This window comes from Puma concolor, chromosome A1 (genome assembly GCF_028749965.1).
Source record: "Puma concolor isolate L17-30 chromosome A1, mPumCon1.1.hap2, whole genome shotgun sequence".
Taxonomy (NCBI): domain Eukaryota; kingdom Metazoa; phylum Chordata; class Mammalia; order Carnivora; family Felidae; genus Puma; species Puma concolor.
In genome coordinates this window covers 93,528,238-93,672,416 of record NC_141667.1, presented here as the reverse complement: position 1 = coordinate 93,672,416, position 144,179 = coordinate 93,528,238, and the positions used below count along the sequence as shown (strand labels likewise).

At 38.3% G+C, this 144,179-nt stretch overlaps 1 protein-coding gene across 3 annotated transcripts; it reads right to left on the bottom strand.

Moving 5' to 3' along the window:
- Nucleotides 1-32,264: 32,264 nt before the first annotated feature.
- Nucleotides 32,265-103,673, bottom strand: HAPLN1 (hyaluronan and proteoglycan link protein 1). 3 transcript variants are annotated; one of them, XM_086697351.1, is made up of 5 exons: nt 103,289-103,673; nt 65,185-65,313; nt 44,348-44,716; nt 36,084-36,386; nt 32,265-34,087 (listed from the first exon to the last, which is right to left on the bottom strand). In XM_086697351.1, exons 2-5 carry the CDS (start codon nt 65,285-65,287, stop codon nt 33,798-33,800), a joined length of 1,065 nt encoding a protein of 354 aa, XP_086553477.1. In that variant the 5' UTR covers nt 65,288-65,313; nt 103,289-103,673; the 3' UTR covers nt 32,265-33,797. The 3 variants fall into 3 exon arrangements, with proteins under 3 accessions (XP_086553477.1, XP_025780282.1, XP_086553471.1); XM_025924497.2 differs by having other exon boundaries at nt 44,348-44,719; nt 103,289-103,658; XM_086697345.1 differs by lacking the exon at nt 103,289-103,673 and adding an exon at nt 65,920-66,179 and having other exon boundaries at nt 44,348-44,719.
- Nucleotides 103,674-144,179: the final 40,506 nt, after the last annotated feature.

Below are 144,179 nucleotides of genomic sequence, written 5' to 3'. Positions count from 1 at the left end.
TTCTATCATAGGTGGACCTTAGCAAAGAACCTAGAAGGATAAAGGGAAAATTATTTTCCTCCTGTATACTGGCAACCACCAGAAGCTAGGAAGAAGCAAAAAGAGAGTTTCCTCTACAGTTTTCAGGGGGGAGCACAGCCCTGCTGCCACCATCATTTTGTGCTTCTAGCCTCCAGAACTGAGAGAATACATTTCTGTTGTTTTGAGCCACCCACTTCGTGGTAATCCATTGCAGCAGTCCTTAGAAGCTAATACAATGTGGCTATTAAATATAATTTTATTTTTGTGTAATTCAACATGAGGTTTATTTTGTCCTTCAGTACTTCCAGGGGGTAAGCACGTAAAGCCCAATCCATTTAAGCTTCCCCTACCTCCCAGGGCTGTGTCTAAGCTATGATGTATGCATGTCGGTGCAACCCAGTTGTCTGGTGATGCCTTGTTTCTGTGCCCATGGCCTCTAGAGATTGGATGGCTCCAGCAGCTTCCAACCTACCACAGGGGATGAGATTCCCAGACAGGCAATTTACACGCATGTACACCTAGTTGCGGTGTTAAGGACAATTCCACAGTGAGTTCTTCTTTGTCATGAGGGCTCTGCAGGCCTCTCTTCCCAAAACACACCTATTTTCTTGCAAATTTATCCCACCTCTGTGGTGGAAAAAGAAGTAGATCCAGTTCCCTCCACCTTGATTATTGACACTCTTCCTACACTCTCTCTCTATGCCCCAAATCCTCCAACTTCCTAACTTAGACTTATGGAATACAAAACCCAAATATTTTGCAGCCATTGGCCATGTCCCTTCCCTGAGTCAATAAACCCAGAATACTTGATATGCATGGGGGGGGGGGGAGACAAGAAAAGTGGAAAATACTGGTGGAAAAGCAAAGAATACTAGTTTATGAAAACTGCCATCTGGATGAATGTGATATAGAAGAACATACTCCTGAAGCCAAAGAGACATGGAATTGGATATCAACAATGCTCCTTCCTAACTGTAACTAGGGCCAGTCGTAGTCTCTCTGAGACTTTGTATTGTCACCAAAATAAGGAAGCAAAGTACCTACCTTCTAGAGTTGTTGTGGGGTCTAAATTTAATGAGATAACATATGTAAAACACAAAGACGATACCAACTAGCCAAGTCAACGTGGTCACAGAGACGATTGAAGTCCGGGTTGATTTCCCAGTTCTTTCCTAAGGAGCCAGCATCCGTGAAGACACCAGCTATCCAGCCTGAAGATCCATTCTGCATATTGCCTCCCACTGCTATGTAAGTTGCTGCTACGGAGGGTAGCTGGCTCCTTACTCGTTTTTCTTGTGCTACGGAATAGCTTGAGGATGGGAACTAGGTTTTCAATTCTTCCCTATCTATATTATTTTCTAGATCTGGTGCATTTTGTCTTGTGTGCTTTCCTAAATCCAAATAAATAGTCAGCAGACAGACAAATGCCTTATATTTTAATCTACTTGGCTATTAAACTGGAACACTGCTGAGCTCTTCTGGGAAATTAGGAATGCTTTAGTGTTTTTTTAGGAACTGGTGAAACCCAGGCACAGCCACTATTGACTTGGCCAGATTTTCCTTCTCTAAGAGGTTGTCATTCAGATGCAGAGCCACTAGATGTCACACATGGGGAAGTATTCTGCTCTGCTCTGCGATTTCTCCTGCAAGGAGAGATGGTGATGCACTATTATCCTTCTGTAAAAACCAAACAAAATATTTTGAACAGATTTATTTTTTTAGAGTACTTTTAAGTTTATAGTGAAATTGAGAGAAAGGTACAGAGTTTCCCAAATACCTCTTGCCCACACATACATAGGCTCTCCCAATATCAACATCACTTACCAGAGTGGTAAATTTTTTTTTACCAAGGATAAACCCACATCGACACATAATTATCACCAAAGGTCCACTGTTTACATTACGGTTTACTCCTGTTGTTGTATATTCTATGGATTTGAACACATATATAGTGACATATATTCATCATTATGCTTATTTGCCATCTGTATATCTTCTGTGGTAAGGAGTCTGTTAAGGAATTTGGTCCACTTTAAGTCAGGTTATTTTTTATTTTTTTTAATGTCCATTTATTTTTGAGAGAGGGACAGAGCATGAGCAAGGGAAGGGCAGAGAGAGAAGGAGACACAGAATCTGAAGCAGGCTCCAGGCTCTGAGCTGTCAGCATAGAGCCCAATGCGGGGCTCAAATTCGCAAACCGTGAGATCATGACATGAGCCAAAGTTGTACGCTTAACCAACTGAGCCACCCAGGTGCCCCTGATTTCCCATTATTGAGTTTAAGTGTTCTTTGTATATTCTGAATAAAAGTCTTTTATCAGATGTATCTTTTGTAAATATTTTTCCAGTCTGTGGCTTGTCTTCTCATTCTCTTGACATGTGTCTTTCACAGAATCTATGTTTTAAGTTGTAATGAAGTCCAGCTTAGCAATTATTTTTTTCATAGATCATGTCTTTGGTTTTGTATCTAAAAAGGCATCACCATCCCAAAGGTCATCTAGATTTTCTCCTATATTATCTACTAAGAGTATTACAGTTTTGCATGTTACATTAGGTCTGTGATCCATTTTGTGAAGGGCTGTAATGTCTGTGTCTAATTCACTTTTTGCATATTGATGGCCAATGGTTCCAGCACCATTTGTTGAAGAAACTACTTTTGCTATACTGTACAGCAGTCCTCCCTTCCCCTTGTCTGGTTTCACAGTGTATGGTTTTAGTCAGCCTGTGATCAAACAGTCCAGAAACAGATGACCTTCCTTCTGAAGTCTAACTTCCTAGAAGCCTAACTCCATGTCAGAATGCCTGTGTCATTCACCTCACTTCATCTCATCATGAAGTTTCTTTATTATCTCACATTATCACCAAAAGAAGATGAGTAAGTGTGGTATGGTATTTTGAGAGAGAGAGAGAAACTACATTCACATAAGTTTTATTACAGTATATGGTTATAACTCTTCTATTTTATTATTTGTTATTGTTGTTAATTTCTTACTGTTACTTAACTTATAAATTAAACTTTGTCACAGGTATGTGTTTACAGGAAAAAACATAGTATATATAGAGTTTTGTATTATCTGTGGTTTCAGGCATCCACCAGGGTCTTGGAATATAACCCTAATAGATAAGGGGGGACTGTTGTACTGTCTTACTCCTTTATCAAAGATCAGTTGACTATTTTTATAGATGTCTATTTCTGGGCTCTCTAGTCAGTTCCATTGGTCTTTACTTCCATTCTTTTGCCAACACCACACTGTCTTGATTACTTTAGCTGCGTAGTAAGTCTTGAAGTTGGGTGACATTGGTCTAACTTTGTTCTTCTCCTGCAATACTGTGTTGGCTGTTCTGGATCTTTTGCCCTCCATAAAAACTTTAGACTCATTTTGTTAATGTCCATATCATAACTTGTTGGGATTTTGACTGGGATTGCTCTGAAACTCTGGGTCAAGTTGGGAAGAACTGACCAGTGCCAGTCTCAGCCTATCAATAACCAATGTTGTGGCTGGACCCACGCTTGTGGTTCTCATTACGATTGCAAGATACTTTCAGCAATAACCATCAGGAAGTTTTTTTATAAGAGGTTGGTACACCACGAGTTTGTGGATGGAGAGAATGAGTATGGGCCTCTGTTTCTGCTTTTTGGGGGTAGAGGATTGAAGCCTACGGTTTTGAGAGCTCACTTTGTATTTATGAATTTCAAAACATTAGAGAAAGAATTTAAAGCACAGGAAGAGGGGGGAGAAAAAAACAAGCAGTCCAATGGTCAGATATCTAAACCGAAGGAAGTGGGGATAGGTGGGCTGGCTCTTTATCTAGTGTGGTTCTTACTGGGAACAAACGTTTAAGGAGCCAAGAATGTGGTTCAATGAGGTCAAATGGTCCTTTTCTCTAGAATGATGGAGAAGGTGGGAAATGACTAAGCATTTCAGGGCTGGTACTGGTTACAGGTAGGTGTGGCCACCTTGCCCAAGGGCATACTTTCCTGGGATGGTTCACATCCAAGGATCATCTGGTATAGAAAGGCTCAGTGCAGTGTAGGACAACTCTGAAAGACCCTTTTAATTCCAGAATTTCCCATAGGATCAGCTGAAGCTGCTTTTATTAGGCTTGCATCTCAGCTTGTCTTCTCCCTCAACTAATCCTGCTTCTTCCTCTTTCTACAGGCACTTCCTAATAAACATACTACACATGAACCTCTGCCTCCGAGTCAGCTTCTTGGAGAACCTAACCTGTATCAATGTGCATGGGAAATAGGGTTTCTTTCCCATCCTGGAGCAAAACTAGGTACTCCCAAGAGTGAGATGGGAGAGTGAGCAAAGTAATTGACTTGTTCTATTGCAGAATAGTAGTGGTACTTCTCAGCTGATTACAGCTGAAGATAATACTGGTTACAAGTGTAAATGAATAGCGGTACCCCACGCAGAGCAGTGGGTTCAAAAATCCTGCACGGAATTGATATGTTATGATATTTGATTCTAGATAACTAGGTGAACTCTTCGTCCTTTTCAAAGTCCAGTTAAAATGTCACTGGCCTTGTTATTCTTTCTGTAAGTCCTTCATAAAAAAGTCAGTCTCTTCTTTCACTTGGATCACACAGCAGTTAGAATCAGTGTCATACCAAGGATGGTAGGTGGGGGAGAAGGGAGAGAAATCTTCCCTGAGAGCAAGCATAGAGGGGATACACTGTGGACAATTGAAAAACAATAATAAAACTGACTAGAGGTCAGCTGCTTTTTATTATCACCATGCATTGGCAACTCTAAACAATGTCAGTTTGACAAAATATTCCTTCCTTCCTTCCATGAGGAGTGCTTCTCTATATCTCATACACTCCTTTCCACCTTGGCCTACTCTGACTCAGTATATACCTTCATTATAGCACCTATCACCTCATATTATACTGTTTACCCCAGACCATGGGTTCTCTATGTCTAATTTAAGTGTGGCTGATTTTTGCTCCCTCTTTGTCATCTCTGTATGATCCCTATTATAATTCTTGGCCAAAGTAGTCACCAATAATATTTAGTTGAACAAATAAAAGACAGTAATTCCGTTCTTCATTTACATGTGGGAGCAGCAGGTTATTACAGAGATAATAGTCTTCTAGCCCTAAAGCTCAACCAACATCCTAAATCAGTGTCATTATCATCTCCCTCAAACTTGATTTTCTTTGAATTTTTCACAAGTATTAATTCAAAACTTTACTTTTCCTGGAACCACCAACCTATTGGGATAGATGAAGTCATGTAACAGTAATATTTTAAATGTCTCTAGTCCATGTCTCCACTTGCCTACTCAGGACTGCCACACCCATATATTTCTGCATGCACTCCTGTAATAAATAATTGTTTATGCAATGAATAAATATTAACTACTATGTGCCAGGCTCTGGACTAGCACCTCTGAAATCTCATCCAAGTATGTCTGACAGTTCCAAGTGAGTGTCTTAGCCATGACTGCAAACAGAGCAGAAGGAACACACACATTTCTCTTGCTAATAGTGACTTCCCCACCCAATGCAAACTTTATGCATTGTTTCATAACAAGTCTCCGATTTATATGAGTCTTTGCAAAGACTCCTTCCAGGGGATTAGGAGAAGAGGACAAAAAGGAAAGAAAATTCTCTTTTGCCATATGTCACCCTTCTTTTCTTTATAATCTATCCTTTACCTTTTAGCCAGACTATCTTGTATATATATGGGTAAGTTTAAGCCACTTACTTCATCAAATCTCATCACTGGTTTCCTATTACTATAAAGTAAACCCAAATCTCATGACATTTAAGGTTAGTTGAAGGGAAAAAAAACATACAAATAAATGTCACAGAACCAAAATGACTAACATATGGGAACTCTCAAATTTTCTTCTCTTCTCTCTGCCAACTGAAGAGTGGTCTGGCTCTGCCCTGCTCAGAGTTTTCTTTTCCTTTTCCTTTTGAGGAGAGTTCTTCCAGTGTCCTGTGCACAGCCACTGGCTGGTGGCATAGTTGGACGGCTGCCCAAAGGTACCTGGGGCAGTGGAGAGCAGGCCTGAGCTTTAGCGCGTAATCAGCCTCCCAAGATGTGCTTGCCGTTGGCACCATGTTTGTCTTACACGCGCAGAAGCCCTGCAGAGTTGGCTTTTGTGATTTACGGTTGGGAGGACAGAAGACGTCTGGGCAAGACAAGAGAAGGAAAGGGGTGCCTGGGTGGCTCAGTCGGTTAAGCGGCCGACTTCGGCTCAGGTCATGATCTTGTGGTCCGTGAGTTCAAGCCCTGCGTCGGGCTCTGTGCTGACAGCTCAGAGACTGGAGCCTGTTTCGGATTCTGTGTCTCCCTCTCTCTGACCCTTCCGCTGTTCATGCTCTGTCTCTCTCTGTATCAAAAATAAATAAACGTTAAAAAAAATTAAAAAGAGAAGGAAAGGGGGTAGAGAGAGAATGTCTACTACTGGGAAAAGAGGTTTGTATGGTGGTTAGCGGGAAAAAGGACCAGAGAAGCTGTGGGTGGGTAAGGAAAGAGACAGGGAAGAAATGAGATTTTAAGAAGCATTGTTCAAATAAAGAACCTGAGTTACTGTGAAATTTCTTTTGGGTGTTGGACTATGCTTTGTCTGCCATAGTGTTAGAAAAGTCATTTTACGCTCCAGACTTCATGTCTCGTTCTAACTAGCTGGCCAGTTAATTAAGGTCTGCAACTGCCTTGCAGGAAAATGAGTATTGGAAGAAGAAATTTTGTCCTTGCATTTATTAGCTGTTTGACCTTGAGAGAGTTAACACTTTTCTTAGCTTACATTTTTATTTTTCATCTGCAAACTAGGGTCGTGGTAGCACCTGCCTCATGGAACGGTTGCAAGGATTAAGTGAAATCATGTTTATAGAAAGCTCTCTGCTCAGTATTTGGCCTAGCGTGAGTGCTGAATAAATGATCACATCCTGTTATTGTTTATGTTGCTAGATGGGGAAAATAAAACAGAATCCTCTGAAGTCTCCAGCAAGAAATTAGGTCTCCTGGCAAGCTAGATGGGACCAAGAAGAGACCATGGGGCTTGCTGAAAGTACAGCGCCAAGAATCAAATCATTCTACTTCTGCAGTGGTTCCTGTAGTCTGTAGACACAACATATTTTGATTGCTAACTGCTAACATGTCATACTTCCCCTAAGTAGTAGTTTCATACGGTAAACCTTTCATATAATTTTAACATTTTTCTACATCTTATTTGCTGAAGTTTGTTTTTCTTTTTTTTTTAATTTTTAAAAAAATTTGTTTATTTTTGAGAGACAGAGTATGAGCAGAGGAGGGGCAGAGAGACACAGAATCTGAAGCAGGCTGCAGGCTCCGAGCTGTCAGCCCAGAGCCCGACGCAGGGCTCGAACTCACAAACCACAAGATCATGACCTGAGCCGAAGTCAGACGCTTAACCCACTGAGCCACCCAGACGCCCCTTTTTGTTTTTCTTTTTTTCTTCCATATTCCATCTTGTTTGCTTGCTCCCACTCAATCCTATTTCTATTAAGAAGATTTGACGACTGCAAAACTCCTCCGAACTTGAATTCAAATGACAAAAATAAGCTTACCAACCCACCCCTCTTCTCTGCAAGCCATCGCCCTCCTTCCTTCCAGCGGCCTAACCCTTGCCTTTGGCATTTCTCCCAAGAGTGACTTGCTCCTCAAGATCTCAGCTTTCACCTCCACAGGTGAAAAGGGTAGAGGCCTTTAATCAGTGGTATCTTTTTGTTTCATAAGGAAACAACAATAACATCAAAACTACACTCCTTCAACAGCTAGTTGCAATTATAAGGCGGATACAACTTAAAATTCAAACACTGAGGCAAAAGCTTTCTAAGCCAGAGTGGTCCAAAGGGACACTGCCTGTCTATCTGTGGTTTTCTTCCACTTTCTCCTAAAGCTCACTCTTTCCTTCTTGTCTTATAAGGCTCTGCCCTCTCATGTCATTTTCTTTCTTTCTAAAAAAATTTTTTAATGTTTATTTAGTTTTGAGTGACACAGAGAGAGACAGAGCATGAGCAGGGGAAGGGCAGAGAGAGAGGGAGACACAGAATCTGAAGTAGGTTCCAGGCTCTGAGCTGTCAGCACAGAGCCTGAGGTGGGGCTCCAACTCACAGACCATGGGATCATGACCTGGGCCAAATCACATCATTTTCAAAGGCTCGGTGTTCTTAATCTGTGGGCTGAGGATTCTAGCACAAAAGCTTACCACTGGAATCCACGGATAATTTCAAGGGGAAATGACCCTATAAGTATAAAGACCCTTTAAACTATTTTCAAGAGGTGTGTGTGTGTATCTGCCTGTCTGTTTGTCTGTGTGTATGTGTTTATATGTTCATGTGCACAAGCAGTTGCATTTTCTGGGAAAAGGATCATATCTATTAGTAAAATCCCAAAGACCCATCCAAAATTAGTCAAAATTTGTAGGACTTTAATGGTTTATTTAAAAACTTAATTCCATTTTTTTTTTTTTTTTTAAATTTTTTTTTTTTTTTTTCAACGTTTATTTATTTTTGGGACAGAGAGAGACAGAGCATGAACGGGGGAGGGGCAGAGAGAGAGGGAGACACAGAATTGGAAACAGGCTCCAGGCTCTGAGCCATCAGCCCAGAGCCTGATGCGGGGCTCAAACTCACAGACCGCGAGATCGTGACCTGGCTGAAGTCGGACGCTTAACCGACTGCGCCACCCAGGCGCCCCCTTAATTCCATTTTTAAAAAATGTTTTTTAGTTTTTGAGAGAGAAAGTGCAAGCAGGGGAGGGGCAGAGAGAGAGGGAGAGAGAAATCTCAAGGAGGCCCCACGCTGTCAGTGCGATGCCCAATGCAGGGCTCGATCTCACAAACCATGAGACCATGACCTGAGCCGAAACCAAGAGTCAGACACTTAACCAATGGAAGCACCTAGGTGCCCCCTCAAATGCTTATTTCCATTTATTTCTGCTTTGTTTCCACTTCTCTCATTGCACTTATGTTTTCTTTATACACTAATAACTCTTTCTAGGCATTGCAGATCTCAAAGCAGAAATATTTCTCCCTTATCCACTATTATTTCAGAGGATTGGCTCCCAGTTTGGGCCTATATAATAGATATTTCAATTAAAATGATGGTTTCAAACAATGTGGATGCATGGTGACACAAAACATAATTCAGTTTGGCTCTTGCTGTCCAGGAGCTTATAACAGGAAGGCAGATATATTGGGAAAAAAAAAAAGCACCACCAATCACAGCAGTACAGAGTCTTACTTATGGGGAATTGTGGGAAGAATAACTAGTACATTTTAAAATCTTTCTGGGAGAGTTAGGATAGACCTGTAGAAATAGGTGATATTTAAATGTATCTTGAGGGGTGCCTGGTTGGCTCAGTAGAAAATGTGACTCTCCTTCTTGGGGTTGTAAATTCAAGTCTTACACTAGGTGTAGAGATTACTTAGAAATAAAATCTAAAAAAAAAAAAAAGAATCTTGAAAGTCCTTGGGGAGTTTTTATAGGGACAAGTGGGCATGGGCATTTTTGGCAGGAATGGGGACAGTGATTCGTTTGGGTATACTTGGGGCCTGAGGTGAGTGAATAGGCATGGCAGAATCTGTGACTGGTGGGTAGGGGACATTGGAGTTAGGTGAACCATCTCAAGTGAACAACATGGGATTTCAGGTCAAATCGCAGATGTGTGTGTATGCCCACGTGCATGTATGCGTGTCCTTACATACATGCCTATCTAGAGAAAATGTACATCAGCTCAGTTGTCCAGAACTTCCAGGGTGTGGGAGATAAGGAAGTAGAGGGTGAGCAGACAGAGACCATTTGGAAACAGAGTCGTCCAGCATCTGAGCCCTAGAAAGGCTCAGGTTTGAGGTGGAGATAGGGAGACAGTTCCCTGAGCCATGAATAAAGGACTCAAATCTGTCACAAGAGAAAGAAGACAAAGCTGCTATAAACACTATTTAATTCTAGGAGCACTTTAGGGGCGCCTGGGTGGTTCAGTTGGTTGAGCGTCCAACTTTGGCTCAGGTTGATCTCTCGGTCTGTGGGTTCGAGCCCCGCGACGGCTCTGTGCTGACAGCTCGGATGGAGCCTGGAGCCTGCTTCAGATTCTGTGTCTCCCTCTCTCTCTGCCCCTCCCCCGCTCATGCTCTGTCTCTCTCTCAGAAATAACATTAAAAAAAATTTTAATTCTAAGAGCACTTAAAAGGCACCAATGACTATAGATCCTTAAACACTTCTCATTTTGCCTATTTAAACTAGGAACTTACAGCTTACTTTATCAAGAAGTATCTTGGCTTTTTGTGGACAGCATTGTATAGAGTGCACATGGTTTAGATCACGCAATTATGTTCCAAATGAAACTCTATTATTCACTTATAAAGGTCACAAGTAAAACGACTATTTTTGAAAAGGTGACTTTCACATAATTCTTTTGCATTTTAATAGCATGTTCGTGGACATTTTATTCTGAACATGTCTTTAGTGCCTTAGCAAACAAGCCTACATAATATTTTCACTGATAAACACATTACTAATGGCAGAGCCTATAGACCAAAGAATGTAAGACTAAACATTGTAAGGTTGTTTGTAAGTTATGGCTCTCTGTGAGAGAACCAGACATTTGTATCCTTTGCCTAAGGCTGCTTAGAGACAGTTGAGCTGTCAAATAAAGTTACTAAATGGGCTTTTAATTTACTGTATATATCAGAACCTGAGGATAATGTTGCAAGTATCTGAGAACTGGCTTGTGGAAGAAGCTAAATTTGGCTGTTATCACTATTAAGGGGGCCATATTTGATTCATTGTTTTAGTTTGCAGAATTTAAGTATTTTTGAGGAGGTGCTGAGATAATATATTTGAATTAAATATAGTGGGCAGAGTAACTAGGAAAGATCTTTTTGCTCTGAAAATGGTTTTTATTTAGATAAAAGGGCTTAGGCCCTTTTCCGTGGGAAAAAAAAAATAGAAAATTTATAGGCTGTTATTTTGTTTTGTTTTGTTTTGTTTTCTCACCAAGGAGTATCTACTAGCTATCTTTCTTGATGACACAAGCCTGTTTCTTCCAATGTTACCCTTGATGATCTTGTCTAAGCATGTTGCTAAGATATGGGTTTAAATCAAGAAACCCCAGGGGTTTGCAAGCAGGAGGGTGCATGATAATGTTTTACAGGTATAGTACAGAGTGTAGTATTTGCTGGAAGTGAAGGGAGGCTTCTGAAGAAGGATCCACCTGAAAATTTCTCTCCTCTTACCAAAGTCTATAGCAGTGTATGGAAATCATGACCAATAGAGCCACAGGGAGAGAAGCATCCTTGCCTGAGTCTTCTCTACGGGGTGCATTTGCAAATGGGAATTAGCAGACAGTGAACCTCTCAGAGTCCAGCTCTGCAGGACTCTGGACATATTGCATATGGACACTTTCCAGAGAAACTGAACCGTGTTAATAATGGCCGAAAAATATTTCTCCATAGTTGGTATATTATCCCTAACCCAAAGATGTGATACGTTCATTGCTGGCCAATTTGGAACAAAGAAGAGGAGAAGCAGACAAGATAGATCACAAAGTCAGGACAGAGGAAGCCCTGGGAAGAACGTTCCTCCAAACTGTCTCCTTGAAGACCGGTAATCTCTTGCATGTGTACTTGTTTGAACCTCACTTAGGTAGATCTGTCTATGGGTTCTAGATTTTTGCTTGGGTAGTGGTTTGAAGAAAAGATTTTAATCACCCATAGTGGAATTTCTGTTAAAGAAAAAAGTACCTTGAAAAGGGAAATCATTTGTGTAATAGATCAGGTGAAAGATGAGAGCATGGAGGTGAATGAAGAGATGGGGAGAGGCTATGCATTAGGATTTGGGGAGAAGGAAGACATAAGTGGAAGAGAAACAGAGATATGGTTGTATGGTACACATGACAAATAACATTTAAGAATAGGCACTCCTAATACTCAATTTAAAATTTTATGTTGCACACAACACGTCTCTTCCTTGCTCACAACGACAGTCAATGGAGTCAGCTGGGTACTCCAAGGCTTTATGCAGTTGCTAAGATAGTTCTTTTTTTTGGCCATCAGAGCCATATGCAAATAATATAAAAAATAAAAATATGTGCAATGTCTGACATCTGTCTTCACCCCTTTAAGTACAGTTGTAAAATGTTAAAATGTTAATCAGAATGTTAATATATGCAGCATGTCTAGGGCCTTTATAGAATTAAACAATAGTTAGAAGTGGTTTCCCACTATGCTTTTCTATTTATTTCCATTTTTTGGTAACCCACTTGAAATTCTGCCTTAACTATTTAAAAAGTAATTTTATCTGGGGGCTTAAAGTATCTTTATCCTACCTCTTTTATGGCAAGTTATGATTATTATTATTTAAAAAGCAATTTATTTTTCTAATTAGACAAATTGTCAAAACCGGTTAACTTTGGGTGCTGGAAATCTATGGTGACTTCTAAAGCTTTATCTATCTTTTGCATATACATTGTAAGCTAAAAACATATTGTCCAGAGGAGGAGGGAAGATGGCGGCGTAGGAGGACGCTGGGCTCACTGCGCGTCCTGCTGATCACTTAGATTCCACCTACACCTGCCTAAATAACCCAGAAAACCACCAGAGGATTAGCAGAACGGAGTCGCCGGAGCCAAGCGCAGACGACAGGCCCACGGAAGAGGGTAGGAAGGGCGGCGAGGCTGTGCGCGCTCCACGGACTGGCGGGAGGGAGCCGGGGCGGAGGGGCGGCTCGCCGGCCAAGCAGAGCCCCCGAGTGTGGCTGGCAAAAGTGGAGGGGCCTGACGGACTGTGTTCCGACAGCAAGCGCGACTTAGCGTCTGGGAGGTCATAAGTGAACAGCTCTGCTCAGAAAGCGGGAAGGCTGGAGGACAAAGGGAAGGAGAGCTGCTGAGCCCCCTGACGACAGAGCTCAGTTTGGTGGGGAACAAAGGCGCTCGCCAGCGCCATCTCCCCCGCCCATCCCCCAGCCAAAATCCCAAAGAGAACCAGTTCCTGCCAGGGAACTTGCTCGCTCTGCGCAAACACCCAACTCTGCGCTTCTGCGGAGCCAAACCTCCGGCAGCGGATCTGACTCTCTCCTGCTGCCACAGGGCCCCTGCTGAAGTGGATCACCTAAGGAGAAGCGAGCTAAGCCTGCCCCTCCTGCCCTCGTGCACCTTGCCTACCCACCCCAGCTAAGACGCCAGATCCCCAGCATCACAAGCCTGGCAGTGTGCAAGTAGCCCAGACAGGCCACGCCACCCCACAGTGATCCCGCCCCTAGGAGAGGGGAAGAGCAGGCACACACCAGTCTGACTGTGGCCCCAGCGGTGGGCTGGGAGCAGACATCAGGTCTGACTGCGGCTCCGCCCACCAACTCCAGTTATACACCACAGCACAGAGGAAGTGCCCTGCAGGTCCTCACCACGCCAGGGACTATCCAAAATGACCAAGCGGAAGAATTCCCCTCAGAAGAATCTCCAGGAAATAACAACAGCTAATGAGCTGATCAAAAAGGATTTAAATAATATAACAGAAAGTGAATTTAGAATAATAGTCATAAAATTAATCACTGGGCTTGAAAACAGTATAGAGGACAGCAGAGAATCTCTTGCTACAGAGATCAAGGGACTAAGGAGCAGTCACGAGGAGCTAAAAAACGCTTTAAACGAAATGCATAACAAAATGGAAACCACCACGGCTCGGATTGAAGAGGCAGAGGAGAGAATAGGTGAACTAGAAGATAAAGTTATGGAAAAAGAGGAAGCTGAGAAAAAGAGAGATAAAACAATCCAGGAGTATGAGCGGAAAATTAGAGAACTAAGTGATACACTAAAAAGAAATAATCTACGCATAATTGGTATCCCAGAGGAGGAAGAGAGAGGGAAAGGTGCTGAAGGGGTACTTGAAGAAATAATAGCTGAGAACTTCCCTGAAGTGGGGAAGGAAAAAGGCATTGAAATCCAAGAGGCACAGAGAACTCCCTTCAGACGTAACTTGAATCGATCTTCTGCACGACATATCATAGTGAAACTGGCAAAATACAAGGATAAAGAGAAAATTCTGAAAGCAGCAAGGGGTAAACGTGCCCTCACATATAAAGGGAGACCTATAAGACTAGTGACTGATCTCTCTTTTGAAACTTGGCAGGCCAGAAAGAATTGGCATGAGATTTTCAGTGTGCTAGACAGAAAAAATATGCAGCCGAGAATCCTTTATCCAGCAAGTCTGTCATTTAGAATAGAAGGAGAGATAAAGGTCTTCCCAAACAAACAAAAACTGAAGGAATTTGTCACCACTAAACCAGCCCTACAAGAGATCCTAAGGGGGACTCTGTGAGACAAAGTACCAGAGACATCGCTACAAGCATAAAACATACAGACATCACAATGACTCTAAACCCGTATCTTTCTATAATAACACTGAATGTAAATGGATTAAATGCGCCAACCAAAAGACATAGGGTATCAGAATGGATAAAAAAACAAGACCCATCTATTTGCTGTCTACAAGAGACTCATTTTAGACCTGAGGACACCTTTAGATTGAGAGTGAGGGGATGGAGAACTATTTATCATGCTACTGGAAGCCAAAAGAAAGCTGGAGTAGCCATACTTATATCAGACAAACTAGACTTTAAATTAAAGGCTGTAACAAGAGATGAAGAAGGATATTATATAATAGTGACAGGGTCTATCCATCAGGAAGAGCTAACAATTATAAATGTCTATGCGCCGAATACTGGAGCCCCCAAATATATAAAACAATTACTCATAAACATAAGCAACCTTATTGATAAGAATGTGGTAATTGCAGGGGACTTTAACGCCCCACTTACAGAAATGGATAGATCATCTAGACACACGGTCAATAAAGAAACAAGGGCCCTGAATGAGACATTGGATCAGATGGACTTGACAGATATATTTAGAACTCTGCATCCCAAAGCAACAGAATATACTTTCTTCTCGAGTGCACATGGAACATTCTCCAAGATAGATCATATACTGGGTCACAAAACAGCCCTTCATAAGTTTACAAGAATTGAAATTATACCATGCATACTTTCAGACCACAATGCTATGAAGCTTGAAATCAGCCACAGGAAAAAGTCTGGAAAACCTCCAAAAGCATGGAGGTTAAAGAACACCCTACTAACAAATGAGTGGGTCAACCAGGCAATTAGAGAAGAAATAAAAAAATATATGGAAACAAACGAAAATGAAAATACAACAATCCAAACACTTTGGGACGCAGCAAAGGCAGTCCTGAGAGGAAAATACATTGCAATCCAGGCCTATCTCAAGAAACAAGAAAAATCCCAAATACAAAAATCTAACAGCACACCTAAAGGAAATAGAAGCAGAACAGCAAAGACAGCCTAAACCCAGCAGAAGAAGAGAAATAATAAAGATCAGAGCAGAAATAAACAATATAGAATCTAAAAAAACTGTAGAGCAGATCAATGAAACCAAGAGTTGGTTTTTTGAAAAAATAAACAAAATTGACAAACCTCTAGCCAGGCTTCTCAAAAAGAAAAGGGAGATGACCCAAATAGATAAAATCATGAATGAAAATCGAATTATTACAACCAATCCCTCAGAGATACAAACAATTATCAGGGAATACTATGAAAAATTATATGCCAACAAATTGGACAACCTGGAAGAAATGGACAAATTCCTAAACACCCACACTCTTCCAAAACTCAATCAGGAGGAAATAGAAAGCTTGAACAGACCCATCACCAGCGAAGAAATTGAATCGGTTATCAAAAATCTCCCAACAAATAAGAGTCCAGGACCAGATGGCTTCCCAGGGAAGTTCTACCAGACGTTTAAAGCAGAGATAATACCTATCCTTCTCAAGCTATTCCAAGAAATAGGAAGGGAAGGAAAACTTCCAGACTCATTCTATGAAGCCAGTATTACTTTGATTCCTAAACCAGACAGAGACCCAGTAAAAAAAGAGAACTACAGGCCAATATCCCTGATGAATATGGATGCAAAAATTCTCAATAAGATACTAGCAAATCGAATTCAACGGCATATAAAAAGAATTATTCACCATGATCAAGTGGGATTCATTCCTGGGATGCAGGGCTGGTTCAACATTCGCAAATCAATCAACGTGATACATCACATTAACAACAAAAAAAGAGAAAAACCATATGATCCTGTCAATCGATGCAGAAAAGGCCTTTGACAAAATCCAGCACCCTTTCTTAATAAAAACCCTTGAGAAAGTTGGGATAGAAGGAACATACTTAAAGATCATAAAAGCCATTTATGAAAAGCCCACAGCTAACATCATCCTCAACGGGGAAAAACTGAGAGCTTTTTCCCTGAGATCAGGAACACGACAGGGATGCCCACTCTCACCGCTGTTGTTTAACATAGTGCTGGAAGTTCTAGCATCAGCAATCAGACAACAAAAGGAAATCAAAGGCATCCAAATTGGCAAAGATGAAGTCAAGCTTTCGCTTTTTGCAGATGACATGATATCATACATGGAAAATCTGATAGACTCCACCAAAAGTCTGCTAGAACTGATACATGAATTCAGCAAAGTTGCAGGATACAAAATCAATGTACAGAAATCAGTTGCATTCTTATACACTAACAATGAAGCAACAGAAAGACAAATGAAGAAACTGATCCCATTCACAATTGCACCAAGAAGCATAAAATACCTAGGAATAAATCTAACCAAAGATGTAAAGGATCTGTATGCTGAAAACTATAGAAAGCTTATGAAGGTAATTGAAGAAGATTTAAAGAAATGGAAAGACATTCTCTGCTCATGGATTGGAAGAATAAATATTGTCAAAATGTCAATACTACCCAAAGCTATCTACACATTCAATGCAATCCCAATCAAAATTGCACCAGCATTCTTCTCGAAACTAGAACAAGCAATCCTAAAATTCATATGGAACCACAAAAGGCCCTGAATAGCCAAAGTAATTTTGAAGAAGAAGACCAAAGCAGGAGGCATCACAATCCCAGACTTTAGCCTCTACTACAAAGCTGTCATCATCAAGACAGCATGGTATTGGCACAAAAACAGGCACATAGACCAATGGAATAGAATAGAAACCCCAGAACTAGACCCACAAACGTATGGCCAACTCATCTTTGACAAAGCAGGAAAGAACATCCAATGGAAAAAAGACAGCCTTTTTAACAAATGGTGCTGGGAGAACTGGACAGCAACATGCAGAAGGTTGAAACTAGACCACTTTCTCACACCATTCACAAAAATAAACTCAAACTGGATAAAGGACCTGAATGTGAGACAGGAAACCATCAAAACCTTAGAGGAGAAAGCAGGAAAAGACCTCTCTGACCTCAGCCGTAGCAATCTCTTACTCGACACATCCCCAAAGGCAAGGGAATTAAAAGCAAAAGTGAATTACTGGGACCTTATGAAGATAAAAAGCTTCTGCACAGCAAAGGAAACAACCAACAAAACTAAAAGGCAACCAACGGAATGGGAAAAGATATTTGCAAATGACATATCAGACAAAGGGCTAGTATTCAAAATCTATAAAGAGCTCACCAAACTCCACACCCGAAAAACAAATAACCCAGTGAAGAAATGGGCAGAAAACATGAATAGACACTTCTCTAAAGAAGACATCCGGATGGCCAACAGGCATATGAAAAGATGTTCAGCATCGCTCCTTATCAGGGAAATACAAATCAAAACCACACTCAGGTATCACCTCACGCCAGTCAGAGTGGCCAAAATGAACAAATCAGGAGACTATAGATGCTGGAGAGGATGTGGAGAAACGGGAACCCTCTTGCACTGTTGGTGGGAATGCAAATTGGTGCAGCCGCTCTGGAAAGCAGTGTGGAGGTTCCTCAGAAAATTAAAAATAGACCTACCCTATGACCCAGCAATAGCACTGCTAGGAATTTATCCAAGGGATACAGGAGTACTGATGCATAGGGGCACTTGTACCCCAATGTTCATAGCAGCACTCTCAACAATAGCCAAATTATGGAAAGAGCCTAAATGTCCATCAACTGATGAATAGATAAAGAAATTGTGGTTTATATACACAATGGAATACTATGTGGCAATGAGAAAAAATGAAATATGGCCTTTTGTAGCAACGTGGATGGAACTGGAGAGTGTGATGCTAAGTGAAATAAGCCATACAGAGAAAGACAGATACCATATGGTTTCACTCTTATGTGGATCCTGAGAAACTTAACAGGAACCCATGGGGGAGGGGAAGGAAAAAAAAAAAAAGAGGTTAGAGTGGGAGAGAGCCAAAGCATAAGAGACTGTTGAGAACTGAGAACAAACTAAGGGTTGATGGGGGGTGGGAGGGAGGAAAGGGTGGGTGATGGGTATTGAGGAGGGCACCTTTTGGGATGAGCACTGGGTGTTGCATGGAAACCAATTTGACAATAAATTTCATATATAAAATAAAAAAAAAATCACCAAAAAAAATAAAATAAAAATTTTGTTCAAGAGAAAAAAATAAAAATAAAAATATAATCCATTGTACAAAAAATAAATAAATAAATAAATAAAAACATATTGTCCAGAAATGTTACCAGTTAGCAATTTAATTCTTTCTGAAGGTTTCTCTTGTTTAAATGTGAAATCACAACTTACGCTTTTCTCTAGGGACTATTTATCTAAAAACACAGTTATTTTATTTATTTATTTACTTTTTTATTTATTAATGTGTATTTATTTTTGAGAAAAGAGAGAGTGTGAGTGGGGCAGGGGCAGAGAGAGAGGGAGATACAGAATCTGAAACCGGCTCCAGGCTCTGAGCTGTCAGCACAGAGCCCAATGTGGGGTTTGAATCCATGAACCATGAGATCATAACCTGAGCTGAAGTCAGACGCTTAACTGACTGAGCCACCCAGGTGCTCCAATGCTTAAATGTTTTTTACGTAAACACGACATGAGTCTAACACATAAAAGTAATCCAAATAGTCGTTTAAAAAAAATTTTTTTAATGTTTAATTTTGAGAGAGACAGAGTGTGAATGGAGGAGGGGCAGAGAGAGTTTGTCATACGATCCAGAGCAAGCTCCAGGCTCTGAGCCGTCAGCACAGAGCCCAACGCTGGGGTCGAACTCATGAACCGTGAGATCATGACCTGAGCGAAGTTGGACACTGAACCGAATGAGACACCCAGGCACCCCCAAAGAGTTATGTTTTTAAAGGCAAATAAATCAATGCATCTTGGTGTGTGTGTGTAATTTTCTCTTCTTCCTTAGCCTAATCTTGAATTACTTGAACATGTTTGTTTTGTATCTCTGCCAATCTTCATCCCATTTCTCCAGCATTCTGATCAGCACTAGTCCTATATTATCATGAGGTTGTCACCAAAGCTAATATAGAATTTATTCTGAATTCACAAAGCTTCCCTCTTCTCAACACTTAAAAAATGTATATAGGTGGAAAAAAAATTAAGTTCCTTTTCAATGCTTATAGGGAAGTTGTTTACTTAAACTGCTTATTTCTTTAAAGTAATTACCATTCTTTGATGCTATTGACACAATTCCTTAACTTGAGTTTTTTGTTGAAACAGAATATGTAAAAAAGAGCTGTTAAAAATGCATTTTATCACCATGGCTAACATATATCAGAATCTTGAAAATCAGTCATTTGATCCATCAGATGAAATATGAAGGTAAGTTAACTCTGGAGGTCACAAAAACCCTCTTTTCTCCAGCTTGTTTCTGGTGAACAGTGATGGTGCAGATGCGGCCCCTTGATGACACTGCACAGAATTCCTTCTGGCAGAAATGGAGATACAGGTCGGCTGCTTCTAAGTGCTCGGCAAGGCCACAAGGAAAAAAAAATTATCAACTAGAATTTTAAATTGTTGGCTCAGGGCACGGTCAGAGGATCAGGATTATTTTAGACTGATGTTTCTTTCATTACCACAGGGTTGTCGTAGCTAAAATAAGACCTGAGACTTGCCGATGATGGAAGAAGTTGAATTTACAGCCTCCCTGGATCTCTTGTCTATGGTTGGGAAGGAGGAAGACCAAGGGGACTGGAAAGGGAGCATCTGTATCAGTTTCAATGATGCTGAGCGTCCTGGTCCCCTCAGGGTCTCCTCTGCCAGCAGAGTAGCCCCTTCTTCCGTGTTGGGGAAGTTGGTGCTGCCTTGCCTGGAAACCTGCAAAGGTGAAGCTGCCTCCCTCACGGACCCTTTCCATTTCTTGTTTTTCCAAACCTGTAATTACCGTCAGGTCCCAGAACACCCAGACACCTTTGGGTCAGATCCAAAGTGTGACTTGAGAGGAAAGAGCTGACATCATAAGATTTGCAAGACTTTCACAATTCTTGTAAGCAGAAAGCCAAGGGGATTGATACTAATGGTCTGCAGACAGGGAGGAAAGAACCTGGTTTGGGGAGGCACTCATTCTCTCAGCTACTGGGCACACTGGCTGCAGAAGACTCACATCTGAGCTCCTCCCTTGGAGTTGATCTCTCCTGAAGGGACTTCTCCTTGGAGCAGCCTGCATCCAAAAACTGGTCAGCTCAAGGACACAAAGACCTTGCCCCTTTTTTTCTTTGTAATGTTTATTTATTTTTGAGAGAGAGAGAGAGAGCATGTGTGTGCACTTGCACTCAGGGGAGGGGCAGAGAGAGAGGGGGAGAAAATCCTGAGCAGGCTCACAAACCATAAAATCATGACCTGACCCAAGTTGGAAGCTTAACTAACTGAGCCACCTAGGCTCCCCTGACCTTGCCCCTTTCTTAATTTGGGAAAGCCATTAATTCAGGAAGGTCTATCCTAGCTCTTAAATGTCTGAGGGGTTGGCCTAGGCCTCTGCTGCAAGTACCCAGCAGTTCAGCTTCTCCTTCTGTCCAGCTCTGCTTGCTGTGGCTCCCTCATAAATGTTATTCCTGAGACCATTGCTCTGTCCATTTCCTGTGCAAATTTGCATCTTAGAATCTGGATGGTTCCAGGAGAAATAGACCTGAGACAGCTGCTGCCAGGACTAATCCACAGAAGTGGACTGTAAAATGAAATGCTGGACTTGAATTCTTCCTGGGCTGCTGGCTGGCAGTTAAAACCCAACCTCCACTTACAGGTAGAATTTGTAGAGCCCTTGGCTTATTATGGTGTTGCAATTGGGAAGACTTTCACTGGTGGTGAATTATGGACTTTGGCGAAGGAAATGCACTTGTGGGTGCAATATCTTGAAAGTTCCAGAGATTCGGGGAGAAATGATAATTATAAGGGCTGTGGAATGGGATCACTGTTGCTACTGGCCACTGATACATTAGAGAAAGACAAAGAAAAGCTGAGGGTGATTAATCACCACTTATTGGCAAAGTGTGAGTCAGAAGGTGTTTTTGGAAGCATGAAGGATTGGGCTCAGGACTTAATTAGAAGAGTAGCAAAGCTGCAGAGAAGGAATGTGGAAATCCCACCCCTAGCAAGTCTGTATGTCAAGGTCTGGGCTGCCAGAGGGAAAGTACCGGACCCTGAGACTTGTATTTGGTTCACTGAAGTACCTTAAATCTCTGAACCCTCTGAGCCTGTGGAAGTGACCCACTCCTCCCCGTAAGAGGCTAGTGCTCTGACCTTGTTTTGGAGATGACACACAGGAAGATAACAAGCACCTCATTTAGGATATAACCCCACCTCTGCTAGTGAAAACCAGATCAATTGCTAGAGTTGAGTCACAACATAACCTGGCCAGAAAGTGCCAGGCCAAAGAAGGCAGGAAAGACACTGTACTTTGAAGAAGCTATAGGACTTAGCCAACACATACCACCAGGAGACGGGAGACCATGGATTGGACCAGATTCTGAGGGTGCTGGAGCACAGGAATAGAATGTGAAGTTGGACAAGCGGAGTTTTTCAGTATGTGACAGAGGAAGTAACACCCTGACATGGACCTGGGGGATGGTGCCAACACGTTCTGAAGACAGCTCTTAAAAGCTTGGAAGAAGTAATGGCCCACACTGAGTGAAGGAGAACTGTGAGAACGGCTGAGACCAATAGTGGAAAAAGACGAGATACAGGCTAGAGGTGAGTGTGCTCTGTGGATATATCACGTAAGAGCAGAAAACACTGGCTTAGTTGAATTTGTGAAGAAAAGCAAAACAAAACTTGTGCTGTATTCTTTGAATTCCAGGGTAGAGGTCATTGGCAGTCCATAATTATGCATTACATTCTGGGTTGTCCCTATTAGCATATGGTTCACAGGCTGTTTTTGTTGGTGGTGGCTTGTTCACCATGTGTGTCCTGAGAAAGAGAGTTTGTTGGGGGCTGTGTGTTCCACCTCAGAGCCCATTCTGGGTAGCCCTCTTTGCTCTGGGAAGGGGCTTTCCCTCTTTCACAAGGTGCAACACATCTCCTCTGTTCTGGATGGGATGGTTAGGGGGCTGGGAAGTCTTGGGGTGCAAACCATAGTGGATGGTTGATGGCTAGGCAGTGGGCTGAATGATGCAGATTGGTGGCATCAGTTCTGCCCAGACCAGAGCCTTCCTGTTTTTCTTCATCCGTTGTCTTCCATCATTTTTCTAATCCTGGGGAGCAACCTCTCTGCAAGCATCCATCTGAAGCTCTCAGCTCCTATTTGGCCAGAGTGTTGTTGGAGAGTTGAGTATCTTAGCTTTCCTTTAGGCTCTGCATTGGTGACTCGTGTCTGCCTCCGAGCACTCGGGTGAGAAACACTAGGGGGATGTAAGTGAACAAATTGAGTATTTCGGCAGAAAGATGCAAACTGATACTTCAAAATCTTATTGCACCATTTCACGAAACTCTTGATTGTTTGTGGTATATGAGGTAACAGAAAATAGTTTGAGAACTGCTGAAATACATAACATTGTCAGACTGGACCAATCAGGAAACATTTCAGTCAAGTTGGAAAAATTGGTCTGCTCTTAAAATTTGTGGACTTTTGTAAGTTCCGCTGGGACAAGTTACATACACTTCTACTCGTGTATTTACCAAGCTGAGGAACACTTGCAGACTTGGAAATTTATCTTATGACCCTAATTTCTTCTCCTATTTACCAAGACTAACTCACATTAACTCACCCAACAAAACTTGAACAAGCATCAATAACATTTTCCCCCTTACACAATTTCATTTTCATTAAAGGCTACATCAAGAGGAGAAACTCAATTATTTCAAGATAAAAAGTTAGGTTAGGTGGAACTCTGCATATTTGCCAGCCATCTGGTTCAGTCACAAACACCCCAGGGATCCTGACCATATTTGCAACTGAAAAGAATTTGAACTTGAATGACTTTTAAATTGGGACCTAAAATGTGGCAACCCAGACTATGCACAGATACTTAGCAAGGACTAATGAATAAATCTGTTGTGAGCACTATGCTCCATGATGTTGTCTTTTCTTCAGAGAGAACTAGAAGGATGCAAACATTTGTGAATAATTGAATGAAAAATTCTTTCCCTTAAATTAAACCATACCTGTAAAATACATTGTAAATCAATCTACTAACTACCTATACTGCATTTACCTCCTCTAAGGTCTTGACCGACACAGGCTGAGACAAGAGATGTCTCAGGATTATCACTTAATGATATCTCAAACTTTTCATGCAATGTCTTTGACAGTAAACAATTTTGAGACCATTGATTCTAATTTTAAGTCCCAGAGAGAGGATCTTTAGTCAATGAAAAAAAGCTTCACTTGCTACAGGAGGATTTGCTAAAGCAGGAAAAAATATTTTCAGTTCAAATGTCACTTGTTTCTTATTTTAAGAAACTTCAGCCAGGTCAGACCATGAGAAAATTTTTCAGAGCATGTGGTTGATACAAATTTGACATTGTATTTGGCTTCACAATTCAATACATGTTGGTAAAAACACATATTTATTAAGAATTTTCGTGATCTTTTTTTGAAAAATATATTGCCAAAGCCAGATTCATTGGGTCTATTAGAAATATAAGTACGACTTGCAAGTTTCACATTTTGACCTTTGGGCAAAAACTGTTTTAGGTCTTAAGGTGATCATTGCCAGATTGGAGAAGGAATAACTTGCTTTGTACACAGCTTGGCATATAGTAGACTGAAGGGTAATCATTTTAAGCTTTAAGGCTTGGACCTTGGGAAAAAATTGCTACTTGATGAACTGTGCCTGCAAAGGAAATCACAAATGATGATGATGGTGGTGATGATATTGACGATGAAAATAGCATTAATTGAACATTTGGTAGTGCCAGGCATTTTTAGAGGCGCTTACACATTAACTCATTTAATTAACAAATAATCTTAACCGATGGGATAAATGCTGAGATGAGTTCATTTCTTTCATAATGGAAGGCACTCCTAAAAGGACTGCCCAGATAAAAGATGAGGGTTGGGTAAAATATCCACGGGCTTCCTGGAGACAGTCAACCTTGACGGAGCCACAGAGAGGTGGCTGGTTGAGGGAGGAGCATTCCCATCCAGCTCTGGTGGACATTAAGGCAGGAGATTCGTTGTGGTCATTTAGCAGATGGAACAGCTCCACTGGGGAACATTATAGTTCCTTTAATCCCCCTTCTACTCAGATCATCCACCTTACAATAAAAAAGGCAGGCATTTCTTTAGAAAGGAACTACTGCCTACCTTGGGGATGTAGGGAAATGTGTGGTGTGCTTTGAGTTGTTGCAATGATTGGAAGGGGGTAATCTCTGGCAATGAGTGCCTCAAAGAGTGGGGGGTGTTAAGTGTCCTGAGAGGTGAGATAATCCCATACAGTAAAGAATTACTTTATCTAAAATGCCCATGGCCCTTCTTGAGAAATGCTGGAGGTAGTTCAGGTCCTTGTGGCTTTACAGTGGCAAAACTGGCATAGAGGATGATGCGGTTGGAGGGGGGGGAGTTTGTAGAATTAAATGTTGAATGTTTTTCCAGGTTTTTGGGAAATTGTTAGGCTCCAATGACAATGCACTAAAATTGTGGCATGTCACTTTGTTAAATCATTTTTGAATAATATATCTTTGCTGTGGAAACTTTAGAAGTAGTTTTACTAGACATGTGAACTGACTGATTGCAGCTAGTTGAGATCATAAAGACAACAGACTTTATTAAATCGACATTTTTGTTACTTGCATAGAAGTGAAGAACTCTCATAGCCTCAGATCAATACTGTATGCTTGTAAATTTTGGAGTTTTTTGAAGGTTTCTATATGTGAAGAGATAGATAGAGGTAAGCTTTAATTATATTTTCATTGTTTTATTTATCTCTGTATTATTTCAAATAGATTGGAGGGAGTTTATTTACATTACACATCAAAACTGACTTGTGCAGTAAAGCTTTACCTTGTGAGATGAGGGTATTTCTGCAGAACAATTGTACCTGATAGCTTTCCTCCATGGACTCTTAAAACATAGGCAGCAGTCTCTGGATGCTGTGAAGCTATATGCTGGCTCAATGTTTCTGTTTCCAAAGTCCATCCTGAACAGTGTTGTTCCGCCAAACCCTCCAAACACCGATGCCTGGGATTTCCTCCACTGAGCCTTTAATACGGAGTCACCTCTAAATGAATGTCATACTTTGGTGGTTTCCTGTATCTTTTTGGTGGCAACTAACTGTTGTCATATGGTTAGTGTACCTTTCTAATTAACGTTTATTATTTTTAATCCATCCAAGTAATTGGTTATCATTCTTTTCTTGGAAATTTAGTTATTCTTCCCAGTGGAGAGGATATAAAATAGAAGTTTATTCTTTCTTTTTCATATAGGAAGTATTCTGATAGGAAGTCTTCATGTCTTTAGCCATTAATCTTTCCTTTCTTTTGTCTAAAGCTAGGGATGAAGGGGCAGGCCTTTATCCCCTCTGCCAGGGTCAGATGGTTGGCCTCTGTGCTCTGCAGAAGACATGGAATTAAGGAGGCTGAAGGGTGGCTAACGGAATTTCAAGCTATGCATTGTTCGTGTCTTACATTTGCCTTGGAGTATGTTGTAGCAGATTCAAGTAGCTGTACCCGAGCCATAGGCAAATTAGGAAATCACTTAATAGATTTATTAATGACATAGTTTATATGTTTTATACTTTGTAGAATTGATTAATCAATTAAGTGTTTAAATAAAATCTATAATTTAATTTTATTAAAAATTATGACCTATTGACATATACAATGGCAAATACGATACTATAAGGCAAAATTTAACAGTGATTTTGTTTTCTCCCTCTGGATATTTGGATGAGTGATCTTCATTGTTTGGATGCTTATCTGTATTTTCTGGAATTTTTACTATCAGTACATATTAGTTTATGATAAAGACATTAATTATCAATTTACACCTAATACTAGCCTTTGAGGTGAACTATTATTAAAACAGCATTATATTGTCCTTGCTTTTGGAAGCTTATAATGTAGCATATTGTCCAAGAGTTATGCAAATAAAAATTTAAATAATTATATATTAAAAATTTCCATAGTCACAAAATGAACAATAAAGATATTTCATGGTAGTATGTAATGATGGGTGATAAATAACTTTATGCCTTTAGATAATCTCATTTAATTATGAGAAAAAAGAAGTTGTAATGCTAGTATTGTGACCTTTTTTCTGAGATGAGGAAACTGAGACCTGTTTTTCTATTTGATTTGTGAGTCTGTGTATAAATTCTAATATAATACGTAATACTTACAGAGTGCTTACAAAGTGCCAGGAGCTGTTCCATCATTTTCCATGAGGTTACGTATGATACAGTGGTTAAGAGGGTGACTCTTTGGACCATCTGCTTGATTTACATCTTTTTTTGCTAGTTCTAAGAAACTCTGTGACTTTGTGCAAGTCATTTAACCTCTCTGGACCTCCATTTTCTCTTTGTAAAAATGTAGGTAATAATACATGTATCATTATAGGGTTAAGTTAATTAAACAGATTGTATATGTAAAATACTTTCAATATAGTGTGGTATATTTTGTTAGCCATTACCAAAATATATTCCCTCAATCAAATTCTGTAACCCTATGAGGCAGGCATTTATGAGATCATTAATATTAACATTAATATCTGTACTTTTAGATGGGGGAAATCAACGCCAAGATGACTTTCCGAGAAACAGTAGTGGCAGAGCTAGATGTGAACTGAGGGACCCTGGTTCTAGTGTCTGTGCTTTTAACCACTGTATTGAACTCTGTCTTCAAATTATAAGTAGCCCAATATGTTTCATTTGATAAGTGAATTCGTGGTAATGTGATAAGGAATGCATGCCATGTGCACCCTTAGAGTTTAAAAAAGTAAACAGTTGTCTCTGTACTTTATCAAATAACTGAATTATCAAGTAATTGAACCTTATGTCCTTACTTAGGGCAGAGGTAGAATTCTTTATCTTCTCTCCTCACTTTCCTATATCTTACTTATTCTCTGCCCCCTCCATGCCTGTACCCTCAATTCTCTTCTTTCTCTTACTGGCACTGTGTTGTCTTTCTTCTTTCCTTTTGTTTTGTTTTGTTTCTTTCTTTTTTTGTCTAAGTGTCCATGTTTGTAAAGTAAAGCTCACAGTGGGCTTAGATCTTTTTTTTTTTTTTTTCTTCCTGAGATACAACTGAAATCTCAGAGGCTGTCAACTTCAGGGTAGAGTTTGAATTCTTGTCCCCAAAATATTCTACACAGTTATTGTTATAGCCCAGTACTTTAAATAGGATAGAGTTTGATTTCAGGATGACATATAAATGGCTTCAATTAGTTTTTATAGAAGGAGTGACAATAATAGGGCAAGCAGGCAGACAGATAAATAGCTTACTAGATACACATTTGCTGATGTAATTGGAATTAACACTGGAAGACAAAGAGCAAATTTAATGAATAAAATATTTATATTTGAAGAATATTCTAAGTTCAATAAATTCAACTGAATTATACTAGTTTAAAAATTTTTAATTGTGAGTTATAAATATCAATTGAACCATGTATCACTTGAATGGCTTAGTTTCCTAATCGGTTAAGACTGGTAGTTCTCAACCATGGTTGCATATTAGAATTGACTGTGGTTTGGGGGAGGGGGGAGTGGTTTAAAAATTCCCAAAATTCAGGGACACCTAGGTGGCTCAGTAGATTATCTGATTTCTGCCCAGGTCATGATCTCATGGTTCTTGAGTTTGAGCCCCACATCTGGCTCTACTCTGACAGTAAGGAGCCTACTTGGGATTCTATGTCTCCCTCTCTCTTTGCCCCTCCCCAACTCACACTCTTTCTCTCTGTCTTTAAAAAATAAATAAAAATAAAACATTAAAAAACTTAAAAATAAAAATTCCCAAAGTCCAGACCACACCCTTCACCATAATCTGTTGGGGAGAGATGCAGATCTTAGTGTTTTTCTTAAGTTCCCTAGGTAATTGCAATATGTGAATACAACTGCTTTAACAGATTACTAAGTTTTCATGTACATTGAACTTAAAGGTTGGATTTAAAAACATTATTCCTATTAAAACAACAGAATTTGCTTCTCAGCCACTTGAAATTTGACTTTCCTCACAGGAATAAGTACCTTCCAATGGAGTAAGGACTTAATTCATCTTTTCTCTGGGCTCACAGCAATCATTATACACAAATGTGCTTATTTATCAAAATAGTAAAAGACTCATTCTGCAAGCTCCATTTTAGACTCACATGCAAGATTCTCAGCATCTTCAAAGAAGAGCCATTCAAAGACTCTAAAACCTCAAACTCACTTGATTTTTATCTTTTTCTGCGCTCTTGCTCTCTCGCTTGTGCTCTCTCTCTCTCTCTGTCTATATATATATAGGTTTTGGTAGGTAGAATTTTCATTGACCAAAATCAAAAGGAGAAAAATTTTAAAACAAACAAATTTTAAAAACCCAGATATTTCAAGCAGGATGAAGAACTGGCAATGGGGCCCTTTCCTTAGAAAGAAAAATATGAGAAGAAAATATTCCTAGAATTCCTTGTCATCCAAGAATCTTGCATTTGTTGTTATAGCCACTAGCTTTTCATTGTTAGGTAAATGAAGAATCTGAGCTTTTTCCTACACCTTGGGAATACTCCCCTAGATAAATAGAGCTCAGCCTGTAGTCAGATAACAACTAAATAAAGAGCCATCTTTTAATAGCTGAAGCATGTGATACTGAACAGCCCCAGTGGACAGAGATAAACGGAGAAGGAAAATTGGTTGATTTCAAGAAAGACATGGAATCACCTTCTGGGCTGACCCAAGTTGTTTAAGATGATGAGTGGCTATGGAGGTGACAAAATTTATTGGCCTGAAAGAAATATAGAGAAAATAAATAAGCTTTGTTAGCTTCTTTAGTGAAAAAAACTGTGTGCAGTGAATTTCCTCCCTAAGATTGGTGTGCATAGCCTGATGTCAGTTTCCTAAATATATCACCTTATAGAGAAGCAAAGACTCCGGAGCCATCTTAAGCTGTGTCGCTAAGCAATTCTAAATAGAAAGCCCAAGAAATTGAGACAGGAAGGGAAATATCCTTTTCTTACACTTTTGGTATCAGTTTCTTCTTAGTGCATCCGTAGCTCCCTCATACTACCCCGTAATCTTTTACTATTTTTAGTCTCCTTACATATCTGACCATAGTAGACAGGGTCCCTTTTACTTCAGAATAGTCTCAGTATGAGGTGTTAACACTTGGTAGGGGACTAAGGACATCACATGTGAACAGTTTAACTTGTTTTTAATGTAAGTACTATGGAATTCCATGGGACCCTTCGATGCTAGTACCAACCAGGCTTTGTGTTTGACCGGGCAGTAGTCATACATGAAATTTGTTGGCAAAGTTGAAGATGATATCCTTCATCTCTGCCAGAAGTTAAACACTTAAAGATTATGTAATTTGATATTTACCCTTGAACTTTCTTTTCCAAGGTTGTTCATTGTATTCCACATAAATAGGGGTAAAATTTTAAAGGGCTCTTTTCTATTTGAATGTCAATGCCTCAAACTATTTTGGGTGTGTTTGAATTCAAGTCATTCATTGTACCAGCAACAGCCTCTGTATCCAAGAATCTATTTCTATATACTAGCACTCTCCAGAAACTATTTTCCATGTTGAAAGTTCAGGGAAGGGATGGAAACATCGAAAAGTACATTCCTTGTTGCTAGAGTATAGAAACTTTACTATGAAAATAAAGGTGTTTCTTTTAATTCAGTACTAATAATTGAAGTCATAAAGTGTCTCAAGTACATTATTTTAATCAATACCACAGATTTCTGCGATTGCTAACCTGGTGAAGAAAATAAAATATTTGAGTTATATAAAAATATTTTTTAAAAAGCCAATAGATTTGGGGACATACTATTGCTGATTTATCATTATTATAGATATGTACCTTCCCCCCCTTAGCTTTGCAAAAATAATAGGAAATGGAAAATGTTATGTGTTTACAATTTGAACTGAAATGTATGAAAACAAGAATGGGTTAAATGTCTTTTCTTGAAATGATGTAACTTACAGAGTTTCACTGAAGAATAATAGCTAAGATTCTACAACTCAGAAGAATCAAAAGATACTGCAGTAACACAAAATTGACTTTTAATGTTTGTTTACCAGTTCATTGTATCTTACAGAAAATGAAAACATTTTTTTTTTTTTTTTTTGGTAATACAGATTGGTTTTTCTCCTCAGATTTGTACTCAGTAGGTATTAAATGCCTTTAAGTACTGATTGTTCTTTTAATCAGGTGGTTTAATGACTTTTGAATTTTGCATTTCTTTTGTTGTACATCGTTGCTGCTCTGGCAGTAGTGAGCTATGATACAGTTCACTTATCAACAAAAATATGTCAGTTATCCATTGATTGTTCTTGATGCATTCTATGCTGAAAACTGACAGGTCATTCCCTTTTAATCCTCCCCTCCTTAGTGGTCAGCTACTCCATGAGACCACCATATTCTTTGGAGCACTGAAATCAAGAAACCCAGTATGGCTGCCAGCAACCAAATCAGAATCTCTTTTGAGTCTACTTCTAATTGTCAAAATAATAAGCAACTATATTACTGCATACAATAAAGCTTTAACAGGTACCGGCCCCCTTTCTATGACAGAAAGTTTAAATTTACAAATACCATATTTGACTAAAAATTACTGTGATAAAATATGGCAGCAGTCATTTAAAGATGGTTTCCAGTGTTAATGTGACTTATTTTCATTTCCATTCCTTCTTTTCATATGAATCATTTCTTTTTGTTTGTGTTTTCAAATGTAGGTATCTCAGTGGAATTTTCAAATCAACTTTGTTCTTTATATGGGCCACAAGTGTTAATTATGGACAAAATGATCAAAACAGGATTTCCTAACCCAGACTCCCATCTCATCCCTCTGATACTCTTGGAACCCTAGTCTGAGGAGTAATTTCTGAATTTGTCAGTGCTATACTGACTTTCTGTTAGGAATTGTATTTGAATAACTTTTCTTTTTTAGAAATTCTTAATGAGATATCTTGGAGAATGAAGTAGGAAAATAGACATTGGTGGAAAACAGCAAAATAAGAACATTAAAAAAACCCTTACTCAGGTAGAAGTCCAAAGGGATAAGAGGATTCTGATCCTTTGAGGGAAGTCAGAAGATAAAAATTCTGCCCAGCAGTATTCATTCTGTTAAGGTTTTTTTTCTTTCTTTTTTTTTTCTTTTTTTATAAGCATGGAAAAATGGTGTGCAATCAGTATAGATTTTATTTAGCTAACAGTCACTCCAGAGATTTTGATCAGCACCAATTCCAATACTAGTAAGTATTCAAAAGTTAAGAAACACTACTATGCTTAATATTATAAAGGTAGAGTTCTGCAGCAATAACTGAAAATAATATATCTGCCTCAACAGAAATTTGTTCCCACTTGGATTTCCAATAAAATTCTTGTAATGTGGGTCATAATCATTCAAGTATGGGCTTCCTCCAATAAGCTAACCCCCGTATTGGAGGTGTTAAAGTTGTTATTTTGGAGATACCCCTCTTTAAATAATATATTCATCTTTTCCTAGACCATTCAGGTATTTTTAATTTTGAAGTTTGAGTTCTAGTTATATCAGCAGTGTGTTTGAGCTGAACTTCACAATCTCTTTGGATTTATATTTTTGTACAATTTGCATATCCAACCTAATGTAAAAAGTGCATGCATACATTGTCCTCTTTAAATATTAAAGCATCGGGAATTTCCCAGATCTACTTCGACAAAAGAAATGGCCTACTTTTATTTACAATATTTTGTCTAAATAATGTATGGATATAATTATGGTTTCATGGACTTCCGATTGTTCTATACCTTCCACATATGTAACTCTACATTTATATAGAGTGAATTTATTAGAATTATTACAGAGCTTTAAATGCAACCACAATCAATTCAGGAAACAGATTTATTTACTCATGTTCATGGGAGGAAAATCTACATAAAAACATTCATGAAAGCATACCAGCTATGTCATACTTGGATTATTATACTAAATCCCATTTATTAGAACTCATTGTGAAACAATGGGAAACCATGAAATGTAATTTGAATACAAATATTGGTCCCTGCGGGGTCTCAACAGTCATAAAAATATAGGAAAACAGAGCTTTATTTAATATTGGAGCTGCTAATGTCTAAAGTTGTTTTTCTGAAGCTGGTCTTACCCTTTCATTTACAGCCTTGAAGATTTTAGTGTAAACTCTTTCTTTGCTGAGAGCTTCCACATTTCATTTGAGCCTAATGACGACCAGCAAGGAAAGTGATATCGTTGACCACATTTTCTATATGGAGGAAGGTTTAGAACCACTTGTTCACTTTTTTCCTCCCACACAGGCACCAGTTGGGCTTTCTAGTAAACATACAAATAAGAATAGTAAGAATTTTGAATGTCGGGTCCGTATTTGTTTAGGCAAGTGTATAGTTATACATTATTTTGGTGATTTAAATTTTATTCATGTAAGGTAAATAAGGAAATATTAAATAGTTTAAAGTTATTTTTATAGGACAATACTATTTCATAGGCTAACATAAAATCAAGCTGCTAAATTTTACAATTTTTCTGTCCAGCAGTTTATCTATATAACTGCCCTGAGTAGATGCTAATGCTGCTTAGCAAACGGCCCTTAGAATTTAAATATAATTCAGTAAAGCTACTCAAAAGATAGAACAATTCTTCTCAGGCATGTGTAATTTTAATTAAAAGAAGATAGGAATCTTTCACTGGTTAAATATTATCTGCTTATTTACGTTTCGTACTTCATATAAATGGGGTTATTAAGGAGTTTTAACTGTGCTTGTTAATATGCATTGGAGTCCATATGAATTTTTTTAAATTTTTATTTCTTGGTCAAAAGGCAGGATTTTTAAGAGTAAAACATTGTGTCTATTGCAGACTTGAAATAATACCTTTTAGAAAAGTGTAGATTGTCCCATGTGTAACTGAGTTTTGTGCAATCTCTCGGAATCTCAGTTTATGTAAAGAAGCCTGTATTTCAAATCTGTTGCTCTACTTTGCTGATTGTAGTACATTTCAAAATTGTACAAATGTGTAAAATTTGTGCTTGTGGGAGCTGCTGCTCTGAGTAGCCGTGCTTCCCTTAATTTAATCCTAGCAATTCTCAAGCTATCGCGTGCCCCATTCATGAAAGGATACTTCGCTGGGATGATGTAGCCGAAACAGATTGGCTCTAAAGCCTCCTTGTGTAGCGCTTCCCTTAAAATTATATTAATTTATAATATATACTGAGTGATAGCTTTACAAAAAAAACAAATTGATGAATTGGTTTTTATGAAAATGACTCTTTACAGTAAGTAAAAAAGGGTTATCACAGTTTTGGTAAAACTTGCATGAGTTCGTATTGAAAAAAAAAACACCTTTCACATGTTCTCAATGACCTTGACACTGACGTGCTCTAGGGGCACCCTCAGTTGTATGCTCTGAAGCAGTAGACGCCATACAGCTTATGCTTTTTGTCTGGGAAACCCACAAAGCGCACGGCAGCCTCAGTAGGACTGCAGCGCCTTCTTGGCCTAGAGATGGGGTAGCGGACACTGCCATCCGCCAACCAGCCCGCATCACAGCGGTCGTATCCCAGAAGTTTCCAGGCAGCGAAGATCTGGCCCACTTTGGCAATCTGAGCACCATCGTTGAGACAAGCCTGCACCGCTTCATCATAGGTCAGCTTGGTGGGGTGGATCAGGTAGTAAAAACGGCCTGTGGAGGAGGAGAGAGAGAGAGCGCGTCAAAGGCCTGTCTGTCTGCGACTGCGCCATACAGAGACGGAAGGAGCCCAAACGGAAGCGTTTCTCGAGGAAGGGGGATAGAGAGCAATGTCTATAAAGCTCTGGGAACATAGGATTGTCACTTTAATGTAATGCCCCTCAGTCATTTGCTGTTAAATTAACTTATTCCTTTCCCCTTAATATGTGTTCAGACATGCCCTTTTATAGCTTGAAAACAGAAAAGGGAAATGACAGTTGCAGTTTCTGTGAGCTAATTAGTGACTCAAAGGGCCCTTCTGTAGCACTAGAGCGAGAATTCCATGTTAAAAGCAAGAGCTATTTAAATTCTAGCTGTAGCAAGACTGAGCCCCAGCACAAGTTTCTGGAGAGGCAAAATTTGAATGTGAAAAGATCAAAACACATTCCTGACATAAAAGTCCATTTAAAAAAACTCAAAAGCCCTCAAGTCCTTTTCATTACAGGTATCAATAAGACATTATTCTTATTCAGAGACTACAGTATGAAAATGCAAAAAATACAGGAAGTCACTTGCCATAAATAATACGGACTCAGAATGCGAATCCAGTCTGTTCACCTACTAGCAAAGAGAATGAATTTTTGTTTTTCAACTTGTCTCCGTGGGAGCCCTGACACCTAACCATATCTTGATTTCACAAGAAAGAGCAAGTTAGTCTCCACCACTTACTGAGTAAAGTTCATTACTGAGATGCCTTCAATGTGTATTAAATATGCATACAAAGTGTGAAGTAACACCGACTGACTGTGGTGAAACAATGAAGATTATCTTAGACTTTTAGTTTCAGGTAGCATAAAGTCACACTCTTTTATCTGATTACCCTTTGCAATGTGATGTCTTCTTGCCCTCCATTACCTACAGATTATTGAAGAATAAATTAATGCTTGCCAATTCTTCCGTGACTAAGACCATGCGATTTGGAGGGAAGGTAGAGGCCACCGCAACATTAGCTACAAGGTTCGTTCTGTCATCCACACCAGAGGTCCCCAAACTGGAGCACAAGAGTCCTCTGGAGTTTTGTTAGAACACAGCCACACCCATCCGTGTAGAATTGTCTATGGCTGTTTTGTGTTACAGTGTACAAAACCACATTGAGTGGTTGCAACAGAGACCCTGTGGCCCACAACACCAAAAATATTTATTATCTGGCCCTTCACAGAAAGTTTGTTGATCCCTGATCCCTTGCTATTTTTCCTAAACCATGCCATCAGGGAGCAAAAATATAAAATGATGGGGCCAGTGTTGGCTTTATGGATGTGTGACCTGTACAGTTACACAGGGCCCCATGCTTGCTTTAACCTACTGCTGTCACCATCTTAAAATTCTTAATTTTTGTATGAGGAGCCCACATTTTCATTTTGCACTGGGCCCCACAAATTACGTAGCTGGCTCTGGATGGAGCAAGACAGGGCTGGGGGTTACACGGAAGGCAATCAGCAACACCGAGGCAACCTGATCTCTCTTCTGCTTTCACCTCCAGTGTTACTGCTACTTAATTTTTCTTGCCAAGTTCTCTTTACTCTGAGCTCTCTCCTGATGGTGCGCTTTGCTGATCAACCCTGAACATAACTGGCTTTGTAATTTAGAGAAGGAGAGTATGACTTGGAAGCTACCTTCGCTTCATTAAGAGCTCTGTATCCCAGGGCACGCATCTCTTTTGCGCACAGGAGCAGCAGCATCTTTGTCAATAAGAAAGAGAACCCTTACAGTTTAAACTATTTTATGATAATCTGATGCAATAAAACCTAAGAATAGTGGAAATAAGCATTTTTGCTTGCCCTGCGTGAATATTTGAAAAAACTATGACAGTAAAGAACTTTACATGTTCAAACGGGAACAGTGCATCAAAACCATGTTCTTTTCTAATTGGTAAGATTAAAAGTTGAGCGTGGCGTCATAGTATGCATTGGTCCCCGGGATAGGAAAGAAGGCAGTACAGTTAATAGCTTACCATTGAAGTTAGATGTGAAACAGAAAACATCGTATCGGCTTTTATCTTTGTCCCAAAACCCGTAGTTCCTGACACCGGGCACCGTGTTCTGGCCTCCACAGGGTTCCCTGGGCTTTGTGATGGGATATTGCACAGACCCGTCACTGAGCCAGCCGGCGTTGCACCAATCCAGCCCGCCCCGCCAGGCGTCGTACAGCTGGTCAAAGGAGGCAATCACAGCATCCTGGTCCAGACAAGCCTGCTGTGCCTCGTGAAAATTGAGATTGTAGCGCCCCAGTCGTGGGAAGTAAGGAAACACCACACCTGTCCAAAGGAGAGGCCAAGGGATTAGTGGTACAAAAAGGAACAACTCTGAGCAAATGCCCCTTGATTGGTGAAAACCTAATAGAATCTCCATCCGATGAAGTTGCAGTTTTTGATCAACCTGAAATGGTTTCTCATGGTCCCTTTTCCTCATCAACAGTGTCTCAGCTCTGAGCATGTCATAGTCAGCTATGCGGTTTCATAACTTCGGTGATTTTACCCTTTTGCTAAGAGCTCAACCCAAGCCTTAAAATTCTCTTTGCTGGAATGATTCATGCACAGGTTATGTTTTTCACATAGCCCCCCTTGAGAATTTACCTTCTGCTACTAGTCACTAATCTTAAAAGGGATTTCTACTGAGTCCTTTTCAGCTGGGAAAAAGTCAATATTGAATACTAATAGTGGTAGAGGGTATAGAAACAGTGCTCAGAGAGAAGGTATTTTGTTTTTTCCATGTTTTTCTTAGTAATCTTTCTTATATAATTAGTAATTTGCTTAATATAGCCTTTTAAATGTATGAACAAACACGGTAATAAATGATTCAAATGTAGATATATACTTGCTTTTACACATGTTTCTGAAAACTTACAGAGAAGAAATTTTCATTTAGGAGGTTTCTTATTTGGAGAAACTCTAAAGTGAGTTTACATGTCTAGCAAAAACCTAATTAAGCACCCATACTTCATATTAATAAGATAATTCTTTCCAGTGTAGCACAACTTCCATAGAGAGTATCCTGACTTTATCCTTTTTTTTCTATGTTTATTTATTTTTGAGAGAGAGAGAGAGAGAGAGAGAGTGCGCGCGCGGGAGGGGCAGAGATAGAGAGAGAGGCAAAATCTGAAGCAGGCTTCAGATTGTGAGTTGTCAGCACAGAGCCCAACACGGGGCTCGGACTCTTGAACGGCGAAATCAGAACCTGAGCCGAAGTCAGACGCTCAACCAGCTGAGCCACCCAGGCTCCCTCTGACTCTTATCCATTTCAACTTTTAGTGTAGCCCTTAATCTTATTTTATTTTTTCTGTCCTTGAATGGTGCAGCTAAAATGAAAGGTTTCATTTAAAAATATTTCTATTACTATTTTTCAGCTTTCATATTCGTATATTGAAAATTGAAACTAGCTTTTAAAAACATTCTTTATTGCAAATAGAAAAACAGAAAAACCTTCCCAAAACTTGTCCTATACAAGGTAGATACAGAATAAACATCTTTTGAGTTAATGCCAAAGAATTAAGTAAAATATTTGAGAATGCAAAAGCACTTAACGAAAGTGAACAGTGTGACTTCGGCACTTGACTTTGCCTGGGAAGATGCAATTACTTTCCAAAAGCATTCTTTTTGGTCACATCATCACTAGCGGTCATTGAACCCTCTCATAACTTTCTGTACAATTTCCTTAAAGGATAAGAATCACATCACAAGGAAGCAAAGTTGTATCATTTGCCGGACTTTAAGAAAGACCACTGCATCAAAATGTCTCCCCATACAAGACTGTTAATTTATAAACATTAAAAAAAGGGGGTGCACCTGGGTGGCTCAGTCAGTCGAGCATTGGACTTTGGCTCAGGTCATGATCTCATGGTTCATGAGTTCAAGCCCCACATCAAGCTCATTGCTGTAAGCACAGAGCCCTCTGTCCCCCTCTCTCTGCCCCTTCCCCACTCATTCTCTCTCTCTCTCAAAAATAAACATTATAAATAAATAAATAAATAAATAAATAAATAAATAAATAACTATTAATTTAGAGTGGTTATTCAAGGCCTTGCCTTGGATTTTTTACTATAATTAGAAATGATTAATACTTGAGCATGTGGAATATGAAAAATTGTCCCACTGACACAGTAATTGGTAGGTTATATCACAAGTGCTATTTTATGAGACCGCAGACCCTATTCAAGATGAATCTACAATTGACTAATAGTGTAACCAGGACACAGGAAATGTTTTCTTTTATAAGTTGTCCTGGAAGACTCTACAAGAAGAAATTTCAATAGCCTAAATCAAGTCCTGTCCACCCAGGGCCTCTGCAGGACACGTTTGTCCCTCTAGGGCAGTCCAGCTGGCAGTCTTCACTGGAGGCAGAGATCCAGGAAGGCTTCCTGATCTCATCCTGCCTTCTCAGGTTCTTGGCTGAGGGATCTGTAAGCTGAATCAGAGCCAAAAGGAAGGAGGAAAAGACTCTGTCAGTTACCACTGCCCCCTGCAGTGATGGGGGTGGAGGGGAGTCTGAGATGGTTCTATCTAAGAAGACCTATTTCCAGGCATCCAGCTAAGAACCCCAGTTAGTGCTGGAAGGATCTGCTGTAGCCCTGCCTGTCCCCTCATGCCTTTCGTCCTCTTTGCTCAGAACTCCAGCAATGCCAATGAAAAGAGAAATAATTAATTTATCCAGTAGAGATTTCCTTGGCAGCCAGACCCCAAGTGAAAGGAAAATCTCAAAGTGTTTCAATCTGGAGAAAGAAACCATTTGGGTTGGATTTTGTTTCCCAGATGTCTCAAGATGGAAATAGTGGAGAATGTAGGATATTTTATTTTGTAATAATTTTAAAGACCTAGACAACCTTTCTGGTTTAAAGTCACTGTGGTATATTTGGTGGACTATCATGGACATTAGGAAAAAATTTTCTTTAGTGGTTATTCTTGATTGACGATTGAATGTTACTGAAACACGATTGATTCAGTTCCAAATTTAGTGTACTGTATTTTTATTTAAGTTCTTTTCAAATTTAACATAACTTCATGCAACCCCTTCTTAAAATCAAAGTGAAACCCTATATGACAACTTTATTATTTTTTAATTGTAGGAATAATTGGTCAACTTATTGTATACCAACTCAAAAGATTTACTTGAATTTTAATGTTTGATGATTATGGAAACAATACATTCCAGGCAAATCAGGGTCATTTTCTATGTCTTAGCCAAAGTGGTAGAAGTTTCACTGTATTGAGCACATTGGGTGCACACATTTCAATAATCTTGATTCTTACAAGCAGGGGCATTTCTGAAACTACATGTTTGTTAGCATTTTATTTATTTACTTGTTTTGCTTCCATTGAGTTAATATTTTAATATCTAAGACTATAATTGTAGAAACCTTGGCTCTGTGGAAAAATGTGTAATTCCTACAGCTGAATTATGGAGCAAATGGTTATTGCTTTCATCCAGCATTACAAAAATAAGAAAAGTTACACTTAGACAGGTGACACCAAGGGTGTGTGATTATTTTCCACGTATGATTATTTTATAGTTATATGTCAAAATGTTATCAAAAACCATATCTTTTCCCATGAAGGGCTGGTATGTATCATGACAAAGGAGATTAATAAGAATGATATATTGTATGGAAAAGAATAATATCAAATGACGTGAGAAGTTCAGTTAGTTGAAGTTTTGAAAACTTCAAATATGTTTTGAAAACACATTCCTTAATATTTATAATTTTGCAGTCCAATTCACCCTAGTTGTTGGTAAATAACAATTTGTTAGACACATAAGATGTTCATACCATGGCCCATATGAAAGCTAATGTAAATTTCAGTAACTTTATAAAGTAAATATATTTAATAATAAAAAGACAGAAATCATGGAGTATAATTTTACTGTCTTCAGTGCCTATTAGTTCTGTACACATCCTGTACACATACATATCTGAAATTATTTTTCTATTTGTAAAAGTTCTCATACTATATTTTTGTATATTTGGAGCTGTTGTCACCAGTGGAAAACCAATACAGTGGAAGGTCGGAAGCACAAACATCATGTTCTTTTTCGTATCTTTATTTATATATGTGTTGATTGCTGAGATGATTTCTGCAGACCCAGCTATTCATTAATTTCTGGTGACATGAATTTCTTCATTATATTGACATGAGGCTATTCTCTTGTTGGGTGCTGGTTTGGGCATGGTGGGTAATCGGGAGTAATCAGAGGGCGTTACCCTACCCAAGATTCTATATGAAGAAATTGTTTGCACGGCTAACTCCAATTTATATGTAGTTCAGTCTCTCAAAAAAATGTATAATTTTTTTTTATCAGTGTGATTCAAAAAGTTCATAAGTCACAACTAAGAGCAAGGCACTGTACTCGGTTCTCTAGGATACAGGTTTGGGGTGTGCCTGTTACTGAAGACAGCTCATGATTTGATATGCAATTTGAATCCAAGACAGAATAAAATCTTGGAACATAAATACAAAGCATATAATTTGGACATCTTGAAGAAGAACAATTTTTTCCTAATTAGAAAAATTCTTTGGAGAACATAGCATTTAGTCTCTAATAAAGGGCCAATATAATTTAAGACGTTGTTACAATTACAGTTGAAAAGGCAGCATAGTCATGACATTTAAAATGATATTAGTTTTTGGTGCTCTTATTTATGCACATGAGAACACTGACAAGGAGCTTGAGTGAAAGCTGCCTGATTGGTAGATGGTCACATTAAGAATGTAAATGATAATGAAAAAAAGTCAAAAACTGGGGTGGAGCTAGTAAGTGATAACTGCAAGCTTGCGTTTGCACATGCAGTTTATTTGAGCCTTTAAAACACACCTTGCTCCTCTATCCCAGACTATGTGGAAACTATCAAGTCACTTTCAGGCAGCAAGCAAGCTCCTGAAATTTTATTCTCCAAGGGTTAGCTTAAATTTTTTGTGTGCAATTGCATTTTAAAATCTGTGTCCTTATCTCTTCTTGCAGCAGGTATAGATAAAATAATATGCTTTCTGAGTTTTTCTTGAAAAAGATTCAGTAGAAATAGGGTTATATAAAGCAAGATAAAATGAGATGCCATTATCATAATTTCTGAAGCTGGACAGTAGTATATGGGGGGTCAGTCTTTCTACTTTTCCAAATATTTGAAACTGGCTATTATAAAAATTTGTATCCCACCCTATTACTGAGCTTAGAGCCCTAAACCAGTCCAGGTGGATGCCGACTGTCTATGGCATCTGGTGTTCACATGTTTACCTTTCAGGAGTTTCTCTCTCATACCCACAATGCCCTCTCCCTTGCTTTTTCACACTCTCTACCCTTTGGAAGGACCCTTTCATCTTTCATGGTCCAAATCAAGTGTTGCTTCCTACTTTCCATGGCCCCTGCATGGCAGGCATATTTTGTTTTCTGTATTTAAAAGTTTAAACCCATTTTATCTAACATTCAATCACTTGTAAACTATTTACTGAGCACTAATTTTATTCTTGGCACTTGATGGCCCTCAAGTATATTGTAGTTAGCAAGTGGAGACAAGCAAGTTTACAAATATTTACAAGACAAAATGTGATGAGAGCTAAATGGAAAGCTGTGTAAGGTGCTGTGAAAACATCACAGCTTAGGAGAGGAGGCAGAAGGTACAAGATAGAACTCTGATCTTATTCTTTGAAGATTTGTATTTTCTTCACTTGTTTGGAAATGGATTCATGTATATGAGACTAAATGTTAAAATGTTAGCTTTTTCAAGGCAGGTCCGCTGGTTACTGATGGCTCCTACCCTTTCTGCAGCACACAAGAAAGATGGAAAAACACTACCTGCAGTGAGGGGAATTTTAACAGCTACCATGAGTACACCAATTAATGCAGTATGACCAAAAGATAGTTTGTCGGTTATCCCCCAAATAACTCTGGGACCTTTAGGAATCCTCTCAAGCTGGGAGCTGCCAAAGACTGCTGTCTTTTTGAAGCCTCTGGTGTTCTCTCCAACAAAGAATTTCTCCTTCCCGTGAATCCCTGGATCATAGTGGATAAAGGCATAGGCTTCTTCCAATGTCTTGGTATCAAATTCTAATTCTAGCTCTTACCACTGGCCATGTTACCTTAGAAAAGGAGTTTTCCCTAAGTCTCATCTCTCAAGTGGGATTACTGCAAGTGGGCAAAATACATAGTGAGCACGATTATAGCAACTGGTTTGTACCCACTTACTTTACCAAATTCTACCTGATTTCATTTATTTATGTTAACTGAAGTGTAGTTGACCTACAAAATTATAACTTCTGCCTTATTTTAAAATACTTACTTTGTAAAGTATATTGGGATCTTTAATGGCCTGTAAGACTTTTGAATTAAAAGAACCAAGACTTGGAAATCTTTATATCTCCTGGCACCAAAACAGTCCTTGGAAAAATATTTATCAGTTAAATTGGTTTCTTGGACACATTTACTTGGCTCGTATGCTTATGGGTTATATGGTATGGAAGTGTTCCAATAGGGCGGAAAGCATGATGATTTGGGATGGTGCAGGGCCTAGGCAGGAAAAAATTATTCTTCTTATAGTTCCTTTTCAGCACCTTTAATTATGTCTTGAATACAGTCTCAGCTTGACCTTAGAGTGCCTCATCCTCTAACACATGAATCTCCTTTTCAGACAAGGGTAAAGCAGGTTTCATGCTCACAGCTATTAGCACACAGGTATCCAGGTGGAAGATAGAAGTATCTTATATTAGTTGTATTTATTTTTATGGTGTCCTATTTCTGGTGAGTTATATGGGTTTCTATTCACTTAAAATTTCATTTTACAATAAATGTGGGGAGACAGTAAATATGGTATGTGAATTACTTGGGTTTAGGAAATACATGGTATAGAAATAGAATTTTAGAAGAGAAACTAACTCGATGGGTAGTAACAGTTCAACCTATTATTCGTAGAAAAGGAAGCCAGGGACAGTAAGTATAATAACTTTCCCCAGTTATAAAACTCATACTGGCAGAGCTGGGACTAACCTAAGAGTCTTGGGACTACTAGCTCAAGGCTCCATCCACTGTCTGATGCCCCTTTGATAAAAGAAATTGGCTGTCAATTCATATTTGATGGTTAACAGTCTTCTCTAAGCCAATCACTTCTTTTATCTTGAATAATGCTAATGTTTATGGATATTAATGTAAATCAATAAAAACTGAAAGTACAAGCTGACATATAATCAGGAGCCAAGAAGTACAACTAAAACACACAAGAGAAGGTCACAAAAATGTACTTTATGATACTGTGCAATTTATTAGACACATAAAGCTAATAAATCTCCATACGTGTGATGGGATTCTATGGGATTCAGAAGGTCACATCTTCAGTGATGTGTTAATGAACCAACACACGTGTGGAAAAGGCACAAATCTGTCCTAGGATGTGAAAGGAGCTTCTAACAAACATATACCTATAGTTTATGTGCCTAAGGAAGGAAAGTATTCCAACAATATAGCCATTAGTCATCCTTCAGTGTAAAGAAACACTGAAATTCATGAATATGAGATACTTTGAGATATGAGAAACAGAGAGGAGTTTCCCTGTTAGTGGGGCATATAGACGGTGGGCTTTGGGCAGAGGGGAGGTGGGATGGCGAGGACACTTTTTATTGTTTAGCATTCTTCACATTTTGGTTTTTAAAATTTCTGAAAAGATTGCCTATTTAAGAAATAAAATTCCTCCAGAATGCCTTGAGTACGTGGTATTCGGTGTCTAAAAGAGTCTGGACCATTAAAAATGTTTACTTCTTTACTTATTTATTTAAGTAGATCTGGAGGGCACTTTTTTGTTAAATTAAGTTTTCAGTTAGTTGATAGAATACAATTACATGTATTTTAGCTAGCAGATGTCCTTCACAAAAGTTGGCATTATTTGAAACTGAGATAATTTTAGAAGCATAATAAAAATGCATTCAATCTGAATTTCTCAATAACTATGTAATGAGATTTAAATTTTGAATAGCATAAGGCAGTTTCCAAGTATTGTTAATTCAGTTCCACTGCACGTTTCTCCTACTTGCAAATAGCTTCACTTTTACGTATAACCATTGTGTGTACATTTCAAACATGAAAGCTGGAATCAGTGACAGGCTGCAAAACACAAAAGAGCAGAAGCATTCCATTCATGGGCTTTTGAGTTCTCACATTATCACTGTGGTAACCACTAGACGTTACTCATCATGAAAAATGATTAATTATCATTTCCAAGCTTAATATGATTTATAGTACCTACCTTGCAAATCTAATGCTACCACAGCAGTATCATCTTCTAATCCTTCAATCACCTCACACTTATATCTCCCATAATCCTCCAGGGTGAGGTCTGCGATCACCAGAGAAGCATCATTATCACTGCCTCCCTTCAGAAACACTCTGCCCTGGTAGCCTGCATAGGCTTTCTTGTGATATCCCATGGAAACAAAAACGTCCACTTCCTTGAGGTAATCTGAAGTTAGCTTGGTCCACTTGATTCGGATTTTGTGGGTTCCTGAGCCAAATGCTGTAGGGTCTCGATAAAATTTACATGGCAGTGTAACATTGCCACCTCTATGTGAGAACACCTTGGTTTGTTCTGCTTCTACGAGTAGACGGGGGCCATTTTCTGCTATTAAAAAAAAAAAAAAAAAGAAAGAAAGAAAAGAAAAGAACCATTAAAATGCTTGTAGACTTTTTTAAAAAATAAAATGAAATATGCTATCTATATATCTATACAGGGTATCTGACAAAGCTTCTCTGCATTCTTGAACACAATCTTTTTTGAAGCACATAGAAAGTTACCTCTAATACCCAGAGGGCATCTATAAGGGAGTCATGCATTTGAAACCACTGAAAAAAAGAAGGGTGTTAATTATACTAATTGAGAAGTATTGAATAGAAAACTCCACAGTCATCAAAATTTGATAATTTAATAGCAAATTCCATTTACTTTTTTCTACATTTCAATATCAAAAATGTAGAAACAAGACCAAGAGAAATGGCATAGTTCCATGACTAATTTCATCAATATAAACCAAAACATCTCAAGATTTCAAACAAAACACCTAAGATTTCTAATATAATAAATCTCTATTTTATTTATGGGAAGAATATAAAACTACATGATCAGTTTTCATTGCACTGTTCTGGGCAAAGAACTTAGAATATCCTCACATATGTGGCTTTTATTCAAATATACACTTGTAATATGACATTCTGGAGCATTTCAAGCAGTATGTATATATTTTATTTTCATATGAAGACTAGACATTGGAAAGGTACTTTCAGCCAATGCTTTAAAGAGATTCAGGTTTTGAAATATATCCCTCAAAACTTGAATGTTAAAAGTATATCCAAAGTTACATGTTATTTTCTGATTAACCAAAAAATTACTGGTTCTTTTGTACCCTTAAAATCTCCTTCTACTTCTTGTCTTTGCTTTCTGCTACATTTTATTTTATAGTTTATCTTATCACTCCCACCTTTCTTCTTCTTGCCCTTTGGTTTCCCTCCTCCCTTCCCCAAGAGCAAGAGAGCCTTCCAGAGAGCACCGCAAGAGTCCAAGCCTGCCAAACCAGCAAGGCTCCTGTTCTCTAGGGAGCCAGCTGTTATTTTCACATCTTGGCTTTCTCTGGGGTTTCCCCTGGTTAGCTCATTGTGCTTTTGACCTTGACAAGGTCTCTTGAGGACGTGCAACATTTGAAAATGAGAAAGCAATTGAAAAACTCTAGGACACACACGCCTTCTCATCTCCACACAGCTTTCGAAGCTTGCCAAAAGCTACCTTTCACGAAGTTCTGCAACTCTTCCTGCCTGCGGCAGGCAGGTAGCGAATAAGCCTTGGCCATCAGTCATTTAACATATACAGGTCAGGAAGAGTACCCACTCACCTCTGGACAGATCCATGCCTTACTTATTTAATGGCATACACAGGATTCAGATTTTAAAATAAAAAGCGTGAGGAATAGAGATGGTAGTTTTATTTTTATCATATAGCAATGAGTATTTTAAAATGAATATATTTCATTTAGAAGTCAGCCCAATGCTCAGAAACTGAAAAGTTTAAGCCATTAATGCCTCCACTTGGAATAGATAATAAAATAAGGATAATGGCTTAATTAAAATGAATCATAAATCCAGCTCATTAAGCATTTCCTTTAGATTTTATTCTTTATCTTTTTATTTAGGATCATAGAATCATAAGGGATGAATGGTAAATCTACCCAACTCTACCCTACGTGTAATTTTTTTCCCCTACAACATCCCTAATGAGTGCATCCAAGTATCTTCTTTCTGGGAGGAGGAAAGTGCTGTCGACTGCTCAGTAGAGCCTGAAGGGTGTAGGGAATATCTCCTACCTAGTTCCTGGAAGGACACCTGCTCCAGGAGGTTGCAGTCTCATGATTCTTTGAAGGCTTTCACTTTAAAGTTAAAACCAATGTCCAAATACACAGGGATAGGGGATATTATTAAGTATTCTTATACTTAGAATTATGTCTGACCAAAAGTAAGCGTGCACTCACTGCTAACTCTTCCTACTGCATAGATTTTGTACAGTATTTCTCAAATATGGTATTGCCTGATATTGAGCCTAATTTTGGCATATATTAACCTTCCACAGTTCTACTTACTTATAAAGTTATGAACCATGTGGGGTAACAAATACATAAAATGCCACTTGTGTCATAAAGGAGATGTAGAAATTATTGTGTGGTTTTACATAATCATAAGGTGTTCCAGAATGAATACAAGGTCTGAGTGTTTCATAAATTAAAGAGTTCAAGCAAAGATCAAAACCCTTGTACAAGGGACTGAGACTTCTAATTTTTTTTTCCTGTGGTTACCTGCACATCATCTCGTAGTATTTTAGAATTACAGGTTTCTGATTTTTTTTTAGGTACTATTTGTTTGTAATCCAACATTGTGAGTAGGTGATGATTTATGTGGTATAATATTGAGAATTGAACAGACACCAAAAATCCACTGATTTCCCACAAAATAATTTTTCTAACAAGGCTGCCAGAATGTATAAAATTCTACCATTCTTGTTTTTTGGGAAGGGAGGTTGGGGTGTTGTGGTAATCAATGCCACAAGTCTGTGGCTGAAATTCAAAGAACTCTAAGAAAGATGTGCAATATGTAACACACTGGGTGACTGAGGGCCATCAATGTTCATTAGCCTACACCCCCAGCCTGGCATTGAGAACAATGGTTTTTTGTTTGTTTGCTTGTTTTTAGAAGATTGACACTGCACATGATACAGCACTGAGGATCGTTGGTGAGAGTGATCTGTTGCAGAACAAGTGAAATGTAGGAAGGAGCACTGGCCAGTGAGTCAGGAGCTCGGGGTGTTTGACTGACTGGTCTGCCTCATGAGAACATTCAGTTTAAGATTCTTGCCAGGCTCCTCGTGACAGGCAATCATGTTAGGGGTCAGCCAGGAAACATCAGCTAGAGAGGGGAGAAGGCAGATACAAAGAACAGATAAGGGAATCGAGTGTGCGCATGACAAACTTTGCACCCATCTTGTCTAGGGTAAGTCTTGAATCTCATCATTGGATGCAAACACCTAAGTGCCTTGAAATTAATGTTTAAATCAGCCTGTTTGATAAGTAGGCAGTTGCAAAGCAAATAAAAAACAAGGGATAAAAATAAACTTTGATCATCAGAATGAGAATTGCTTGGTTTCCTTTTTTTTTTTTTTTTAATTTTTTTTTTCTAGATCTCCTTTTTTTTTTTTAATAAAAAGTATGAAAGAATAAAACTGGGCAACATACATATGCTCATTTTGGAAGGACTGGATTTTTTTTTTTAAGTTTAATTTGTAAGTAACAGAAATTTCCTATGTCTATTAGTGTCCAAGACAGTGACTTGACAGATTTGATACCCTTCAAAGACCACAGTTGTCTCCAGGGGAAACAGCAGGCCCTCATTATTATTTTACAGATTCTGCTGTGAAATCTAGAGGACATCATTCAGTTTCACCAAATTATGAAAGCATCGGCATGACCAAACAACAGATATTTGCATTGCTGTGTAATTTATATGAAGTCTTTTAAACAATAGGACAAAAGCAATTAGTTGCAGAAAAACAATTTAAAAATATGGTATTGGACTATTACCCATTGTTTTTCATTCCTTTAAAAGTGTCATTATTATTATTATTATTTAGCAGTTCATTGCCAAAGAAATGTATGTAACAGAAAAAAAGAGAAGGTGTTACAAATCGAAGTTTGCCTTGTAAAAAATTTTTTTTCATGTTGATTCATTTTTCAGAGACAGAGAGAACACAGCGTGAGCTGGGGAAGGGCAGAGAGAGAGGGAGACACAGAATCCGAAGCACCTCCAGGCTCTGAGCTGTCAGCACATAGCCCGACGCGGGGCTTGAACTCACCCTGAGATCATGACCTAGGCCGAAGTTGCCTGCTTAACCTACTGAGCCCAGGCACCCCTTAAAATCTGTCTTTTAAAAGTGAATTGCAGATTCTGCAAAATAACCAGTGTTAGTATTGGTTACTTTCTCAATAGGGTACTAGGGTACTCAATAGGGTACTAGAATATAGGTTACTTCTCAATATAGATGAAGTAGCCTCAAGACTTGAGGATTTCTTAGATTAATAAAATGTAAAAAAAAAAAAAAAACAATAAAACTGGGGAACATATTTAAGAGGGCTAAACAAGGACATTAAAAATACTCTTCTCCCAAGAAAAAACTCCACCAACATCATTTGAATTCTTTTTATTGTGGTAAAATGTACATAAAATTTGCCACTTCAACCATTTTTAAGTATACATTTCATTGGCATCAATTACTTTCACAGTGTTGTGTAACCACCACCACCAGTATTTCTAAAAATTTTTATCACTTCAAAGAAAAAGCTAATTCCTCCCTGGCATTCCAAACTGGGAGGCAAAAATTCAATTGTCAGCTCCACGATGAGTCATTTGAGAAAATTGCACAGGTTTTAAAAATGGTTCCTTATTTTTGTGACATTTGTTACCACTTGGCTGGTTTGGATCTGTGAGACTAAGACTGTGGAAGGTGTTAGTTTCCTTAGGGCACACAGACTGGTTCTAGGTAGTTTCACCATAAGCATCCTTGCTGCAAGTATTTTTGCTACAAATATTCAGCTGCATGAATAAATGGTAAAGGCAATTTGGCCATAAGAGATTAAAAACAACTGGTTGCACTTTTGGTTTGGTAGTTTGTTGGTTTCATCAACTGGTTGACAGTTTGGTTTTATTTCTTCGTTGATGCAGTACTCCCATTTTATGTTACATAAATTTTAGCCTTCGTACAGTGACACAGAGTTTGAACCCATGTTTCCCATAGAGCTTTGGAATGTCTCAAAGGGGCAGGTGACAATATGCCAAGAACAAACTACAACATAACAGGCTTTTCTATTGTGATACAAAGCTCAGTTACAGATGTGCATCCTCATATTTGGAAACTGTTAAGTCTCTTAATGAAGGAAGAGATTGTAGAGAAGAAAGAGGAAGCAGGATGCTGAACAAGGAGTTGAATCAACGGGGAAAAAAAAAAGTCCTAATACTATGAATGAAAGACTTTGAAGACAAGTGCTTAGGAAGCATCCACAAAACAAAATCAGTTCTTTGCTCGTATTGCCATGACTATACACACATTTTAAATGTATTCAAGTATTTTGTATTTCGTAATAAAGTCTTTTTAATTTTGTTATTCCTATTTCATATTTAATTATGCCCCTTTTTTAAAGTTTTTTTTTTTTTATTTTGAGAGAGAGAGAGAGAGAGAGAGAGCGAGAGCACACGCAGGGTAGGAACAGAGAGAATCCCAAGCAGACTCCACACTGGCAGCTCAGAACCTGATGTGGGGCTCGAACTCACCAACCATGAGATCATGACCTGACCTGAAATCAAGAGTTGGATGCTTAACCACCTGAGCTACCCAGGCACCCCTCATTATGCCCTTTTAAAATTTTTTTTTTTTTCAACGTTTATTTATTTTTGGGACAGAGAGAGACAGAGCATGAACGGGGGAGGGGCAGAGAGAGAGGGAGACACAGAATTGGAAACAGGCTCCAGGCTCTGAGCCATCAGCCCAGAGCCTGACGCGGGGCTCGAACTCACGGACCGCGAGATCGTGACCTGGCTGAAGTCGGACGCTTAACCGACTGCGCCACCCAGGCGCCCCTCATTATGCCCTTTTAAATGAATGTGCCTTAAAAAAATTTTTGTAGTTTTTTATGGCACAGTGGTCTTACTGCCAGTTAGTTAGGCCATGAAAATATCTGCAGCAAAAATGCCTGTGGTGAAGATGCTTACGGTGAAAATACCATATATAAGCCAAACCTGTTGGAGAATGAGCAACTGAGATGGGTTTCTGTCTTCATGGCTGTGCTTAGCATAATCTGCTGCAAATGACCGCTCTGTCTCTCTAGGCCATGCCTTGTTAACATTGTTCCTCCAGCATCAGGTAGTGCCTGGAGGCAACAAGGGTCTAGGACCGCCACGGGCTGGTGCTGCCTAGCGCCTCAGCCAGCTATGGCAGTGAGACGTGGGTGTGACGGGGTTTGCTTTATATCCTGATGTAGCTCCAAGATAAACACATTTTACAGACACAATTAAAGATACCTGTTAAGAGCCCAATATTTAAGCAGAATACATCACTGAGATCTTAGTTTCTCACTGTACCTCACACATTACATTTGAGTAGGATGCATAATTTCGGAAAAAAGCAAGGAGCCTCTTACTCATTTAACTGAGAATATTTTGTTTCCTTCAAACTGGAATGACTCTAGTTTTTTCCTGAAGTTGCTCGCCAGGAGTCAGAGCCTCCCATTGTTTGGCTATGATTCTGTTGTGTCTAGTCAGCTGTGCATCAAAAACTTTTATGAGGGCCCTTTCTGCTGTCTTGGTTGCCCCCCGGGGTCCCCAGACAGCCTTCAGTGTCCTTTCCGAGGGATGGTTGCTTTTAATTTGTCAGAGACAGAGCTTCAGTTTCTTCACCAGCTATTCCTAAATGCAAAGGGTGCTGAGCCTCTCCTCCGGGACTCAGCATTTCAGGAAAAGGCAACCTGAAAAGGCCAGAGGACAGGCTCTAATGATCCATTCTTGCCCTGTCCTCAACTAGCCGATCTGGGTTTGAGACCTTCTTGGATTTGTCTGTAGCCCATCTTTGCTTTCATCTGGAGTTTGAAGTCTGACCTGGGGCACCTGGCTGGCTCAGTTGGTTAAGTGTCTGACTTCAGCTCAGGTCATGATCTCATGGTTTGTGGGTTTGAGCCCCGCGACGGGTTCTGTGCTCACAGCTCAGGGCCTGGAGCCTGCTTTGTATTCTGTGTCTCCCTCTTTCTCTGTCCCTCCCCTGCTCTCTCTCTCTCTCTCTCAAAAATAAATAAGCATTAAAAAAAAATAAAGTCTGACCTGAAGATACATAAAGGTATGTGTGTTTCTTGCCATGTACTTAAATTCAAAAGAAATAGTTCTATTTGCTTAAACTGTATCTGAAAGGATTTATAAGAAACACAAGCAGCTAATAACTTTGGTAGCCTGTGGGAAGGTAAGGTGGATATTTGGGAGAGAAACCTTGAGAGATTTTCATTGTGTACACTTACATGTATTTAAAAAATTTGGAACCGTGCAAATATATAACCCATGCCCACACTAAATAGAATGATACAAAAATAAACAAAATAGTCGGGGAAATTTAATTGACAAGTAAACGCAAAGCTTTGCCAAAATTATCTCTGGAAAGATGCACAAGAAGATGGTAGCCACAACTACAGTATATTGTGCGATTGCAGGAGTATATTTTTGTAGACCTATGCGTCTGTTAATAAAAATGTTACCTTTAAATATGTCTTCGAAGCGTGAAAGTTTTACTTCATTTTCCCTATTCCCAAGCCATTGACAAAGGTCCTGATTGTTGTCTAGTTTTGACTATAAAGGGTAAGTCCAATGCTAGAAATCTGGGAAGTGAGGTCTACTCTTTGCTGTAAAGTGATTACAGCTGTTTGTGACCATCTGTGACCCTGCCATTTGGACTCACACACTATAAGAATACACTTCTCCCCACATTGGCCCTGACCTCCTGCCAGGGCCCACTTTGTTTCCAACTACTGTATAGTCTGTGCCCTGCTAGCTCCTATCAATCTGCAGCTGAACCAAATTACCTAGAACTGTGGCTTCCCGATGTCCTTAAACAGCACGTGTCCTTTCTGTCAAGACCTGCATTATCTGATGTGATGTGCTATGGAGCATTCTCTTAGATATTGACCATATCCATCTTCCTTTCCTTGCCTTAGAGCTAAATGGATTCTGTAATGGGAAACTGCCCACACCAAAATATAGTATTGTTTTGAGTGATGTTTATCATGAATGTGCACTGTGTTATTGTCTTATCCAAGTTTCATAGTAAAAAATAAGGATAAATGTTGTCATTGTTTTAGAGCCTAGAGGTTGATCTATGGCAATATTTGATTAAAAAAAAAAACATTTTTTTTCTCTTGGGACAGTGAAACTTTTTCTTCCCATAGGATATATTAGACAAACCTTTGCCACATATATCTGATAAAAGGTGAGCTTCTCTGCTTGAAACAGGTATTAGGAGCCTCCAAGTAGCTCTAAGGGATCTATCCATTGAACACAGTGTAAAAATCTTTGTTCTCAGAGGTAAACCTGAAACTGTGTTAATATCCTGAAAAATACTCTGTCTCTTCTCTGTTTTTCTAGCAGGAAGAAGTAAGTTGTGATGAGAGTGTTTAGCTCTGTCTGCTAAGTTCTTTGTGGGCTTTGTTTTTCCATGTTCATGATTTGTTCATGTATGTTTTTGGTAGTTATAATTCTTTGATTAAACATATGGGCTCATGTATTGTGTTACTTAACCTTTCTGTGATTCTGTTTCCTCCTGAGTAAAATGGAGTCAAGCCACCTTCTTCCTAGATTCTTGTGTGAGTTAGATGAGGTAATTCACTTAGAACTTAGCCTTGTGCCTCGCACACCGTAAAGTCGCACACCGTAAGTGCACAGTGACTCTTACTAACCAACATTTGCTGAGATCCAAATTGTGCCAGGTATGCAAACCAGCTTCTCTCTTCCACATTGGCTTCTTTCCTGTGCTCTTTCAGAAGACAGTTCCTAGAAAGTATTGCTTCCTGAGAAATTGACATCTCATCAACTTTCTTTGATTCTTCTAATCTAGTAGTTCTTAGCAGGACAGGAGTACACCCAGGACCACCACCTTGAAGCCTTTTCAGAAAACCCAAATCTATCTACATCTATAGAATCTAACTTCTTCCTGCCTCCTCCTCAATTTCCCTGGGGGTTCCAGATAGTCTTCACTTGGGGACAGGGATGGCATGTATTCATTGGCAGCTGTCCCCTGCTCCACCTCACTCCTCTAACTCCTCTTAAGAATCACAATGGTAGCAGGATTTCTCCAAGAAATAGGAATAGTTCATAAGAATAGTTTCTTCAGGGTCCAAGGCCAAATGTTTTTTTGTAGTGATTTGATTTCTTCTGAAACATAGTTGTATCGACGGAATACAATAAAATGAGAGCCATTCTCACCTATTAATTCACTCAACAGTCTTCAAGAGTTGGTTCCTGTTTGGGTTAGGAACATGAGGATTAACCTGCCTGAGTCTGAATCTCAGCTTCCCCCTTAATAACCATATGACCAGGGGCAAGCTTTGAACCTTTCTCAACTTCAGTGAGGATAACCACCTTCATTCAGTGCTGTGGTGAGTCCTAAACAAGATGACTGCGGTAGTGCATCTTCTGTTGTGGATCACACACAGTTAGTGGTTTTAAATGTTAATATTAGCTTATATTATTGCCATTGCTTCATCCAATATAACTGGCCCCAGGACTAGAGATAACCTTACTACCTTTGTCAACTCAGCATTATCTACTCTGGTTAACAATTTTCAGATTTTAAATTTATGTTATCAAAGACTTTTATGCATAATGAACTAGTATTTAATTACTGTTATTTTAAACCAAATCATAGTGATAGAGAGATTAAGGAATACATTACAGGAAAATAAAATAAAAAATAAAATTTGAATATTTCACTAATAGGGTGAATGACATTCCTAATAAAAATATACTTTTCAGGGTTTTAAATGTCCTACAGGTTTCTTTCAAAGGGTATGGGGAAACCAAAACATTAGCATGAGTCATGTATCTTCATTAGGCTGTAATTAACCACACACTCTTTAATTAGTGGAAATGTGGCTTTATGTGGTAAAGGGGTAGAGATCAAATCTACTTGTCTCTGCTCAGACCACTTCCACTTTGTGGTGAAATGTAAGGTCAAATTATCCGTAATTTGAAGAAAAGACATTGTTGGTTTTATACACTAGTATGGTTAAAGTCTTCACTTAGTATGCAGGACATCAAGATAATACTGTCACAGAGTCAGCCCTGGAGGCATAAGGGATCTTTTGCTTCTTTAGTTAATAAACAATCATAAATTGATAGTCGAGAATGTGTCAAGTATTAAGTTGAGTGCTGAAACAAATGAAAGGTAAGTTGAACACAAATGCCCAGGTGGGCAAGGCTGAGGGAAGTGATGGGAACACCAAGGTGCTGAGAACAACAGGGAGTGGAACGGACCATGCCACTGCGGTGAGCGCATGCTCCATTCTGAAGGGGAGCAGGATACCGATTCCTGCTGATGCTGTCCAACGGGAATGCAGGTTGAAAAACAGCAGGTCTTTGGAATTTTCAGCAGATGCTAGAAATGAAGATATTCATGCAAATATCTCCAATTTTAAAATGTTTGCAATTAATTTAGATTTTTAAAAAAGTTACATGGAAAAAAAATACCGCATTTCAGTGAGCAGGATTCAGACTCTGGCAAGCAAATATGTGGTATCTGCATCCTCTTTCCCCCTACCTGTTGGTATTGAGCACCTCCGAAGCTCAGACGGGGCTGTCTCCTTATCTCTACCTGCATTTCCTCCTTCTCTAGGTGTTCTCAGCTGATCCATGGCTATAAATAGCGCTATGTGCTGACGATTCCAAAACTTTCTAGCAGTGTAATTTTCCCTGAGCACCAAATGAATAAATCCAACTATCTGCTGGGCGTGTATTGGATGCCGAATAGACAACTCGAGTCCCTCCTCCCCTGCCCAAACCTGTTCTTCCCCCAATTTTCCTCCATTTATTTATGCCTCTACCATCTGTTCATTTGTTCAAGGCAAAATCTCGAAGTTGAGCTTGCTGTGCCTCTTTCCCTTCATCTCTATATCTATCTCTGCTCCTTTTGTTTTCTAATTGGTTCATCTCCACCACCATAGTTTCTCATCTAAAGTACCTCAAGACCTTCTTAAATATCTTACCTTTCCACTTGGCACGTCATAATTCAGTATTAATGTGGACTTTTGTATTTGTAAACCATATGGCATTACTGTCTTGCTCAAAACCTTGTAACCACTTTCAAATGCTTTTAGAATAAAGTCTGAACTCTAGACCAAATACAAAGCAATGTGGTCTCACTCCTGCCTACTCTTCCAACTCATCTTAAATCACACCCTCTTCCCTGTGAGGCTGCAGTGCCTCCAGCTTCTTTCCAGCCTAAAGACACCATGTTAGTCCTATCACAGAGAATTTTCATTTCTCACTCTTTCTACCTGGAGTGCTCTGTCCCTGGCTTCTGATGTGACTGGTTCCTGCTTACTATTTAGATCTCAGCTCACAGAACCCTGCTTGACTCTCCTCTACAGCATTTCATCCCATGCCCCCCTGGAGGCCCCCTCACAATCTTAGTATACTGTAGGCAGTTTACAAAAACCCATTACTTTATTCATCTTTTAAAATAAGGTATTCTGTTTCCTTGAAAACATTTCAGGGAAGTACAGTATTAAGCATCTAATCAGCTTTTCATTATTTTACGCTACAAGACTCCTTGTTAATGATTGTGTGATAAAAGAAAAAGCAAAGTGAGAATTAAAAATAATTATATGCAGATTTTGGAGATTTAAAACGTATCAGTATAACTTATGATACTTTTCAAAAGAAAGTAATAATTATTCATAACCCACATTACACTAGGGAAGAAAACTTTAAAATTTACCCATCTATTCTTAAAAAAACAAAACAGGAAAAATAAACTTGTGTGAAGATGCTAATTATTTTTTCTTACCAACATAATTAGCCACAGATAATCAAAAATCCATAGTGAAAAAATAGAGTCCTGTAACTAAGAACGTAAGAAATTTACATAATGCCTATCGTGACTTATAAGGAAACCTACCTATCTTCAACCTCCACATCTCTTGTTCACCTGTGCTTTCACTATAATTCAGTGAATAACTCTGTAACTCTGAGCCAAATACACAGACATCATTTCCAATGCTTTCCAGGAATAAGGCAAAGCAAGCACGATTACAAATAGAATCATCTAGAAGTGGGAATCTCCATACTTCAAGGATAGGTTTTCAGTGGTGTTCTTATTTAAAGTTTATAATCCCTCTTTAGAAACAAGGTAGGACACTCCTTTTTTTCCTTCTTCACCTAACTGACCCACTTGACTATAGTGAATGCTCCCTGTTCTAACATGCCTTGTTAATTTCATATGTGATGGACTGTCGACTTTATGTGTTTTTATCTTTAATGTCCCTGACCCTTCTGAGTGGGCAGGGTTGGAAAAGGTAGTTCTGGAGAATTCTTGTTTAACTTCAGTTGTTCAATATACTTCACAGAATAATCCATAAGTGTGTGAAAACATACTACTCAGAGCTCATACATGTGGTAACTAGTCACTGAGTAAGCATAAAAGTCAAGTAACCAACATATGTAATTTAAATAAGATTAAAATACCTACTCTTTGTATTGACTACATTTTTGAGGGCACATATGTTTAGTGCTACTACAGTATACACAAAATATTTCTGAAGGTTTATAGAAATTTTACATTTCTTGTTCTTTCATTGTCTTCGTTTTGAAATAAAAATATTTCCATAACAAAGATTTATCCCCACTGGATATTATCAGTTTGATAACCCCTAATTGAATATTTTAACTTTTTACCATTTTGGTAGATTTTTCTATTCCAAAAGACTCTCCTAAAACAGTAATTTTCTACCTCACATTTAAAATAAAGCGCCAAATCAATAAAGAAATCTAAATCTATTTTTTCTTGATATTTAGTAAAGTCAAAGAAACATAGCATGTTGAAATTACTTTAACATTAAGCCATTAAGCTATAGGTCAGTGCTTTAGCTGAGTCAACATTGGTTCTTGCAAAACTGCAACCAAAGGGAAAGGTTTCTGTATTAAATGGATTTTCTCAGTATTTGGGAAAGTTTCCAAATAATTATTGGTTTCCTGCATGATTTGCGCATATCAGCACCCAGAATGGAACAGAGAAAGCAATGGCTGTTGGTGTGAATTTGTTGCTACCTGAAGAGATTTAAAAAAATTTTTTATGTTTATTTATTTTTGAGACAGAGAGAACTGGGGAGGGGCAGAGTGAGAGAGAGACACTGAATCTGAAGCAGGCTCCAGGCTCTGAGCTGTCAGCCCAAAGCCTGGACATGGGGCTCAAACCCACGAACTGTGAGATCACGTCCTGAGCCAAAGTCAGACACTTAACCGACTGAGCCATCCAGGCGGGCCCAAGAGATTTTTAAATGTAGGTTTTTATACCTGGAAATATTATAAAATGTGTTGCTTTAATGTGCTTTATAGAATAACATAGAATCAGCATTCTAGGTTACTCAGTAACAAGTTTAGAAATATTCTTAAAATGTATTTTATGAGTTTAAATCTACTAAGTGATAAAAACTTTAGTGAGTATGGATACAAAGTTCTAAACAATAAGAGTTTTTTGTTTAGTAGCTCTTTACTCTTTTCTCCATGTTTCCACCTCTGTTTAACACTTACTTTGTTCTTTTTTGGTTACCTTTTGTTGCCATAATTTTGTTGGTAATCTCACTGAGGACATGGTCTGTCCTTCCTCAGAGAATAACCCAGTGCTTTGCTTGAAAGAGGCCAATGTTCATCAAGTGCCTGACTTCAGATTTTCTCAAAAGGACACACAAATGCAGAGAAGGCTAGAGCATGGGCTAGCAGATGCAAAGTTGGTATGAAAATATACGTATTTCTGAATCAAGATTAAGGAATTTATAGAAATTATCTATTAATCTATAATCATTTAATCCCTTGCCTTTTCTATTCATGACCATTGAGTACGTATGTATATATGTATAATTATACAATGTGTGTGTATCCAGGACTATATAGTTGAAGAAAGGTGTTGACATGTTTGACTTTTATCTGTAATTTAAAGAAACTGCTTTTTTGAATGCTTCTGTTTAAATAAAAGTAATGGTAGGTAATGGTGTTCTCTCTGTGGCATTCCATAATTTTTCCATCAGTTATCATAGTCCTTAGTTCTATATTCATAGTAATGTCTGTTTCACCCTCTTACTGGATAAAAAGCTGCATGAAGACAAAGACTGTGTGTTCTGTTCATCATTCTGTCCCTAATGCCTGTAAGAGTAGGTGCTTGCCACAGACAGAATGTCTGTATGCTCTCAAAATTCCTATGTTAAGGACAGCTGGGTGCCTCAGTCAGTAAGCATCTGACTCTTGATTTTGGCTCAGGTCATGATCTCACAGTTTATGAGTTCGAGCTCTGCATCGAGCTCCACACTGATAGTGTGGAGCCTGCTTGGGATTCTCTCTCTTTCCCCCTCTCTCTGCCCCTCCCCACTCATACTTTCTCTCTCTCAAAATAAATAAACTTAAACATTTTTTTTTTCATATGTTGAACACTGATCCCCAAGTAATGATTTGTAGAGGTAGAACCTTTAGTATGTGATTAGGTCAGGAGTATGAGTCCTCATGAATGGGATTAGTGCCCTTATAGAAAAGAGACAGGAGGGCTACCTTGTTCTTTTCTACCTTGTTCTGTGAATCATGAAGCTAGCTCTCATCAGACACCAAATATTCCAGTGCTATGATTTTGGACTTCTCAGCCTCCAGAACTGTGAGAAATAAGTTTCTGTTATTTATAAGCCACCCGATTTATGGTGTTCCCTTATAGCAGCCCCACTAAGTGCATGTATGTTTGTGTGCAGTACATGATTATTTTCCTTCTTTTGATGGCTCATTTATTATATTCATATTCTTAGTTTGACCAAATGATAAGCCTGTGTTTAATGTAGTTGGTTCTTATTATCGTATTTGGCTTTATGTCCTATCGTAAACTAATAGATTTCAGAAAGTTCATTCAATACTCATGATGTTGCTAAGTTTTATAATTTTATGGTTAACTTTGCTGATATTTTATAGCTAGTAGTTTCTAGATAGAATTATCAATAGTATATATATTTCTGTAAGTGCGACTTGGAAAATACACTTAATCTTTGTGGATTTTAAATTTGTGCCAAATAGCATTATTCTGCCTCAAAACTACAAAAATGAATTAATTTAACTTTTCAAGACAGACTCAGAGTCCAAATGAGTTTTAAGTGGAAGAGAGAAAATTAAGCTGGAATAACACTTATCCCGTTCTCACATTAAACTTTGGCTCTGCAGACGGTTTGTGATCATACATTATTAAATTCATTCCACCCATTGTGATCCACTCTGCACCACCAGATCCCAACTCTGCAGATATTACATAAGGAACAGGATAGCACTGCAGTGACCAAACATAAATCGAACACTCTTCAAAGCTGCCTACACACATCAGGAAGATTGCTGCCTCCTGCCTCTGGTGGACTCTCATGGAGCGTAACATGCTGTGTGCAGGATGGGAGCCATGCATATGAGCAAACAAAATTTGCTACCACACTCCCAATTGTCCTCCTCATCGACTGCCTGTCATTCCACGAACTAGAAAGACACCTCATGGCTTTGGTAACACTGAATAGGGCTGGATTAGAAAAAGTACCTGGATTCTGGTCTTGCATTTATTCAACAAACATGTATTGATCACCTACTATGTGCCAGGTAGTGGTTCAGGTGACTGGATATATCAGACGAAGATCCCTGTCTACCCTTGTGGAGTGGATGGACACATGAAGCAGAGATGGATACAATTACATAAAAATAAGTAGAGTAGAGGGGTGCCTGCATGGCTCAGTCATTTAAGCACCTGACTTCGACTCAGGGCATCATGTCCTGCTTCATGGTTCGAGCTCCGCACTGGGCTCTGTGCTGACAGCTCAGAGCCTGGAGCCTTCTTCAGATTCTCTGTCTCTCTCTCTCACTCTGCCCCTCCCCTGCTCATGTTGTGTGTATCAAAAATAAATGAATAAATGTTAAAAACAATAAGTAGGGTAGATAATCAGCGCTACAGAGAAAAGGAAGAGAAGGTGTGAGAGAGATCGGGGTGTCCGAGGAGGGGCAGAATGCTGCTGAGAGAGAAATTTCATTAAGAAAGTAAGAAATGAGCCCAGATTTGAAGAAAGGGAGGGCATTAGCTGAGAGTCAATTCCCTCATCAGCCATGCAACCTGGGACAAGCAAGTAAAGGCTGTGAGTCTTGATTTCCTCATTTGTACAATGGGCTATTGGTCTAGATGATCTACACTAGTTCTTTTGAATTCTCAAATTCTATAAACTATGATTTAACTTATGCCAACATTACAGAATGGAAGCAATCCTATAGTGTAAAGTGTCACATATGCTAAATGCTGTGAATGACACAGGACTTAAATGTTCATTACGATAGCAATAATTTGGAAGTATCTCATTACACTCACTCGTTTTTCAACAAACGTATGTTAAGCACCTACTATGTGCCAAGCACTACTATACAGTTGGGGCATTACAAAGCTCACGGTCTGATGAGGCAAGGGAGGCACGTTAGTTAGCAAAAAGGAACGCACATTAAACTGGAACAGAGGAGTCGTTTGGGACACACAGCGAATGGAAGGACCAACCACAATGAGTGGGAATGTCCATTTCTGTCAAGGGTTCCTGGTACACATTATCTTTTCCTTTTAATATTCTTTCAAAAAATTTAAAGTAGCTTATCTGTGTTTACCTAATAAGTATGTTAAGGGAAATATTACTTATGTTTGGAAAGCTTCAGTTTCCATAGGAAAGTAAAAATTATAAGATGATGTTTAACAATGTTGAACAAATCTTAAATTGTGAAATTAAGGAGGACAAAGAGGCAACTTATAAAATGTTTACTCCCTTAGAGCTAAGGTAATGATATGGTTCTGTTAACAAATGAATTTGAAAAGATAACCACTGGGTTTCCACTGGTATTTGTGCTCCTTTTTCTATTTAAAAGTCAGGGTTTTGTTGTTGTTGTTGTTGCTGCTGCTGCTGTTATTATTTTTATTATTTTTTTCACAACTATTTATTTATTTATTTATTTATTTATTTATTTATTTTAAATGTTTGTTTATTTTTGAGAGACAGTGAGAGACAGAGCACAAGCTGGGGAAGGACAGAGACAGGGAGACACAGAATTCAAAGCAGGCTCCAGGCTCTGAGCTGTCAGCACAGAGCCTGATGCGGGGCTCACACTCACGAACTGCAAGATCATGGCATGAGCTGAAGTCAGGCGCTTAACTGAGTGAGCCATCCAGGCGGCCCTCAACTTTTTATTTAAATTCCAGCTAATTATCATACAGTGCAATATTAGTTTCAGGTATAGAATTTAATGATTCAACACTTCCATACAACACCTTATGTTCATTACAAGTGCCTTCCTTAATCCCCATCACCCATTTAGCCCATCCCCTCCACCCATAAAAACCAGTTTTCCATGATGGTTAGGAAGTAATAACCACAACGACAACAACTATTATCTAACGGGAGCTTATTGTGTGCCAGGTTCAGTACTAAGCACTTTTCCATGTATTACCTAATTTAATTCTCACAAAACTTTTTGGAATCAGTGATCATGCCCAGTTTCCTAGATGTGATAACTGAGACTGGAAGAGATCAATTGTCCAAGCGCTAAAGCCAGTAAGTGGCATAATGGGTAAAACTCTTGAATTTGCCGTCAGAAGACCTTCTCTTGAACACCAGAGGCAGGAAGTGCTGGCTCTCTGACCTGGATAAGGTCAAACAGTTACATGTTCAGGATAACTGTACCTGCTTTGCTTTTCACATTGGTCAATGGGAAAAGGACCACAACATTTCTCTTCTGTCTTAAGACTTGGACTTTAAAAAGCATATTCATCATCTCTGAACTTCTACTAGTCATTGAAAGTCTACACAAAGAGTTTTGGGCCTGATCCAAATATTTAAAAAATTGTGCTTCTGTGTACTTTGGATTTCCATACAAAATCCTTCCCAAAGATCTCAAGTTTCAAAGGATTTGGAAGTTGTTTGACTAGACACATTATGAAATGAGGAATATAATCCATTATTTGAGAGGGTTATGGAGAAGGCATTAACGAGAACTGTCTCTTCCTGTACAAGTACTTGAGGAAATGGCCCTCTCCTATATTGAGAGCAGCGTATGACAGCCAATGTAATATCTTGACTGCTCATTTTTAGCAGATTTTATGGACAAGTGACATTTGCTTTCTTGTGTAACCAAATTGATTCAAGAAAAAAAAAAAAGAATAAATTAGTATGCGTGCAATTGTATTTAAAGCTGTGTTCCCCCCCATGGGAATCTGGGAGACTTTTCATCACCAGAAAATTCTTTTCACTAGAAACACTTTGCACAGGGACCTACCCTTGCTGTTTTTTTTTTTTTTTCCTGGTAATTTGACTTTTTTTTAAAAAAACCCAGATTAAGTTTTTTTGTGCCTATATCTCCATAGAACTTTCTAAAACAAAATTGGCAGGAAGCCTTCAGAAAATTAATTAGGTAACTCTTATGCATGAGATTCAAGGATGTATTAAAGTGTTGAACATCTTTACCATTGCAGCCAAGGAGAATTTGAGGGTGATGAGCATTATTCCTCTGGGTGTTACTTAGGCCTGGAGAACTTAGAATACAAAAATCGATATTTAATGAAAAATGGGAGATAGAAGAAGTATTTTTGCAGTAACATGAATCTTGAGCAATTTTCTATCCCTGAGAGAAGCATATACTGCTCTTCAGTCCAGTTCAGGAATCTGAGATTTAGATTCCTAATTTAATCATCTGACTGCAAAATTCATAGAAAATTCACAAGGATTTCAGCTCCCTTGAATCCTTTCTGGGCCAAGTTTGATTAATAACAGTTCCAAATGTGAAAAAATAATGTAGTATTTCAGCAAATAATGAAGGTTGCCTACTTCAGTGATTATCTACTTTGCTGTCTGCTTCACTTTTGTATTGTAAAAGACAACGGAAATTGTGGCAGACCACTGGAGGTGTTTCTCTGAAGGACTGAAGAATATGAAAGTTCCATCTGAGTACAATCATAAAGGAAAAAGAAAACTTTTCATTAAACAAAAGTAAAGATGATGAATATTTAGAGCAATTTTAAAATAAATTCTGACTTACGGACCTAGCATCAGAATACTGTCCCAAATCACCTTTCAGTAACAACTTCCACAAGCAAAGTATAGGCCTATGAGTGTTATTACTTGAAAGCTGTGAGTAACTTTCTAAGAATAGGAATTTACAATTAAAATGAGGTGGACTACCAGGTCACTTAAAAAAGTTGGGTAGTGTATGCAAATGATCTGGTTAATTCTGATCCCTGTGTAAGAAATTCCTTTGCACTAAATTTCAGCAGAATATATGGGTTGGAAAGGCAGGAGCAAACCAAGTTTTCCTTGCTGAGATAACTTGAGTCTTAGAGACTCCCTAGAGTAATTTTTAACATGTTAACACGTTTTAAAAATAATATTTGCATACTCTGGGTGCACTTTAGACTAAATGGTTTGTACATAGTTCATAATGTCACAGGAATTTAATAATTACTTGAAACCACAGCTAGAATTTATTTTATAGAGCGCTTCAAACTGCTATTGTTAATGACTAGGTATTCCTATTTTGGCTGCATTTAATTCTGTGATTAGATGTTAAAGGATGTTATCCCTCATTAGAAAATCTCTATGTGTAAATACCGTATAGTCTTTGGGAGACAGCCTGGATTCTACTATACACATTCAAGGGAACAGCTGAGTCAGCAGCTTGCATAGTAAAATTTATGATTATATAATTCCTTTTCATGGTCCAGCATTGGAAAACTTAAAGCTGCGGGAAGCAAAGAGAACTGAAAGAGAGATGTCTAAAATAGCTAGACGTCATCAAATTCAGAATTCGATTTGTGTAGTCATAATATAATACAGGAAAATACTTCTAGCCAGACTAGCATTTGACCTTCACCAACCATACTTTCCAACAGTGGATGCGGTTTTTGGAGTCTATGCTTTTGACCTTGAAGATGTAACTTAATGTTTTATGTCTCTTAGCAAACTTACAATACCTCTGGTCCTCAAACCGAGCTCATCTAAAATTAATATCTTCGTGTGTTTGAACTGTTAAAGTCTATAATTCTTATTTTAATTATTCAGCCTACAAGGGCAAAGAGAGAAGCTGCAAACTATCTTTTTCTTATTGCATAAGTCTGTCGGCTTTCTTAGTGCAGGATGTCCCTCGTCTGAAGCTGGGACTGAGGAAACAGCTGCATTCTACTGCAGCCTTAAATCCTGCTACAGCTCTCAAGCTTAGGATTCAGCTGAGCTGCAAAATATGCAGGAGCAACACATTGGTCTATGGGAACTAAAGCTTTGCCAGAGGAGATTGTCGTAAAGTGAGTTACTCTTTCCTGAACCTTAGCTTGTCCCACTTTCATTTTCACATGGTTTTTCTTAATGATTACTCGAACAGAATGACTTTCCATCGTGAGTTTTACTTCCTATTTCTCCCTCCTTTCGCTTACATTTAAATAAACTTTATGCCCTTCATTCTACTTGGAAGACACCAACCGTAGTAAAAAGCCCTGAACAAATTGCATCAGCCCCTTGCGGTTGGACATTCCTAAGCCATTCTGCTTTAATTGTCCTCAATTCTTTACTGTAATGCAATAGCATTCAAAAACCAGAAAAGCATGTTCACCAATTAACAGAAAGGAAAAGAAAAAGCCAATGCAGCAGAGCTAAAATTAAGAAACACCAACCAAGCACCCCAACTCCAAGTAACTTGAAATTAATTTGACTTTCATGAGAACCTGCGTTTTCTTACCTTGGATGTGAATAACTCTGTCATGATCTAGAGTATAGTTGTCTGAATGATGATCGGCCCAGCAGATTGAAATCAGCACCAGGAGAAGTAGACTCTTCATCATCTTTATAACCCAAAGAATCTTCTTCACTGTGAGAGCATCACATACAAAAAGGCTTGTGAGATTTGGAACCCTTTGGAGTGTTGCACTGCACAACTTATTACCGCCTTATCATCATAGAATGGGTCTGTAAAAATATTTAACCCAATCTGTTCAGAAAGTTACTGTAGCTGTCTTTGGGAGCTGAAGACTGCAGCTTTGAACAATTCCAGTTTCCCTTATGCAGCCAGAGTCCAAATAGTGTTTAACTCTATCTTTGCAGAATTGTAAATCTAGAGATGTAAATCAGTATTGTTTTGATATAGAGAGTTACAGTTAGTTACAAAAAGATATGGCAAGGATATAAAAAGACTTTAAAAATTATTTTGATCTCTGAATTTGAAGTATTACTTAACAAAACCACCATCTGACATAGCTGCCCTGCACGTGAGTATCACCGGGTCTAATTAGAAACTGAATCTTAAACCGGAGCAAATGAAAAATATTTGCATGAAACTTGACATCGTCATTCATTTTACATGTGGATTCCTAAGCAAGTTGGATTTGCTTGTTCTAAAGAAGAAGAAGAAGAAGAAACAAACAAACAAAAATCCCTGATTAAGTAAAAGCAGCACATTTATTACAGATTCACTTACCATCTTAAACACTGCTTGGGTCGATGGTGAAGAGTTGAAGATTATGGACAAACTAGGTTAGAGTTGTGCATGGTACCACTGCAGTCATCCTGATTGATTTTTCATTCATTCCTCCCTAAAATGCTGACGCACCAACTTAGAGTGCCAGGTGGGGTCTCTGCAGTCAGCAGAGGCACGGCTGCAGGGAGCGTCCCTGCCAGCCTCCCAGGGCAATTATGCAAATGAAGGGCTGAGACGACAGCTAAGCACAGCCCTGGTCCTAAGTGAAAGAGGCAGAGCCCTCACTTGGCTGTTCTTTACTGCGAGACCAATTTGATCAAAGGGGACACAATGCCCCCAAACGTTGTCATTGGAAGGGCCAAAAAGTGACTCCAAGTGATACAAACCTTATGACCTTGGCAATAGCTGCCAGGGAAGAATTTGAGTGTAGCTCCTCTGTTTCCATGTGAAAGCCGAGGCAGATATTAACAAGGGCTTTCTTTTTTTTCCCATGCACATCGCAGCCTTAACAACACTTGGCTATTTTTAAAACTGAAATTGCACAGTACTGGCTTCTCACACTAATTTGTTTCTTCCAGGAAAGCCTGACTCCCTGGAATACTCATTACAGAGCGCTGAGTCTGTTCCTGGAGGTCCTTGCAGGCCTGCCTTGACTCCAGAGCCTGATGACACATGAGACACAGGCGTCCCCGTCTCTCCTGGGACAGAAATCCCTCTTTGCGTTCTCCTAACACCGGGCATTGCTGTGGTGCCTGTGGCTTCAGTCTTTCATGTTAGCTTGAACCCTTTTCTTTCTCTTCCTTATGACACAGAAAGAAGACAGTGGATGAGCAAGTGAAGAAACTTACTTTTCCAGGACACTGAGGGTGTCACTTTTAAAATGTTATTTGATTTGCTCATCTTATTTTCTGAAGTTCACTTGACTGTGTCTCTGAGGTTTTTTGGAAATGCTTGTTGTTGTTTTTTTAATTTTAAAAATATTAATTTTTGAGAGAGCGAGACACACACAGAGCATGCGTGGGGCAGGGGTAGAGAAAGAGGGAGACAGAATCCGAAGCAGGCTCCAGGCTCTGAGCTGTCGGCACAGAACCCAATGTGGGGCACGAACCCATTAACTGTGAGATCATGACCTGAGCCAAAGTCGGACACTTAACCAACTGAGCCACCCAGATGCCCCAGAAATGATTACGTTTTTGAAGATACTGACTTTTGTCCATAGGAATATTATTAACAAATACTACCTCTTTTCAGCCCACAACTGTACTTTGGGTGAATACACATAATAAAAGTGATCTTTTCAAATTTGGAATATAATGGGGACAATTCCATACTCAAGCATAAGACAGTGGGGAAACCAACACAAGAGGTATCATGGGCTCTCTCCCTGCTACAGGAATCAAAGGAGAGGGAAATGTGGGGCCACCTGGGTGGCTCAGGTGGTTAAGCATCGACTTTGGTTCAGATCATGATCTCAAGGTTGGAGAGTTTGAGCCCGTGTTAGGCTCTGTGCTGACAGCTCAGAGCCTGGAGCCTGCTTCACATGCTGTGTCTCCCTCTCTCTCTGCCCCTCCCCCCCACTCACACTCTGTCTCTCTCCTTCAAAAATAAACAAACATTTAAAAAGTTTTTTTTTTTTAAAGGAGAGGGAAATGTTGAAGAGGGAGTGGGAGGAAAGCATATATAATTTCATCACTTAAAGAGGGGAAAAATTCTAAGTGAGGGATCAGATGAGCAGAAGCAGAGAATTTGCTATGTTAATTTCCACATTTGCGTGGTCATTTACAGCAAAATTTATGCACACACACACACATACACATGCACACTGTTACAGTTGTACATCCTAGACCTACAGTCATCCTCATTTTTATTCACTTCTACTTAAAGCATATTCCACACAAATTTGTGCATCTCCTTTAATTCCATACCAGAGAATTAGAAATTGTATCACTGGAGGTTCTTTCCATTGAATTAACATATTCATTGTCCAACAGCTCAATTTTAAAATGCAAACATCCCAGGTGGGGTGAGGGGTATAAATAATAATAACAATAATAATAATAACAACAGCAGTTCCTTTTAATTGAATGTCTACTATTTGCCAAGTGCTATGCTAAGCACGATACCTACAATGCCTTGAGACCGTGAGACCAAAATTTCCATTTTTCCTGACACGGACAGTTACCTTGCTGAAGGTCACACATCTAGTAAGTTGTATTTGCTTTCAAGCAAAAGCAACCCCTACCCTGAGCTACGCTTGTTGCTCTGAAAGTGAAACTTGTTATTTGTTTTATTGCCTTTTTTATTTAGCCTCTTTAACTTGAAACTACCAAGCTCTTAAAACCTTAATTTGTGTTATATGTGAATATAAACTTTTTTTTTCCTACAGCTTATAGATGAGAAGTCAGATGGCAGTTTTGTAATATGACTGTGCCCTGCCTCACTTGTGATACCAACCTAGGGCCACAAACACTGCCTTGGTGCTCATGTGTGTACATACACACACACACACACACACACACACACACACACACACACTGACACACACACCATCTTCATTTTAACAAGGATATGGCACATCTTCAGTGATTTGTGACTCAAATACAGGCATGGGTCGGTGCACACTTTCAAGCACCCTCACTGGCGTTAACGCACTCCAGGCAGGATTGCGTGGGACTATGACATGCTAAGCTCCCCTAGAACGAACTTTAGGGCCACAGTGTTCAGGTGTCGAAGCCAACTGCACTGCGACGTGAGGTCCTAGGGTGCGGTCCTAGAGCACCAGGGCTGTGCCAGAGGCCTGCGTGCTGGTGCTCAGTGGAGAAGGATGCCTCGGAGGTAGCAGGTGGTCATGTGAGGGAATGAATTGAATCCTGCTTATTTGCATTTTGTAACTTTTTCTCTGAATATCCAGGTGTGTTAGGTAAAAAGTTTCAGTTTTTGATATGAGTAAAATTTAGGAAATCTAGGGGACCTTTATACCACCACCTATTTACCAACCTTGAATTAGCACTCAGTTCATCTGCAGCTCACACCATTGATGACTCTTTTTATAGCCGACCAAGCCTGGCTGCCTGATGCTGCAGCCAGCTTCAAGATGGGTTCAAACAGAAATGCCTGTGTTCTTGGTCAAAGACATAGGATAGGGCTGTAATTTTCCAGTGCTGCTTTGGTGATAATTAAACCGCTATTTGGAAGCAAGATAGTGTGGTCAACATAGAAGTCTAGTAGTTTGATACAAGTATAGATATACCAATACCAGTAGTCTAATAGCGAAGTGGCCAATTGCTATTTCTTTTTTTTATTTTTTTATTTTTGAGACAGAGAGAGACAGAGCATGAACGGGGGAGGGTCAGAGAGAGAGGGAGACACAGAATTGGAAACAGGCTCCAGGCTCTGAGCTGTCAGCAGAGAGCCTGACGCGGGGCTCGAACTCACGGACCACGAGATCGTGACCTGAGCTGAAGTCGGACGCTTAACCGACTGAGCCACCCAAGCGCCCGCCAATTGCTATTTCTTAAATACTGCTAAAATTTGTGTTACGATGGTAGCTACACTGTGACACAAGGTAACGTATAGGCTTGTCAAATCACTCTTGTACATCGGAAGCTAATGTAACACTGTGTGTCAACTCTACTTCAGTTTAAGAAAATAACAAAAAATAAAATTACTGTATGAGGTAGTAGGTTAATAAAACCCAATGGAAGGCATGGGTGCTGTTTTCTGTGCCGAGAGGCCTATGCCACACATTTCCTGAACCCATTTAATTATTATTTCTCAAAACAATGCAATTGAAGAATTGTGTTATTATACACATTTTACAGTTACAGAACCAGAGTCGGAGTGGTGGAGTCCCAAGCACATAAAACGAGAAACTGGGGATCTGGGCAGTCTGACCCCCTGAGCTCTGGCTTGCGCTCTCCAGCGCCACTCATGGCGTCTGTCCTTTGTGCCTTGAGAAATGCCTTCAACTCTCCCAGTCAGGTCTCCCAGATCTCTTACAGTTCACACAGGTTGGAATGCTGTCTTTCATCCCTTTCTCACTGGGTTATAGGAGTAGCACTTAATCACAGCCCTGTTTGCACAAGACATGTTTGAGTGCACAGTATGAATGCTTTTCTCACTGCACACCCAGCACCCAGAACCTCCCTGTGCCAAGAGGAAGAATGAATGGAAAATTGAATCTGGGAGAAACAGCTTTGAGGACTAAAGCAGCTGAGACTGAGGAGAGTTTAATACTGTGTAAAGAGTTACACTTATTATTATATGGAGAATGGTAAAAGTTACTTCTTCTCCACTGAGAACTTAATGAAGTAAACCAGGTTTCAGTTTAGTACTTGAAACTTAGTTTAGAAATTACAAGAATCAATACAAAGGTTGCTAAAGATTGACTAAGAATCTCCTTTGACAGAATTACTTCAAAATAGATGGAATCTTTTCCTCTTCGGTATCTTTTAAGTCTGATCTAGTTACAGGCAGAAGAGGGTTTATGATCAGTGTTTCTTCAAACTTGGTCAGTGGTAAAACTTGGTCAATGAAAAAAAAAAAAAGAAAAACGAAAGAGAAGGTACTCCAAAAGTGTAATTTTTCATTAGGTAACGTTAATCCATTAAAAAATTAGTTCTTTTTTGAAGTAACCTTTTTTTTTTCTTTTACCCTTTTGCTATTAGAATGGTCTTTATTTCATGGAATTAAGAGTTGTAGACTTCTCAAATTGTATATTTTTTGTGTGTTGAGCAATTTTTTTAAAAAAGGAATAACCTTATGTCAGTTTCTCTGTTGTTTTACTGTTGTTGGTTGGCCTTGTTTTCTGCTTTTAAAAATTTTTTTTAATGTTTATTTATTTTTGACAGACAGAGAGACACAGAGTATGAGTGGGAGAGGGGCAGAGAGAGAGAGAGAGAGAGGGTGTGAAACAGGCCCCAGGCTCTGAGCTGTCAGCACAGAGCCTGACACAGGGCTCAAACTCACAAAACCGTGAGATCATGACCTGAGCTGAAGTCAGATGCCTAACCGACTGAGCCACCCAGGCGCCCTTGTTTTCTGTTTTGACTCTACACATAGGTGCAATCCAGTTGTCAGACCTTTGACCCAAATGATGGCTAAGGAATTGACCCTAATGATGCGTTCGAATTGTTCAGTGTGCAGAGGGACACTTGGATTTTTACCTAAGCCCTGAGATTTATTGCACACATGGGGGTAGTAGAATGCAGAACTGCTTGGAATATACCCATTGCTCAAGAGAAAAGCCATAATTGAAAAAAAAAAAAGAAATCTTTGTTCAATGATACAACTCCCCTCAGGGAGTGAGTCTGTATAAACTTCAAGTGAACGTGGCATTTTCGCCTGTCATCTTGCATTGTTGTATGAAAACACAAGCTGTTGGAGAAGCTAAAGAGCATTTATGATGCCCTGAATTAGACGGCCAGCCATGGTCACTTTCTAATCTGGTCGTGGTCAGTCTGTTGCTTCCTAGGATCCTCATGACTCTCAGAATAACTTGCGTCTTAAAATGTATTAGTTACTTCTTTTTCTTCGTCTCTAGTTTGAAATCACCTACTTTATTTCCAGTTTTTCTCTACATTTTCCATCATTGTTTTATCTCTTCTTGTTTTTCCTCTCTACTTCTATTTCTCCACTCATTGAATATAAATCTTACCCTACCTCTCCACTCTTCTCTTCTTCCTATATTTTATTATATTTATCATATTATTCGATATTTGACACAATCATCTGATTTATCATACAAACCAGGGCATAGAATGTACAGGAAAACTATAATTACATGGAAAACAGTAGCGTGTAAATTGGAGCTCTTCTAGGCAGATGGGGAGATAGGGTAGAAGGGTAAAAAAGGGAAGACAGAATTTAGTTTCATTCCTTGCTCTGCCACTATCTAGTTATGTGACCCTGAGAGAAGTCATGCAGCTGCTTTGAAGGGGTCAAGTTTTTTATCCATCAATTGGAAAACCTGATGACAAATGTCAATGCTTTATACACAATTTTATTATTGTTTTTATGTAATTTTTTTCCTACTGGAGAGATCAGGCCCTCCTCCAATCTACTTATATTGCATTTTAGGACTGTCCTCCTCAGCAAACAAATTCATGGATTTTTAAAGGGATGATATCAATAATACTTGTTTAAATAGCCAATTCACTTCACTTACTGCTTTCGGCTGGTTATTCTTTGCCAGCTCTCTCTGAGAGAATATTGATGGAGTTTGGGACAAACTCAGCAATCCCTTCACTTAATCAAAGTGCATTTGCTCAAGCTGTTCATTGACCCACCTGAAACTGCTTTAAATAATTCTTGAGCTAAGAGTTAGACTTCCTCCAAACCATTTTTATGAAAGAGTTCTACAGTGGTTTTGTTTGCTGATAGGTTTTCCCAAATAAATTGAAACAAGGCGTGCATGATAAAAGTAGGAACTGTATTTGATGTTTATAGTGTTCAATTCTGCAAGCTTTTATTGAATATCTAGGGGGTGTGGAGGAAGCAGTGCATACACATATTAATAAGTTTAAGAACTTGTTTCTGAGTAACAGTCTGGCATTGCTGGATGAATAAATGAATGAAGCACATGTAGCAGGATTCTGATATGTCTAGGTCATAAACTATGTAAAACCCTAAACTGAAAGTAATACTTAAAAGTTGCAAACATGTCATTCAAAGTTTATTGGCATGCAATACCTTCCTTTGGAATTGTGTTATCTATCCCAGCTCATATTGAGGTTGGAGATGGATTTATAGATATAATATAGTATTTTATATTTATTTTACATCTTATTTGACTCATTTTTCTTCTATGAAAAGAGTAAGCACAGTAAACTATGGCTCTCCAATGTTGTAGTGTGTCCTCTTCACCCAAGAATCTCTCGAAGTGGGTTAATACCACAGGACAGGTAGTTGTCAAAATTCACTCACGTGACAGGAAGGAAAGAATGTACATTGTAACTAGAGTAAAAGATGACTTTCTCGTGATCATATGTTCTTAGTGACTTTTGCATGTGTAGCCACATCATATGGGTGGGATGGCATGTGGACACAGACACACCTATTCATTCTGAAATTACATACTTAAAAATGTGTTTCTCTGCACATTTATATGGACAGTCAGTAAGACCCTCCTTTCTGGTCATTCAAAGGAAATCACAGACATGCTGTCAATATATTCCAATATTCTGGTTCTACGGTTAGCATATAATTCACAGTTTGTTGGAGAAAAAAAAATGGTATGATAGGTGGACAAGAAGACTTATGGTTTCAAAGCCCTAGAGTGTAGAAGAAATTGCACAGTAGCTTTAGTGTATTTTTGCCAGCTCTGGCTACATACTATCTGCAGGTGTTCTCACTGTCTACTCAAAAGCTTTCCTTTACATGAGGTTTCTAAGTTTTCAGGTTCAGGCAGGAACATGTCTTCTATAATTAGTAGTTTGTTTCTTAACCAGACAGTTCTTAGTAGAGGAAGTCAATAAGTACATTGTTTACATATTAACAAAAATACATTTTGATGATGGCGATGCTAAAAGAAAATCTCTTATCTTCCCTTCTATTTATCTTTGGTGAATGGATCCTACTTTTGCTGCCCTGAAAACCATAATTTTACCATAGAACATTAAAAATCAGAGTATATTTGATATGAATATTATATTGCTTGTTCTTAAAAGCGCATCCTTCACGGAATACAGAGGAAAATATTCATTTCCTATCATTACACATAAAGAAAATGGTCAAAAATCAAATCACATCATGAACAATTCTTAAAAGATAATTCAATTTGTTAGAATATAAATTAATGTTGCTGCCACTTCTCAGGCCATCTCATAGTTTCTTTATTGTTTACTAGGCTAAATGCTGCATTATATTGACATTATAATAGTGATTATATTACAGAAATAGTAAGTCCACATGCTAAATTTTGACTAAAATAAAAATTTCACTAAAATTTTCTTCATTTCTAGCCTAGAGTAATTTCTTCAAAAACCAAACACTAAAGCATGTACCTATGTTAGCATCGTTCTGGGGGAAAAAAAAAAAAGCTTTCTCTGTAGAGTGAATAAGCATGCTCTAAAGAGTATTCTTGCTAGGCACACTTGTGCAAGAAAGACTTCATTTTATAATTCATTCCTCTTTGATTCCATGATCAAAAATCTCAGTAGCATTAACAACTTACGTTGAGTAATAGAAAATTAGGCTTCAAAAATATTTTTTTCTTAATGTGTAAAATCAAATGACTTATTGTCATTATCAGTAACAGTAAATGATTTTTGAACATGGAACTAGGAATTTGGCACTAAATTAAGAACTCTACAAAGGTAGACATATTCCCTAGTGAACGGCAATTCAAATAGAACTTAATTAAACACAGCATTTAAAAGAGATTGAAAGGAGCCCTTTAACCAACAATGTAGACATATAAACACTATAAAACATTATAAAAGAATCAATATATATATAAAAGATTAAGAATTTAGATTGCTACCTCATTTTGTCCTAACAAATAACAAATCCAAAAACAGACAATAGCACATAAAATAAAACCACTTCCATTTTTTATTGCTCATTTACATCATCTTAAAACCATGGAAAGTAACTCCCTTTTTAATATTTTAATGGGCAAATATGAATAAAATTGAGAAATGTTAGAACTGCTTTTAAGTGTAGGTTACATAAAAACGAGTTTAGAATCTAGCTTATATGAATACTAGTAATTGGATGCAAACGTCCACAGGCCTTAGAATTTGAAAGAAAATTTTTAAATAAAATATTTAGAAGCAGGGTTTATATGGGTAAAAAACTCATCATAACATCACTTTCAATTAAACTATCTTTGAAAGTATGTCTAATTGAGGTAGCAAAACAATATTTTAGGACTCCGTTTCATTTAAAATCTTAGCATTTCTTTAAAAGCTCAAAAATTTCAACATCTCTCAGTTAAACATTATATTAACACTGGATCTAAAAATACAACTGCACATCATCTACAAGACAGCTTTGGTGGCATCACAGATGTAACAGTCACAAGTTTTCTACACAATGCAAAACCCAACTCTAAACTCATCACGGCATCCCACATCTAATTCTAAAATAGTTGACAAACAACAAGAATCAGGCAACTCACATACATTTTTTTACGGTGATCAGACTCTGAGAAGGTGTAGAAAGATTTTAAATGTATGTCAATTCTGATTTTTTACTAAATACAAGGAAGAACTTTATGATCGATGATTTACTGAGGTATCTGATTGTACTAAGTCATGATAAAAACAAAAAAATCCATTAATGATCGTTTGCAGCAGAAACTTCTGTCTCCTTCTTGCTTGGTGCAGTCCCCACCTCTTTTGGCTGCCACTTTTAAGGTCTCTTCCAAGACCCTGAGGCAGGTTTAGTATTGGTTCACATCCTACGTCAAAGCACAATTCTCATCAGAATTCAGTTCGTTGGCTTATGAGTAACAAAGCTTGTTCCAGCCCAAAAGGCTGTGTCTACACTGCACAAAAAGGGAGAATACAATATTCTTCAATTAACTTGGCAAATATCGACAGTTAAGCTCATTAAATTAAGTTTCCAAATTGATTTTATGATGCAAGATACAGCCTAAGAATTCATCTTGATAGGTTTTTAAGTTATAGTAATCTTTGAAAGTATTTTTTTAAGCTTTTAAAACAAAATTATCCTCATTTACATCTTCTTTAGCTGAGGAATTTGTTCATTCTGAAAGCAACTAAAATCATTAAATAATCTTCTTTATAGGCGCTGAAGCACTGACTTAGTCACTTAGAACTGACTACTCTAGACTCTAAAGATATCTACATAATTTATAACTTTCTTTTATAAATAATAATATCAGTTAAAACTTTTGTAGTATGTATTAGGCTTGCCTTTGACTTAGAACCAAATAATCATCTATGAGTATAAAACATAAAAGTGAGTTGTATTCTCGCAAGAAGTAAGGAAAACATGTACACCTGAATCTCAAAGGTTTTCAGTGTCCTTGAACACCATAAAATTATCACCCCACCCCTTCCACAGACCCTTCCTTTCAACCTGGCTCCAAATTCCCACCACTAGAGTTACCAATGCTAAGTTTCTCAGGGTCTTTTCCATTTCAAATGTGACCGTGGCTTTGTAAATGTTAATGGAGCGTCTCAAGTCCCTGCAAGTGAGAGCCTAGAAGAGGTGCCTTTGTTCCTGGGTGGGTTTTGCCAAAGTTCAGAGGAAAGGAACAACTATAAAAACTATGTTTTTCACTCTTCCATAATTTTCATAGAAAGCAGCATTCATTCCACGAACCTAAAAGTCCCAAATTCTCATCAATGTTGAGCAAATGACAGTTGAGAATTATTTGTGTACTAAGGACCTATGAGTAATCTCTTTTACCTTGTTAACTTTAGCACGTATGCAGATGTATTTATACCTAGGTGATGAAATGTGATCCTGAGAATACACAGTACCTAGAAAGCAAGAGAAATGGTAACATTTGCACAACTCTTCAAAAAAGAAACTGCTGTCCAAAAACAGCACATACACAGCTCTCAGTCACTGTGCTCAGATGTTGGTAATAACTGCACACCTGAAAATAATTTGTAGTGCATGCTACAGAGCAAATACCGAGAGGACCACTAAAGCTACAAATGTCATGGGCAATAAAATGTCCATGGCTGATTCAGAGATTGGGTTCTAGAAAAGTGTGCTTTTGTAAGCAGTCGTTTAAAGTGCCAAAGCCCCTACCAATGAGAAGCCTACGAAAAGAACAGGAGAAGAGAAGAGAACAGAAGAAGAGAGGAGAAGCAAGAGGGGAATGGGGAACTGGGGAGATGAGAGAGAGAAGAAGGGGAAGAGGAGGAAGAGAAAGAGGAGGGGGGAGGAGGAGGAGAAGGAGAGGAAAAACCCAGCCACTGGAAGAGAAGGAGCAGTGCTCCTTAGTGCTAATGGACACCTGAAAAAGGCGGCCGGCAGCAAGCCACTGGAAATGGGAGAAATGACTTGAAGTACAGAAATCACAACCAAGAAAAACCCACCAGGTAGGCTAAGTGAACAATCTGAGCAGATCCAGAGAGGGAAAACCCAGCTTTACATAGCTTAAGGGCCCCTAAATTATGTACTGTGCCATACGAAGCCACAATTCACGCAATTATCCACTAAGCACCACTTTATGCCAGGCAAGTAGATATAAGGCTTCAGATCCCAAAGTCACCCTTCAGGGAGGCTGCAAAGAAGTAGCACGGAGCAGAATGCTAAGTGCATAGAGACGACTCGGGATGCTGTTGGAGAAAGAGGAAGGGCTCCCCACAATGCAATGAGATGGGAACCCTCTGGAGTTGTAGGACGCAGCAGCCTTGGCAGGCACCTAAGCCAGCCTGGGAGGGGACAGGGGTGGTTTCGCAAAGAGGATGATGGCACAGCTGGATCTGCAAGACAAGGAGATAGAGAAGGGGGCAGAGGATGTTGCTGTCTGTCAGAATAGCACGCACAAAGGAAATGAGCTGGGAGAGGCCTTGGGGCGCTGAACGGTTGCACGAGGCCCCGCATGACTGCAGAGTAGGATAACCAGAATAGCGATGTGGATAAGCTGGAGTGTGGTTGGACAGGCATCCAGGGCACGCTAATTTGCGTTTTTCTTGATGCTAGCCAGCTTTCTAACCAAATCTTCACCACCACTGCAAGTCGCTTAGTTTATCTTTACATATCTCAAATTAATACCCTAAACATATAACTGCTAGAGCACATCACAAACAGGGATTTTCTTACACGTGTCGTGTTCTATTGACTAAGGAAGATGCATCCGTAACACACTTTCCAAAGATTTCTAGTGTTTTACAAAAGTATGATGTAAACATTTCAAAGCCTATTAGGCTAACTTTTAGTATTGGGTTTCACTTACTGTTCCGAAATGCCAGATTCACCCAGATGTTACTCTACGTTCAACATCAGTGTAGTCACAGAGCACACCAAAAATTTAATACATTTTCATACTGGGTTATATCAAAAGAGTGTCAAGCCACATACTTGAAAGTAGTTCTCTGAATATTGTGTAGGATTCAAGAGCAGAATATACGCCATTGCATGGGTGCGTAATTATTGGAATGCAAGCTCCAGAAGGGTAGAAACTATCTACCATGATATCCCCTGGGACCCACTGGGAGTTCAGGAGGCATTGGTGTTGCACTGTGCACTGCAGAATGGATGGCAACCCCCAGTGTTGTACAGTACACAACCTACACAACCATATGTTTTAGCCTTCTTGATATGAGACATAACACACACGCACACATACACACAACTAGCCTATTGAAACAATCATCACATTTTATACACATGAAACAATCATAAAATTTTCAAATGATTAATGAACCACCTCAAAGTGATTCCATGTTAATGTTACAGAAGTTTAAGCCCCACTGAGGACAAAAACTGGATTTCAGAACTTTATGATATTTTATAAAGATACTCCTAGCATCGTGTGAGTTTCCTCTGAGTGTACATGAATAATAACGAATGAATTATTCAGTACTTACAGCTGATGTAAGGGTGATCCAGAGTTAACTAGTTACCGGAGTAACTCAGTTACTCCATTGCTTGTGTGGATTGCTACGATCCTTTCTCGCTTACCTCAATCTCAACCTGCCATGGGCATATCTTGCATGTTTGCTGCTCATTTGAAGCACATAATCTAACATAAAAGACCACTTTTGGCCCAGGGCCTATGTCTTCCCATGCCCTTTCTCAAGTATGTCCACACAAGTTTTTGTAGTCCGTTTGTGGAAGAACATAAAGCATAAAAGTTACTGAAGCATTTACACAGGCTCCCGTTGCTAACTGCCCACCTCCTCTACCTCTCTCACCAATCCCTCAGCCATCTTCTTGATAGAGTATTCTCACACTGGTGGAAAATAAACAGAGCATAAGCCTCTGAAAGCTTAGTGTGAGCGAGCCAATATTTCGTCAGTATTTCCCATTTTATTTCTTCACACTGGTACTTTGGAGATTGTCTGAAGTTGTACCTCCAGTGAAGGCAGAGTCAGACAAAAATTAGGGATGTAAAATGCAGTCAAATAGGGGGCAGAACAGGAAAGGAAAGAACAGGACTTGAGGCCAAATTTTCTATCTCATTTCCTCCTACCTGCTAATTTAAATTTACTTAAGAATCATGCCCTCTGGCCAACTCCTTGCATGATTATCTGACCTCTGTGTTAAAAAGGGAAAGACATGACCAGGAAAACAAAGAAGCAGAGGTTATGAGTGGTGAAAAGGTAGCATAGGGAACAAGACCAGTCTGTCCAATATAATCACCTTAGTGAGGGGTTCTGAACTCTGCTGGTCTCTTCCTGCACAGCTTCTAGAACCCTCCCTTGGCTTATATGAGAGGCAAAGATAGTGAAAGCCACGTACTTTAATTCTCATCTGAGTTGGTAATAGCAAGAGCAGCAACGAAATAAAAAGGCTCAGTGTGGTTGGACTTCAGGTGGTAATTTCTAGCAATGAATTCTGAAGCAACCATGTCACCTCTTCATTCTGCTGATGCTGACTAAAAATGTAGTGCAGCAAATCCAGTGCCAACACAGGCACAGGCCCCACCCCTCACGCCATCCCAGCCATTTCAGAGACTCAGCATGTGAACTCAGGAAAGTCCTTGAATCTACACTGCCAGGCCAAAGGGTGGGAGAGGAGAATAAAACAGATGGGGTGCAAAGTGACACAAAACAAAAGAAGGTCAATTAAATTTCAGGAAGTTCAAAGCAGGATAAGGTTTATTTTCTCCACATCTGGGAGGGTGTGTTGTTGTTTTTGTTTTTTCATTCCTGATTTTCAAGGGGAGAATTTCATTCTGTAAAAATTCCATTAGAGAAAAAAAAAGCTAATAGGTTAAGTTGGCTGTTTGTAAGTTAAGACAGTTAATGTGACAGGTATTTTAAAATATATGCAAAAGAGGAAATGTACTTGAAAATACTCAAAGGACTTCAACATAACTGGTATAACAAGGGCAACTAGTTATTAAAAAGCAAACACACCCACACCCCCCCCCCCACACACACACACAGAGGAAAAGACAATGATCTCACTGAATCATTAACCTCAATGATCTAGTCCAGTCAAAATCAATTTTTTAAAAACTGCACAATTGGCAAATATTCTCTCAGTATGTAGTGAATGGCCTAAGGATGCATCTGCTGTTTCTCCCATTGAGAGGAAGGGCTTGCCCCTCATTTAAGGAACCTTGTCCAAAATTTGCATTTTTAGTGATACTTTAGGCACATCTTTGCAAAATACCCTGTTCAGCAAAAGCATAAATTTCTGTTTAGTCTCCTGCAGAATGACAGAATAAATATCTACTCACTGGCATAGTATTCAAAGCATTTATTCAACAATGTTTTAGAAGTAAGCATATAAAATGCAATCCATAGCCCCAAATATCTTACCATTATGGAATCCAAACCAGCAATGACCTCTTGAAATCTCATTGGATTGCATTGGATGTGACACTAATGTGATTAGATGCTCAGTTTCCCCAACTAGAATGTAACTCCATTGCCCTCACTGTATTATCAGCCCTTGAATCTCCAGCATGCAGGCTGGAAGAATGTCTTCAGACTATTGTGTAAGTTATCTGTCAATTTTAATATTTTAGGACATCCTACTCTTTAATATGGATAATGAAAAAAAAAAAAAGAAAGTATCAGGAGAATTGATTAACTTTGTATTTTTGTTCTTTGGTGTTACAATATCTAAATTATGGAAGTGCATTTATAAGAACATTCCCCATTACTGCTCTTCAACTGACACATCAAAAGGCTGTTTTTACCCCCTTGGTTTCATTAAGAAACAAATACTGGATAGACAAGAATTTCTAGTCACAAAATAAGCCAAATGGGATGAAGAAAATGTGTTCTCATATCCCTCAATTCTTTCCTTTGTTTCTTTTCTTTCTTCTTCCTCTTTCTAGAATACCCTGATGTCTGAGACATTTTACCTATTCATGGATTTACATTTCAAGGCTCTCTCCTCAGACCTGCCATCCCTGACCCAAGTGATAGCTATTTTCTGACCCTCTCTACCCTTAAATCCAGTATTTCCTTTGCCTTTACTCTTCTGTTGGTCTCTTGCTTCTTGAACAATGCCTTTGATTTTTATCTTCCATAGTGAACATTTTAGGCAGTGGGAGAAATATTTTGCTCAGGAAGTCATCCCAATGACCACTGAATCACACCATCCACCTTGGCTGCCTTTTCTGAGGCACAGGCTATGTTTATCTCTATATAGCAGAATAGTTCCTGCCATTCTTTATTTGGTTCTCTTCACCAGTTAAACTTTTCAGTATCCACAATGGATCTGGCATGAAATCACTGGCATAGTCCCCACTTTAAGAAGTCTTCATTCTTTTTTTTTTTTTAATTTTTTTTTTCAACGTTTTATTTATTTTTGGGACAGAGAGAGACAGAGCATGAACGGGGGAGGGGCAGAGAGAGAGGGAGACACAGAATCGGAAACAGGCTCCAGGCTCTGAGCCATCAGCCCAGAGCCTGATGCGGGGCTCGAACTCACGGACCGCGAGATCGTGACCTGGCCGAAGTCGGACGCTTAACCGACTGCGCCACCCAGGCGCCCCAAGAAGTCTTCATTCTTAATTGTAAAATGAAGTTGCTTTAAAATACTACCATAATTGGCAAATCAAATTCTCTCCAATAATTAAATGCACATGAAAAGCAAATGGTTGTTGACCTCTTTTGTGGGCGCCCACGATTGTGGATAATTTCCTGGGATAGTATTTGCCAAATGCGGGCAGGTTTGAATCTTTTTTTTTTTTTTTTTTTTTTTTTACTTTGGAAAATGGATATTTGAGGACATGTTATTTAAATGGGAAACATTAGTATAGACTGAGGAGACAATAATGCCGTAAGATGATGCATTCAGGGCAATAGTGGACAGAGGCAGAAAACTTCTGTCACTTTCTGCTTATGTACAATGAGAAATAGCTACCAATAATTCTACGAATAAAGCCTTAAACTAAGAAAACTGAGCTGAAGGCCAGACAATATTCATTTGCTCACTGGTGCCCATTTGGCCAATAGAAGATGAAGCCTATCAGCACCATGGGGGAACTTATTCACGCTTATGTACAATTCTTAGTACAGACAATGTGTTGGTACAGACAAAAATGCCATTTAAAATGAGCTTGCCTAGAGGACTTGCAAAGTCTACAACAGGTACAGATAAAGTCTACTTTATTGGAGTTTTCTCAGTCCATTAACCAATCATTCTAATTATTAGGCCCCCATTTATATAAGATTTTCTTTTTTCATGACAAAATTAATTTGGCCATCTTTTCTGTTTGGGGTGGATGGTGGGGAGGGTTTGGAGTCACTGGATTTAGCCAAGTCTCTAACTGAATATTCTGAGCCTAAATGGTGACTCTTTTCATTGTCAAACTGTTAGGTAGACAAAGCCAGTGTAGTAATGAAAACCACAGTTATGGGTATTTGAGTAGTGACGATTACTAATATTGTCAGCCTGTCTTATGTTTCTCTGGAGGGAACAGCTGCCCAAATGGTTATTTTTTGGGCAATAAATGTCCTCAAAACGGAAATACAATTTATTTTTCACTGGCCAGCCAAGAAGTGTAAAAAGGAAAAAGGAGACTTTGGAAGAATGAAGTGCTGACAAAAACCTACTTCAACTACTTTAGTGTTTTGCCTAGGGCAGGCTGTAATGCGGGGGGGGGGGGGGGGGGGGGACAGAGGGTGGATGGTATCTGTAGAACACATGGGGTGACTTCAGACTTGAAAGTAGAATCAAATATGCAAACTAAGGCCAAGTAATGGACAATTTTTCTCAGAAATGGAAGAAGTTATTTATTTGCCAAATATCCTTAGATATTCTAAATTTATTGTATGCTGATTTTAATATAGAATGTAGTATGCATGTAGGCATCTATTTCCACATAAAAATAATAAAACCAAGTAGTTTACACACACACACACACACACACACACACACACACACACACACACAATTACACTCAGTTAATTCTAAGTCCAAATATATATGCATCTTTAAACTTTTTTTCTTCCACTGGATTTACATAGAGTTTTCCCTCTTAAAAGTCGGAGATAGGAAATTCTATATTAATAAACATAAAACATTAAAATTCATCCTTCCTTAGTTTCAAAGTTAAATAACTAATATTATTTTACATTTGCAGTATTATTTGTTCACTATTTTCTTCAAAGAACTATTTGTTAAGAGACCACCCAGAAGTTTGAACTAATTGAGGAAGCAATCTTCAGCTTACTTGAGAAGAAAGACTGCATGGAACACATTCCTGGCACTAGTCCTTGGTCATATCTACTTGGATATAATGCAAAGGACAATCATTTTGAAAATACCTTGGTCTTTTCTTTTTGCCCTTAAAAGCCCAAGACATTCATAGTTAAGAATCTGATACTTTTTTTTTCAGAAAAATTCCTTCATAATTTGAGGTTTAGAAATGCCAGGAATAAACGAGCCACCCAAGGAGATCATAAAAGCCAAAGTCACAGATGTAGAAACAGGTTTTTAGTAGTGTGATGAATCTGAGTTTGGGAAAAGTGAAAGATGTAATTCAAAGTAGAGCATTTAGGCCTTGGAATTCTCATTAACTATTTGGTCATGAGAGAAACATCTGCAAATGGGGACTAAAAGGTTTATGAAAAAATATTGAGGGAACACATTGGAACCTAGAATAAGAAAAATGTTGGGCAACTTCTATTTAGAGCCAAGTTAATGGTATTTTCATCAGTACAATTGTAGCATTTCAGGGGTATTAATATGAGTTTGATATTGTGACAAGAGCCACAAGTCCATTTTTTTCAAGATGCCGCCCCATTTTCCTCTCTTAACTTATGATATTTGTTTGCCTTTTCTCCACTCAGGGAAAAGTACCTGATATAATTTGAAAACCATTTATGTAACTATTTGTTAGATATTCAAGCATGTTAGTATGATTAATAACTAAGTAAATCCTTTAGTACTGTCCTGTCTACTTTATTAAAATAAGTCATATATTTTTATTATCATAAGTTGCTATTTATGCATATGTGTATTACTTTAGAAAAACTACAAAAATAAAGAAAAGCAAAAGATGAAAATAAAACCATGTAGAACTTCTGCTTCTGATAAAGATGGAGTAAGAGGGGCAGGATCTATAACCTCTTGTCTAAAATAACTAAAAGGAAAATGGACAAAATATAGAAAAAACAGCACTCAAAATGTGCTTTGTGTGTGATTGTCCGAGGTTATTGCCAAAAGAAAGTTTCCATGCTACAGTGCAGGATGATGGAGTCTACATCGATGCCACTGGAAAACTTGAGTTGAGGGGATAGAGCCCAGAGTTCTGGAAATCCAATGAAGTCAGAGATCACAGGGCAGAATGTTGGAGAGGAGAGAAAAGAGAAGAAGAGAGGAGATGAGAGGAGAGGTGTGAGGATAGGGGAAGAGAGGGGAGGGGTGTGGGGAGGAGAGTGTGGCTCAAAGAAAGAACTTAAGCAATCTATACACCCAATGTGGGGTTGGAATTCACAACTCTGAGATCAAGAGTCATGCTCTACTGACTGAGCCAGCCAGATGCCCTGAAAAATTTTTAATGTTAAATTAATCCAAAGAAGAAAAAGGAGGGGGGCAGGGAATGAAGAATAGAAGAAGTGAGTAGCAAAATTACCAAGATGATAGATTCAAAACCAACAATATCAATATTTATGTTAAATGTAAGTGATCCAAATAAAACAATTAAAATTCAGAGATTGTCAGATTTAGTTGAAAAGACTTAACTGTATATTTCCTAAAAGATAGTCGCTTTAAATGAAAAAGACAAAAATATATTAAAAGTAAGAGGATGGAGAAGTATATGACATGCTAATACTAATAAAAAAAAGATGGGGAGACTATATTAAAATCAGAAAGTAGATTTCAGAACCAAAAAATATCAGCAAGGAGAAGAGGATAATTTCATAATGATAAGTTGGTAAAATCATTAGTAACACATTACAATCTTAAAAAAAAAATGTATGCCACTAATAACAGAGTTTCAAATACATGAAGGTTTTAACCTGATACAACTGTAAGGAGAGAATATCTCTTTATCAGTAATTTATAGAATAACTAGTCAAAAAAACAGTAAACACAAAGAAAACTTGGACACTATAAATCAGCCTGATCTCATTTATATTTATACAACATTCTATTCAATAACAGTAGAATATACATTCCTTTCATGTGTATACCAGGCATCTACCAGGATTCTACAAGATACTACATTCTGGGCCATAAAATAATTCTTATAAATGTAGAAGGATCCAAGTCATGCACAATATACTCTCTGACCATAGTAGAATTATGTTAGAAATCAATTGCAAAAAGACAGGTGGATACACGGATCAGTGGAACAGGATAGAGATGCAAGAAATAAACCCAAATTTCTGTGGTTAATTAAGCTATGCAAATGAAGCAAGAATATATAATGGGGAGACGACAGTCTTTTTTAATAAAGGGTGTTTGGAAAACTGGACAGCTACATGCAAAACAGAAAGAAAAGAAAGAAACTGGATCACTTTCTTATAGCATACACAAATATAAACTCAAAAGGAATTAAAGACCTAAATCTGAGACCCAAAAACCTAAATCTCCTAAAAGAAAATATAGACAATAATCTCTTGGACATTCCCCTTAGTAACATATTTATGGATATGTCTCCTCAGTCAAGGAAAACACTAGCAAAAATAAACTATTGGGACTACATCAAAAATAAAAGCTTTTGCACAGCAAAAGGAACTATCAACAAAATGAAAGGTAACCTACTGAATGGGAGAAGATATTTGCCAATGATATATCTGATAAGGGTTAGTATCCAAAATATATAAAGAACTTCTACAATGCAACACCATAAAACAACAAATAATCTGATTAAACATAGGCAGATGATCTGAATAGACATTTTTCCAAAGAGGACATACAGATGTTCAACATCACTAATCATCAAGGAAATGCAAACCAAAACAACAATAAGCTATCACTTCAAAATAGTCAGAATGGCTAGTATCAAAAAGACCAGAAATAAGTTTTGGTGAAAATGTAGAGAAAAGGGAACTCTTGTGCACTTTTCGTGGGAATGTAAATTGATGCATCCACTGTGGGAAACAATATGGAGTCTCCTTGAAAAACTAAAAATAGAACCACCGTACAATCCAGTAATTCCACCAGTGGGTATTTACCCAAAGAAAACAAAAATACAAACTCAAAATTATATATGTACCACTATGTTTATTGCAGCCTTATTTTTATAATAGAAGATATTTATTGCATACATATCTGAACATTTTAGCCAATAACAAGTGCTATTTTTATTTTCACCGAAATAAAACCAAATTATACAGTGTCTTTAAAAGTGATTTTTAAAAATTTAATATATGATCGGCATCTTTCCATTTCATCAAATCTTCTTTTACATGGATATGGATGTTTATGTGTGTATAAAATATACATGCCAAAAATATTTTAAACAACCATGTATTTTGTATATTTAAGTATGTTTTTATTGTTTTTCTAATAAAACATTGTCATCACATAGCTATAGGTAAATTTTTAGCAATCTAAATTTATTTTCTTAGGCTCAATTCTACAAAGTGAGATTAGTAAGTTAAAGATACATATTCACAAAGTTGTGCAACCATTACCATTATCTAATTCTGGAACACTTCATTACTCCTAAAAGAAACCTTATACCTGTGATAGTCACTCTCCATTCTCTGACAACCACAAATCCACTTTCTGTCTGTTTCAATTTATCATATTCTGGACATTTCATATAAATGGAATGATACACTATGTGGTTTTTTTTTATGACTGGCTTCCTTCATTTGGCATCATGTTTTCAATCTGTAGCATATATAAGTACTTCATTCTTTTCAATAATTCTTTGCATGAATATATCACATTTTGCTTATCCATTTAGAAGTTGATGGCTATTAGGCTTATATTTTCACTTTTTGCCTCTGATGAACAATGCTGCTATGAACATCCACGTACAAGTTTTTGTGTGGACTAGTAATGAGATTGCACTTCACTATTTTACATTCCTACAAACAATGCATGAGGGTTCCAATTTCTCTACGTCCTTACCAGGATAGGTTTTAATTAAACAAATTATTGTCTGTCTTTTTAATTATAGCCATCCTAGTGGGTGTGAAGTGGCATCTCATTGTTTTAATGCTTATTTATTTACTTTAAGAGAGAGAGAGAGAGAGAGAGAGAGAGAAGCAGAGAGAGAGGGAGAGAGAATCCCAGGCAGGTTCCACATCAGTGCAGAGCCCAATGTGGGGTTCGATCTCACAAACCGTAATATCAAGACCTGAGGCAAAATCAAGAGTTGGATACTTAACCGACTGAGCCACCCGGGCAGCCCTCATTTTGGTTTTTGTGTTTCCCCCAATCTGTGTATTGTTCTTTCATTTTCTTGATATTGACATTTGGAGCACAAAGGTTTTTAATTTTGATGAAGCCCAGTTTATCCATTTGTTCTTTGGTTGCTTGTGCTTTTAATGTCATCTCTAAGAGACCACTGCCTAATTCGAGGTCATGAATATATACTCCTCTGTTTTCTTCTAAGAATTTTATAGGTTTAGCTCTTATGTTTAGGCCTTTGATCTATGTTCAATGAATATTGTGTATAGTATGAGGTAGAGGTCCAGACTGATTCTTCTGTATGTGGCTGTTTACTTTTTCCAGCATCATTTGTTGAAAAGAGTATAGTTTCTCCACTGAATTGTCTTGGCACTCTTGTTGAAACTATGCTATTGATTTTTAAGAACTTTTTGCATATTAGGGATACTGCTCTTTTTTTTTTCGGTGCATAATGATGATAAGGTACATCACACTGAATATTTTGTATCTGTTTGGTTACTTCAGCTATGGGCTGTGTAGAGACAACCTTGAAGTTATCAAACAAATGTAAAATATCCAGTGTGATGAGCTTACCTTCAATAAACTACTGAAGGAACATTTTTGTTTGTTTGCTTTTTGGGATTTGGGTTTTTTGGTAGAACTTATTCTTTCTGTCCTCTCTCTCCTTCCATACTGTCCCTTGAAGTAAGCTTCCAATCCCTATTACACTTTGTATCTCAGCCAACAAGCGTGCTTTCCGGCATCTAAACGTAAAGATCTGGCTTTATAAATAAAGATACAGTTTGTTTTTATCTCCATTCACCACTTTTCAATTTGCTATTTAACCAGTTAATAATCCTCCAAGAGTGGAGAATCTTAAAGGAGATTATTATTTTTTTCATCAGGTGTGTCCAAAATATTTTTGGTGACTTTATATGATTACTATCATTAGGGTAACTTACATAGAGCCTACTCATGCTGAATAACACTCCTTTGGTTGTCCTTAAGGAGCAAAATAGTTCAAATTGTAAATTATCAAGGCCCAGGATGCCTTTGTTTTACTTCAAGAGAAATCCCATGGGCTATATAGAAAGTTGCTCTGCTCTGAACAGTCTTCTTTAATCGAAGGATCCTAAGCATTACACAGAGCACGAATGCAATTATATCAAAATCTCAACTTCACAGGCAGTCAATACACTGCAAGACATTTTGTGTACGCTTAGATAATTTTCAATTGTATAGCAGGGCACAGATGAAGGGAAATGTTTTTATATAGTCCATTCAAACTTGAATTTCCTGTAGTGTTCACCCATGCACCAAAAATTTGGATTTGCAATTCATGAGAACATTCTGATACATAAATGAAATACATAAACAAAGAAAGAACTGATTCCTGATAAATTTCATAGTCAACCAGTCCTGTTCCATAATTTAGGATAATAGGCTTAATTAACAACCAATTTAAAGTGTTGATAATAACAGGAGCATAATTTCTATACTTCTACTTTAACATTAGGAGAATGGAACAACTGGAATCCCTTCTGTTGGTTGGTTAAAACACATGCTTTATTTAAAATTACACTTATCTACTACTATGCTGCATAGAAACCAGGATTTTTAAAAAGAGGGCACCCTGGCATTCTAGGTATTGTAGGTATGTCATATCTGAATGACTTTCTCCCCTTCTGAGGTGGCAGCTACTGGCCTATAGCAAAGCCATGGAATAATTATTATCCAGGAGTCATAGATTGTTTACTTCTGATGCTCAGCATGGACATTTTCATGCTGGTGCAGACAAAGAGGGATGAGGGGAGGCAGTGCATTTTTTTTTTTTCACAGAATGCATAGTAACACACATTAAGATCACGTTTTGCTCTATACTAATTTTTTTTTTTTTAATTTGAGAGAGAGTGTGAGTGTGAGTGTGGGAGGAGCAGAGAGAGAGGGAAAAGAATCCCAAGCAAGTTCTATGCTGTCAGTGCAGAGCCCTAACCGGGACTCGGCTTGAACTAAGGAACCGTGAGGTTGTGACCCGAGCCAAAGTCAGGAGCTGGATGCTTAATCAACTGAGCCACCCAGGTGGCCCTGCTCTATATCAATTATAGTAAATTGGTATTTTCCTTCACTGTTTAGACCTCAAACTCTTCGAACTATTTTGTTTTATGTTTGGGCAATTAATGCATTACCATGAATGATTTCACTATAAGACCAAGCTAGGTTTCAATTTTTGACATAACCTAACCTTTTATGGGATGCAGATGTTTAAATGATGATGCATTGTTCTTCTCATTCTGCTATCTGAAGATTAATTTGAAATAGTAATAATACATAATGAGATAGTCACAATAAAGGAGTACAGAAGATCAATGCCTTCCATTTTGAAAATAAAGGTTTTCAACTCTGCATTGACATTTATTTTCCATTTTTCTGGTGCACCAGCTATTTGTTTAATAAAAGGAGACCTTTCCAGTGACAAGGACATTATCTTACTCATTTCTATAATTCTGTGAGCACTATCAATCAGGAGGTTTGCTTTCAAGTCATGGTAATACATATTGGGTTTTTCCTTTCAGTCATAGAGGTCCAAGGCTCAAAGCCTGTACGTGGGCTATAAAGCTAATACTAAGAGTGATTGCAATGTGGCTTGGAAGCTAGAAGAAATAAAAGGATCTGCAGAGTTTGGAATGATGTGCCCCAAATAATAAACTTTTATAGAACAAAACATACTGTTTTGCATTTAGAAATAAATTGTCCAAATACGAACTAGGAAGATAATAAACTTATTCAAGGTAGCTTCACAGGACAAAACCAGAACAAATGGATGACAGTGAGGAAAGCTGATTTCGCACAATGTCAGCAAGAACTTTTTGGTAAGTCCTCTCAAAGTGAAACGAATTGCCCTGCAAAATACATAGTGCTTTCTGAGGCTGCAGGTGTTGAAGTAGATCAACAAATTATATCACACAAGGGATTCCTGTGGTGGGTGGAACAATGGAACAGATCAGGTTCTTTGAACTCTGATTCAAACCTTTCAGGTTTGAATCTGATCTAACCTTTCAGGTCAAAAGTCTTAAGAATATCAGGTGGATAAAACAGTCCATTAACAAGGAGGCTATAAATGAGTGAAAGACATGTCAATAATTAATTACAGCATAAATACATAGAAAACTGTGCTACGTAGAGTAATGGTGATGCAAATAAAATACTAAGAGGGAACTGAGACAAAAGTCACTAATTTCAGCGGGCAGGCGGTACAATGTAAGGTTGCCTGAGGAAGTGTTCTATTAATGATCCTATTGGGAGCCATAGTTCAGGAGGGAGGGATCAAGGGTAAGCGATTCCTGCCTGAGAGAAGCGAAGGAGCAAAGGGTGAAAGAACTGCATGAATGTTTGGGAAGAGAAGATCTGGAGAATGAAGTCTGGAGACTGTCATTGTCATCATCTTTGTGAAAAATTTGCATTTACTTTAGCTACCAAGATCTGCCTCTTGGTGCCTTAAACAAATAGTTACAATATTGTAAACTATCCTATATAAATCATAAACTTTACGATCATTCTATTGATTTCCTCTTTGTAATGTAAGAATGATTTCCTCTTTGTAATGTAAGATAACATTGGAGAGTGGTAAAGTTACAAAGTTAGGAAGCTTCTTCCCTCGGAAGGAAAAAAAAAAGTAAATAATGTTTTAAATCATAGACCTAGTCTGATCTGCTCACAAGATCCATCGGGTCCCAATTTTGCGTCAAATAACTGTAAAATTCATGTGGCAGTTTATTTTTAGCCATACTCTATTTATTGAGTTCCATCTTTTAATTGTTCTCTTTAGAATGTTTTTCTGAGTGTCTGATGTTTGCACTTTCCACTTTTTTGACAACAAAGTATCCCAGATAACCAAAATAAATACATAAATAACATTAGATCATATTACAGTTGGATATGAACCTCCCAAACGTGTCCATAATTTTTCCTAAACAGCAATACGACTGGACGACATCTGAAAACAGACTGCAGGAACTGAGTCACCACTAAGTCTCAGTATCTCAGTTTAGCTCCTTCAGGGAACTGGTATCTCTCTGATACCCTTCAAGCCCTCTGGGCTCAAAGACTTTGCTCTCTCAGAGAAAGTAGGCTCAGCAGATAAGAGCCACCCAGTCAAGCCAACCTGCTGACTTTGGGCATTTTCTAATGTGGAAAAAAAAAAAAAAGGCAAAATTTCCAGCTGGCTAATTTTGCTACTTGTTAGTCTACCTGAAGCCTTTTATTGCCAGAACATATTAACAGTCTTTGTTGTGGTCAGCAGTTTTTTATGTCCTGTGCCTGGGTGTGGGTTGTTGGTTTTTTGTTTTTGTTTTGTTTTGTTTTTTGTATTTATTCTGTTGTGGCTTTGTAGTATTTCTTGAATTTGTGACATGGACAGTCACAAGCTATTTTTTCAAATGTTTACTTTTTTATTTTTAAGAGAGAGAGAGAGACAGAGTGTGAGGGAGGGAGGGGCAGAGAAAGAGGGAGACACAGAATCCGAAGCAGACTCCAGACTCTGAGCTGTCAGCACAGAGCCCAATGTGGGGCTCAAACCCACCAACTGAGAGATCATGACCTGAGCTTAATAGACTGAGCCACCCAGGCGCCTCACAAGCATTTATTTCTAAAACATTGTTTCTGCCCCATTTGCTGTTTCTCCTTCTGGGATGGATGGCAATGTCCACAATGCCCGTAGATGTTTTAGTCTCCTTTCCCCACACACCTAGCTTCCCAAGCCCCAGTACTTTTTCCCCTTCTTCTCTTAGGTTTCAGTCTGCTTCTTATTGTCATTGTTGCTTTTCGGACCTATTTTCCATTTACTAATTATCTCTTCAATGCGTCTCAACTTTTCAGAAACTCCTGGATTGACTTTTTAATTTTAGTTATTAGTATTTGATTATTAATTGTTTTCCCAGTTTTAGAATTTCCATTTGAATGCTCTTTTTTTGTTGTTGTAGTTTCCAGTTCTTTGGCAAAATTCTCTCAGAGTCTAATTTCTTAAACATATTACTCACATAAAATCTGTATCTGATAATTCTAATATTTAGATCTCTTATTGATCTGTTTCTATTTTCTGTTTTATTACTTGGATTTTTTGGATTGTTTCTTTTTTTAATGTTTTTATTTTATTTTATTATTTTTTTTTTTAATTTTTTTTTCAACGTTTATTTATTTTTGGGACAGAGAGAGACAGAGCATGAACGGGGGAGGGGCAGAGAGAGAGGGAGACACAGAATCGGAAACAGGCTCCAGGCTCTGAGCCATCAGCCCAGAGCCTGATGCGGGGCTCGAACTCACGGACTGAGAGATTGTGACCTGGCTGAAGTCGGACGCTTAACCGACTGCGCCACCCAGGTGCCCCTAATGTTTTTATTTTTGAGAGAGAGAGAGGGAGAGAGAGAGAGAGAGAGAGAGAGAGAGAGAGAAGGAGACAGCAACAGTGTGAGTGGAGCAGGGGCAGACACACACACACACACACACACACACAGAATCTGAAGCAGGGCAGGCTCCAGGCTCTGAGCTGTCAGCACAGACCCCAATGCGGGGTAGAACCCACAGACCACGAGATCACGACCTGAGCCAAAGTCCTACGTTCAACCCACTGAGCCACCCAGGTGCCCCTTTGCTTGTTTGTTTTGGTCCTTTGGGCCTACCATCTGGTATTATGCGTAACTGTAGATGAGAAGAGGTGAAGCTAGAAAGGTAAGCTAGCACTGGTCCCTGAGAACCTTGCAAATGATATTAAATACTTTGAACTTAATGTTCACAGTAATAGAAAGGTGTTGAAGGGGTTAAGTGGGCAACTTTTTTCAGATTCACACTTGAGAAACACTAGCTTCTGTGTGGGAGAGTGCATTAGAAAGTAACAAGACTGAAGAGGCAGACACCAATGGGTAAGGATTGCAGGAATTTAGACAAGAGGGGATGGTCATGGAAGGTAGGGTTTATGCTAATTGAGATAGAAAAGGAGATATTTATGGGATAGAATCAACATGGTGACTCTGTTTTTGGAAATAGAATGGAGAGAAAACAGTATAATTTACTACACCAGATAAAACTGGGAGCGGTTCAAATTTCAGAGAAAGAAAATGTATCAAAAGAAATCATTTGTGACTCTGATGAGGAGCGTTCCACTGGAGTAGTTGAGGGGAAAAAGCACATTGTTGTGAGTTGAAAAGTGGATGCGGTGAAAGGGTAGAGAGTGACCACATGTAATTAATTCATGAAGCTTGGCTCTGATGGGAAGGAGAGAGATTGGTAGATAGAATGTATGTGAGATTATGGAGAGTTATATATTTTTAAGACAAAAAGTTATGACCATGGTTAAATGCCAATAAATAGGAAGAAATAACCAGAGTGGAGAGGTTGAAGATACCAGAGAGAAAAACCTTAATTAATCGGGACTGTTTCTGAGAAGAGGATATGGGATCTTGAGCTCAGGGTGCAATGTCTGCCTTAGACTCTTAGAGGTAAAGCATAGCTTTTTTTTTTTTTTTTTCTTCTTTCCCTAATAGAAAGGAAAAGAGAATCTATGGAGGTGCTGGTAGTCAGAAACAAGTTTTGGTGGCAGAACAGTGACAAAATTCTTTCCAGATGGCTTCTATTTTTAATATGAATTAGGGAGGCTTAGATATCTGCTACAGGGCGTTCAAGAAACAGAAAACTTTTAAGAAATCTGATAGAACTGCCACACAGCATTAAAGATCCATCTGAGGTCAGATATGATGATCTGTGGTCCAGATATGATGACCCATTATGCAAGGTGTTAGGAGGGTTTCCTAGCAGTTCCCAGCAATTTGGAGCAAGTATAGAAGAGGTGAGCTGTTAGATTTTCCTGAGAAAGCATTTCTGGCTGGTGGGTCCCTCTGTAGACAACAGGTCAAAGACAGTGAGAATGTTGGCAAGCTGATGGACAACAGAAGAGAAAGCAAAGGCTGAGGGAGCAAGCAGGTAGAAGAAAGACAGGAAGTCTGGGATGGAAGTTTCAGGTCAGTTTGATGGACCGGTCGTCCAAAAGTCCAAACATTCTTGTTAGGATGACTGGGATGATGACAATTTTTGACTTATGTATAAGAAAACCAGTTTGCTTGAGGCAGTCTTGATTTATATTACTTTGCTGGAATAATTAATAAGTCACCTTACTAATTTCACCTTCAAAGTGTTCCCGGTTGGCTAATAAATTATATGGCCTTGGTATCTATGTAGAATTGGAATGGACCAGGCTTGGTAGAAGGAAGATAATGAGTTCAAGTATGGACATGTTGAGTTCAACTAGTTTAAAGGAAATTCAGGGTGAAAGGTCAAGTAAACTTTACATGCACATACAACCAAAATTCTATCATAAAACATAAAACAGTACTAAATGACTTCTAATTTATTATCTTAAGAATGATATACTAATTTGCAGACAATAAACTTCTAGAAAATATTTGCATTAAAAATTTGAGAGCCCTTTCGAAGTATAAAAATAAATGACATTTTTTGGTAAAATGAAAAACATTAATCACCTGAGGAATAATTTTAACATTGACCAAATGGTAAATGGACTGAGTTAAGTTGAATCATACCTCAAAACATCACAAGGTGGCAGCACAACTACAAAATGACATAGTTAAGAAGAGAAAAGATCCCTTTCAGCTATTTCTGCAGTTAGAATATTTGGGAGTTTGTACCCATTGTACATGCTTGTATGAACGTATGCTTTTTCATTTAAAAATAATTGCTTGTTTTAGCATTATTGCTGACTTGCAAAAGTGAAAATTAAAAAGTTTGTTTTTAACATGTACATTATTTTATGACATTCTACATAGACCAAAACACATGATTACTAATATACATTATGTCATTTTTATAACTGTTGGTGTATAGGCTATATATACAAAACACCATAGTTATAAATGTTTTATAAATTTGCATCAATTGGTATATTGTAGTTAGACAATTTTATTTCGATGATCTTTTTAATACATTTAACTAGTGAAAATAAATTCAGTAACTTCATTTGGTGACTTTTAGAAGGAAGGTGTTCAGAATTCTCATGGAGAAACTCTTGTTTGCCATATTCTAGTAGTAAGAACTTCAAGTGTAGGGTAGGGTTATCCAATTTAGTCAATGAAAAATACAGGACACCCAGATAAATTTGAACTTCAGATAAACAACAAATAATCTCATTAGCATAAGTATGTACCATGAGATCTTTGAGACATACTTGTACTAAACATTATTCAGTTATCCTTTAGTTTTTATACGGCAGCCCTAGTGTGGAGGACAATGGGAGGGAGAAGAACTGGGGGGGGGGGGGGGGAAGCAAATTGCTGGAAAAACCAGAGAAATCCAGGATTCTGGGCTCCAAATCTGATCTAAGATTTAGAGGTCTTCAAGATCAAGGAACTAGGAAAAGAATTATAAATGGACCTGAACTAGGCTGCATTCTGTGGCGAACTCATTTGTATGTTAAGCTAAACAACATGGGCTAAGGTTAATCAAGTACTCTGGTGAATTACCATCTACACCACACACTGATTACTGATCTTTAAACAACAAAATGCAACAACATATATTTAAAGCTAGCTCAGTATCAGACAAAATTGAATAAATAACTACAATTCAGACATTTTGGGGTCTTACCCATGTTCAGAGTTATCATTATGAAAATCTGTCATTAGAGTATCAAGGCTCGGAAATACCATTTTAATTTCATTTAATTTAACAAACATGTCTGGCACCTTCTATACTCAGAGGACTGACTAAGACTCTGAGACATAAGGATTAATAACACACTGATGTTATCCAACTCAGTGGACATTTATAATTGATAAAGTGAGAGTTAAAATCACACACAATGGCAAAACTCATTCTAACCAACTTTTTCCTGGGTTTCAGTTCATGGTCAGCTGTTTTCCCCTTTGTTCTTCCCTGGGATGATGTCTTTCCCACTTCTGTATGATTTTCAACTACCATTTTAATACTAAAGACTTCCAAATCTATTTTCAGCCATGAGTTCTCTCCTGTGCTTAAAATATATACATTCAACTCACATGGGTTCTCCACTGTCCTGTCAGTCTTTCCTAAATTAGATTCACAATATTCTTCAAGAAACCTTTATTCTTCCTTTATTCTCAGTCTATTGTATTTCTCTTCATGCTGTTGTCTGCCCTTGAAAAAGTCACACTATCCTTGACTTCTTTCTTTCATCCAATAAATGCATCCTTTTTAGATCATGCCTACACTGCTCCAAAGCCTCTCTAAACTCATTTCCAGGCTTTAGTCTTGCTTTTCTTAAATTTAGAGATTTTTTGAAATTATCAATTATTTCTACTTACATTATTCATTTTATACCGATTATTATTATTTAAATCTGAGAAGATTTTATGCACTTAACAACACTGAAAGTGGGAAGAAGACTAAAAAGGAAACAAAGACTGAGTCAGGGAATGGCCTGAGGTTGGGAAGTGTTCAGACATCTGGAACATAGGCACTTGGGATAAAAGGCCAGGAGATGAAGAAAGCCCCATGTTCTGCACTGTACTGTGCATTGACAACAACAGTAAGCATTTATAGGGCACCTGCTGAATGTGAGCATCTATATCTTCTAGCTAGGTGAATAATGCAGATAAATGTTCCTTTTCCTCTAGGCTGCCGGGAAGAAAGGGAAGGAAACGGGACTTTCTAAATCTGGGTTATCTGACCAGGCAATTTAAAAAGTGGTGAGCATATCTTTATATAAGAACAGATAGTATCTTACAGGACTAGCAAACTATGGTGGCATAATCCAAGGAATGTAATCAATGAGAACATAAATCTGAAAAAACCAATAAAATATGACTATTGTTATACTGTATGTTAATTAAACATAAAACGGGAAAGAATTTGCACAAATGACTCTGATTAGTGTTTCTTATATAAAGCCAAAGCAGATGTTCAATTTTTTTCCTGTAGTTAGTTTTCCAGAATCTAGAATCAGCATCAATGTCAAAATTTCTCTGTAGCTAATCATAGTTAGGTACCTGAGAATAATTTAAAAGATACTGACTTTGACCCATCTTTTCAACACGAGGGCTCATTCCTATGCTTGCCCTACACATATTTCATCTTCTTCCCTCAGCCCCTTCACTTAGAGGAGTCCTCGGACCAAATATGTGGATTCCTGTTGCTCTTTCCCTCTATACCTGGACATTCAGGGTGACCTAAGGGCTCAAAGAGTAGAACGTAAGAAGCTCTAGGTGCCCTCTTTGTCCAGGGGCAGCGACCCAAGTGCTGCAGAGGACGTGAGGGCAGGTTTTTGGAAAGTAAAGGGATGGGCTTTGGAAGCCCCTCCAGGTAGGAGAGGGGAAACTTGGTCTGGGCAAAGCTCTGGGAAGAGGATGAAAGGACAGGTTGATCCGGCTCAGCTGAAAGGAGCCAATCATTAACACGATCCAACATCCTTCAAGTTTCTAGAAATGGGCCTTGAGGGAGTCCCTCTAGCCTCACACACGGAATGGGGTAACTGAGAGATTGAAGACCATGGAGGACTAAATCAGCTTAATTACACCCTTTGGTGTAAGGATAGGAAGGCCCCCAAATGTTTGAAATTCTTTTTACAGAAAACAAAACATTTGCTTTAGGGACATAAAAGGCTTGAAATGTAAATGCATGAGTGAAACTCATTCACACTGAAGTGTAATCAGTCAGTCAAGAAATCAATAAACCAGAGAAGTATCAGATCTTCCGGAGTGGGGGTAGAGAGCAGGAGTCTCACTTTATGAGGTAGAGGCGAGGTGGAAAGTTTGGATAAAGGCAAAGAAAAGAGACCCAGGAGATTATGAAGCCAAACTTCACCTACGTGGCAAATTTTACTAGTGATTCATGATGTGCGTCCATCTGTCTTCTCCACTAGCTTGTGAACTCCTTGAGCCAATTACTGTGCAACCCCTAGTATGGTGCCTGGTGCAAATGGTAAGCACTACATCATCCTGTGCTCAATCTGAATTTAGCCGCAAACTGGCAGACAGCAACTGTGTGCAAATGAATTTTTGCTTTTCCTGTCCATCCAAGCAGATGGATTATTGGAACCCTAGCCCTCCTGGAGTTCTGGAGTGTCAGAGCTGCCCTCCCAGGCCCATCTGTGCCCACACAACCGAATAAAACAAAGCTCTTATCCACTCAGCTAGATAGCAAATAAGGAAAATGATTTTGAAGACGTATGCCCCAAATTCTCTTAATATAAAAACTACGAGGCTAGAATTTTTTAGTTGTTTCTGTTTCTCAGTATACCTTAGGATCCTGTGCATTTTAGATTCATTATCATTAATTTTGACTTTCTGATTTTTTTAGAATGAGTTTTCATGGAAGGGTCCCAGCACATAGTGCTAGCATAGTACCTGGCAAATAGCAAGTATTTGATAACTTTTCATTGAATGAACAAAATGAATGCAAGAATGATCAAATGAAGTGATCCCCAATTCAAAATAGAGTCAAAATAAGAAAAAATCAGACAGTGTAGGTGGAGACTGATCCAAGATATCCATGAAACTTTAAAAGTTTAGGAAAATCCAGATTCACCATAAAAATAATTTGAATTTTATTTAACTTAATTGGATTTTATTCAATACAGTAAATGTAACTGGAGTATAGTAATCGGAATTTAGTAACAAATCAAGTGATTTGTGTTCCCTGTAGGGAAATTTCTATGGCTTCCAAGACTGAGAATCAACCCCTGAACTGTAGTCAGTTTTCTGTTACTTTTATTTTGTGAGTTTGTTTTGTGTGTTTTTGTCTTGCCTTGTTTTGCAAATGGCCTCCTGGCCTTCTAGCAACCCCTGCCACCCCTATATCAGGTGTCACTCTCCCACCCCCTTCCCCCCCGTTAGATTATAAAACAATGAATAGAAGCTCAAAATAGTCCAGCACCATTTGATATTTTAAACAAATCCTGGCTTTATCTGAACATGGCTAGGAAGTCTTCAATCCCAGGAGTCTTCTCATCTCCATCACCAGGAGAAGCCATTCTGTGGACCTACTACTTATGATATAGCTGAGAACGCAGTAGCAACAGAGCATTTCAGAGAGCTTGACTGGGTCTTTCTCATAAACTCTAGTATCCTTAAGTCATCTGAAATCATTAATGACAATTTTGTAATCCATGTCTGAATTTCTTCTTTCATGGCCTCTGACTTTTAGGTGCTTAAACTACAAGTATGGGATTCATTCTAAATCACGAGGATGGTCAGAGGAAATTGTTAACAGAATGGTTTGTTTCTGGTGGATAACAGCTTATTGGAAATAAGAATTAAGATAATATGCCTTATTTTACATGATTGATAGTGTTTTCAGCCACCACTTCTGATCAACTCAGGCTATAATTTTGTGGAATTAATGAAAAAGGACTTAATGAGAGGCTGTCCTTCTTTCACCGTGTAGGTCTCACGGCCATACACAAAACCAAAGTTCCCTAAATAGGGAACTTCCATTCCACACCAGCATGCCCTAACTCGATTTGTGGATGACACCTCTAGAGCTCAGCAAGTAACAAATTAATCATTTTTTTCTTACTGAGGCATTTTACCTTCTAATGTGAATTTCAGAACTTGTCTTGATTAATGTCAGTGTGCTGAACACTGTTGCCATTAAGTCATAGATCTTGCAAAAAGCCAATTGGAATAATAATTCATGTATCTCCTGGAGAAAAGGTTTTCCAAATTCTCAATGCAGTATTCTGATGGATTAATCTATACCTTCCTGATGCTCCTTTCAAACACTGGCTTTCCTTGCAATAGTTCTTTTTTTAGGATTTTTTCTATCATGTCAATTTACTGAAAACAATGTTCCTACTTCAAAACTGCATATAAGCAACAGGTATTGAAGACGTTGTTCTACATGAATTATTAGTGTTTGAGGGCAATATTCTGTAAAATATTCCTCCAGGACCCCCAAACAAATTTTACTACTATCCTTTTACATTTAATGAAAAAAATGTCTAGAGAATATGTAATAATATATGCTAGTATATGTGTGCTAGTCTTTTAATCTAGTATTTATTTACCCATTCAAACTCAGTAACACTGAACTTTACAGAAATATATTTCCATGTGAGAAACAGTGATTCCAGACAGAAATATATTTTCATTTGAGAAAGAGTGATTCAAGATTCCAACTCTCCAGTCCTTTCTTGAGCTAGGTAGGTCATGACATCCTTCTACACAACACATCCTGTGTTGGAAGTGAGTTACAGTTATTAAACTATATCCTCATGGAGGCAGAAAGTTGATGGTAAATTACCCAGTAAAGATTAAGCTGATTTTAAATGCAACCACTGGGAATTTAATCAACTGTTAAGTGGTGCCTTGATTTTTAAATTATATGAAAGTCACTTACCGTATTTTCTACTCTGAGCTCCTACCCCAACATCTGGCATACAGTTAGTGTTCAGTGTCAACCCAATGGAAGTCTCAGATTTTTTTTAGGGAGAGAGGCTGGTGGAAAAAAACCTTCTTTGACTCATCCACTAGGTGGCACACAGGGACCGTACTTCACACACACCATCACAGAGTCTACCTTTCATGGTGTAAATAAAGAGCTGCATTATTAATTTATGCTATCACGGCCACTCTACACCTAATATTTGCTTAACCAGCTGTTTCCTCTAATTCTCCTTAAACACTATTGATTAAAATCCTAAGCATATTCAGGGTTCCATCCCTCTCCATTTTCCTCCAACAATATTTTGTTACCTTTAAATAACAAACTAAGTACATTTAAATAGCACAAACCAAGTACCATGGTTACTAATAATGAATCCAGGATGTTGGAAAATCAACTAAAGGCAACAGAAGACTCTGATGTAAAAGTTATTTTCAAATTTGCTTTGCATTTTGTTGGAATTTTAATTGGTGGAATACCATTCCCTTAAAAATGTAATCTGGAAAATAAAACATGCATGGGAAACACGCAAAAGGAGATGAAAAGAAAGCTGGCACTAGCATTTTCTGGAAATGAGAGTTATTTTCTGAAAATGATTCGCGTTCATTTTTCCTGAAACAAAGTACAGTGTTACCTTAAGATTCAAAGACTTCTTCAACTCTTCAGAAAATACCAGCATTCCACAACCAAGATGTTAAAAGGCAGGACTGTTCCGTAAACCATCTACACATAAAGTATCTTTCTGCATATTCCGCCAAATGTATTTATCCTGGATGTGTTACTTGCTCCCAAAGGAAGGAAGAGGAAGTGAAACTACTAGGGATATAATGAATTGATTCTTCTCTGTGAAAGTCTCTTCAGTACTTCTAAATTACAGTGTCCGTCATTCCTCTGAAAGACAGGGCCTGCTGACAATAAATAAATGGCTCACTTTATAAGAACATGATGCGCTCCTCTTTCTTCTTTTCTCATGGAAAGCCCAGGCCCACTGGACACTTCTGTTTGGAATACTGGCTTCTGGGCATGTTCTCCCAGGGGGCCAGTGATCTTTTAAGTTTGTTGGTTTTCTCTTGCTCATTTAATTAAGCTTAAAGAAAATTACTCCTACTTATCTATTTTTTCCCATTTCTAAGCTGTTTCCAATTTTGTGAAGAGGTTACCAAAAATGTAACGTCAGCTCTTAGCTTAAACAATTAAATTATTAAGAACAGATAGCCCCCAAATGACTAAAGACTAATAAATGTTCAATAGACCTCTGGCATACATTCTATTTTACTGAATGGAATTGAAAACTTTTTTATTAGTAGAAATAAATGCAAATGAGGATAAAAACTAATGTAAGAATTAAGAACTATCACAGTAAAAGTTATCCAAAAAGAACTTGTGTGATTTATTTGTGGTATAACAATATTCCCATTTTATGATTCCATTAAAATATTGAAGTCACTGGAGTATGTATAAAATTACTGCAAAATTTAGTACACTGAAATAATCAAATAGAATGATTACCAGAAACTACATTTGTAATGAATAAATATTACATTTCACTTAGAAATTAATTCACAGGCTTTATTTCTTAAGAACCGTTAGCTTCCAAGAAGCCAGCCAGTATGTTTGATTTTATGACATCACACTGGAACATGTACAGGAACACTTTCCACCCCAAAAATTCCCAAATGTACTAGCCACTTTGTGTATTTTTCCAGTGATAAATGAAAATAAAATAACTTATTTTCAAAGTAATAAACCATCTCATTTTGAACACAACAGTCAAATTCAATGGAAGAAAACAACTTCATTTAAGCCCCAAAGTGTTCAGATTTGCTTAGGGTGGTGAACAGTCTCAATACATAAATCGTTTAACCAACTTTTATAAGTAATCTTAATAACTATGACTTTAAAATATTTTTCAGTGCCTTAAAATTATCTAGCAACATCATTCTATGTATGACACACATAATTCTATAATCTTAATTTCACAATTAATCAGAGAAGCTGGGAACAAAACTGGTAACACCTCAAAGATTATCAATCTAACAGGTATTACCTACATGATTGCCGTATCTTTCTTTTCCACACAAACTTATATATTTCCTAAAATAAAACTCATAAGTCTGGAATGGTCATTCCCATTCCTTAGCATTTCCTTCAATCTATACTATCTTTTTTTTTTTTTTTTTATAATTTCAGGTGCAATAAAAATGCTTGTTGAAACACAGATGGAAAAGCCAAGAGTTGGAAACCACATGCCTACCAGATTTATAGTAGCACTAGCAAAACCCAGGATACTAGATTTAATCCTTACCCCAAAGTAGACTGAACTTTTTTTATTGCACTTCAGCATTTTGTCTGACAATATGACTCTTCAAAAAAAAAAAAAAAAAAAAGTGGAGATGTCATGTTAAACCCAAAAGAAAATTAAAGAAAATAAGAAAACTTATTTTAATGTATATATACATCATAATATGTATTGCTCTCTGAAATCTTAAAGGCACAAGGTTTGAGAGGAAGAGTGAAAAATTTATGGAAGTTTTACCTTGTCCTGAAATCCAGAAGTTCAGATGCTCTCAAGTCCTGCTGAGGTTGGAGCCTGGAGATCAAGTGAAGCTAGAGCTCTTTCTCCTCACCTTAAGTTTGTCTCTGGGCAAGTGTGTGTGTGTGTGTGTGTGTGTGTGTGTGCGCAGAATGTGTCTTTGTGGCGCTGGATGGCAGAGGTCCTGGTCCTGGGAAGAAGGAGGCACTTTCTCACCAAGAGCAGAAGAAAAGCAAAGCGTCACCAGGAAAGTTCTCCTCCCAGATCCCCTAATTACAGCCTAACGTGCACTTCATGCAAACTTCAGGGAGGAAGGGAGGGGCAGCTCTGTGCCCAGATCTTGTGAAACAGCAGCTTCTTAGATGACTTTCCACTCTGCTCAGATCCCTGAGTATCCCGCTCAGGGGTTCAGGGAAAGCAGCAGCTACAGCCGCAACCCCCACCCACACCACACCTCCTGAACTCTCACCACTCCTAGGTCTGTACAGAGGGGCTGGGGTAAGGGGTCTGGAGGATGGTCTATGGGGCAGCAGTGTGAGACAGAAACTCCAGGACAGTGCATTTTCGCGCGCTAGCGTGTGTGTGTGTGTGTGTGTGTGTGTGTGTGTGTGTGTGTTTGCCTTGGTTAAAAGAAAAATCCAAAGGTAGAAAAGGTCCTGGCTTTTCCACCTCCCTCTCCCCAAAGCAGACCTAGGGTGAATAGGTAGAGAGGCAATCATGACAACAGGAGACAAAATTCCATAAACTGGAGGTACCCTTCCACCCAAATTGCAAGAACTGTATTTTCTTGTTAACTGGACTCAGTTATCAATCTGGGTTTGACTCTCCCTTAACAAACAACTGCTATTGTATCCTTGGATGACAGAGCTCAAAGAACCTGGATTTATTTATAGAGTGAGGAATGCGAGGGGCAGACGAGATGGGTGGGGTTGGCTTATGGATCCATACCCAGGATTAGAACCAGATGGGCACAGGGTGAGCGCGCGCGCGCGCGCGCAACACACACACACCCCTAAAATAACCACTGGGGAAGATGCTGGGACACGCGGGAAAACGCCTCCTGAACAAACAGACGTTTATTTATAACTCCTGGGAGAGTATATAGGTCCATTGATTCCCGCCTTGAGTAACCAAGGGTTTTGGAGAGGAAATGGCTTCATATTTCAATAACAGAGCCACCTTTGATGGAGCCTAGGAGGGGAAAAAAAGAAACACACCGCAGGAAGCAAACGGCTGTTGAAGCAGCCGGGAGGGAGCGGGGTTGGCCCGGGGATGAGGACAAGCAAACAAGCCTGAGGGGCTCCGGGCCAGCGAGGAGGCGAGACGTGGGCTGGCCCGCCCGAGAGCCCGGGGGTGTAGGGCACCGTGGGCGCGGGGCGCTGGGAGGCGTCCAGGGGCTCGCGGCCTCATGCCGGCTCTGGCCCGAGGGCCGGGGAAGGCGCAGGCTGGACTGACTGCGGGCTCTTCACGACCACCGCTGCAGCCCAGCTGGGGCGCTCGTGGGGCGGGGAGACCCGTGGGGCAGAGGGTCCGGCGGGGCCGAGGACTGATGGGCAGAGGGATTGGCGCGGCTGGGGGACTTGCGGGCAGATGAGCTAGTGGAGTGGCGGCGTCAGTGGGACACAGGCGCAGTGAGGCAGGGACGTCCGCGGGGCAGGTGACTCGCGGGGCAGATGAGCTGGCCGGGCGGGGGGACGAGGGCGCGGGCAGGGCAGGGCAGGGCAGGGCAGGGCGAGAGGTCTGAGCTGCGCCCGAGGCGGCGAGGGGCGCTATTGTCTCAGAGATAAAGTCTAAGCCTAAACCGCGGTGGTGGCTTCCCCTTTGGAGAGAGGCGGGAAAGAGATCTTAAAATAAATTAAAAAAAAAAAAAAATCACCCCCCCCCCCCCAAGCTTTCCCTTGACGTATTTCACTGATTCTTGCCCCAGACTCGTCGTCCTTGCCATTCAGGTGCTTGGTAAATTAACACGTGCCTCTTGGAAAGATTTTGTTCCAAAAACAAACCCAACACCCATAAATCCTCACTAAAAGAAGACAGTTATATTCAAACTGAAATAATTAAAAATGAATCTCCCAACAGCCAATCCAACACCTTTCTTGTACAGTCGTTCCAAAACCCCGGGAAGACGCCGTTTTAGTCATTTTTTTCTATTTCTCCCCACAGAAAACAGGCCGCTAAAGGTTTTGCGATTTTATGTTGTTAATTTAATGGCTATTGAGACAGCTGTTATAGTGTAGGCCCCCACATTAACTGCCAATAAAAATAAGATACCTCTCTGCTTTTCAATCATGAGAAGAGTTTTTGTGCCATTTCTTGTAAATGTTCATGATGATCCGTATTTTAAGGAACATAAAGGGATTAGACTTAAAAACAAGTATCTTACAATTTTTATATCAAAGCTTCATAACAATGGCGAGGCTGGTATTGTGTGGTTATGAAATCGTGTAAAGAGAGCTTAGACCCTAATCTTGTTCTTTCAGCTTAAAAACCTAATTTCTGGGAGTTGCTTGGAGAGTCCATCAGATGGGCTGGCCCATGGATGGCACTTGTTCCCTTTATTTTGTGGTCTGCTCCATGAATTTATTCTCTTCAGAAATTGTCTGTTAGGCACACAAGACCATCTGTTTTGCGATTTGGTTGGATCGCAGTGAGTTCTTCTAGAATTTTTGTTTGTTTCAGTCTCAGGTACAACTCCACCAAGTGAGATAAGCTTCAAGAAATAACCACAGCTACTTACCTCTACTGTTCCAGACAAGAGTTATCCTACCCTTATTTCCTAGATCCCTTTCCAAGTTACCTAGTTACTAGTCTTTGTTAAAAGATCTCCAGTATTTTTAATCACAGATACTTAACCTGCCAAAAGTGTGTGTTTTAAGTCTTATTCAGACTTAATTTGACATTATATACATTTCCATTCATTTTTAATTTCACATATTTTAGTAATTATTTAAAATTTACACTGGAATCAGCTTTAAGAATATTAAAAATATTTTTATGTTTAAGTTAATTAATATTCACCTAAATAATGCTTTATAGAGGTAGACATTACTTTCATCTGTTACTATAATTATGCATCAGGGCAAAGTCATATTAATAAATTTTGGTTAAAAAGTCTAATTAAGGAACTAACTAAATAAATTCAAATCTATTTCATGACCAAATATTTTGTGAAAGTGTAAGTTGTGAAAAAAAATGGAAGACCCAAATACTTACATTCTGTGTCTGAATCTTCTAATTATTAACATTAGTAATTCATGTGGAAACACATGCTTTTCATGGCATATTGAGGTATTTTTGGTTTTGTTTGGGGAAGGCAGGGCAACCAGCTTTTCAACGTTTTAAGAAAAGCCAAATCTTTTCTCCAGTATTAATTTTTAAAACGACTAGGTGCTTAAAATGTATGTCAGGTTCTACCTTAAGTTACTTGGCTAGTGCTCGCGATACAAAACCTAAAAATCAAAATTGAAAATCCAGGCCAGTGCGAGGAAAAGCAAATACAAATTTAGAGCTAATGGATACACACACACACACACACACACACACACACACGCACACACACAAACACAAATCAGCACATTTTGAAAAGATCGTGTTTAGCATGGTGCAAAAATACTTTTTAAGAATAAATTAGGTCAGGATGGTGTTATAAAATGTAACTTTGCATTCTTTTCCTAATTGTAAGACAACTTAAATAGTCAGGTTGAACCAGATAAAATGGAATATTCAACCATTTTTGACCTACAAAAAAGGCAATTTCATCCAGCTAACGTAATACAAACTTAAATATGTGCATAAACATTGCAGAAACATCCTCACCATTTAAAAAATATCAGCCTAAAATATCATGAATTTTTAATATGTGATACATTTGCAAGGAGAATGGCATTCCTCCTGGCATATTATATCACTAATGAAATATACATTTGTATTCAAATGGTGATTATCTAAATTCATCTGCTCTTCAAACTCTGAAAGAGGCTGTTCTATTATCCACTGAATTCCAAAGAACTCTTAACCCTGTGAGTTCACATTTCCTGGAATTTTCGCCTCTGGCTAATATTATACCTGGTTGAACATCTGTGAGGATAAAGGTGCAGCTATGTGCTCTTTGAGGTACCAGGGGAGGAAAGCCATTTGACCTTTCCTGTCTGAGGGCTCAGAACTTCATTAAAACATCCCTTGGGATTGCGGGCATAACCATGAGAAAGACATCATTTGTAATTAAGTCCTTCCCACTGGCTATATTCCTGTTGAACTCCAAGATTAAAATACAAATTCAATATTCGAAATGGTCACAAAGCATTTGATAAAAGGTTATTTTGCTTTTAATGCAATGGGGAGAGGATAACTTTCCAAGGGCCCCCTTTTTGTGCTCTCACTCCCAGAAAGTGTCCTGTAGAGAGCCTCTTCAAAAGGGCAAATGAAATAATTAGGCAATAAATTGTTCAAATGTTAAGAGCAGAGCTGTTCTAGAAGCTAGTGAGGCCATATGAATATCATACCAAGTGATAAATATCCTCAGCTCCTGAGAAGTGAGCGCCTACATTGTCCCCTGCTTGCCTGTTGGATTGGTTTTGGTGTCATAGCAACTTTATTCTAATCTATTGTTTTCTCAGTGTGTTTCTTTTGTCCAGAATGCCCAAACTCTTTCTTCACTTTTTCAATAAATTGCTGTCTATTTCATTATTAACCAGATTCTCCCCATTTTGCAGCGAGGCCCAGATTCAGTCCCATGACCTCTGTCATGTTGTCTTTGATTGTCCTAGTATCAGAAAATTTCTTCATCTTTCACAAATGCATACTGTGTTAAGAACACCCACTTGCCACTTTATGCTGCCTTGCATTTTATTGGTATTTTCAAATATTCAGTTTTTTTAATCGGCTATGTCATAAACTTCCTGAAAGACAATATTATACCTTTGTATATTCAATTTCTAGCACACAGCCTTGCTGTTAGAACCTGATCAAAAAATGTTTATTGCTATTATTGAAGATAACGATGAGAGTCTAAATTCAGCAGAGAAAGTAAAAAAAAAAAAAAAAATGAGGAAAGCTAGTTATTGAACAAGCTAGTTCAGAGTATTCTGTACCTAATAGCCAATGGCATAAAGAATAAATCATCGAAGGTTGATTAATAATTTGTATCATTGTTATTGATCTAATAAAATTAAGAGAAACATAATACATATTTTTCTTCCATGCTTGGCTGCTGAGTGATTTTATAAATGATAATAAACAAAGGTAAACTGTTTTACTCTCCTAAGAAACTAGGTTGAGGTTAGGAGAAAATAAGGTTATTGTCTTAGAATTCTAATATTAACCATTTGAATTGATTTTTTTTGCTTATATTGTTATAACATTGTTATTTTAAATTTAAACCAATTGTAACTATCAGCAAATGTAGTCCTTTTTGTATTTTTTTTCTTATTCTCTTTTCTTACAACCTTTAAAGAAAAGGATGTCAAGTCTAATTGGGCTGGAGTGATTAATATGTAATTCTTCTTAGGCTAAAATGGGTGAATTAGCTAAGGTTGGCATGGAGAAGACTGCCCAAGAGAGACTGGAGTGTAGGGCTTTGATTATTTGAAAGTGAAGGAAATGGTCTAGAGGTGTCAGACAGATGGAGGGAAAGACAAGATTATATTGTATCAGAAGCCTATGAAGAATTTCAAAAAGGAGAGATTAGTCAAGTGCCAAGCTTCAGGACAATTCTACCAGAAGGCTGGAAGAGAATATTAACGTAAATACTTAGAGCAACATGCCTCTTAGTAAATTGTGATTTAAGCTTGGATTGGAATAAACATTGAGATGCTTTGAAATTTTATATACAAATCTGTGCTAAACTTGATAGGTAAAAGCTAATTTTTTCCTCATATGACCAAATATACAGAATTAATTCTCTCTTTATATCCAAGGCAGGCACTAGACAGTATTTAAAAGAATAGCTAAGACTTAATATATATACACATACATCTATCATATATAGACAGATATGTATCCTTTTTTGCATCAAGGTCATTAGAAAGCTCACTTGTGGTTTATTTTAAGTGCTGAGGAAAGAAAAGGATTTTAGAAGGAGCCTCTGAACAGTGAGAGTAGAAATAGCTTTACATACATTTATCTTCAATGCTTGCTCTCACAGCCTGGCTCAGCCAATTCATTCCATTGTAAATAGGAAATCTGAACTCCTTTCTTAACCATAATCTAATTTTTCCAACATATGGCTAAATTAAGTTAGGAAAGGTTAAACTGGAAGAAAGACTCAATTTGTAAACAAAGAAAAAAAGGAAGTATTTCCCCCATTTTGTGTCTACTTGATACTAGCCTTGCTGCTGAACACACTGTAATTTTTCAGTAATCCTGCCTTAAATGTCAACTAGAAAATGCTTGCTGGTGTAAATACCCAGTGTCACATCTCTTTTGAGCTTAAAGGCAGGTAATTTGGGAACATGAAGTCTTCTGAACATCAGCAAAGTTGAGGTGACTACCTCTCAGCTTATACAGGGAAAACCTCATCAGTAACTTCAGAATCCTGTAAATGTCCTCTACTCTAAGCCCTCCTTACCCCCTTCCAATAATACTTAAGTAGAAGTAGAAAGTTTTTAGAATTAAAAGTAAGCTAAAATGATTGAACTCAGTCCTTTACTTTCTTGATAAGTTAACTGAGTCTCCTGAGATTAAGGAATTGTCCCAAAGTCACCCTGGTATCATGTGATACCTATTCTCAGCCACCTATTTCTGTAAATCAGAGTACTTAGAATACGGTTGTAACTAATGTATTTCTTCTAGAACATAACTAGGAATTATTTCCTCCTCTCTGTTTATTACCTCATAACTCTATTACAGAATTTTGCATAGTTCAACCCATTAGTTAGGTATATACCTATCTCCCTCATTATACTATAAGCACATTGACTGCTTACGTCAAATGTATTTTGAAACCTTCCTGTGTTGCCTACTACCCACCCCAAGCACAATCCCTTCTACATGTAGGAATGAAGGAAAGTTTGCTGAACTGAATCACCTCAAAACCACAGAGGAAGTATGTTAGCAGGAAGAAACTGGAAAGTGATTTCTTTTTTTTTTTAATTTTTAAAAATGTTTATTTATTTTTGAGAGAGACAGAGACCGAATGAGAGTGCGTTGGGGCAGAGAGAGAGGGAGGCACAGAATCCGAAGCAGGCTCCAGGCTCCGAGCTGTCAGCACAGAGCCTGACGCGGGGCTTGAACTCACGAGCTATGACATCATGACCTGAGCCGAAGTTGGACACTCAACTGACTGAGCCACCCAGGGACCCCTGGAAAGTGATTTCTGACTGAACTCTCCAGGTTTATCTTCTGTTAAAAAATAACAATATGATTTGATTTGGGCTTGACTCATTTTTATGGCCTCTTCCCTCTTAGTTTTTCTCTTCATCATCTCAGTGCCTTGCCACACAAATTCCTGAGCATTCCTGCAAGTTGAATTAACATGTCAGGATTCTATTGCCCCTAGAAAGAAGTCTGAAGGATTTTTCGTACCTGTCACCTCTTTCTCATTTTGAATATCCCTTTCTTATTTGAACCTCATTCTTGTATTAGCATCCTGCTTGCCTTCCCTGACTCAGCTCTCATCAGGAATCCATTTCTACTTGCTCATGATACCATTTCCCTCTGTCATGACTCTGAACATAACACTGCCTTTATCAAAACCTTTTTGACAAAGCTTGCTGGATAGCTAAGCTCTAAAAACCTGAGATGAGTATTTGGTTTTGTGATCTAGATGTTAAAAACCACATTGCTTTACTATACTTGGCCTGAGTGTGGCATTCTCTACTCTTTGAATTAATTAAGTTGTTTGGAGGAAGTAGAAAGTATCTTTGGATAAAGTTGAGTGAATATAGTTGTTCATCAGACTCCGGCAGCTCCTAAACTATATTTTTTGATTCCTTATATAACTATGCATGAAACTTAAACATATAGGTCACTGCTGAATGGAATTTTGTACTCCAATTTCATAGACAGTTACTATGCTACATTTCTGTGTATCTAAAAACAATAGAGAACTATTTGTAGACCAAAAAATATACTTGATCATTTTGTGTTATAGTTTGATCCCTTTGTGGATTTACTTGTGGCTGTAAGGCTTGAGCTATTTGAGTATTACTTATTATTTGAGTATCGCTATTAGAATAGTGTACAGAGCTCAGAAGCTACCCAACCCCCCACCCCCCAGCTGGAATAAAAACAGAAAATAAAAACAGAAAACTGTGTACATTGCCTTATTGAGTCTTATTTTTTAGAGCAGTTTTAGGTTAACAGCAAAATTAAGAAAAGGGTATAGAGATCACCCAAATTTTCCTTTCCCCTCACATGTGCATAGTCTCCCCCATTATCAACACCCCACTGGAATGATACATTTATTACAAATGATGGATCTACTACATTGACATATCCTTATCCTCCAAAGTTCTTAGTTACTCTTGGTGGTGTACATTCTTTGGGTTTGGACAAAAGTGTAATGACATGTATCTGCTATTATGGTATCTTACAAAATATTTTCACTGCCCTAAAAATCCTCTGTGGTCCACATATTCATCCGTCTTTCCACCTAACTCCTAGCAATCACTTGACTGAGTTTCCATTTTTGATGCTTCTCGATAATTGAAGAAGCTAAGAATGAGTTTCTATGAGATCCCATTCTGAATGAATATAAGTACTAGCACCCACTTAGAAAACACAATAAGGCACAAATTTGGGAGCTTAAAATACATGTTATTTATTTTAGAATATGTCCTAATGTTGTCTAGCTTCTATATAGGAAAGGATAAATATAAGTTTTAAGGTAAAATCAGTGCAGTAGGAGTATATTCCTGGCCCTTTAATAAGGGTAAAGCTTTTTTTTTTTTTTCTGTCTGTTAGACTATCATTAAGGCTGGTTCACATTCCTGATAGTTAATTCATTAATTAACCTTTGATGGTATTATTTTGTTTTGTAGTTTTGCTATTAAAAATCATGAATCATTTTTAGTCAACTTTAGAATTTAAGGTAAAATTAAGGTTCATGGCTTTATTTTCATTTCAATGTAAAATATGTATGTCATTTTGTAACTGCCCTTTGAAAAGTTAACTGTGAAAATGATTTCTTTCTACCATTTAAAAAAAATAATTGAATTTGAAGGATATTTTATCTCACTGATTCTTCAAAGTTCTGGTTGTCAAAAGATATCTTTTTTTCCTTAGGGTTTAGAGAAAAAAGATGACTCTTAAATAATAAAACACTTAAATTTAATGCCTGTAATCTTTCTGATATTATGTATGCTAGTATTATCAAATAATAAGAGAAATAATAGACCCATGGCTATAATTTCCATTCTTCACTTGACCTCTAGAAAAGGTGTAATTTGATACAACCCATCTTTGTTGTTATTAAAGTGATGACTATTTTGGTTAAAATTTTTGTTGTTTTCATTTGAAAATGGAAGCAGGTTTTACCCCAAACCATGGATTGGGCAATGACATTAATCAATTGATCAGTAAAATAAAATAACAATAGTCCATTCTTTATGTTGTGAGTCATCTAGTTTGTATTCTTAATGAATTAATAATTCATTAGCAATTATTGAGACTATTTGGATTATTCATGCAATGAAAATAATAATTCATAGGGGTGCCTGGGTGGCTTAGTTGGTTAAACATCCAACTCTTGATCTCAGCTCAGGTTTTGATCTCAGGGTCATCAGTTCAAGCCCCAGTTGGGCTCTGCATTGGGCATCTCCATTTTACTGAAAAAAAAAAAAAAATTCATACAATAAAAGGCATATAAATATATGTATATTGGACAAGTGAGCATTACAGTACCTCTGTCTAGTTTTGAGGCTACAGGCTTAGATGGACTTGTACTTTATTTATTGGTAAATCATTCTCTGTAGAGGTCTTTGTGTTCTCCTGTTCAAAAGAATACATGTTGTGTCAAGGACAGAATCTGTGAAGATTTGATGCTTGGAAAAGTTGTAATAGGGCAGTAAGTTTAGAACCCCAATTGCCTTGCCAGATACAGTTCTGTTGGTTTTTCTTAGAGCCATTGCATGATTTTCTCTTCTTTAGAAGTGTTTACCAGCACAGTGGTAAAAGGGGCTGTAATCACTGCTATTTTTATTTGTACTTGAGGAATAGTTTTTGGGAAAAACCACTCACTTGATCTGTCAAAATACTGGAAGACTTCTGCTTATGCTGTCTTTGAATTTCAGTCTCTTTAAAATTATACTCTAGGGGCGCCTGGGTGGCGCAGTCGGTTAAGCGTCCGACTTCAGCCAGGTCACGATCTTGCGGTCCGTGAGTTCGAGCCCCGCGTCGGGCTCTGGGCTGATGGCTCGGAGCCTGGAGCCTGTTTCCGATTCTGTGTCTCCCTCTCTCTCTGCCCCTCCCCCGTTCATGCTCTGTCTCTCTCTGTCCCAAAAATAAATAAACGTTGAAAAAAAAATTTTTTTTAAATTATACTCTAGATTAAGCTGTTATAGTTAGAATATGTAAGATTACTACCTACCAAGTTCTAACCCTATTTAGAAATTAAAAGTGCAGTTATATATGAGCAGGAATCTGAAAAGGACCTGAATTAAATTCTCTTTTGCTCTCATTTCTTCTCTTATGATATTTTTCACATGAGGAATGATAAAGTATGAAAACTGTAATAGATCTAGAAGTAAATGATATCTAAATTTTTCCTCTTAAGAATTATAGCTTTATTATCTAGAATAATTATGCTTATTAATATTTCTGTAGGGATAGTGGCTTAGAAAATTTTCAGTTAAATGGAACATTGTGCTGCAGTCAATACCAATAAATTTTGGAACCAAAACACATACACACACACAGACACACACACAGAATTATAGTTTCAGTTTCTGTGTCATATACTTCCTTAGCAACCTGAACCCCTGTACATCATGTTTTTATGACTTGTTTGATATTTGTCTTCCTTGGTCTAAGCTACCCTAGGACAACAACTAAGTCATTTTGTTCACCACTTTATTTTCAGTGACTAGCATGTGGAAAGTTAATGACAAATATCTGACAAATGTTAAAAAATAAAGTTTATTTTAAAGGTAAAAAAAATAAAGGGATGCCTGGGTTGTTCAATCGGTTGAGAGTCTGACTTTCGCTCAGGTCATGATCTCACAGCTCATGAGTTCAAGCCCCGCATCAGGCTCTGTGCTGACAGCTCAGAGCCTGGAGCCTGCTTTGGATTCTGTATCTCCTCTGTTTGCCCCTCCCCCACTCACACTCTGTCTCTTTCTCTATCTCTCTCTCAAAAATAAACACTAAAAAAATTAAAGGTAACAAAATAAAAATAAAAAAGATCAAAAACTCCATAACTAAAATTAGATTTCATCTCCAGAGTGTCCTTATTTTTTATTTTTATTTTATTTTATTATTTTTTTAATATGAAATTTATTGTCAAATAAATTAGAGAGGAACTAACACCCAGTGCACATCCCAACAGGTGCCCTCCTCAGTGCCATCACCCACTTTCCTCCTCTCCCTCCCACCCCCCATCAACCCACAGTTTATTTTCAGTTTTTAAAAGGCGAAAGATTTATGCAATCTGAAGAGAAACCAGAGCATTATTCTCAGTTTTTAAGAGTCTCTTATGACTTGTCTCCCTCCCTCTCTAACTTTTTTTTTTCCTTCCCCTCCCCCATGGTCTTCTGTTAAGTTGCTCAGGATCCACATAAGAGTGAAAACATATGGTATCTGTCTTTCTCTGTATGACTTATTTCACTTAGCATAACACTCTCCAGTTCCTGCAAAAGGCCATATTTCATTCTTTTTCATTGCCAAGTAGTATTCCATTGTGTATATAAACCACAATTTCTTTATCCATTCATCAGTTGATGGACATTTAGGCTCTTTTCATAATTTGGCTATTGTTGAAAGTGCTGATATAAACATTGGGGTACAAGTGCCCCTATGCATCACCACTCCTGTATCCCTTGGGTATATTCCTAGCAATGTTACTGCTGGGTCATAGGGTAGATCTATTTTTAATTTTTTGAGGAACCTCCACACTGCTTTCCAGAGCGGCTGCACCAGTTTGCATTCCCACCAACAGTGCAAGAGGGTTCCTGTTTCCCCACATCCTCTCCAGCATCTATAGTCTTCTGATTTGTTCATTTTAGCCACAGAGTGTCCTTAATTGAATCTTTGAATCACATTGACAGTGGAGAGAAAAATATTTTCCTATTCTAATTTACTTGCTCCTCTTTACAAATCTTCTTCCAGATCTATTAATAAGAAATGTTACTGAATTTGTTTGAGGTAGGGTGATCCCACTTATAAACAGAGTGGGAGGCAATGCCAGTGGTATAATTTGAGGGACAGAGAGAGGTGTGTTTCTTCAAAAATAGCCCCCACCTGGCTACCGCATCTTTGGAATCCTCATCATTGGAGTTGTGTGTTGTTGTTGCTAAAGTGTCTCCAGGAGGCCCATTTTAAACTTATTTATTCTGGTTGTTGTGAAAACAAAAGGGCATACTACCTCCTTTATGGGGCAGGACTTGTTAAATGACATCAGATGTGCTATCATTTTGTTGAATAGGCAGAGATTTTCCACCTGAAAATTTGAGAAAGGGTCAGGGGGAACCTCTAAAAAGACCTGCTAAACTTCAGAAAAGGATTAGAAGGTATTCCTGTAAGGAGGGTGAATGGGTAAGAGATTAAACAATGTCAGCTACAAGATTATTTGTGTAAAATTTAAGGAAAAAAAAACCCTAAAACATTCTTTAAGTGTGGAAAAACCTCGGAATGTGGAAATTCAATGTATATGTATGTATTTGGCTTATGGAATGAGTAAGACGACAGGGCCAGAGTTCGATGAACAGTGATGGGGACAGACCTGGGGGTGAGAAAGGTAGCTTGCTTAGCAACTCAAAGGCCATCAAAGCAATGAGACCTTGTCAGAAGAGATGCTCTGGCTTAGGAAACCACCATCTGCCCATTCACCTAAGCCAGGAAGCAAAGGAGAGGTGGGGCAAGGGATGGTGCAGATTTCACTTGTTTTACATAAGCCTAAATGGGATACTGTGATTTATAATAACAAATGTAGATGTGTTCTTCATCCCCGTTTCTGGCACAGAGCTCCTAAAACCTTTGAAATTTCCAAAGTGAAGAGAGCAATGAAGATGTTTTTTTTTATGTTAATGAGGTGACTTTTGGACAGTGCCTAAGGATGGGGCTAGTTGCCAGAACCAACCATGATTTGAAGATTAGAACTTTGAGTCCCACCCCAGGGCGTCCCGCGAGAGGGGAGGGGCTGGAATTTGAATCAATCGCCAGTGGCCGATGGTTTAGTCATGCCTATGTAATCAAGCCTATGTAATGAAGCTGTAATAAAAATCCAAAAGGAGAGCGTTTGAAGAACTTTCAGGTTCGTGAACAGGGAGAGATTCAGGGAGAGAAGTGCACTCTGAGACGGTATGGAAACTCCATGCCTTTCCTTCATACCCTGTTGTACACATCTCTTTCATCTGGTTGTTTCTAAATTTTATAATAATCAGGTAATCAAAGGGGGGGGAAGGGAGGCAAATCAAGAAACAGATTCTTTTTTAATGTTTATTTCCTTTGGGGGAGAGAGAGAGAGACAGAGAGAGAGAGAGAGAAAGCTAGGGAGGAACAGAGAGAGAGAGGGAGTCAGAGGTCCCAGGCAGGCTCCATAGTGTCAGCACAGAGCCCCAAGTGGGGCTCAAACTCAAGAGCTGTGAGATCATGATCCGAGTCCAAATCAAGAGTCTGGATGCTTAACCCAATGAGCCACTCAGGCAACCCAAGACTTTAACTATAGACAAAAAACTGATGGTTACCAGAGGGGAGGTAGGAGAGGGGTTGGGTGAAACAGGTGATAGCAATTAAGGAGTGTACTTGCTGTGAAAAGGACAGGGTGTTGTATACAAGTATTTAATCACCCGAAACTAAACATTACACTGTATGTTAACTAAATGGAATTTGAATAAAACCTTTTTTTTTTTTTTTAAATAAACAGGTAGTCAAGTAAGTAAAGTGTTTCTGAGTTCTGTAAGCTGTTCTAGCCCTGGTAACAACCTGTACTTATGACTGTCATCTGAAGTTGGGAGTTAAGGGGGGCCATGGTTGTAGGACTGAACTCTTAAATCTGTGGGATTTGCTGCTCTCTCTAGGTAGAAAATGTCAGAATTGAGTTGAAATTTGAGTTAAATTATAGGACACTCAGTTGGTCTCCTGGGCATTGCTAGGAGGTGTGGAGGATCCTCTCGCCCTCCGCACACACGAGAATTGAGTGCTGTTTGGTAGTGTGGGGAAAACCTTCACACATCAGGTGACTAGAAGTATTCTGTGGGAGTCTGGTAGCGTAAGAGTAAAAAAGAAACACAGGAAGGACTAGGTTTTTCCTTACACCTGTAGATCACACTGCTTTTCCTATTTACTGCTTTTCTTTTTCGAGATTACTTTGGCTATTCGGGGTCTTTTGTGGTTCCATACAAATTTTAGGATTGTTTGTTCTAGCTATGTGAAAAATGCTGGTGGTATTTTGATAGGGATTGCATTGAATGCGTAGATTGTTTTGGGTAGTATTGACATTTTAACAATATCTCTTCTTCCAATTCATGGGCATGGAATGTTTATCCATTTCTTTGCGTCGTCTTCAATTTCTTTCCACACTGTTGTATAGTTTTCAGAGTACAGGTCTTTCACCTCTTTGGTTGGGTTTATTCCTGGGTATCTTATTGGCTTTGGTGCAGTTGTAAATGGGATCGATCCCATAACTTCTCTTTCTGTCTGTTCTTTCATTATTGGTGTATAGTTTTTATTTAAATTCCAGTTAACATACAGTGTAATATTAGTTTCAGCTGTACGATATAGTGATTCAGCACTTTCATTCAACACCTGGTGCTCATCACAAGTGCATTCCTTAATCCCCATCATCTATTTACAAAGGTTAAATCACCTGTCTGGGAATTTTGAGGAAGAGGGCATGCTCAGATTTAAATATAAATAGAAATCCGCTGTGGTTGGTTTTTTTTTTTTTTTCCACTTCTCCTCTGTAGGTGCACCGCTCATTTATTCATTGGAAGAATAGTTAGCTTAAGAAAACAGGTAAGGGGTGCCTGGGTGGCTCAGTTGGTTAAGTGTCTGACTTCATCTCCGGTCATGATCTCGCAGTTCGTGGGTTCATGGGTTCGTGGGTTTGTGAGTTCGAGCCCCGTATTGGGCTCTGTGCTGACAGCTCAGAGCCTGGAGCCTGCTTCAGATTCTGTGTCTCCCTCTCTCTCTGCCCCTCCCCCGCTCACATTCTGTCTCTTTCCCTCAAAAATAAATAAACATTAAAAAAAAAAAAGACAGGTAAAAAATGACTCAAATTCTTAATGATTTAGGAGACTGTTTATTATGGGAATATTCATTTATTACTTTACTTTTTTCTTTTCTGATTTTGCTGTAGCCACTACCGAAGACATTATCACCTTTAATGAAGACAAAGAAAGCAAAAAATACAAAAGGTAAACTAAACCTACTTTGTTGAGGGGTTTTTATCACTAATGTATTTTGTACTTTGTCAAATGCTTTTTCTGTGTCTGTTGAGAGGATCATATGGTTCTTATCCTTTCTTATATTAATGTGGTATATCATGTTGATTGATTTGTGGGTATTGAACAACCCTTGAAAAACAGGAGTAAATTCCACTTGATCATGGGGAATGACTTTTTAAATGTATTTTTGGATATGATTTGCTAGTATTTTGTTGAAGATCTTTTGCTTCGATGTTCATCAGGGATATTGGCCTGTAGTTCTCTTTTTTAGTGGGCTTTATATGGTTTGGGTATCAGGGTAATGCTGGCCTTATGGAATGAATTTGGAAGTTTTCTTCCCTTTCTTATGTTTTGGAATAGTTTGAGAAGAATAGGTGTTTACTTTTCTTTAAATGTTTGTTAGAATTCACCTCAAAGCTCACTGCCCTTACCAAAACTTAACTATTTTTTCTTGAATAAACACTCCTTGGATTCTGGCGTGTATTAGTTAACTTTCAGAGGTCTGAAAAAGTTGGTTTTGTCCGTGTTTTCTTTACTTGTATGGAGGAGTGGATTTTTGGAGATCCTTACCCTACCATCCCAGAAACCTGTCTCTTCAACAGCATCTTTATAGTCTCGTTTCCTGCCAACCTTGATGAAGCATGTTATTTAACATCAGTGAGCCCTAATCTCCTCATCTGTAAATTGAAAACCATAACATAAGCCTCATCGGGTTGCTGTAGATAATGAAAGAGAAGTTACCAAGCTCTGTCCCTTGATTGTTACGAGAGGTTGTTTCTCCCTTCCCTCTTTTGTACTTCTAGTTCATTTTGCACCATTGAAATATTTCCAGAGTCTAGCTTAAAAACCAGAAGTGATGATTCATACTTGCTAAAATCTACTACTCTGTTTATCTCTCTGTGCCTTCCATGTTTGAATCCCAATTCACCTTTTCATTTAGAGTTCTTTCCATACCCTGCCATTAATGCTTGGTTCCTACCAACCTGTTTCATCCAATTGTGCTTGGAGTACATATGGAGTACATATGAAGGTTGTTTTCAACTATTTATCTGTTTATTTTCTGGGTTTTCTTCTCTTTTATCTCTGCTTTCTCACTGATACCCTGCACACTAGTTTCCCCCCTCCTTCCCAAACCAGAGCAGAATCAATGAATAAAGGCATTTCTTTACTGAAAGGCAAAAGAATTTGGTCCGTTAGCAGAGCTGTTTCTGGATCTTCTATGCCTTCAAAGCTCTCTCTGTCCTTATCCTATATACACTTCAGGACCTAAAGTTCCACCATCTCCTTTAGCTCTTCATTCATACCCGCTTTGACACTCAGTCTATTTCTGTACATGATTGCAATCAGTTTATTTAACTACACTATCTTTTGGTCTTTTTGATTGCTTTATGACTAAAGCTTTGGCAAGGTGTATATATTAGCATATCAGTCCAATGTACAAACATGAGAAGAAAATACAATTTTAAAAGGTTTGAGTATGAAAATAGGCAGTATTTCAGAGAGGCATTAATAAAAAGAATTTTTGTGCAGTTTGTTCCTGCATAATTTTGCCCACGGCTTCTAAAATAAAAGTGAGTTATCTTTTAAACAATGCCATTCGGAAAATGTAACTTTAGATACTATCAATTAAATGACTGCTGTAAATGATTAGGAAATGAATTGCGCACACAATTTGCTACTTCCTATCAAACAACTTTATACTGCTTTTGTCAAGCATATTACTACTTTTTACATTTTCAAGGTTTATAGTCTATCCATTCTTAAACTGACCGAAATATGTAACATGCTTTTAAGATGATAAATACATTTTGCAGCATTTGTCCTATGGATGCAAAGTCGACTCCATGGCAAGGCCATACCATAACTGATAAAACCTATGTCCTGTTATAGGACATGTATAATAGTTTCCATTTTTCTTAAACAATATTCTGATGATTTTCCCTAGCAGGTTTTGCTCACTAATTTTCCCATCCTTTCTTCCTTATCTTCATGAAGAAAAAACAGAGAAAAGTTAAAAAACATTAAGCCTGGGTAATCATTGGCTATCATGTTGACCAAGCATACAGGAATTTCAATTAATGTATACTAAACCTACCATAGTTCACCCATAAAATTAAAATGTAAATGCCTTTCTCCCCGGGGTTTTGAAAGTTGCATTTAGATAATATCTGAAAAAGATAGACTATCAAACCATTGCAGTATATTACTAATTTCATTGTTGAGGCAGTTTTACGAAACCACTGCCACCATAGCACCACTTTTATGCTTTATTACTTTTTGACGTAAATGACTACTTACAAAAACTGAAAACACTATGAAAATGTCACGACAGTCCTGGGCTCTACACATCCCTAGCTTTATAGACTCCAGCGGATCATGAGGTTGCAAAGTATGCTGTCATTAGGAATTCCTGACACATCTTTTTGGAACAATACATGATAATGATTTTTTCAAATATTTACTAACTATTGTGTTATGAATTATAAACCTAAAAATTTAATATGCAGATTATTTTTCCTGTAATTGCAGTGCAATCCCACCAATTGTAGTGATGGCATTTTGTGTGCTTAAAAAAAATGGTCATAGTCTCTACATGTACCTTGTAAATACAGATGTTAAAATAATCACTTGTAGCTTGTTAGTTAGTGCCTTTCATGATATTTCCAAAATTTGCACTGAAATACATGACTTCACAAAATGGATTAAGGTTGGAGGTTTTTATTTCTAAGAATCCACCTGAATATGTACTTACATTAAAGAAGAGATCATGTGCATTAATAATTCAAAAGGCTACCATTTATACTTGCCTCATTAAAAAAACTCTTCACTGAATCTGTTGAGTGGAATGTCTGTATATTACTGAAGTCTCTTCACCTTTAGCTTTCGTCTTCTGTTTAGAAGTGTTTAACAGAGAAACAAATGCTACTGTAAATATGCCACAACTTTGCAAGGGATAGGCAGTTAAGCAAACGTGTAGTAAGATCCTACTATGTAGCGAGCACTATAGTGGGTGTTGGAAGCCCCAAGATCAATGGTTGGTGGTTTTTGTGTCTAATGAGTTTATAGTTTGGAGAGAGAAACAGATCCACGAACAAGTTATCTTGATATAATTATCTTAAATTAGTATTTAGGCAGAAACATTACGAATACTTTGAGGAACAGAGTATTGACCGTGTCTGGTAAGGTGAGGTAATGCTTAAACTCAGTTTTCAGGGATAAAAACTAGCCACATAAAGGGTGGTCCATGAAGTTAGAAGTCCCACCATGGCCAACATGTTGGATGCAATTGCACAGGCTGTGCCCTGAAGTCCAGCTCCTGATGATCTGCCTTGCTCTCATACGCTGTTTTGTAATTCATCTGCCCAGAGGAGGCACCTTTCTGTAATCGCTCTGTTGAGTGTGGCTCCTTCTTGTGTTGGTTCACTCAGAAGGGGCACTTACACATTTATACAAAGTATTTATATAAATTATGCCATTTATGTGACGGTACTGTACTGTTAACCTTCCACTGTTGGTCAGAGGACTAGAACTTCTCTTGGTATCCTCTTTAACTCACAAATTTTCTAAGATCTAACATCCTTTACCCTCTCTTCCGGAAGCTTCCACAAATCCTGAGATTTCCTGCTAGCAAAGAGCTAGCAGATTCAGAAGCTGACGGAAAGGGCTGGTCTGAGCTCTGGGCTGTCTCTCTGGTCTAGATCAAAGTTAATACAAACTGAAGGAAACTTGGGCAACTGGCTGACTGCTCAAGGGAATGGTTCTCAAAAGGCAACAGCTGCGTATTTAGTTAGATTCCAGAAAAGTTAGCTTCCAGGGACTAGTGGTTTCCTTACTTTCTTTTTCTTTCTACGTGTTATATACCTTCCTCCCAACAGTTTCCTTCCAGAGCTTCTGCCAGTGGAAAACTTCTTCTGCCGTAACTGAATCTTTCTATCTTCCGTTGTTCTCAGGCTCTGTTTATGTTTCTGCATTGGATGATTCACATCTACTTTTCCCTGTGCAGCCTTGGGAGAGGGAAGAGGCCCCTGGAGGAAACAACTGGAAAAGTTCAGGGAACTAAATTCAGACAAGGTGTGCATATAGGGAAAACAGATTTAAATTTGGAAATATTATACTACCATGTGTGTATATGCTGGAAATCACTTAGAAAAGAATGCTTTGGAAATACCTAGGATAGTGGCCAGTACATACAGTCATGAATGAAGGATTCAGATAGAACGAATCTCTGAGAAATAGGTCTGTGGTACCGGTAATGAATAGTGTGCAGTACAATATCAGAACTCCAGCAAAGACAGAAGCTTGGTCAGTCACTGTATTTGAAGTTGTTAGGCAAATATTAACCTGATAGATACTAAAAGATTGATAGTAAGTAGTTTGAATTGCTGTTCTGCTCCTCAAGGGAGACAAGAGAAGACCCTTAAGAGTATTTATTCAAAAGCCTTTGGGGCACCTGGCTGGCTCAGGCAGTAGAGGGTGCGACTCTTTTTTTTTTTTTTTTTTTAATGTTTATTCATTTTTGTGACAGAGAGAGACAGAGCATGAACAGGGGAGGAGCAGAGAGAGAGGGAGACACAGAATCCGAAACAGGCTCCAGGCTCTGAGCTGTCAGCACAGAGCCCGACGCGGGGCTCGAACTCACGGACCGTGAGATCATGACCTGAGCTGAAGTCGGACGCTCAACAGACCAAGCCACCCAGGCGCCCTGAGGGTGCGACTTTTAATCTCAGGGTCGTGAGTTTGAGCTCCATGTCGGGTGTAGAGTTTACCTAATAATTTTTTTTTAAAGAGTGTTCAAAAGCCTTTAAATTTCTTAATAGGTGTCTCTGAGGAGCTCCAAGGAAAAGGTTGCAACCTGGGAAGCATGATTTTGAACAGAAGTTGTGTGATCTTTGGGAAGTCCCAACCCAGTAAAGTCTTTTTTTACTTGAAGGTTGGACACATAAGTCTGATCCTTAGCCAAGAAACCCAGCAGTACCTGTTCAGTAATCAACTGGCAAGTAAAATATACATTTTGGAGAGGAAAAGTGCTGGGATAGAATTATCCAGACAAATTGGAGGAGGAGATAATTTGATCAGGGCTCTTAGAAGAGAGGTGATTATTGACATGTAAGCATGACCTAGAGAGACGGAACAAATACTGCTCCTTAGAGTAGGCAGGTTCAAGTTAATTTTTGGCAAGGTGACCAAAATTCTGCAGACACTCTGCCACCACCTTCTACACCACCTTATGGCAGTGTTTCATAGGTGCAGGCTGAGGATCACTTGGAGCACAAGCACTGGGGATACTGTGAAATGTCTGGCCTCTAGATCGTACCCTAGGTTTGTAGCATTGGTATCTCTGAGAGTGACATGGGAAAATCTGACTGTTTTTGTAATGACCCCGAGTAATCCCAAGTCTATTAGCACTTAGAATCCATGACTTACAGCATACTGTGTGCTGTACAGTAAGAGAGGTGAACATTGAGAAGTCTGTTTCCATAAAGAAGCTACAGATGTAGACTCTGAGATGCAGGTATTCCATGGTGTGCAGATGAGTCTTTGTGAGAAGACTACAGAGACATATTGCTACTTGAGAATAAGAGTATTTCTACCAAGTCAATATGCTTTTCACTTCGGTTTTTCTTCCTTTAAAAATCATCAGAGGGGCGCCTGGGTGGCGCAGTCGGTTAAGCGTCCGACTTCAGCCAGGTCACGATCTCGCGGTCCGGGAGTTCAAGCCCCGCGTCAGGCTCTGGGCTGATGGCTCAGAGCCTGGAGCCTGTTTCTGATTCTGTGTCTCCCTCTCTCTCTGCCCCTCCCCCGTTCATGCTCTGTCTCTCTCTGTCCCAAAAATAAATAAACATTGAAAAAAAAATCATCAGAGAGTTTTATATAGATTCACTGGGAGTGCATAGATGAGAAAAAGGGAAAGAATTCTGGTATTTACATAGTCGCCTGCCCATAATTAAAGTGATAGATGTGCATAAATAAATTACACTGAATATTAGGGTGATACGTTTGCAAATGTGGAACCAGTAGCTCTTTGGGAAAAAGTCCTAATGTGTAAAATTAGCTTACTTTTGTGGTGTAAATACTTGGATGTTGATCAATTTCAAACTACCACAAAGTTCCTAAAATTTTAATAAGCCTGTTCTTACGAACCAGTATAAGCCAGCTCTGCTGATTTTATATGTAAACTATTATATTTATGTCTGTTATTTCAAAGTTAACTCTGAAACTTACTGTAGTGAACAGTACCTACTTTCTTCTCCAGGTCCCTGCCAACATTCATATTTCCATGCATTTTCCCCCTTTTGCTGCTCTTTGTGCACCATTATGATTTTGATATGTTAGCGGGGCCAGTACACTTCTCAGATAAATTGTTTTTCTAGAGTTACACATCTTGAATGTGATTTGAACAGGAACAAAAAGACCTTACAATAGTGATGAAAAACTAACAACTGCCAGATGAAGGAAGTTGAAGTTATTTTTTAAAAGTATTTATAAAGCTAAATGGCATCAATATATCAGACACGATCTGAATCTTTAAAAAAAAATCTCTTCTGAAAAATAATTGGGTTCATAGACTTGGAGAATAAGAAGGTATCTGGCTCATTGCTAGAAAACTCTAAATAACTGTGTTTGATATTCGCTGAGAATTGGAGGCTGATGGGCTCTGGCAGCCAATGGGTCTGGCAGGGAAATATTTGTTGTATAATTTTCTGGAGAGAGGGAAGTCATGGGAGAAATCTGGGGAGTTCTTAGAACAGTATCTAAAGATAACTACATAATACTTCGCAGAGTTGGAGAGGTTAGTGAAAAAGGTATATTTTGAGGAAGCTCCAGAAGATAATTGTGACTTAATTATTGTGGTACCATCTTTGGGCTGCTACCCCTTCCTCTGCCCAATCCGCCCTCCCTTATGAAGTATTTAGGTAGGATACAGGCAAATATTGGATTAGAGGTATGATTAATTCAGTTCTACCTGAAAATGTCAGTTTTATAGGAAGGTTGCGATTAGGAATTTAATTTTACAAAGCATCATTAAATTGTTCTTCTATTGAGTAATTCAGCTAAAGTAATGTGGGCTAATTAGTGGGGAGGGATATTCTGGTGAGATTGGCTAAAAAATGTGAAATACATGGATTATATGTAAAGGACTGAATTGTTGAGGACTGAATTGTATACCCTTTGCTACCCCCAAATTCATAATTTGAAGCCTTAACCCCATGTGTGACTGTATTTGAAGCCAGGGCCTATAAGGAGGCAATTAGGGTTAAATGAAGTCATAAGGAGGGGCCCTAATTGAATAGGACTAGTGTCCTTAGAAGAAGAGGATGGAAGAGTTCTCTCCCACTCTCCCTCCCTCCTTTCCTTGTTTCCTTCTCTCCTTGTTTCCTCCCTTTCTCCTGTTACCCTCTCCCACTTTCCTCTTTTCCTTTCCTCCCCATGTGTCTCTATCTCTCCTTCTTTCCCCCTCTCCTTTGCTCCCTGTCTTCCCCTTTTTGCCTGTGTGTGTGCGCACACAGAACAAAGGCCCAAGAAGAGAGCCTTCACCAGAACCCAACCTCTGAGGCCTTCATCTTGGACTTTGTGATACCAAAACTGTGAGAAGGTAAATTTCTGTTGTTTAACCCACCCAATCTGTGATATTTTGTTATGGCAGCCTGAGTAGATTAATACATATGTATTATAAAATAATGCATATTAGTACTTGCAAGCATAAAAAATAATTACAGATGGGCTGCATATTTGTTTAACGCTATGAAAACAATAACAGCTTATACTTGCTGAATTCTGCTACTGCTGCTTGTTCGTCTTCTGTTTTGGCCAGGCACAGTCTCAACCTCTCTGCTAGTATCAACCCATTTAAGTGTCACAAGGCTATTAAGCTGGTACTCACATTTTTGTTTTTCCTGTGTTGCAAAATGAGGAGATGGGAGGCACAAGAGTTTTAGGAACTTACTGAATACCATGAACTAAGTAAGTGGTAGCATCGTTGAACCCATCATTTGGCTCAAGAGTACAAGCTCTTACCTACCATGCAGTAGGAGCAATTTATTTGCAAATTATAATAGTTCTGTGCTTCTATAAAGTTTTATTTTCCTAAAAGCAAATTACCCACTTAAATTGCTTATCATTCTCGACCACTAACCTACCATTTGTACAAGTTATTTCCAGGGGAATTCTGGTGAAGGGTAATAGTAAAAATTCATCTAAGCTTCTTTAAAAATCCATCCCTGTTGGTCCCTACCCTTACTTTAGCCAGAGCGATCCCCTGCTATTGATAGGAATTAGCACACATCCCAAGAGTGCAGGGAAGGGAGATGTTTCAGAACAACTGGTTGATACCATTAGATTTTTTAAAATAATAATGAGGGGGCTGAATGAGTCTCTAGCCCATGAGCTCTACTTACTTGACAGCACATGCAGTAGAGTCTGTATAAACATAATTACTTGAATAACAAAAGCGTTTTTGGACACCCAACAGTACCTAGGAGTGTGAGTCAATCAGAAAAGTTAAGTCAATATCTATTTTTTTTAAATTTTTTTTTAATGTTTATTTATTTTTGAGACAGAGACAGAGCATGAATGGGGGAGGGGCAGAGACAGAGGGAGACACAGAATCAGAAGCAGGCTCCAGGCTCCGGGCCATCAGCACAGAGCCCGATGCGGGGTTCGAACTCAAGGACCATGAGATCATGACCTGAGCCGAAGTCGGACGCTTAACCTTCTGAGCCACCCAGGCGCCCCTCAGTATCTATTTTCAATGAGTTTCCATGATACTGAGAAAACTCTAATATGCCTTGGAGAAAAAATGTAAATGGGAAGAAAATATATTTCATAGTGGAGATGAAAATAATTTAAGGCAGGACTCTGTTGTCTAGTGATCTGTGTTGTTATAAATAGAGATTTTACTCTCCCAAATATAAAGTGGGTTTTAAAACGAACAAGTACATAACTATGCTAGGTTCTTGTGTATATTCCTAAATGTGGTAGCATTAAAAATAAAAAGTGAAGCCAGAAATCACATGGTAAAGAAAAGTAGCTTATTGTCCAAACTCTGGTTAAGGTTCTGCTATTGAATAGAATTAATTGATTTCTAAGAATAAATAATGATGGATCTGTAGGGTTCATCAATTTACTCTGGTGCAGGTTTTCTCTGTGGCCTGTAACTTTCTCCTACAGTTCAGTGACTGCAGTATGAGATAGGTTCTGGCTTCATAAAAAGGAAGAAAAGGCTGACTACTGCCCAGTTCTTTTTTTTTTTTTTTTTTTTTTTTAAGTATCTATATCTAATACCTCCACCCCCACCCCCCAACACACACATTTCCTGGCTAGAACAAAGGGTGACTTTGGTAGTCATCAAGATCCTTCCTGTTTTTGCTATATTTGGTGTTTTGCTGCATTCTTCTCTCTGGCTTGTCAGCTCCTTCAGATCCTCAGTCTTGCCTATTTGCTTGAACTTTGAACTTCCATTGGCACCTTGTTGGAGTAGTTCTGTTCCTGTCTCTGACAGTGTAAGATGTTTAGTATTTCTGACGATTCTTCTTTTTTCATTGAATAACTACCCAAAGGTTAACTTATGGTTCCAATAATTAGAACTATTTTTTAAAGTTATGTGAATTCAAAGACTTGGTAATTCTTTAACTTCTTTTTAGCTTACACATCTTACTGTTGTAATTTGTAAGTCTAGCAACTTTTAACCATCATTTTAAATTACTTTTGAAATAATATTTGGCACCATTTGAAACTTAATTGACATCTTCAAATATACTTAGCTGAATTTATAGATTATATACTATATGTTGAATATTCTTCTTAAATATTTCACTTGTGCAAAAGTACAGTCGTGCAAAATAAAAAAATCATCTTTCTGAATAGTAAATACTTCCAATTACTATGACAAACTTACAAATACCTTCAATTTTCTTAATAATTGCACAAAATGGCATAACTTTAATTGAACTTTGTCCTGTGACACCTCCTCCTCAAAAACCTTCTGCTTTCTGCTTGGTTTCTACTTTGCTGCTGTGTGCTGGTGAGACTCTCCTATAGAGGAAAAGCCATGTAAATGTGGATATCCCTCAGTGCAGTTCTTTTCTCCAGTTTAATAATTTTTTTCAAAGTTTTAATTGTTTTATGTGGGAGAGTTACTCTGATACCAACTACTTTGTCATTACTTGAACTGGACCTCTCAGACCAGAGACTCTCAATAAATATAAAATAGAGACTGAGGAAATAAAGATATCACAGATAATTACCCAACAACAAATAATATCTTCTTTCATAGTCAAAGGTGGAAGATTTAAATGCAGAATTCACACATGTCTTGGGTCATACTGATGAAGTAAAATGTTTGAAATTTTGTTTTGCGGGCAGTGAAGCTCTTGACTTCCTGGCAAAACAGAAGGGAAGCTGCCATTTCATTTGTGTGACCAGTGGTGCTCTGGACTTGGCAGTGGCTCAAAACTGGTCTTCCAGCTCCTTGGCCTAGAACCCATGCTGTGTTTTGTTCTTCCTTAAGTGGCTTAGATACCTGACAAATAGAAGATGACTGGTCTTTTAGCCTGCAAAAAAAGAGTGCATACGCCTTAAGCATATCAGGGCTCTTACAGACTTTGATAACTATAAATTCTGTGAGTTTAAACTTGGGAGAGAATTTGTCATTACTCCATTTGAAACATACATTCTACTAAAATGCCTCCTTTAATGCTATGGATAAGAAAAATAGCAAGGAAGAAGTGCAGAGAAGGATGGTGGAGAAAACAATTTTCAACAAAGCATTACACATAAAATGTATCTGAGAAAAAGGAACAAAGAAACCTAGGGAGCTGGGATAACCATCTCAAACAAAAGAGTAACCACTTTTGTGAACCAGTCGAAGCCAGTTTGGCTCAACAATGTCACATCAGATAAATAGAGACATGTGGGAGGCTACCTTTGATGTTACCGGGTGATACTTGATGTTGAAAGCAAGTCTTAGCCTAAACCCCAGTTCTGCCTAATGTATAAACCTTTATTAATGAATAGGAAAAAACATATGCATAAAATCTGTTCTTGATTTCTCTGGAACATCCATCTCTCTGTCCTTAGCCACTCTGACAGGTAGCTTACATGAAAAATTTAACCTGAGGCCAATGCTACAATATTTTGATGGCCATGTCAGCCACTGGTTACTGGGGTCAAATGACAGAGTTGTTCCTGAAATGGAGTGGCCCAAGGCCTTTGGAGTCTTGAATATCAAGTGATTGCCAATTTGGGTTTGTTGAATTTTTATGCCATCTTCATTAATCTCGCATTTAGCCAATCATATATTTCAGAAATCATTCATTTTAGCAATGAAAATTTACTGCTGAGTTTCTTTGTGATTAACAAAATTTCTTGTAAAGATTTTGATAAAATATTTGAAATGCCTAAGTGCACTTTCTGAGTGTGGATTCCTCTTTAATCTATTTCAAATGCTAACTGGATGCCCTTGCCTTGAGTATTAAAGTTAACCCATACCTGTATATATTATACTGCTTACTGATGGATTTTAAAAGCAATTTACTTCACAGATTATATAACAACTCTTGATGACAATCAGATTTGTCTAGAATCCCTTGGCCCAAATGAACAGATCTGAATCACGACCCATGCACTGAGGGTAGACATTGCTAATGAATAATTAACAGCTTTCTGCTAGGATTAAATACAGATTCACCGTCTTCAGCACAGGCAGCCATTACCAATCCACATGTTCAGTCCAGATAAAACTTGTCATCCTGGCCTTCGTCTTCCTCAGTTTAATGTCCAATGTTTATTTTATTTAAATTTTTAGGCAATAACTGACCCTCTCCATTTCACATAGTGCATGACAGCAGCTTCAGGCAATACACGTTTGACATTTGTAGACAAATAAAGTGGGAGGCAATTCTGTCCTGAGTATTACTGCTTTGAGAAGTCAACATTGCAGATGATTGCTTCAGAGCTGTAGGAGCAAGAGACCGCCTATCAGGAAAATAGAGATAATTACAAACAACAATCACAGCTGCTAGCAGCAGCGCTCATAACACATCATCAGAGTGAAAAGATTGCAACTAATGCATCAGACATTGAGCCACACTCAGTCACCTTGATGCACCCAGAGCAGAGACGATCTAAAGACAAAGCCAGCACTAATAGGGGAGGTGGAAACTAAAGTCCAGGGTTTGCCTTGCATGAGAAATTCTTACTCATTTCAGAATTAAGGCCCAAAGACTTAGCTCATTTTGCATAAGAGATTTATTATCTAAAGATTACTTATCAATCAACTCTGCAAGCTTTCTTAACATACTTGAACATTTCCTATAGATGGCACTTGAATCATTATGCTTATTTTTCCCAACCGTATAAAGAACCACCCTTCATGTAGGTATTGTGCCCTGCACTCTAGTTCCAAAGCCATTTAGGAAACATTTCATTGCTCCTTGACAGAGACATAGAATTTTCAGTAGCCAAGGCTTAGTTAAGTTTGACTCTTCTCCAGAAAAAGATAATTATGATTTATTAAACAGTATTCATTTTTGGAAATACTCCTTTCATTTCCTGTGAAGCATTTTAAATATTAGGATTATTTAGTAAATGCATTTTTTCCTTTAATTTCTTTTGCATTAATATCTTACCAAACTCCCAAAAATAACCAGCAACCATGACAAGTCAACTAATAAAACATGCATAAAAATAATAATAGCATAAGTCGAATAGATTAAATTCTGATAAAATCGTATTCTGCTTTGAAATAAGCAGTATAATCAGAATATATAAAAATTTATAAATAAGGTAGAGGAGGATAATATTGCCATCATTCTTTTTCTTTGTGTTCCAAATCTGCATATCCTATTAACATAAATTATATGCATTTGCAATGCTTATTGTCACTCACAGAAAAGATATTTTGATTTTAGCAAAGTGTTAGTAATGTGTTTGCTTAAGGGACACCAAATGCAAAAATATATAGATGAATTTAGTTTTTGGTAAATATGGGTTAACTGGTCTATAGCGAGATGTAACTGGAAGTTTGTATTTGAGAGATGAAAATACACATATTAGTTACAGCCTTGGCCAGAAATGAGCTTGCATGGGGAATGTATACAGCATCATCTCTGATACTAAGGCAAGCAAACAATGCTGTGTGTGGATTTAGGTAACTTAATGAGAAGGGGGGATATTAAGGTAATTCCTGCATCATTGCTCCTTCTGTTTGCTCGTAGAAGAAAGGTGAGGTTAGTTTCAAAACTCCTAGTGACAATTCCTTTTAGAAGTGTCAAAAGTAGCCCCGTTTCTTTTTCAAATCTTACTGTGTTTTTTTTTTTTTTTTGCCCCCATAAACCTGATTTCCCTACTGTTGATGTAGATTTTGGAAGGAACTTTCTAGAAAACATACTTTTTCCATGCTCCTGGACTATGCTCCATGCTCCTGTGCAGATAGGTCATGAGTAAAGTGATGACCATGGGAAAAACTGCACATGTTCCTTTCCTACCTTTTGCATGGGTGCCAATTCATCAACAAACTAAAGAAATTTTACATATATCCAAGTGCATTCTACATATAAACTATGTTTAGCATTGTCACATATAATATTTACTTGATCTGAATGATAATCCCGAAAGAAGAAAGGGAAGACATTCTTACTATTAATCAGACTCTAAAAACATCTCCTATTTATAAAGCATCTTATAATATGCAAAATGTTTTCATACAGTCTTCTTATTCCAGCTTCAAACAAATTACCATGGTATCAGGACAATTTGCAAGAGAAATAAGTGTGAGTAGTTAGTATTCACAAAAGTTGTTCAAGGGCATTTATGACCAAATAAGTACAAATTAAAATTACCAGAAAACATTTTCACCTGTCAAATAATTGAGGAAATGATATACTCCGTTTTGTCAAGGGCATGTGTTGGTAAAAAGGGTACTATTATAGGCTGATGGTGAAGTTATCATTTGTTATACCCTTTCTGAATGATTATTTTGGCACTAGGAATTCACTCAAGGTAAATGGGAGATATAAACAAAGGTTTCTGTGTAAATGAATTCATTACAGAGCTATTTATAATACACAATATGAAAGACCACATTTATTTGGGTAAATGTAATTAGAGGTAGCCATTTTGGACCATGGGGAAATCTTGCCGATTGAGACCTTACAAAGGGAAACAAAAGTTGGAAGAAGGCTGGGAGCAGAGTGGCCCTAATCATCCACACTGCCCTTCCTTAGAGTTTTATATGAGAAAAATAGAATGCTTGTGTAAGGTACTATTCTTTTGGGATTCAGTTGTTACAGCCCAAACTAATTTTGACTGACGTAACTATACTTGCTGGCTTATGCATATATTAATGCGTGTATTTAATATTTAAAAATATGTTTTAGAAAACCTCAATCCCTTTATTGTAAGCACAGATTGGTTACTAGGGAAAAGGTAGGAATGAATCTACATAGTAATCACTGACTCGTTAGCCAATAGAAATTGAAAATGTGAAGTTCTTTTCACAAGTATAGAAATATACATCTCTGATTAAGCTGCTTAGGTAATACCCTTTATGCTTCTTCTAGGACTTGATGATCCTGAGATTTCTTTTAGCTTTATGAGTCTACAGTTGATTTAGCAGCCACATTTATTATTTGAAGAAAGCAGGAAACTGGTGTTAAATGTTCCTCAAAGTAGTATTGAGGTTTTAATTGTTACAGGACATATGGAGGAAAGAGACCCTGAGCAGCTCACTTCCAAGCCTGAAAATTTTTCACTGAATATTTCAAAACACAATAGTGTGCCTGTTCAATTAGGAAGCTGTTGGTGTTTATTTGCTTTCACTGCACAGAACTTTGGCTACTCAAGTCATTGTAGCCCTTCCAAATTAATAAAGAGAAAACTTTTTGTTCACTGGTGAATATTCTATTAATTTTCACTTATGCAAAATCAATGCTACAAAAACTATGGAACACTTTTGATTATGGATTCATATTTTGGGATGTAATTTTGAGGGCACCATTACAGTTAATGAACTCTGCCAAGTTCAATTCAGTATACTGAGCTATAGGAAATTCTCAAATTTTTTCTCTTTGTGAATAGTGAAGGCAGCAAACTTTTTGACTACTAAAACAGCTTTCCTTAAAAAATAAGGTGTTTCTCTTCCTCAGATGCCTTCTCAGAAGACTTTTTCTAATCCTTTTTTTCAGCCGACAACCCTCATACTTCTTAATTTTTCTATAGCATCTTTATGTAACATTTTCTCCTTTCTCCCCGTCTCTTGCCTTAAGACTTCCCTTTTTTCCTTCTCAGTGAGAGATGAAAATGTTAGTACTACTATAGATAAGGCTCATGGGAAATGGTGGCTTTATTTGGGCATCCGAGTGAGACTAAAATACTCCCTTGAATGAATTAGCCCACCTGGATCCTGGCATAGATGACTCTGCAGGGCCATCTGGAAGTGCACATAGTGGAGAGCAGAGAATGGTTGTGTGTTCTGAGGACACGGGGATCCAAAGGAGAGCTCTGCCCTCCTGGAATCCGTGCCCATGTCCCCCGGCCCTTGTTTTGTTCTATTGCTGCTCAATGTTCGGTTCCTTATCCCCCTGTACATGTCTTGTCCACCTAATTTTTTTTCTTCATTGTTGCCTCTTCTTCCTTAACTTGTTATCCTGAAGCTTGGCTATTCCTGGGGTTCATTCTTCTTCCTTCTACTCATCCCTTTTGGGGTCTCCTTTTACAGTTGTGGCTTCGCTTATTTATAAAGGTACTAAATTTATTTCTCCAGTTATGGTTTCAGAACTCCTCATTGGACATCAGTACTAAAACTCGTTTTTAAAACCAAACCCATTCTTTTTCCCCCTACACAAACCATCCCTTTGATGTCACATTTTTGCTACTGTATCACACTTCTCTAGTCACCCAGACGCAGAAAGTCTGATAGCCTTTCCTCTAATCAGGCATTCCTTTGCTGTATCTCCTGAATCCATCCTTTCCTTTCCATTCCCACTGATACCACGCTGGCTCCATCCGCTTCGAGATCACTTGCACCGAATTTGAAAGGCCACACAAAGATTAGCTTATGCTCAAAGCGTTTTTAGCCTCTCCCTGGTCCAGCTCACCCTGCATACATCAATCTTCTTTAAGGTTAATCTCCCTTGCCTTTGGGACTAAATCCCTTTATACTGCATCTGAGGGCTCACACAATTTACCCTTTATATACCTTTGGAGCTAATCTACTTTTCTCACACAAAGCTTCAATTCCAATCCAATTCCTTTAACATTGTTTTTCCTCCATGTCTTTGCTCACTCTGTTCTCCCTACAAAGAGATTTTCAACACATTTCTCTATCAAAATCTTACCTTTTCCTAAAGGTCCAAGTTAAAATTTCACCCTTTCATGAGACTCTCTCAACATGAAATTATATATGCTGCCTTTTCAACTCAATGATGTTTTTATGACAATTTTGATTGTCAGTTTTATGATGCTTTGTTACTATATCTCTTTAATATCTTTTATCTCTAATTTTAGATTGTAAACTACTTGAGGGGAAGGTGTTTATTTGTATTTTCCACTGTTAATAGTAAGGAACAGCATACCAGTTTACTGATGCTATCTGGAGATGATATCATCTATTATAAAAATTTTCACCTCCCTTCTCTCCACAAATGGTGACTAATTCTAAAAGTTATCATTCAAAATAGCTACCTACAGAATAGGGATTGGATTTTTCTTGGTGATACATGTACTTAGTGTTTTTCCTCACTCAAATGCCAATGTAGGTTTTGATCTATCATTATTTGATTCCATTCTTGGGGTTTTTAGAGTTCCATACCTTTAGTTATTGTTGGTAAGTAATACCATCATGCACAAAGAAGTCAGTCTCTGGAAATTAACAAAACAAATTTCCTCATTGTATAGCCACATGCAACATTGCCAGATTTAAACTGAGCACTCAGGGCTCTCCTATAAGAAGGTTTCTCTGTGACAATCCATAAAGCTTGAAGAAATTTCCAAGGCTAAAAGTAACACATGGTCAAGTTGGGGGCCAAGAAAACTAATGGAAAGACTTTTCCCAGAAAGATTGTGTGGTGTCTTTGTCCTGGGAAATGATCCCCCTTCCTCCTCCAGGGTGTGTGTTGACAATTAGGCTAACAGCAGGTTCCTCTCCAGCTTTTGGAAATAAGGTTGGCAGTGGGCAGTAAGTAAACCAGTACAATCAAAGCAACTGCCTAATAAAAAAGCCACACTACTTTAGTTTCAGCACGAAATCAAAAAAGTTTAATACGTGGAATTCATGCTCTAAAAAGCAGCTCACATAATTTGTAGTACTTACTCTCCCGCAAAAACAAACAAACAAACAACAACAACAACCAAAAAAAAAAAAAAAAAGTAGGAGAGCTTGACCAGAAAATGATCCAGTGGGTGTAAGAGAGAGCTCTTTTTCTTCTCAAATGTGAAATAATTTTGACTTTTTTGTATATTGAAAGGAGCATTGAGTTAGAGCCACTCCGGAGTTGTAAAGGTCTATAGAATCCTCTCTTTAAAATAATTTTTATTGATTCATCTATAAGCAGAAATATTAGAATCCAATTTTCTGTAAACTGCTTTCATCAGATATTCTTTAAAATGTGTCATGACTATTTCCCATAGCTTCTTCTTTGTGTTCTCTTTTCTAATTTTTTTTTTTTTCAACGTTTATTTATTTTTGGGATAGAGAGAGGCAGAGCATGAACGGGGGAGGGGCAGAGAGAGAGGGAGACACAGAATCGGAAACAGGCTCCAGGCTCTGAGCCATCAGCTCAGAGCCTGATGCGGGGCTCGAACTCACGGACCGCGAGATCGTGACCTGGCTGAAGTCGGACGCTTAACCGACTGCGCCACCCAGGCGCCCCTGTGTTCTCTTTTCTGCGCAAACTGTACTACTAAGCATTCACTTGGTATAATTTCCCACCTCTGAGTCTCTGTTCTCATTATATTTGCATCAGAAATCCCAAAGAATTGCAGTATATAAGAACCCTATCTTAAGTTAGTTACTATCTAACTAACCATACTCTTCTTGTAGGAGACAAATAAGGATTTAAGTTCACCCATAAATTATATCACACACAGTTGTCTGGCTACCTGATAAACATCATCTTATAAGTAGCAGAGGGAGGACCCCGAAAGGGTTAAAGTAGTGTGTACACAAACCACCCTTGCAGTTGTAATGGTGACCTTAGAAAAAAATTATCACTGTCTCTAATTTTTGGGTTTTAAGATACATGCTGAAAGAGCAAGAACATACAGTTTTTAACATCTAGATCTCACTTTCAGGACTGCATTCAGAATTTTTATAACATACCAAATTTGCAATGATTTCTATGGCTGTTTATGGCCTCTGTGTCAGCCAGTTCAGGTGGAGGTTAAAGTTGACTGTGGGGCAATTTTCTGGTTTTTGGCAGTGTGTGACTTTTAATATTGGTTGCAAACTGTACTTTGCTAAGGTTTTCAGACTTTGTTTTTGAAGCAAGAAGCTTGTTTGAAGGTTCTGTCTTTAACTAATCATGTTTAGCATGCTTAGAAATTAAACAGCATCTGATTAGATGCTTACGGGAGACTACTGAGCACAAGGCACATATCTAGCTTTCAAAGAAATGGGTAAAACACCTGGATACAATTAGCTTATCTATATAAGTAAGGTTTTTAAAAAATAATTGCCAAAAGTCATTCTGTCCACTGCTTTGCTGAAGTTACCTTGTGAATTTGTCATAGTGGTTCTGTAAAATAGGAATGGGTAGGCCATGTTGTAGACTTGTACAATTTTTAAACTGCATTTGTCTTTTTCTTTCTGGAACTACGCCTCCATGTAATTGTGATGGTACAGAAGGTAATTGTGCCTTCATTTCTATGTAACATAGATAAAATCTGCCATTTTTAAAAACTAATCTCAGTAGCCAAAATTATTATCCCATGGGTGAAAACCGACCCCCCAAAAAATCCAGAATCCATGTTGGAGATTCATGGGGTTCGTGGGGAGAGACACCTTGCCTTTTTATCTGGGTTTTCTAGTATTGGGGATATCTGTATACTTGGAATGATAAGGGCCCATTTTTGCTGCTCCATGGGAAGAATCTTCCCATAAATGAAGCCAACCCAAAAGAAAGCAGAGCCAATAAATCATGCTAGCCAATGCATTTTTTTTTTTGTTTTTAGTTAAGCCACCTTAAGTAGGGTTTTTGACATGAACAATCAAAAGAATTCTAAGATTCCTTTCCATTTTATATAGAAGAGTTTACCTGACTTCCCCCCAAATACACAGCTTATTGGTGGCAGGTCCAGGTTTTAATCCAAATCTCTGATTCCAGAACCACAGTCCTATAATGACACTGAGAATAGCTTGGGGAATTTGGCACCAGTCAGTTACTTAAGATATCAAGATGGCCATAGGCTCTGACTCCAATTAAACTAACCATTTTCTTCCCAAGAGGTTTTTGTGTGCCCTAAAATGATAAGGGGAATAGTTTTTGAAGGATGGATGTAGCCCAGAAGATTCAGGCACATAGCCTCTGTTTTTGTTGAGACGATTTTGAAGAATAGTTGTTTATCTTAACCTTGGCAAGTGAAAATGTTTTGTAGAAATTTTTTTTTCACCTCTATCAGTGTTGACTTGAACTGGTTATAAATGGTGGTTTATTGTGGTGCACATAGTCAATATAACCTAGTATTTATCAATGGGAGCTGCTGCAAAAATCCCTGGATTTGATCACCCTCCTCTCCTGAGATGAATCTTCCTCATATGCTCTTCCATAAGCTGAAGAGAGGCTGTTCTCTCTAGCCCTCACTGTGTTTTGATGACCTAGTTAGTAAGAGGTCTCTGCTTGGACGGCATGGATAACTATACTGTGGGTAAGCTACTTCTTAGATGTCTGAGACATTTAGTGAAATATTAAAGTCTGGTAAATATTCGTGGACCACTGAGTATATCCTTTGGTTGAGATAAAAACAAGTATAGGAATTCTTGTCAAATAAGATTTCAAAACTTGTTCTAGAATTTCCTCAAATTAACATGTTTGAAAAAAGTTTCAGTATTAAGATAGATGGCACACTTCTTAGGTGTAGGGAAAAGTGCCTTCACTTGTTCCTGAAATTTAAATTTCTTAACAATAATTTATGGGGATAAGGTCGCAGGTATTCAATAATTTAAGTATCTCAGACTTAGATGTTCAGGTCTCACAGATGTTCAAGTTTTTGTTTCATTTTTGGGACCCTTTTGTTTACTCCAAAACAGAAAGAAAACTTTCAGTACACTGTTTCCAAAAGTTAGGATACAAATACTCAATATTTGTCAGAGTGCACATTTTAAACTCTGTTTACCCAGGTTCCAGGACCAAGGCTGAGTTAAATATCATATCAAATGATTTTAAAACATATGTGTACTGCCTGCTATCCCCTTACATACAGTTGGAGGGGGGAAAAAAAAGAACTGACTCCAAGTTTGTTGCTAGAAAATCTAGTGTTTGGGGTTTACAATAAATAAGCAGACATTGCTACTTGAGGCCTAATTTTTGAAGTCTTTAAAAAATAAAAGTCTAGTATAAAATGCAAATTGGGAAGTTAAGCACAGTGAGTTGAATAGGCAGTAGCCTCTGCTCCCTCCTGAAAATTCAATAAAATGACAGTACAGGTATTTTTAAAGATGATAGATACCTAAGGACAAAGAGAAGAGGAAATGTCAGTAATGAAACATTGGAAGCCAAAGAACAGATGGAAGAATTAAAACTGACTTAGCAGATCCCAGAATGCTGAATCCTAATTACACAGTGGAGAAAGCAAAGAAGCCAACTGATTTATACCATGAGACCTGCAAAGGGCTCCCGAATTGCTGATGCTAGAAAGTGCTGGAAGTGGAGACAAAAGTGGGTTGAAAACAAGAATTTTGGTTGAAAGTCTTTCCAGAAAGCCAGTCACCCAGTTTGCTCCTCTCCTCTGCTCAATCGGCCACTGCTTTCCTCCGATGCTGGCAGGTTTGTCCTCTCTGGAAGGTCTCTGTCCTGCAGAGACAGAGAAGCAGGGGAATCAAGTAAAGATTGATGTATCTATGTTGACTCTCCCAGCTTGCCTGTTAGGATTATATCCACAAGCAAGAATTGAAGAAACTGTCTCTGAGGAATGATTGATCCTCTAAGTAAAGATGCTGACTACCTCCAGTGGATTAATTTAGGCAGACAACCCTAAAAAGAATACACATTCAACAACCATCTCTGTCCACCACAGGTAGACTTTCTAATCAACAGTGTTTTGGCTGAGTCATAAGTGGGAGCAGACTGTAGGGGATCACCGGGCATTTGAAAAAGCCTCCAATGTGAAAAGCATACACCAAAAATAAAGAAACAAAGAAATAAAGTAATTTGGAGGGAAGAGTTTCTGTTGTATAGAAAACACAAAATGATCATATAGTGAATAGTCCACCATGGCTGAAAATGAACATTGATTTAATAAAAATTATGTTTTGTTATCTTAATAGGAAATGGGAAATATGAATGCATGGGCGGGAGCCTCATCTTCACAGTGGGAAGTCAATAGTGTCTAAAACTCAAAGGTCAAGAAGAAGCAATTAAAGTAAATTACTCAGAAAAATAAAAATTAATAAAAAATTGTTAAAGGATTCAGAAGTGGTTGCCTCTAGAAATCAGGAAGCAGTGGCATATGGGAGGTCAGAGGCATGCTGTTTTTTTAAAAACAAGAGCTATTAATTCTGAACTGTGTTCATGTATAACTTTGACAAAAATAAAAATTGAAATAAATACACGGCATAAAAATTTTTCAAAAGATACATAGGTATCTGGAATACAATTTTTACAGATCTGTTTGCCATTCTATGTCATAATGTGTTGTCATTATTAACTGTGCATATATATATATATATATATATATATAACAGAAATATTCATGTTTCTTTTTACTAATGAGAATAAAGCTGCACTTAACATCCCTACTCATATAACTTTATTCTTAAATTTTTATATGTGGGTATATGTATGCATACATACTCACATACTTATGTATATATCCAAATAACTGGCTTGTGATTTAGAAGTGAGGGTCTCCAGAAGGGAAAACAACAGAGAAACTTCCAAAATTGCACTAAAGCCCCTTCTGGCACACATAAAGAATGAATGTTCAATTCTTATCCATGTGTTAAGACCCAGTTCGAATGCCACTTCTCCAAGTCTTCCCTGACCCATCCATCTGAAAGTAGTCAAGTGTATGTTCCTTTACCTTTTGACATTTGTCACAAGTGATTGTCTTTCTGGTTTTGCCTCTATTCTTCTGTTGCCATTGATAACTCCCTAGCTTTACTTCTCACAAATTCAAACTCTTGGTGAGACTGCTTAATGATTTCTTTAGTTCCAAACCTGAAACCAGCTTGAGTCAGGTACTCCTCTTTGTGGCCAGGGCTTAGGGAGGGTTTGGTTGAATGAGGTGCTGCCTTCTTTCTTTCTTTCTTTCTTTCTTTCTTTCTTTCTTTCTTTCTTTCTTTCTTTCTTTCTTTCTTTCTTTCTTTCTTTTCTTCTTCTTTTTCTTCTTCTTCTTCTTCTTCTTCTTCTTCTTCTTTTTCTTCTTCTTCCTTTTTCACTTATTTTGAGAGAGGGAGAGCATGCATGCACATGCACTCATGCACACACAAGTAAGGTAGGAGCAGAGAGAGAGAGGGAGAAAGAGAGAATCCCAAGCAAGTTTCAAGCCCAAAGCAGAGCCTCATGTGGGGCTCAATCTCATGACTTTGACATCTTTATTTCACCCGAAACCAAGAGTCAGATGCTTAACTGACTGTCAGACGCCCTGTGAGGTGTCTCTTCTTAAGACATCTGACTGTATGAAGGAGAAAGGGTATTTCCAGAAGGTACCGGAAAGATACCTCAAATATTTTCTACACCAGTGTTTATTATTACTTCTTTGGGTAAGAGGATGAGTAATTATTGGTAAAATCGTGTTGAGTCAAAACTGTTAAAGTGAGAAGGGAAAGCTGTCTTGAGGTTTGTTAAAGAAACTGGCCCTTCTCTCCTGGCCCAATTCTGTTCTATTCATTGATTAATTTATTCTGTTACTAGATTTGATATTGTACAACATTTTAAACAATTTTTATCATATATAGATATGGTAGTCAAAACAATAACTTGATGAACTATTAACTCTCTTTACTGATAACATTTATCCAGCAATGCAGTTTTCAGATGCATGTTCTCAAGTGTTTAATTCTTCTTAATTTCTATAGAAATTCCAGTAAAAGGTTAAGATGAATCATTATGGAAAAATTAGATTAAACCAGAATCTGATCAATAGAAAAATGAATGTGACTATAGGAGACAGAAAATATTTGGGCAGTTGACCAGTTGACCAGTTTGATGTAGCAATAAAATTGTCCAACACAACTCAATGATTCAGGTACTGTCATTGAGGATTCTGTAGCTGAGCAATTATGTACGGCAACAGGGATTTTAGAAAATCTAGGTGAGGTTTAGATTATGAATATCCACTCATAAACATCAATTCATTTAGGGGTAATGACCTCACTAAGAAATGATTCACGTGAATAACCATATTCTTTTTAAATATTTTTTAAGCTTATTTATTTTGAGAGTATGCGTGTGCGCGCGCACACACACACACACACACACACACACACACACACACACACGAGCAAGCGAGGGACACAGAGAGAGGGAGAGAGACAATCCCAAGCTGAGCACAGAGCCCAACACGGGGTTGGAACCCATGAACCATGAAATCATGATCTGAACTGAGATCAAGAGCCGGATGCTTAACTGACTGAGCCACTCAGGCACCCCAACCATATTCTGATTTGTTGGCATTACATGATTCAGTTTTTCACACTGAAAATACATTGTCCTTTGTCTAAACACATCTGTTCATTTATCCTTAGTCTAGAGCAGGATAAAAAAAGCATTTTTCTACGAAGAAATTTTTATTCTTTGGGAAAAGTTGTATTTTTATGCTTGATTCTTTTGTAATTAATGGATTAATTTTGTGTTCCTCTTTCTTTTGCACAAACGGGTATCTTCTTGCTTATGTATTCCAAGTACATATTCCTCACTTAAAATACAAAACCTAATCACCCTATTTCCCTTGCTTTGGGAGCCTTGCTCTCCCAGCTAACCATTCATCATTGGCCTTTAAATTGCTGTAGGCAAGCAGAAAAGAATTTCCTTCTTTATATTTTCTTAGTATAATTTCACAGAAAAGAAAATTAATAGAAGTGTAAAAGACTCCCTGAGAACTTCTGCGGCCACTGCAATTTAGAAATGTTATTGAATTGGTACAAAAGTATGAAATAAAAGAAACAAAAATATTAGGCTAAAGAAACCTGCAGTTTTGCTTTTTAAAATATCTGTAATGAGGTTCAGGCTGACCACCGTAGACTTTCAAAGCCTGCTGCTCTGCAAAGACTGATGCCGCATCACTCACTGTCTCATCAGCCCAAATGTTAGACGATGACCATGACAGAGGCAGACACACCCAGTCTCATTCTGAATGAAACACAGGTAAATCACAACTGTAATGAAATACTGTTTCCAGCTACCAGACTGGCAGAGATGAAAAGGTTTGCTAGTACACTTGGAGAGTAAGTGAGCTTTCTGCCCTCCAACTCTATTGGGAATGTGGGTTGATATGACCTCCACAGAGGACAATTTGGCATATTTACCAAAATTAAAAGTGCTCATGCTCTTGGCCTAGAATTCTACTTCTAAAAACTTACCCTTTAGAAAATATATCCATATGTACAAAGATACTCATTGTGACTTTTATTTTTGAAAATAAAATGATAAGCCAGGGAATACTTTAAATAGGGGAAAGTCTGTACCATATACAAGAGGTATTATTAAGTGCAGAGTATTGTGTGCAGGCAGAACAGTACCATTTTGGTTTTTCTCCCTTTTTTCTTTGTTTTTAAAGACTTAGACAATAATTCAGAAAAGTAGCATAAGAAGCTGAATACATGGGGTGCCTGGGTAGCTCATTTGGTTAAGTGTCTGACTTTGGCTTAGGTCATGATCTCCTGGTTTCTGAGTTCGAACCCCGTGTTGGGCTCTGTGCTGACAGCTCGGATCCTGGAGCCTGCTTCAGATTCTGTGTGTCTCTCTTTCTCTGCCTCTTCCCCACTCACGCTCTGTCTCTCTCAGAAATAAACAAACATTAAGAAGCTGAGTTTAGGATTTGCCTTGGGAAAGGAGGTTTGAGGGGACCTTTGATATTGTGAAAAAATTTCACCATGTCAAACACAACATTTTCTGCTGAGTTAAGAAAAAAATGGCAAGTCTGGTTTCATAAGCTCGAACCTGTTATGGACCCCTAAACGTTAACAGCACGCTCCAGAGAGA

Excerpts from the sequence above, each read along its gene's own strand:
- HAPLN1 (XM_025924497.2), bottom strand. The coding sequence starts at position 65,287 with ATGATGAAGAGTCTACTTCTCCTGGTGCTGATTTCAATCTGCTGGGCC. Across the intron at positions 36,387-44,347 it reads GGTAGCATTAGATTTGCAAG|GTGTGGTGTTTCCTTACTTC; the intron begins GTAGGTACTATA and ends TCCTTTGGACAG. Across the intron at positions 34,088-36,083 it reads TTTCACATCTAACTTCAATG|GCCGTTTTTACTACCTGATC; the intron begins GTAAGCTATTAA and ends CCTCCTCCACAG.